The 144,179-nt window shown below is 28.7% G+C and overlaps 3 protein-coding genes and 1 long non-coding RNA gene across 11 annotated transcripts; 2 read left to right on the top strand and 2 right to left on the bottom strand.

The window, feature by feature from the left end:
• Positions 1-18,055: 18,055 nt before the first annotated feature.
• LOC136083449 (transcription factor Sox-21-B-like) lies at positions 18,056-18,514 on the bottom strand. The gene has a single exon (XM_065802849.1). The coding sequence runs from the start codon at positions 18,512-18,514 to the stop codon at positions 18,056-18,058; it is 459 nt and encodes a 152-aa protein (XP_065658921.1).
• A 33,743-nt stretch (positions 18,515-52,257) lies between these two features.
• Positions 52,258-133,259, top strand: LOC136083980 (TNF receptor-associated factor family protein DDB_G0290883-like). 7 transcript variants are annotated; one of them, XM_065803955.1, is made up of 4 exons: positions 52,258-52,416; positions 52,624-52,701; positions 87,784-88,230; positions 92,589-95,722. In XM_065803955.1, the coding sequence occupies exon 4, from the start codon at positions 93,353-93,355 to the stop codon at positions 94,373-94,375; it is 1,023 nt and encodes a 340-aa protein (XP_065660027.1). In that variant the 5' UTR covers positions 52,258-52,416; positions 52,624-52,701; positions 87,784-88,230; positions 92,589-93,352; the 3' UTR covers positions 94,376-95,722. The 7 variants fall into 7 exon arrangements, with proteins under 7 accessions (XP_065660027.1, XP_065660031.1, XP_065660032.1 ...); XM_065803959.1 differs by lacking the exon at positions 92,589-95,722 and adding an exon at positions 133,215-133,259 and having other exon boundaries at positions 52,259-52,416; XM_065803960.1 differs by lacking the exon at positions 92,589-95,722 and adding an exon at positions 112,980-113,012 and having other exon boundaries at positions 52,259-52,416.
• LOC136083981 (uncharacterized) lies at positions 62,495-70,114 on the bottom strand. 2 transcript variants are annotated; one of them, XR_010640259.1, is made up of 6 exons: positions 69,806-70,114; positions 64,086-64,109; positions 63,756-63,776; positions 63,493-63,516; positions 63,380-63,403; positions 62,495-63,270 (listed from the first exon to the last, which is right to left on the bottom strand). It is a non-coding gene; the product is annotated as an uncharacterized LOC136083981 (long non-coding RNA). The 2 variants fall into 2 exon arrangements; XR_010640258.1 differs by lacking the exon at positions 62,495-63,270 and having other exon boundaries at positions 63,271-63,403.
• On the top strand, positions 127,823-130,810 carry LOC136084374 (uncharacterized). The gene is made up of 3 exons (XM_065804390.1): positions 127,823-128,972; positions 129,064-129,229; positions 129,313-130,810. The coding sequence occupies exons 2-3, from the start codon at positions 129,074-129,076 to the stop codon at positions 130,126-130,128; spliced, it is 972 nt and encodes a 323-aa protein (XP_065660462.1). The 5' UTR covers positions 127,823-128,972; positions 129,064-129,073; the 3' UTR covers positions 130,129-130,810.
• Positions 133,260-144,179: the final 10,920 nt, after the last annotated feature.

The following is a 144,179-nucleotide window of genomic DNA, read 5'->3' as shown; positions in this document are numbered from 1 at the left end:
TGCTCGAGAGAAAATTTTCAACAATATTTCCAATAAACTTGATAATTCTATCCTTAGGTATTGGCAACGTAACAGCTAAGTGCCAAAGGTTACTCAAGAGTATTTGATTAATTACTATTCTTTTTCCTTTAAAGGATATGTCAAACATTTGCCAGCATTTAATTTTCTTTTGAATAACTTAATTTAAGTGAAATAAAGGAAAATAAGGGATGGATCACTTTGGTTTCAATAAATAGAATTATTTAAATAAAAAAAATTTGTGCTACAGTATTTCTAATTTCTAATTTTGACTTACTTTCTTGACTTATAGATGAAGCAACCATTTTGTTGAGACTATTGTTAATGTCAGCACCTTAAATAAAAGAAATTAAAATAGTTATTACAAGAGTTCAGAGTATTTCACCAATAAACAAAAATAGGCAAATAAATATAAAAAGAAATAAAGAATTTCTTGCACAATTTCATTTTCGTTAGCTTCTGTTGAATACTATTTTTAGGTTTTTGTTTTGAAAAAAACAGCTTAACTAAGAGCAACCTGTAGTTAAAATAGTAAAAATCAAGATTTTAAGTTTCTTGAATAATGCAGGCTTTTTACCTGGAAAAAGGTAAAAGATTTGCTTTCATTTGATTAAATTTTTTGGAATTATACTTTCACTTTTAATTTAATTTTCATAATTTAACCAAAACAAACGCAAAAATCAAAACAGATAAAGTCATTAAATACGCGAAGAAAAGCATTTATATATACATAACTTATATATGCAAATCCTTAGTCTCAATTCTTTAGGTATAGTTAAATAAATACTTGTTTTACATAGAGGAAAGGCTAAACTTGCCATTTCCACCTGGACGTTTTTCAAAAATACTTTTTTTTCTATATAAATTTTGAAGTAAACCTTGATGTTTTTAAGTTTGTATTTAAGTTCTAAGGAATCCTTACCTTCAAAAGCTTCGTTTTAAAAAAAAGTTCCCGCTGCAAGTTTTTTTCATGAAAAGTGGTCTGAAGAAGTAGATAATATATAAATGAAGCCATACAAAGCTTAGTTCTTTCTATATATTTTAATTTTTTTTTTTTTAGGTGCCCTAAGAAGTCCTAACGGTCTTATCACAGAGCACCGCGGAAGTGCATTTAACCGGGTTAGTTCACGCCTCCTTCCTTACTATGACGCGGAAATATATCCAGAGGTCGTTTCGAACCTGGATCTCCTGCTTATATAGCAAGCGCTCTAACCACTGCGCCACGACCGCACGGCCGCATATATGGTTGGAAAGAGGTTGAGTTATTGATGCAAAAAACCTCAAGGCGCTTACCTAACCATACAAAAAGATATGAGAGCAAAGTTTATGAAAATTACTAGTTTTTTGTCAAAAGTCAAATGTTTTTTGATAAGCCGTGAAGTCACTAGCATAGAGAGATACAATAAGATACAGAACTAAGTTTATAGCTATGAATATCGTTTGTGAACAATGTAGAAATTTTTTCATTACAACTAGGCTTAAACTTTTCAAAATTTTTTCATATACTTGTTAATAAATATTTCACAAAAACGATTTTTGCCAAATTTATTTTCAATAACACAGCCATTGTCATTCCTTGGTTTAATTCTATAAAATAAAATATTTGGTTTAACTCTAATTTATTTTACATAGTTCTCTTTGAATAACTGATAATTAGCTATTTTATGCTTAGCAAATCTTCTTTCAAAATGTCGTCTGATACTATATATGTAAATATATATTGATGTGTTATCGGAAGCAGAGATGTTGTCTTTTGACAATTAAAATACATCTTTAGAGATTATTTTGTTTTCATCGCTGTTGAATTCCTAAATTGTAATTATACAAAATGTTGCATTTAGTGGAATGCTTGGGTTTTAAAAAAAGTTAGAACCAGCAGGAATATTTTTAGAGTTAATTATATATTCTTTTACTTATGTATTCATGTAAAATATACTTTAAACCATCTTTTCTAAGAAATTCAACTAAAATGTTTGTTTATATTATAATGCAATAATTCTCCTGCGGAGATAATAAAATTTGTATTAGACTTTGGCGTAAATGTAATTAATTATAAGAATGAAAACTATGCGAGCAAGCCACGAATTAATAAAAAATTAAAAAAACGATGAATTGTGAGATTTTGATTTTTCTGCGCATAGAAACACCATAATGCATTGCGTGAAATAATAAAAGACTAGCAAACTTTAATATCCCTCGGAATTTGGCCGAATTTTTCGGTTACCGAATTATCTTTTCTTTTAATATATTGTCGCTAAACATTAGCCGACTCTGCGTCCTTAAGTCTTTGGGATGTTAGATTTTTTATTTATTTAATGCTTTGATATAGCAATGATCAGTTATGATAGAGGAGAAGCTTTTGAATTTGTTGGACTAAATATTTTAGATTTATTAAGTAAAATAACCAATATAAATGATTTAGGCCTATATCACGACGAAGATTTAATAGTAATGCGTAAAAAAACTGGACCACAGCTCGATAAAATTAGAAAAGATATTATTTTAATTTTTTTAAATATTGGTTTTCAAATCGAAATACAGTACAATCTCTTTAATTCGAATCTCCTTAATTCAAAATCCTATATAATTCAACTAAATGCGTCACGTGAAATGCGCTTAAGAACATTTTTGTTTAACTTTCTATTATTCAAATCTCTATAATTCAAAAACCTCTACAATTCAAATGGATTTTTCAGACCTGTCAGTAAGATTCTCTCTGTAAATCGAACATTTTAACTTTTTGTCTTATAAAAAACTGGTTAATCATCAAACTCTTTTTTCAAATTTCGAATGTTTTGATTTTTTGTTAAAGAATTAGCGTGAATTATTTCCTTCTGTTTTAAAAAAAATCATGGCATCAAAAAGGCTGCATTAAGAAAATAATTTAAAGCTGAAATACGAAGCTCTACAGGAATTGGAGAAAGAAAAAACAAATTAAAAGGTTTCGAAAATCTTTGATATTCCACCAAACACTCTTTCAACCTCGAAAAAGAATAAAGATAAAATCTTTGACGCTTTTCGTCAAGGGAATTTGGCTACTCGAGTTAAAGTTGATACGTATTATCAAGTCAACAAAGCTGTACTTAAATTGTTCAAACGAATGAGAGCTGATAATGTCCCAATCAGTGGTTTGCTGGTAAAAAAAAAAAAAAAGCTTTATATTTTGCGAAAGAATTAGGCTTCAAAAATTTTCAAGCTTCGGATGGATGGTTAGACAAATTTTAGGAAAAGTAAATTAATTTCTTATTCATTCTCTCCAATTTTTATGATTAATGACTTTACAATATATAGTTATTCTACTGCTTTTTCTTTAATTGCTTTAAAAAAAAAAGTAAATATTTTCCAGAATTAGACATTCTAGAAACTTACAAAGACCTCGAAGTTAAACTCAAGCGTACGTATCGCACGTATAAGTTACGTCAAAGCAATTATAATTTGTTTTTTTGTAGATATGGTATATCTTTTAAAACTATTTCTGGAGAAGCGAAGTCTGTTAAAGATCAGATGATCGCTCTATGGCTCGAAACCACACTGCCTACAATTCTTTCTCGATACTCACTTGAAAACATTTTTAATGCCGATGAATTCGGTCTTTTCTACCAATGTATGCCTGACAAAAGGTTACATTAAAAAAATGAAAAGTGCATAGGAGGTAAGCATAGTAAAGTTCGCCTGACTGGGATGGCCGCAGGTAATGTTAAAGGAGAAAGACTTTCAATGTTTGTAATTGGAAAATCGAAGTCTCCTTGATGTTTTAAAGGTGCGAAAAATATTCCTTGTCGCTTTCGGGCGCAACCAAAAAGTTCGATGTCGGCCAACGACATCCAACTTTTGAAAAATGAAAAAAGAGCTTATCTTTTTTCCACCGAATACAACTTAGAACATCCAACCTATGGATCAAGGAGTTATCCGATCGCTTAAAGCCAAATATTGCTCACTTGCATTGAAAAAGCAAATTGCTGCCTTAGAAAAAGAGAACAAGATGCTTAAGTTTTCTATCTTTACTGCTATGTTTATGCTAACAAAAGCATGGAATTTCATTCCAGATCAAACCTTCATAAATTGTTTCAAAAAATCAGGAATATCATTAGAAACAGTGGAAAAGCATGTAAATGATGATAGCAACCCTTTCTGTGGCTTAGATGTAGACGAGACTGTATGTCGATGCGGATTTTAAACTCACGCCCAACGAGTTAGTGGGCATTGATTTCGATGTTTGCATTGCCAATAAATCATCAGAGAAGGACATCATTGCAGAAGTTTCTGAGCATGATGCTATTGAAACTGAAGAGGAATCTGATGATGAGTGCGTTGGTGTTTCTGACAATGCTACAAAACCAAGTCTGAACGAAGCGATGCATGCTGTCACTGTACTCGAGATTTACAGTCTTTATTTTAACTTTAGATATGATTTGACGAAGGCTCTTAAAGACATAAATTGTGTCATTGAAACGGAATTAAAAGCCTCAAAAAAACAATCTACAATTACTGACTTTTTTTTGAAAGTGTAAAAGTTTAAATCACATAATATATATTGTATTTTGGCCTAGGAATCACCATTTGTTTGTTTGTTTCATTTCTATTCGTTACTTTGACCAGAATATTTGAAAAAAGTCAAATTTCTATAATTCGAAAATCTCTCTAATTCGAACTTTTTTTTTCCCCGTTAAATTCGAATTAGAGAAATTGTAATGTAAAAATAATTTTAAAAAACTTTAATTTTCTTGACGTCACATTTAACCTCTCCAAAAATGTATATAAGCCTTTCAAAAAACCAAACGACGAATTATTGTATATTAATATTAAAGGGTAATTCATTTTTTATATACGCGTCTATTCATATTTATATGCGTGTTTGTTCATTCTTATATGCGCGTTTATTGACGAGTCAACCACCCATATAACTCTAATATAATTTTATATAAACTTTTATATAAGCTTTTATGTTTTTAAATAATATATAATAATTTTATATAATATATAATAATTTTAAACAATATATAATAATTTATATAACTTATATAAGCTTTTATGTTTTTATATAGACTGTATATAGTGTATTCTGGCATATATTATGTGTAGGCTGAGACATATTGAAACCTGCTGCAGAAAGATTTTCTTTTATTGCTTCTTGCGTACAAAGATTGTTTTCTTATACGCATAATTTAATAACATTTTTTATTTGAGCGTTAATAGGTCTTTTACCTCATTTTTTATCAGAAAACGACTTTTTTGAGATTTTGAACTGTGTGCATAGATAAATTAAGAGAAGTGGAAATGCTTGTTGTAGATTCATTTCTTTTAGCTTAATGCTTAAGCATTTTAATGTGCTATTTTCTAAGATTTTTCCATGTTTTATGATTTGCAAAGCTATATTCTCTTCCATCCATAATAAATATTTGAGTATTAATAATAACTATAAATAATTAAATTAAAATCTAGATAAATGAACATTTAGATAAATAAAAATTTAATCAATATAAATAGTAATAAAATTAAACAAAGATCTAATACTAAATCAAATGAACCATCATCAAATGTAAAAAGTTTTGGTCTTAAGTATTTTTAACCTCGTTTACCAGAAACAAGAACAATTTTTTCGAAAAAATTGTAATCGTGGCAAGAATGTTAGTTTGATTTGTGCTGTTTCCACAATGGGAGTGCTGCCTTATAAAATAAAAACTGGAATGCAGATTTATTTTGTACTTTCATTACTACACTGCATTATGTGTTTTAGGGTGGCCAAAATACACAAAAAAATTACTGTTACGTTTTTAAATTTTTTTTTTTATTAATTCAGTGTTCTTATGGGGAAATACAAATTAAATTTTTGTTAACTTAATTAACTTTTTTTGGTCAAATTTTTCCATTTCCTTGTATTGTCATCGAAAATGATTAAGTGTGCAAAATTTGAGCAAAATTGGTTGAGAAAAAAGCTTTCAAAAATTGATTTCAAATTTTGTGGCACACAAACATATATATAGAAAGTAACCTTATATAAAGCATGGAAAAAGTAGCGCGTTTTAAATTTTTGTTTTTTAACTTAATAACTTAAGACTTAAAAAACAATAGGTTTTGAATTGCTGCGCTTTAATGTCTTCGAAACTGCAAATAATTTGCAAATCAATGATTTTTGTGACGTAATACGCAATTCATATCAAATAAATAAAATGTATGGGGAAATACAAAATAAATTTTTGTTAACTTAATTAACTTTTTTTGGTCAAATTTTTCCATTTCCTTGTATTGTCATCGAAAACGATTAAGTGTGCAAAATTTGAGCAAAATTGGTTGAAAAAAAAGCTTTCAAAAATTGATTTCAAATTTTGTGGCACACAAACATATATATATAGAAAGTAACCTTATATAAAGCATGGAAAAAAATTAAAAAGAATAAAACGTTATATATTCAACTAAAATTAAAAGCAATGGATTTTACAACTATAAATATTATTATTAGCTGTTTCAAATATTCAACAAAAGAAGAAAATACTACAGCATTTCATAACTTCTAGAGTTTGAATAAGTGATGGTAAAAAGAAAACTTGGTACAAAAGTTAAATGGAGTTGAATCGAATTATCAAAGATTTTGGAGAGATTCATCAAAAACACAGTTTTTTTTTGAAAAGAAGCACGAAAAACGGTTAAATCATAAGTTTGAAATAGACTTTTAGTGGAATCGGCACAAAATATAAAAGGCCGACCAAAAAAAAGATTTTGATGGTTTGAGTAAGAGAAGAAAACGCCAGATAATCGCAGGAGAGCATACAAATTCAAACTTTGATTCAATTGAAAAATAATTGCTTATAGCCCGTAGAAAAGTATATAATCATAAAGATTTTTCTTTATTCAATGTGTTAACACATGTCATCAAAAATCTTAAAGATTCACATCATATGTTTGTTCAGTTGACAAAAAACAACGATAAAATGACAGCTAAAGAAGCGGCTGCAATAATAATTGACGTAGATCTAAGCGTATCTGGCAATAAACGAATCCAACAGGCATCTAAAATAAGATATCCATCTTAGTCAACAGTTGAAAAAGCACTTAAGTTGTGTGGTCCACAGGATAATCACTTGGAAGTCAGTGATTTAAAGAGTCAAAGTAGATTTACAAGCATTTATGAATCATACCGCTGAAAGAATTGTAAAAATGAGGCAAAAAGAAATAATGGATTATTTGGATATCAGTAACAAACTAAGTGAAAAAATGTTGTTTTTAAACAGTTGGGGTATGGATGGATTTACTGGGCAGGTATTGTATAATCAAGCGTTTTCCGATTCTGTTGACAGTCAAGATTCAAGCATGTTTGCAGTTGTAACAACACCTTTGAGGCTTAGTGTGTCGAATTCAAAAAATGACTTTTTATGGAACTTAATGCCTCTAAGTGTAAAATTTTGTTGGCCAATGGAACTTCATTTCATAAAAGAAACTGCCGAAGTCGTTTCATGAAAAAAACATCAAATAGAAAATGAAATTTTAGATTTGCATTCAGTGAGTATTGAATTGGTTAATGGAAAGTTTGTTATTATTGATTTCAATTTTAATTTGAGCATGATTGATGGAAAGGTTTTAGCAATTATAACAAACACATCGTCAACGCAGTGCTGTAGTATTTGAGGAGCTACACCAACTGCAATGACTTGTTTGAAGAACTTTCTAAGTGGATTTACAGCAAAAAAAGGCACACTTATCAATGGGATATCTCCATTACATGCTTGGATAAGATTTCTAGAGTGTCTTTTACATATTTCATACAGACTTAAATTCAAAAAATGGAGAGTTACCAAAGAACTTAAGACAGTATAAGATAACAAAAAGAAATTTATTCAGCAATTAATGTTCAAAAAAAAGCATCTCTGGGTTAGTTTTCCCGCAGTTGGTGGAGCAGGAACATCTACCCCCGGAAATGTTTGCAGAAAAGCGTTCTCTGACCCAAAGATCTAAGCAAAATATTAGGGATTGATAAAACAATTATTAAAATGTTCAAAAATATCTTAATTGCAATAAGTTGTCAGCAAACATTGAATCCAGAGTTATTTGAATTTTACTGTAAAACAGTATACCGTCGATATTTAGATCTGTATGATTGGTATAAAATGCCGTCAACAGTTCACAAAGTTCTTGTACATGGAGCAGAAATAATGATAAACTTGCCAGTTTCCTTGGGAGTTTTAGCCGAGGAAGCATCTGAATGTCGAAACAAATATTCCAGACGACATCGTGAACTACATGCTAGTAAATGTTCAAGACGTCGCAAATTTTGAAGACGTCTTTAACCGTGGAATGAGATCATCCAATTCTCTTATTAGTTCTATCTCCTTAGAATCTAGATGGACGAAGAAAGTTGTGCTCAAACTTCCAAAAAAAGTAAAGAGTTTTTTAGTTATAGAAGTGGACAATAAGGAATCAATAAAACTGGCAGAACTAGAATCCTCAGAATTATCGGAACCAACAGAAATTATTAACTTAGAAGTTGAAATAATGGACGATTTGGAAGCTACTAATAAATATTATTTGGATGCTGAAAACATTGACGTGTGAAATAAATATAGCAATATTAAAAGTAAAAATTATCACTTTGAAGAAAGTTTTTTAAATATTCTCTTTTTAAAAATTAAAACAAGTTTGAACACTTTTGTAGAAGTACTAGTGTCCTCTTAGGTATTTATGGCTTACGCAGTTTACTAATTAGGTCTGTGGTGGTAATGTTTACAAGATACCTGCTCCAACGAAACAATAAAATTAATAATAAATAATATAATCAGTGGTGCGGCTAGTTGTTAGGAGTTGTCCCTAAAAAAAAGTCATTAAGGCCCAACAATTATTAAAAACTTTTCCTTTATTAAATTTAACTAAAAAAAAAAAATTTGAAATTTGTACTTTTATAAAAAACTCTTAAAATTTGGTCAAAACGCAGCGCCGTCCAGATATTTGAACTAAATAAGTTAATAAACTAGTTTAAATAACATAAAGATAAAAAAATTAAATAAAATTTATTACTTTCTTCAAAACTATTTTTGGCCACCCATTTGTATAAAACTACGACATAGTGCACTGTTGGCACCAACGATTAGGAACGCAGGTATGGAAGCGCCGGTGTTTGTTATGGACAAATGTAAATTCCACTGGAGTCTTTCTGTTAGGCAATCATTAGCCTCTAAAAGATACTTACTGGCATACCTATTAAGTATCTTCCAGCATACAAGCCACAGCTTAATCCAATAGAAGAATTTTTTCTTCTTCTTTAAAAAAATATGGAAAGAATTATAAAAGGTCACAATAATGCTTTGCTTAACAAAAAAGAAATCTTAAATGAAAAAACTACAGAAAAGTGTAATTGTAAACAAAAAAAAATATTGTCAAATGAGTGGAAGTTGTTTATCAAAAAATTTGGTATATACATGGGTTGTCTCCTCTCAGATTTTACCTGATAAGCAATATATTGGCATAACAATATATTGGCATAAGGTTGAATGGAACAAAACATTTTGCCAATCATAAGCAATTCTTTAAAAATAAAAAGTATTCATAAGACACCATTCTGTCAAAATATATATGGGAGTTAAAGATAAAAATATTGATGATTTTATATTGAAATGGTCAATCCTTAAAACAGCAACTGCATATAAAATATTTATAAAAAATGGACATAAGCCCACAAAAATTTTTTGAATAATTACACATCCAAACCAAAAATGTTTGTTAAACAAAAAATCAGAAATGATTTCTTAATGCAGGCACGAAAATAAGTTTCTCCTAAAAAACTATAAAAACAAATGAGCTTAAATAATAGTTACATTAAATCCCCCCTTTTAAAAAATATTTTTTTAAAAAACGGATGTAATCAATCACTTTTTTTTCGACTCCACACCCTTATTTCTCATAGTCATTACAACGACATCAACAGTGCTAACCCAACATTTGTAATAATTTTAATTTATACTTATTACACCGTAAATACACATTAATGTGAATTTACGGTGCATAAGTATCATAAGTATAACACCGTAATTACGCATTAAATATTTATTTGAGAAACATTGTTTCTCGTAAAAATATTTATATATTTCTTCTTTGGAATTGTAACTTTGTTAAGGACATATTGGCCAATTTTGCTTTTTTTTTTTATTTCTGTTGTTATCACCTTAAGCTTTGTTTTTATATTTTTGTTCAAGAAGTTACTCGTTTTTATTTTTACGAAGGTGCGCAAAACAAAAAGTAAACAAAAGTATCTCATAGCAAAAGTATTGATTTCTTTTTTTCAAGTTACTTATAAATTAAATTTAAACTACTATATAAGTAGTCTTATGTGATTTGTATTATTTATTATTACAAACTTTGCATCGTTATATATATATATATATATATATATAAGCCTAGATGAGCCTAAAGTCGACGTTGCTATGTTTAAATACTTTAGGTCGACAGAATAAAATTTCTTTTTAACTATCAATTCGTATTATTTTTTCTATTTCTTCTGTTTTTTTTGTCGACATAGCGTTTTGCATTGCACAATGTTTTGACCTAACGTAAATGAAACGCTGGTTCAACCCTAAGTCGACATAATAAAGATTATCAATTTTTTTAAACAAGTAAGTGCCGATGTCGCTTGACAAATGTTACTCACAAAATCCCCTAGGAAAGTACGTACCGAGACAAACTTTTCCCCCGAAAGTATATTTTAGAATAAACATTCTGAGGAGATACATTGCTTCTTCCTCACCCGTAATAAATATTTCCTCGATAATTTTTTCACAAAATTTTTTTTACTATAAAACATTTAAAGACTATTGGGGATAAAATGCACATGTCGCACATTTCCACTTTTGAGATAAATGAAATTTTGTCTTTGAAAATGCTGTTTTTCCCCTGTAAGCCTTTTATTTGGGTGTTTCTGTAGCATTAAATAGGCCTTTTTTGGGTAAGATTTTACTATTTTGCTAACCTTCAGGCTTATATTTATATAGTAGGGGACATAACTCAAATAATTGGAAAATGTGACATGTGCCCTTTTTCCCCTGTGGTCTTCATATGTAATTTTTGTTGCGCTGTTTTAATTGTTTAAATAAACTATACTAAAAAGTGTTAATATACGTGGCTTGATTCAAAAATTTTCACATGGTCCTTAGTTTTTTGATTAAAAAGATAAAAAATAAATAAAAACGTGATTCAGCAGTTAAGATACAGTTAAAAAATGTTGATTAACTTGTTTTAGATGTTGACAATTCGCATCTCCTTCTCACGCCCATATTTACTTGAAAATTTACTTTATTTCATAAAATGAATCGCTATTGCTTATTTTTTATTTTGTTTATTTTTATTTCTTCATTAAAAAAAGAATACAATACCGTTTAATATAAATAAAATTTACATGACCGGGGCTAAAAGAAGACAATATATGCCTTTTCACTACGCCCCGACGTGCTTTCATGAGCAAGCGTGTACAGTCATTAAAATGTAAACATAAAATTACTTCGTACGATATAAAAAATAAATACAAATTTTACAAGTATGTTAAGATCAGAAACTAATCAATAATCAAAAGAAAATCGTAAAAAAAGATAAAAAATAAAAAATAATAATAATTCCACCTAAAAATTAAAAATAAGTTAATAGAAGAATTTAAGGAAAATTTAAATTAAAGACCAGTTAATAAGATAGGTGTTAAAAAAAAAAAAAGAAGACGAAGTAATGAATCTTAAAAAGAATTTAATTTATTAACATCGTTAAGAAGTTTTTGTTTTAGTTTTTGTTTGAATAGAGAAAGCGAAGAACAATTTTTCAGCTAGTTATTTAACAAAGTGTTCCGTAATTTAGGACCTCTGATGGCAATAGAAAATTTAGTAACCAAATAGTGCATTTTAGGTGCTCATAATTGAAATTTGAAAACCTTGTTGGGTACTCGCGGTTAGTTTTATTGAAAAGTGTATTAAATATTATAGGAGTTACTTTATTATGAAATTTGTACAAAAATATAAGAATTTGATAAAGGTTCAACTGAAAAACATTAGGTATGTGATGATTTTTAATTAGTTCCTTTAAAATGTGTAAAACGACCTGCACCTGAAATAATTCTGACAGCGTGTTTTTTTCAACTAAGCAATTTTTTAACTTTACTTACATTAGAGCTGCACCATGCAATATTTGCATAGTTTATACAACACTGTATGAGGGAGAAATATAAGATTTTTAAACAGTTTTGGTTTAATAATTGCTTAGCTTTGTATAGAATGCCAATATTTTTTGAAATTTTATCTTCTAACGTTCTTATGTGTTCTCACCATGTCAAGTTTTCGTCAAGTATCACTCCTAAAAACTTTAATGATGACTCTTTAATTATTTTAGAGTTACCAGTATTGAGATCAGTAAGTTATAACGGAATATTGTCTTTTTCGTGAATTCCACGAAAAAAAGTATACTTAGCTTTATTTAAATTTAATGACAATTTGTTTGCCTTAAACCATTCCGCTAGATTTAAAAATTCCTTGTTTACTATTTTAAATAAAACAATGACATCTCCATTAGAATAAAATAAATTTGTGTCATCTGCAATTAAAACTGAAATTAAAATATTTGAAAACTTATGAAAGTCGTTTACATAAATAAGGAATAACAGTGGACCCAGAAATTGAGCCTTGGGGAACACCGCAAGTTATAGTTAAGTAATCAGTTTTTCCTTCTTCGTGTGCTATGTATTTTTTTCTATTGCTTAGATAAATTTTGAGCCAATCTAAATATGTGCTTTTAATTCCATAACTTTTAAGTTTTTTTATAAGAATTCTATGGTCTACTGTATCAAAAGCTTTGCTAAGATCTATAAAAACTTATAAAAACCGAGGGCAAACTTACTTTCGTCAAATGCTTTAAATATATCGTCAACAATATTAATAATGGCATGGTCAGTTGAACACCCTGGCTGAAATCCAAACTGTTTATTATATAGAATATTATTTATATTAAGAAAAGTTAAAATTCGGTTATACATAATTTGCTCTAAGATTTTCGAGAAGCAAGGAAAAATTGAAATTGGTCTGTAATTTTCAGGATTATAAATGTCTCCTGATTTAAAAATAGGTATGACCCACGCAATTTTAAGTTTCTTCGGAAAAATACCTAGTTTTAAAGATAGATTAAAAATATGTAAGAGAGGGATTGTTAAGTATTTTATCGATATTTTAATTACGTTACTACTAATATTATCATACCCCACACTTTTGTTTAGTTTTAAAAGATATACTGCATCAAAGAGTTCTTTTTCAGTAATTTCATAATTATCCATCTCAGAGGTATTATTAGGAGTAAAATATGACTCAAAGTTTACTTCAGTAGTTTCTATTTTCGACACTAAAGTGGAACCTACACTGACAAAATATTGATTAAGTGGTTCAGCAATTAAAGATTTATTTGTAATAGTTTTATTTTCAATGTTTAGGTAGACTATTTCCGTCAGCTTGTTTCGTACCAATTACTTCCTTAATTATGTTCCAAGTATTTTTTGGATTATTTTTATGTTTTATTAAATGCTCGGTATAGTAATATTTCTTTGATTTTTTAATAACCATCTCAAAAACACGTTTATAATTTTTGTAATTAGTTTCATTCTTGAAAGTTTTTTTTTTGACAAACTTATTATAAAATCTTTGCTTTTTTTTTGACGACTTTATAATTCCAGGCGTTAACCATGGATTTAATAATGTTTTTTTTTCCACACATTTTGTAACTACAGGAAAAGCCGTATTGTAAAGTTGTTGTAATTTATCAATAAACTGATCGTATGCCTCATCTGTGTGTTCAATATCAAGGAGGTCATTCCAATTTAAATCTGATAGAAGAGTATTATAATTTTTCATGGATTTTTCATTTATATTTCGCGTAACTTTTTTAACTTTATGTGCATAAATGTTATCACATTTTTGTGAGATAAGAAATACAGGGAAGTGGTCTGAAATGTCGCATTTAAATATTCCTGTTTTTATTTTTGATTTGAATTCATTGATGATTGTTTGATCAATAATTGTTGCGCTTTCTCAAGTTATTCTTGTGGGTTTATTAATTAGTGGAATATAGCCTTTCTGATATATGACGTTAAAGAAATTATTTATATTTGTAATTAAATGACGCAAGTTCAAGTCAAGGTTAAAATCACCTACAAAATAAATGCTTTTATTTTTGCTTAATTTATTTTTAATTATGTTTTTAATATGATTTTCGAATTGTTTTATTGTGCCGGAAGGTGGTCTGTTTAAAACGTGGATGATAATGTTTTTTGTGGTTTTATTTATTATTTCCACACATAGTGATTCACAATCATTAGTGGTTGAGCACAAATTTCTTTTTAGCTTGTAAAACAAAGAATTACTTATAAATACACACAAACCCCCTCCGTTCTTCCCAGATCTTCTAAATTGATGAATCACTTTATAATTTGGTAGCTGAAAATTTATATTTGTCTCGATATATTCATCAGTACACCATGTCTCGCTGAGACTAATAATTTTAAAATTAAATTTAACTTCGCATAAAAATTGTTTAAATAATTCAAAATTTTTTGAAAAACTCTTAATATTTAAATGCAAAATTGAAAACGAATTTGCATCTAGTCCTTAAATTATGTTTTTTTTTTTTAATTAATTTTTCCGAAAAAAAAGGAAATAAAAAAAATAATAATAAAAAAATAATAATAACTAGCAGAAAGCAACCCGTATTATATCTTCCTATATTTAAAATATGATTAATATTAACATATATATTAAAGTATTAAAATTAATATATAATAAGATATAATATAATATATATATATATTAAATCATATAATAAGATATAACATAATATATATATATATATTAATAATATACATTAATAATATACTAGCAGAAAGCAAACCGTAATACGGGTTACGGTCGGTCTCTTACTTAATTTATAGTGACTGTTTTCCACAATTTAAAGTTGCGAAACCTTAACTAATACCCTGTAAGAAAAACGCCTTCAAATTAAAAAGTTAAACCATCTGTAAAATTAAAATAAATTAATTTACCAATTATTTAACGTTATTTGAGTAATTTACAACTGACATAGGTCATATCAGTGTATGGCAGAACCATTTTCCTAGACATTACTAAGTTCAACACAATACGTTTTTAGTTACTGACACAAAATAATAACACTTCATCATGCCTTAAATTGACGAAAAATTAAAGCTAAATTCTTGTTATATTTTTTATAACATGAACTTTAATTAATAAGATTAATATGAAGTGAACGTAAATTATTTATGAGTTATTAATTTTTTGGTATCCCCTTGATACATGTTTCTTTAAAAAAGGATATTGTCTTTAAAACGATAAATGCACACAACTAAATAAATTTATTATAAATAACTAAGCAATTGAGTACCAATACGTTTCAAAGAAAAAAAAAAGTCGATTTACAATCAAACATGTGTATAACAAATTGTAAAAAATATGTAAACTTTGATCTTTTATATTGCATTAATGCATCATATGACAAACATAAAATAAAAATTGTAACAGATAAGTAGACATAAAAGAAAAACAAAAAAAACAAAAAAAACTACTGGAATACAATTTACCTACTTTTCGGTAGCCTGTTGTCATACTTAAACTGCTGTCATGATGCAACTTGTCGGTGTTGTTTTATGACGTTATTTCACGTTGGCTTTTAGTAAACTTTAGTTAAATTTAAAAGACATTACAATAGATTTAAAATATTTTAATTAAAAAGCGAAAAAACAAATGCTTTAAGGAGCCAAACTAAAAACATTAAAGATAAAAAATCAAATAGATATAAATAAATTGCATTTATATACCTAACTAGTCTTGGCTTAGAGTAAATTTTAAAAGCAGTGTTTTCAATAAAATAAACTACAATTAATTACTTTTAACAATCAGAATGTACCATCATATTATGATGATTGGGTAGTGAATCAATTTAACTATATTTAAGTTTAATTGGTGAAAAACAAATAAAATTTCAATTAAAAAAGACAAAAACAAACCAAGTATACAACTGTATATTATAAAAAATTACAAATTAAAAAAAAAAATTACAAAATTAAAAAAAATAAAAATAAGTCACCGAAGAAAAAACGGCAACAAAAAAGTTATAAATATCTTCACAGATAGAAGACATTTACAACCTTTTGGTTGCTGTTTTTTCTTCGGTGTCTCCCAACACCCCGGTATGGATGAGCCCTCCATTTGAAGGATGGCTCATCCATATCTCCATTACTTTGCCACTTATTGAAGAACCTCTCCGAGAGAGGCCCTGGGTGTTGGGAGCGATATCTTTGGTATTCCTCAAATGTTAACGACTCTAAAATTACAAATAGAAGGATATAACAAAATTTAAAAATATTTTCAATTTTTTTAAATCAAAATATAAAGCATAACCTCACCATTTTCAAAGGATGAAGAGGATGCTAAAAATAAATTAAAAAAAAGTAAATTAAAAAGAGTTAAACTTGTGAGAAATTTAATTTTAATAAAAATACGAGTAAAATGCAAACAGTTTAAAAATGTCATATTTATATTAAATAATCCTTTCACCTATTGCACATATTTCTCCGTAAAAAATATATAAAATTTAAAACACAGCTCTTTCAGTTATGCTTCTACCAGACACTAAAGACAAAAAATATACCTCAGAATAATTGATAGAATAATATTTACATATAAATAAATATATAACTATAATTTTTTTAACCTATTCCCCTCATTTCTTCAATGAAGTTGTCTAAAGTAAGAAAAAAGATAACTGAAGCTAAAACTAATAAAAACTAAACTAAAATTAACTATAAACTAAACCAAAAAACTAAAATAAACTTTAAATTTTAATATCTGTACCTCAGAAGACAAAGGTCGGTTATCCAGTTTTTTGTGAAAATGAGTCATGTATGAGACCTTTTTAGTTTTTCAGTATCTACATAGGTATAAAGACTGTTTTCCTGCAACAATGTGAAACAAAGTTTGGTCAATATAAAGGGTCTGGTGTCCCCACAATGTTCAAAGGAAAAACGTCTGTAGTTCAGAAATGACTTTTCACTTTTTTTATTTAACTTTTTATTTTTGTCAAAATTATATTTCTTGTGCCTCAAGACAAATTAAATAAGACAAACTAAATAAAACATAAATTTAACCATCAAGAATAAAAAAGCCAATGAAGACTAATTATTTTACTATTTACTCTCTCCTGGACAATTTCTAAAATGTGACAACTGACTTGGACTACTGAGTGTACAGATATAAATGCTTTATTTATTTAACTATACTAAACACATAATTTATACCAGGGGCGGATGCAGGACTTTTTGTGGGTGTTGCCTGTTTTTTTTCGAATTGCCAAAATATAGTCGGCGATATTTTTTTGTAAACCGCTCCCTCGGGCTTGCGAGGGAAGGGGGTGTAAGGTTGCAAAAAAATATCGCCGACTATAATTCGTCATCAAAGCGGCATCAGTACTTTATTATTACTTACTTGGCATTGTTCTCAATTACCCTTATAAAACAAAACTAATAAAAATATTGCCTTGGCTATTCTGTTCATAAATTAGACATTTTTTACTTGTCTAACCTATTTAACGAAGTGCACCAACGAGAAGGTAAGCCATAGGACTTTGCACTCCATCTGTAAACTGTCATGTGGCCTAAGGTTAGCCCTCCATTTCTGGATTCTTTACTTTTCTTGATAGGCAGTTAATGTAAAGTATTAATATAGTTGCCTTAGGTTAGCCATCCATTTCTGGATTCTTTGCTTTTCTTGATAGGCAGTTAGTGTAAAGTATTTGTATTGTTGCCTTAGGTTAGCCCTCCATTTCTGGATTCTTTCCTTTTCTTGATAGGCCTGCTCCATGTGGAAAGCCATAGACAGCTGATGGCGATGTATTACTTGCATATGCTTCATGTCCATTTACTAGTGCAGATAAATAGCCATTAAAGGGGTAATTAATACCTCCTGTTATTGCATAACCAGAAGTGTACTGTGTGGGCATGAAAATTTGTTTCCATCAGTTGTTATTACATGAGGCATCTTCTGTTCATTCTTTTTTTGATGAAGTCTAGGCTTTTACGACGTGGTCTATACTTGTAATCAGGATGTGATTTCATATGTTCAGCTCTTAAACGCTTTGCTTCAAAAACAAAAGGAGCCTTTTCATCTTCAGTTAAAACTTTCCACTCGGCTCCCAAGCGTTTGCTTATTTCACTGTTATGCCTTTTAGGATTTTCATGTGCGAGTCTTCGTCGCTTCTCGCGAGACCACACCATGAAAGAATTCATCGGTCTTTTGACCTTATCAAAATCTTCTTGTTTAGAAGTTTCATGATCGGAAACAAGAGAATTAGATACACGATTTGATAGGTTTAAATTTTGTGGAACAAGCATGGATTGCGAAGTGTTGTAACCTACAACTTGCTTAAAATGAGCATCATTATTGGCGTCAGAGGGATGTTCAATAACATTAATTGCAGTGGCCATAACCGCAAAAAATTAAAAGCGTAAACTATTCCAAAATAATTCAATGTAAAAAATTAAAATTAATAGTCGCGCTGTTAAGTTGTTTTTTGAAATATATGGTTTATTGTTTTTAAATTTTATTATTTAGTTACAACTCCAACCTCGTGGTTTAATTTTCGGTTGGTTTACGAGTTCCAAGAACTTCTCCGATTTCTTTTAAAGCCACTTCTATAAATCTCTTGTTCGGTACCAGTTATAACAAAGTAAAACAACAACGACAATAATTTCAAATGAAAAGACAATAATAGTCACCTATTCAGAATCCTTTTCCAAAGCACGACATGCACATTGCTTTCGTATCAAATATTGTGTATGGGATTTATTGTCTTTGAGTAATTAAACACGCTTGATTGACAGCTAAATCCCCAATCAAAATTAAGTTCAGGCAACCTCAACCGCGTTCTCTTCGTAAGTTTTCTAAAGAAGAATAAGTACTATATGTCGAATGCTAATATAAAAAAAACTGTCGAGCAGTTGTTTTGATTAAAGCAAGTATTAAGTTAAACTATTAAAGCACGCGCTTATCGCTCTCCATTGCAGATATTAAAAAAAAATTTTCTGGCTGTATAAGTTTTACTACTTTAACAAAAAACATAAACTGAAATAATTTTTGGAAAAAAACTTAATTAAAAATAAAATTACCAAAAAGCTTTAAAAACTTTTAAAAATGAAATACATATTTAACGTGCGGTAAATCAAATATTTTAAACTTTTAAAAGTTTACTGCGTTGAATTAACTTTTTTCAATAAAACAGTTGAAAACTTGATTTTCCAAAGAGTTCATAACATAATCACAATCATAAACAAATTTGCAAATTTAAAAATTGGTATATGACCGACCGCTAATACAATACCGATAAGACTTTTTTTGTGTGGATAAAACTGAAACTTTTGTGGATAAAACTGAAACTTTGAGCAATTGAAGTTGAGATATTAGTTAATTTAAAGTTTTGTATCTTATTTTACACAGCTAAAAACATCGCGTTAAAAATGTTTTACCTGTATCAATTTAATGAGAGAGAGATTATAGGAGCACATTTTTTCTCTCAGTGGTTTTTATCAAGTATCTAATCGGCTACTTAATAACCTATTTACATTCAAATTCCCAAATTTTTTTTTATTAGATTGAATTTTAAAAAAAGCATTGTTGTTTCAGAAATGGTGAAACTGTATATTACAATCATAGTAATATTTGTTATTACCATTTTTATTTATTCGTAATAAGTCATATATTTTTAAACAGTTGTATGACTCTGTTCATTGCTATTTTTTATGTTACCTTTTTTTTTTCAGCAATGTCATTTTGTCTGATCACTATTTTTTTTAAATTAATATCAATTGTCGTATTACTACTTTTGGGCCTTATAAAATTGAAAAGATAAAATATGAACTTATTTTTTTAATAGGTTTTTTGGGAAATCAGAATAGTACCGAAAATCAACTGCTTTTTTTTAATGATTAGGTCGAAAAAAAACCCTGATGGAAACTCATTTTAATGGTTGAGATAGAAATTATAATTTTCTAATTTATGTCGAAAAGTATCAATTTTGAAATTCACAAATGTAGCTCATTATCGAAAACGGGGAAAACAAAATAGTATTGAAAAATAGCTGCTTGATAAAACTGATGTCTAATCAACGTATTATAATTTTTATTACCATGCGAGGAGTGTTGCTACATAGGCTTACAAAAAGAACACTCAAGGAGTGCTGCTACATCGACTGACAAATAGGCTTACAAAAGAACACTCAAGGAGTGCTGCTACATCGACTGACAAATAGGCTTACAAAAAGAACACTAGAAAATATGCTACATCGACTGACAAATAGGCTTCAAAAAGAACACTCAAGGAGTGCTGCTACATCGACTGACAAATAGGCTTACAAAAGAACACTCAAGGAGTGCTGCTACATCGACTGACAAATAGGCTTACAAAAAGAACACTCAAGGAGTGCTGCTACATCGACTAACAAATAGGTAGAACATGCATCGAGTGTTGCTACATCTACTGAGGATTTGATTTTTTTCTATCAATTAAAAAAAATTTCATCATAATCATTTTCTTGTTTTCAATTTTTAATTTCGATATTAGTAGTTTCTGCTAATTTCGATCTTCTTCAGCTTTCGATCTTCTGACTTTCGATCTTCTTCAGCTTTCGATCTTCTTCAGCTTTCGATCTTCTTCAGCTTTCAATCTTCTTCAGCTTTCGATCTTCTTCAGCTTTGGGATTTTCAATGCTATTTACAATTTTGGGTTTATTTCCTATTTCGATATTAATCCGGAAAGTCACTTTTCGAATTAAATTAGTTTTGTTTTTGATACTATTATTACTCCCCTTATTGTTAAGAAAAATGTTACATTTGTACTATAAGTTTACATTTTTATATTATACTTTTAAATTGGAAGCTTTAAATCTTAAAAAGTCGAAATGAGTGTCAATTTTACATTATTTATCAACAACTCTAGTTAAGTAGTTTGTTTACTCTAATAAAAAAGTTCTAAAAGATTTTTTAAAAAAACAAACTTCTGTTAAGAACTCTCATAAATAAAACTGTATCTGGGTATAGGATAATATACTAGCCGCTGCTGTTCAGTTATATTTTTTTTACAGAATGTAAAAATAGCTTGCAGGCTGGAAATTCAGCTAGATATACACGCTTAAATTCACGCTGGAAATTCAGCTAGATATACTCGCTTAAATTAACGCTGGAAATCAAGTTAGATATACACGCTTAAATTCACGCTGGAAATTCAGCTAGATATACATAAAATAATAAAAGAACTAAAATGAAAAGTTTGGACTTTCTACCTCACTGATTATATTCTTTCAATGTGGATTTTTATACATCCAGCAAGTTCTGAATGTAGCAGAGCTTTTGACATAAGCCAAAGGTCGATTTATTTGATGCGTTTATGCGAACAACATCTTTCAGGCTTAAAAATATTTTATTAGCTTGTGGACCTTCCGCATCCAATGAGCAAAAACACTTACACTAAAATTGTTCAAAATTGTACTAAAATTGCCATTGCAGGAGAAACTATTGTTTAAAAAATTAATATAGCGGAAGAACTTTAATGTTTCTTGTGGTTTTCTTCATACAATGGTGTTTAAACTTTTGGATTACAAAGTATTATCCATATATTGAAATTAATATTTGTTGATTGGAAAGAGAAAAATACAAATCCTGATGCATAAAAAATGTTAAAAAGTACATACGTTTGTAACCTCACCTATGCTGGCCAAATCACTGTTATGAAGGTTGCTGGAGCAAAATCTCATTTCAAATGCTCGAATTTGAAAAAAAGTGTTGGCACACAAATAAGAAAATCAAAAAAAGAAAGATGTCTAGGAGGTAAAGAAGGACTTATTGATGCAGCAATTGAACGTTTGCAGAACTATTTTTGAACTGCGATAGAACCAAAAATTAGTCTGTTAATGAATCGCCAATGTAATGCTTCAATGCTTCAATGTTTCATGTTGCTTCCTTAAAATAAAAAAATTATGACAAATATGGTTCGAAAGCTGAAAAAAGTTGGTGCTACTAAAACTTTGATCGGACACATCCCAACCATCCTTCTCTCTATAAACCTGGACCTGGATTGTCACATGGTATTATCAGCTGCTCAACCAATGAAGAACTCAGCATTAATGAGTTACTAGCAAAATGTGTGCATGGAAAAACTCAGAACCAAAATTTGAAATATTGAGAACCCTCAAGTCTACGCATTATCGATTTCCAAATACAATTTGCGTGGACATTATCTCGACTTGAACGTCAAAGGGTAAAAAACTGCAAAGAAAAATTTAATTTCATTACTAATCAAATCGTCAATGTATGGAGCTACCTTTAGATGCCATAAATTTTGAATCAGTCTACTGAATATATAAATGTGATGTATGCATATATAATTGATTTCTGAAATACATAAACTCAAACTCAAAATTAAAAATCTAGAAATATGAACGAGGATTAAAAACTAAACTTTGATCCATGTTTTACTCTAAAATTTAGACATTCGGGGCTGTTGCAAACTTTATTGTTGGAAGAAAACAACATCAGTGATGACTTTTAAAACACTTAAAATGAGTGCTGGAAAGTTTATGGTAGATGTCTGCAATAAAAAATCTTAAGTATGTTTATACCATTCATCATACTTTATAATCTTTTCTTCTCTTTTGGGTAAATCATATACAAGTACACTTCTTATCGTTAAATATATAACAACAATATATAAGTATATAATCAAAATAGTTTTTCAATAAAAAATCTATTATACAATATTAATTAATTTTTTTCCAAAAATAACCAGACCTGTGATAATACCTAAAGTAGGATAACGAAAGAACATTTTGTCATTTTATTATTATTTTGTTATTTTTAAGAGCTTTTATTTTAAGAATAATCTGCAGTTTGGCCTTTCAAACGTAGATGTTTGTTGTCCATTTAAATTTTGAAAATTTTTAAACGTGGGGCCTTGTGACTTATTTGAAATTCTGTTAACCAGCTTTAAGTTATCTTAGGATAATAGTCATAGAAACTGTTTGAGTTATAATTTTTTTTTTTTTGTTATAGTTATAAGTTATAGTTATAAGTTATAGCACATAAGTTATAAGTAAAGTTATAATTTTGCGTAAATGTTGTTCAATATTTTGAAAATAATTTGGTAGCATGTTATTTTTCTGTAGGAAAATATCTGTAAGAAAATAAGTAAAAAAGTAATGAAAATAGAAGTTAAAAAAAAACGGTAATGAATGAAATATATAAAAAGAATGGCAAAGAAAGAAAAAAAACCTTTGAATTATAGGAAACTATACACGATCGGCAAATCAAGATATTTATTATTTTTTCATATATTTCTTTAGTTTTCTTTCATATATTTCTTAGGATTATTTATTTTATTTTTGCTTCAGTTTTATTTATTTATTTTTCTTCAGTTTTTTAGCGTCATATAGTTTTACTTATTATTTTTTGTTAGTTATTTATTTTTATTTTTTTAGTTATTATTTACTTTTAATGATATATAAATTGTTTATTTTTTTGCCAAAGGTAATTTTTTGTTTTGTTTGTAATGTTTGTTGTAACTTTTGTTTTGCTTTGATTTTCTCAGTGTTTTACTGTTTATATTGTATTTATTTATTTGGTCATAATATTTGCAATATATTTTGATTATTATATTATAGCAACTATGATTATATTAATATACTTACTAAATCTTTATAATTTTTTTAGCAATAGTAGTTTTTATGTCATTGTCAGTTGTTACGTTTTGTCAGTTTATTACTGTTTGTAACTGTTACTTTGTAAGTAAAAACGATTGCTGTATGAAAAGTAATACCGATTTATTTAAATTATTATAATTATTTTATTATTGTTATTATTATTATTGTTGTTATTGTTATTGTTGTTATTATTGTTATTATTATTATTATTATTACTAAGATTAACTGTATATAAATAAACTATTTTTTTAAGGTATTTACTTGAGATTAGTATTTCAATACTATTTGTAAATAGCCGTGAAAATTTATTTTCAGAATTTATATGATTGATTGATTGATATTTTTAATTTGAACATAAAAATTAGAACCTAATACGAGTTAAGTTTTTCCAAGTTGAAGACTCTCATACTTTTTCATTGAATAACTAGGATCATCCATTCTACTTAGATAATGAATTGCATTAGGTATAGTTTTGCTAATTTTGTAATTTAAAAAATTTTGTTATAAGGTATGTCTATGTGTATCAGCCAATGTGCCTATGTGTATCAGCCAATGTGCCTATGTGTATCAGCCAATACAATATTAGAATATGAGAAATGATTATGAATTAGACTAAAATAATTTTTTTTTTTGGGGAACTTAATTAAAGAAGTGATCAAGATTGTTATAAAATACCTATCCCATACGATATTTTTGATTCAATTTGGCTTTCATGGTTACTCCATGACAAATTTTTATCTATTTGTACACTAAAAAACTTTGTATAATTTTACCGTTTTATTGTTTGATGATTAATGAGCAACTCTGGAATTTTTAGCGGAAGATTTATTGGTTGACCGGATTTATGAAATAAAATGCTGCGAGGTGATTTTATATCTTTTGCTTTGATCTTTATATACATTGTTTATATTTTTATTATTTTATTGCTATTGCTTTATCTTGTTAAATTTTTAAAGTTTAAATATTTTCAATGTTTTTTTTTAAGTTTTTTTTAATCTCTTGTCACAATTGTTTTAACTTTTTAGTCATCAGTCTTTAACCAAAATTTCAGCAACGATGCGTTTTTATATGATGTATAAAGCCTGCTTAAAGTAATTTTATAACACTTTAAATTTTAGGATATTGTATTTTCAGTAATGAAAAATGGCTAATTAAAAAATATTGATATTCCGTTTAATCCTACATGAAAATCAAAATCCGATTTAAAACGTTTGGCAAGTTGAATAGATCATAATATTTTTTATAATTACTTAAAGCTTTATTTTAAACGCTCCATTAGAATCTGAGACTTTTTGAACAGTGCGAAAGGCATATTTTGTTATATCCGGTATTTCACGCGGCTGTCATTACTGCATAACTACTAATTTTATTTCGTTTAGTATGATCTTTTGTAATGTCAATTTCAATTTTAACAATAAGATTTCACTTAAAATATATATTTTGAGAGGGTATGCCACCTTAATGGGTGTTTTAAACTAAATTAGGGTGTCGTAAGTCAGTTTATTTGTTTTTTTACTAAAATGGTAAGAAATTTTTTGATTAAAGCATTTAAAACTTAATTTTATATACTCTTAGCAACAAAAAAAAATCTAGAAAAATTCTACTAAGGCAAAATTACTTAAACTGCTTTGTGTGACAATTACTTTTCGATTAAAAAAAAGTAATTCTTTTAACTGTATTAATGATAAATATTAAATACATTACAAGAGGTTTTAAATATTTCAACATATCTAGTTACTATTAGAAAAAAAATCTTTTATGATTTATAGCGGTGTATTTTGAAATCCTAACTTTAGCTTTAATTTCCGAACCTGCAAAATCTCAAGTTCTTAAATGTTATTTTTTACCGACAAATTTGCTCGATGTTGGAATTTTTTTTTTTTTATGTTTTAAGGCTCGGTCTTGGGCCCATCGCTCTTCGTAATCTTCATAAATGACCTGTGTCACTCATCATATAAAACTGTACGCCGACTGCAGTAAAAATATCATTTATTAAACACCTGCCTATGAAAATTGACTCCATCGGCTTGGTCTAACAAGCTTGAAGAACGCCGTAAAAGACCAGACTTTGTCAAGCAATTTAAAACCACGCGTCAACTTGAACTTGTCAGTTTTTTTGTCCCGCAAAAACTTTCGAACAGTGAAGTATATTTTGAGAGAGCATAACCATAAACCAAAACGCCAGCTAGTAAGAAATCGGAAGAAAGACATTGAATGCGTTTTCCCAAACAGCAGTGAACGCTCCATCAATCAATGCTTTCAAAGTCAGCATAACAAAGTAACTTTTAGAGACAACGTTGCTGCTGTTGTCACTGTGTTTTCACATAGAGGGGCCTGGTGTAGTACCTCTTAAATAAACTATAAATAGTTCTACTGTGTTTATTTTTTTGATCACTAAAATGAAAATAAAAAATATCTAGGGAGCATTTATTCTAGTGGCGAAAGTGAACTTAGTGACTTCAAAGCAAATTTAAGCATGAATAAATTTATTATTTGAATAATTACTTCATAAAAACTATGTATGGCGATAAAAATTTGTTTGGTAAACATTCGGAATTTCAGATTACTAAGCAATTGTTGAGAATGCGAGAGACGATATGCATTGAATATTATTCTAACTGAATCCTTTTGTTTGTTGAAAAATATTTTAATTTTTGTTTTATTGGTGCTGCACCATTTGCAAGTTTAGCACTAGCAAAAATGAATAAAAAAGAAATAGATGTGTTTAAAACATATTTAATTTAGGTAAGTTTTGCTTTATAAAGTATGCCAATATAAGTATAAAATTTCTAAGTATAAAAAATGATGTAAAACAATTTTTGTTTTTCCTCAAAGTATTTCAATTGCTTACGCCGGCTGTGATAAATAAAATGAAGAACTGTGATGAAGAAACTGAAGAAATTTTTTTTTTAAATCTTAAAATATTACGTTAATGTTTCATAAAATTTACAAGCTAAAATAAAATAATATAAACAATTATAAGTGAAGATATTTAATATATATATAAAAAAAGAACGCGGAAACTCGTAGATGACCGTAAGGTCTTGTCGTTGAGTACCGCTGGCATATTTTGAAACCTTATACAGGCTCAGAATAGGCAGAATTATGAGCAATCTGATTCGCTGATTTTGAAAGAGAGGCAAGTGCGCATTTGTTGAAAAATATAATTAAAATCAAAACAAGCAGGTTTTTGAAATAAATTTCAAAGTAATGATAAACTAAGTTTATCAATATAAGTCTTGTGTTACTATCAACACAGGAAATTAATTATCATTCACTCCAGAGCATTTAAAAAGTATCAAAATACAAGAGAATTTTCATTCGTAAAAATCTCAAAATGTCAATAAGGTGATCAAAATGTGAAGTGAGGGAATCGAATGCGGATGAGGACAATCTTAGTGATGGGAACTTCATCTGCTGTTAATTTAAAGAGATGGAAAAAAAAAAACTTATTAAAGTAAATTCGAAAAGATCTATAAATGTGTTTCTCGTAAAAATTTAATGTCCTTGGCTTTAAAGCATACTCAAACACAAAGTTTATATGCAGTTGCACGAGACTACTGTTTAAGAAATTTATTTATAAATTGGTTTTTATGTTAATTACGAAGAGTTATACATTAAAGTTTTTAAAAAAGAAAATTTGTACTGATTGCAATTCTACATGTTTCATGTCAATATATGAACTCTAACAGGATTTTTTTGTTCATGTTTTGTTTCAACATTAGTTTGAGAAAACTGATATTTTTTTATCACATAACTCTAATAAAACTTCGTACTGAAACCCTTAAACACTTTTCAAAGGTTTAGAAATAGTTCGACCGACTACATTAATTTGTCACAATATATAAAAGATGATAATTGGATATTAATACTCTGTTTGAAATTTTTAACAAAAAAAGAAAATTTTTTGTACTGTTACATATAAACACTGACATTACAAGCAAGAAAAAGTATTGTAAGTTAAATAATTTAAAAGTAATTTAAATAATTTGACCAAATAAAAGTGGATTGTGGCATCAAAAAAATGCAAATTAGTGTGGCATTTGTTTTTATTGTAATAATTGAAAAAAAAAGGAGAACAAAATTAAGTGGTAAAAATTAAGTATTTTAATGGAAAAATAGTAATCAAGAAAAGAAAAGGAGATTTTTAGAAAAATGAAGTCAGTTGTCATGCTATGTGTTTTTGTTATTATAAAATGTTTTTGTTTAAACTCTTGAAATATTCAACGTGAATTTGCATGTTTCTTTTTTCTACCTCTTTACCCTTGGTTCTCCATTAAGATGTGGTACAATGTTTTGTAATCTATTAATTACTAGATAATCCTGCGTTTAAAGCTAAATTGTAAATGTGAAAAAATTTCTAAATACAAAAGAAGTGATATTTGTTTAGGTATTCACAGAAATTCAAAAAAAGCGCCTTGATTTTATTGGTTATACCAAAAATAACATAAAGAAACTATTTATAAAATTTGTTACGAAAATACATTTCAAAAGTTTTTTTTTTTTTCATTTTATTAGAGCTAACAGATTTTTTTTTCTTCAGAAGTATTTAGCTTACAATTGCTTTTACTTTGAGAGTGTTGCAAATTACCTGGGTTAGCTATAACAACCAGTGAGCAATATTCTCAAACCTAAAATGTTTTAGTAAGGTATATAGTTTGTATATGAGAGTAATTAGTATAAAGTTTTGGAAAGAAATTAGGGAATTTTTAAAATTATTTTTCTAGCTAAATGATAGGATTAATCAAAAACTTGATGTGAAAGAAATCATACCAAGTTATCAATATTTTATGGATATTACAAGATAAATTATAAAACTGTTATAAAAATCTATCATATGAAAATCACAGCATAGTCAAGTTTCACTATCTGGTTAGTAGTAGTTTGTTACAATGGTTATCTTTTTTAAGTCTTAGAGTTATAAAAACCATTAGGAAAACAAACTACTTCTTTTAAATCTTTATTTTTGAAAAATTATTATGAAAATCGCGGTTGTTTTGAGTTGTGAAGTTTTGTAAAAGTGTAAGTACTATATTGTACAGATGTTGATAGAAAAATCATACTTTTTATGTAATTATTATTTGATTTTTTAATGTAATTATTCAATTTCGCTTTTATTATCTCGCAAGCCTTTTGACATTTGTTTTGACTATAATATACACACAAAAGCCTCTATTTCAAAATCAACCAATCAGTTTGCGCATTATCTCCGCCTATCCTGAGTCTATAGGGTTTCAAAATATGCATACCGCTGTAAAAAGACGTTGTTGCATTTTAACATGTTAAATATTTTACGTCGTAAATAAAAAAGTTAGTGTTTTCCAATAATAAAAGAATAACAAGATTTAAATTAAAAAATTTACAAAAAAATAAAAAGTTCACGAAAAATTTCTTAAAGATAATTTGACAAATAATATATCAGAAATATAGGCTTGCAGATCGTAAATAACTGAATTACAAATCATATCAAGAAAAAAGATAAATAAAATAAAAAAACTACAAAAAATATTACAAAAAAATACTTATAAATAATATAGACAGACAATACAATAGCAATACAGGCTTGCAGATCGTAAATAATTGAAATACAAATCGTACAACTAAAATCATACATTAAAAATCATTTAAACCAATATAAATAATTGATAAACTGAAAAAACTGAAGAACTGTGATGAAGAAACTGAAGAACTGTGATGAAGAAACTGAACTGTGATGAAACTGAAGAACAGTGGAAAACAGCTACTTTGATTTTTACAAACTTTGATTTTATGAATGAAAAAGAAAAATTCCATATTTCCGTTCATTCGGTCTTGTAAGAAACAAAATTTGCATATTGAATAGACAAAAAAAAATTAATTTATTTACATATTCTTTGTCAAAAGTATTAGATATGAGTATATTTTCTAGATTTGCAAGTGTACTGTAAATCACTATTTCAAAGTAGCCACCATCTATCTCCCATCATGTTTTCGTAATACTGTTCTTGATATCGACGTTCTGAGTCCAATATATTCAGAGAGCGCTCGCTCTCTGAATATATTGGACATACGAGAACATATTGAATATATTGGATATACGAACATATTGAATATATTGGATATAAACATATTGAATATATTGGATATATAGAACATATTGAATATATTGGATATATCCAATATTGAATATATTGGATATACGAGAACTTACTCTCATCCGATAGTTCTCGTATTTTCTTAAATTTATTGACGTGATTGTTGAGGATATGGACTTCGAGTAACATTATGCATCTGAACTAACTCCAAATAGTTTTGAGCCTTACGATTAATCACGAAACCAATAACAACTGCATAAAAGCTGTTTCTTAACCTTTTTAAACCTTTTTGAGACAATTTCCATACAAGTCATTAAAATTAAGATAAGATAATATCGAGAAGACTGCCAACTTTCAAATTTTGCACATTGTAGTTTTATGGTCTCATTAGGATACTCTCGCTTAAAGTAACTGATTTTTCTAAAAAAAAGTTTAAACAGCTGATGCCTACTACTATGCAAGGCAATACCATGCCACAAAATACAGACCATACCTTCATCTGGTTGAAAGTTTATTATACTTATCAATTTATGATAAATTAATTAACGAACTTCTACTTAACTATTTAAATAATTATCTTTATGATCTTTCCTAAAATTACTATAAATCTTTTAACTTAAGGTTTTTTAATTTAATTTGTTTCTTTAAATTCAGCTTCCCTTTTTAAGCTTGATAAACAAGCAAGTCTCTCAAACTTGACAAGTTTGAGATACTTGCTTCAAACAGTTTTTTTGCAGTTGTTGTTGGCTTGATTGATCTGTCGGTTGTCGCATTTTGCGGGATTTGAATTTGAAAGCAAATTTCATGCATTACCTAATACAGGATGTACTACATATATTTCTACAGTGTACTGTAAATAAATATCCAATAGTTTTTTTGTTTTTTTTTTGCTAATTGGCTTTAAATTTAATACTTAGGAATATAAAATTTTTTACAAAGTTTAGTTTACTCTAAAAGTAGTAAAAAGTGTTTTGTTATCGAAATTAAATTTTAAACTTTTTTTTAATTACTCTTTTTCTTTTGGTCTTATATTAATATTTAATATAAATTTAAATAATAATATTTACGCTAATATAAATTTAAATATTAATATTTACACAAATATAAATTGTTCTGATATCTCATTAATAAGAGAAGTCTAGAGCAAAAAAATAATATACACTGTCTATTTACAAACTCTTCTATTAATACCAAACTCAATTTTTCAAGTTTTGTCCGGGCTAACTCTACATTATTAGTGTAGTCTGTTTTGAGAACACTAGTAGGAAATATATTCTTAAAAATTTTGTTTAAAATGCTAATCATGTTTAAGCTAATCATGTTTACGCAGATATTTAAAAAAAGCTGTACAAGAGTTTGTTTTGTTTTTTTACTTTATTAGGAGTACATTTTTTTTGCATAAGAAATACACGTTTTTTTTTGTTTTTTCGTTTTATCGCGTAATGTTATCGTTTAACTTTATCACATTTAAGATGTCATAAAAATAGATTAAAAAAAAAATTTTAACTTTAAATAAAATTTTGTTAATGAACAAATATTTCTAATGTTCTCATTAAATAATAGTCTTTTTGTTTTGTTTATTTTTTTTTATACATGTTTATTTTAAATAACTACAAAGCAGGGGAGGCGCCAGCATTTTTTGGTCTTCGAGATATCTAACTTCCAGACATGGAGCAAACTCCAAACATTTATATGTTTATACTTATGTCGAATAAGGATGCTTTGCAAAAAATTGCGATGATTGGACCCTGGGATCAAAAAAGCAATAAAATTTCACCCCTGCCCCCATGCCCCAAACGTGAGAGCAACAAGTTGATAAAATATTTTTTGTACTATTTTCAACTAGACCTATATTTATCGAGAAATTTTAAGTTTAAATACAACATAACAATGTGAACGTAAAAAATAATCCGAGAAATATATCTCTAAATTCTTCCAATTAAAATAAAAAAATACAATAAATAAAAATGAATCTGATAATTTTTGAAGGTGTTATAAGATGTTTACCTATTGTTTATTTACCAAGTTCCAAAATAATGTTTGTGTATAAATATGATAAAAACGGAAATTTGTATAAATTTGATAAAAAGAATTATTGATCTGTAGTTATAGGAAGCTCGCAGATGACTGTAGTCAGTCTTGTCATCAAGTACCATTTCCAGACGTGTAATACACATAAAAAAGCTGTTGCAAACGTGTTATATATGTATGTGTTACACATATGCCTTATTATTATTGTTATTATTATTATTGTTATTATTATTATTATTATTATTATTATTATTATTATTATTATTATTAGTATTGTTATTATTTTATTTTAATCGATTTATTAAAAGTTAAGTTATATTTATATTTAAACTTTAATTAGAATTTAAAGAAATTTCTTAAAGTTGTTTAATTTAATTATTGTAGATTTTAGCTTTATTTTCAGAGAGTGTTTGTTGTTGAAATTTATTAGCGTTTCTGGAAATTATTTTGTTAAATAAATAGGGACCACGATATGTAATTGAGAATTTTGAGAATCTTGTTGTTTCAAATGGTATCTTAAAGTTGCCTGTTGCTCTTGTATTGTATTTATTTATTTTGTTTATAAAAGTGTGCTGTAAAATGTTTTGAAACCAGACTTTATATTTACTTTCCATGTTTATATTTAAACATGGAAAGAATATTTTGATAAATATTTATTTGAAATATATTTAGTGCGTTTATTTGTTCTAGTAAGGGTCTAGCCTGAGTAAATTTGTTTTTGTTGTACTCTAGTCTTTCTCACGGTGCATAGGAACATACTCTAAGACCTTGCAACACATCCCAGAGATTTTATTTTTGATTATCATTAGAAAACATTTCCTCATTCAAAAAATGTAAACGACAACTTTTTTTAGTGGGGGCCTGGGGAGAAAACACACATTTTAGGGCGGTGTCCAGGAATTTTGTTGTTCAAGATAGGTAGCTAATAAGCATGGGGCATACTCAAATTTTTAGTATGTTGATACTGGTAGCAAATGAGGATGACTTGCAAAAAATTAAGGTAATTGAAGCTAAACCAACCCCGCCCCGATCCCTAACTGCCCCCTTCCTAGAACTACGTCTCCTTTAATCGTAAATTTTTTTTTTTTGTTCTATCATAAAGTAGATCAAAATTCATCGACAGATTTCAAATTTCATCAAAAAATCTCTTTTCGTTTAAGATTTATAACAATGCAAAGCCTAAAATTACCCCCTGAAATAACCTTAAATGGTCTCAACTTTTAAACGAAAAATTTTTTTTGATGTAGTTTGAAATCTGTCGATGAACTTTGATCTAGTTTAATATAAAACAAGCAAAAAGTTGAAAAGTGTTTTTTGGAACCGTACCCCCTAGGGGGGGATTTGGGGAATCTTCTCGAACACCACAAAATCATGCCCATGCCCCATATTTAAGTTTTCAGAAATATTTGTGATAGATTTATCAATTTTTTTTTAAAAGTTTTTAAAAATTTTTGCTTAACATTAAAATTTACAGACGGATAAGTAATTTTTATTACTTTCTATTTACATTTTTATTGAAATAAAAACAAAGCAAAGCAACCTTTAATTATTAACAATTAGTAAAAGTTAGCAGTTGCTAATTGTTAACAGTTGCATAATAACTCTTTGAACGCGTTGATATACAAACTGAAAGCATGTTTTTAGCCATTATATTGACATGTGTTTATACGCATTATATTGACATTTGATTGATATAACCGATATATCATGCCAATATTATCAATCCATATCAGAAGTTTTTATTTGAAGCATTCATTTAAAATGCCTAAACATGCAAAAGAACATAGTGATTTTGTCAAACACTTGCATTTGCTGCTTCAGGAAAGGCACGGATTTAAGACCAATAAATAACCCTGAAACAACTTATTTAAATCTAAATAAAAAGAAAAATGACTACTCAAACCTTATCAAAACTATATTCTGGAAAGATTATTCAGCGGATAATCCTGACCTTCCTACCATGCTTTGCTCAAAATGTAGAAAAAAGCTTGCAGGGACTGATCCTTACTTCATTATGCGGCCGTGTTATGAAGGTAATTATAACTATATTGATGTTTAATTTACTTCATTTAAAATTTAGTTTCGCTATTTTAGTTATTATAGTTGTCATACAAGTGCTATAAAATTTAGACCTGAATACCAGAGTTATTAGAGGGGAAAAAATGTGAATGTTTTATTTGTGAATATGGGCGCAAATCAAAAATGGAAAAAATATTGGCCCCAACGGTTGATTGTGTTTCGGGAAAGCTTGTTTATCAAGGCATGTTGGAGATATCTCAAATAAACCTGCAGAAAGACTAGTTTGTCAACATTGTTATGCCCGAGTGGGACAGGAATCCACATCCCTGTACGAAATTAGAAAGACAAAAGAATTTGACTGCCATTGTAAAATCAACATCCCCAACAACGCAAGGAAAAGTTCTGTCCAGCTTTATCAAAGATTTCAGCACAAATGATTCAGAGAACACCTTAGTTTTGAAAACCTTTGGTCCGAAGCAACTCACTGTCTCTTTCGGAAAGACTGAGGTTAATAAACCTTTCTTTTCTTTAGATAAATTGAACAAACTTCAATTAAAACTACATTTCAGGTAAATTTTTGTTGCTTAAAAAAACTTTTAAAAATAAATTTGTTATGAGTTTAAAGCCAATTTTTGTAATAACTTTATTATGATTTATAAGTAATCGCAACATGATTGAAGTTGCACGATTTCTGAGAAGTGAGGCAGGACGAAAAAGTGTGGAATCCGGTTTCAATATTAAACTGATAAACAACGAAATAATTGGAAATTTATTCAATTGTGATAAACTCCGATTGCTATTAAAATTTAAAAAGAAAGCGAAGAGGTAAGTAAACTATTTCCAAAAAAATTGTTTTATAACTAGATTGCAATTTGTATTATTCATTTTGATTTTTTATGAATGTATAGTTGGTAGAAAAAGATACTCCTATTGTGTATTGCAATGACATTGAAGAACTCGTAGCAATGGTACTTCATCACAGAAGTCAAGAAACAAATGATGTTGATATCAAATTAGGTGTAGATGGAGGGCAGGAATTCCTAAAAGTTACACTGTCAATAACCCTAAAACCAGAGTTAAAAAATAATAAAATTCCAGAGAAACTGAGCAAGAGTGACGGATATGCGTGCAAACATTTTAAAGATTCAAGCGTCCACAAAACTATTATATTGGCCATTTTGCCTTCATTGAACGAAAAATACCATAACTTGCGGGTAATATTGGATAAGCTTTAAACATTTCATCCTTAGACTACACAGTATCTGAAGATCTAAAGATTTTGCTTCAAATGGTTGGAAAACAAACTAATCATCAAAACACCCTTGTCCGTATTGCATGACGTCATCTCCTGACTTTCAAAAAGCTGATCATTATACTCTAGAGTCTTTGTATACATTGTACGACCAATGGATGGCTGATGGTGCAAATTTAAAAAAAGCTAAAAAATACACTAATGTTGTTAACTCCCCTTTATTAACAGGCAACAAAAACAAAAAAATACTAGAACTTGTAAATATTCCTGGACTACATATACTGCTAGGTGTTGTAGACAAAATTTTAAAAGAGATTGAAAAAAATTTATTTGAAAACAAGGAGTGTGGGTTACAGTTTGTTAATCAATATCTGTAAACAATCCTCTCCAGAGTGTATTACCAAGGGCAGCACCGTTTGGAAGGCAATGCTTGTCATAAATTGCTTAAAAACATAGACAGCTTTGAACTGTTTTTTCAAGAGTTAGTCTTGGAGTTTCCGCTGCCAAATATATTAAGGTACTTAGAGATTTTGAAAAAATAGTCCATGGTTGTTTTGGAAAATCATTAAGCTCCACGTATGTTAAAGATCTAGAGGAGTTCTCTACGAGCTATAAAAATCTAAGGGCTACAATTCCTTTGAAGGTACACATAATTGAGCAACATGTTATTGAATTTATCAACATGAAAGGTGGAGTCTTTGGTATGATAAATAACTTTTAAATTTGATTAAAAATAATTTATAATTTTAGTAATTAAATACTCTATTTCAACAGTTGAATCGTAAAATTTGCATAATTTACGACGAATATTTATTAAATAAACTTGCATTTCTTTTGCACTTCTACTGTTCTATAGGCTTAGGTTACTGGACTGAACAAGCTCTCGAATCCATTCATCAGGATTTCAATCAGTTTTGGCGAATGAGAAAAGTTGGAGAGCACAGCCCAAACTATATTGAGGCGCTGAAAAACGCGGTTGTTGCTTACAACTACAAGCACTTTTAAAGTAGCTTTCTATTTGCAGGAATGTAGTTTTAAAAAGTAAAGTGTTAAATCTCCTATGAACAAACTTTTAGTATGACTTTGAAATGTAAAATATCAATCATAATGTAAGCATAAAAATCAAAGTTTTTTTTTTACTGTAATAAATAATTGTAGCAAACATTATCAGACCCCTTATAGCCCTCCCCAGGGTATGGTTCCAAAAAACACTTTTCAACTTTTTGCTTGTTTTATATTAAACTAGATCAAAGTTCATCGACAGATTTCAAATTACATCAAAAAAAAATTTTTCGTTTAAAAGTTGAGACCATTTAAGGTTATTTCCTATGAGTATGTTCCTATGCACCGTGTCTTGAAGCGTGTTTTTGACGTAAGTAAGTGTTTCTAATTTAGGTTTGTGGGTACACCCCATGCTATATTGGCATACATAAGATAGCTATTTATGAAAGAAAAGTGAACCATTGAGCTTCTTTTAGTGAAAATTTGAGGAGAGTTTCGTTCACAGATTCCAATCATAGCAATCTTTTTCTCAGAATTCTCTTTTGTCATAATTATAAACAATTGAAGCTTAATCCATGCCTGAAGGTTAGCTATCTAAAACACAAAATTTACGCGAGCGCACGCGCGTGTGTATTAGGTTCCTGCATTACAAAGTTTTAATATCGAATCAAATTTCGAATCAAGTCACTATGATACATAAGAAAAGATGCTTAACTATTTTTTAAATTACATTTTGTCGTGTGGTTCAATTACTTTATAAAGGAAAAAAGAAACTACCGTAAGTTCAAGTACACTCCCTAATGAAAAAATATACGACACAGAAAAGTACACTACAATGAAAACCATAATACCTTGTGCAGTTATAACCTAAATTTTAAAAATATTCTACCCGTACCTAAAAATTCAAAATGAATTAAACAAGCATGCGCAGAATTTTTAGTATTCAAAATAGATAACTTCCGAAAAACGTACTCGTCTTAAATTTTGAATACTAATGACATATATCGTTTTAGAAAAAATTGCTACGATCGGAACATGAAAACAATATTAAACTCTAAATTTGGTTCTTTCTATTCCTATTAGGGTTTCTATCAAAAAAGTTTTTTTCAGAATATAATAAAATAGTTCAAAATTAATATATTAAACTTTAATAGATTAAACAAAATTAACAGATTTAAGCTTTTATTGAGAAATCTCTTTTTGTTAAAAAGTTAAAAATTATCTTCAAATCTTACGGATTAACTTTCATTTATAATTTTAATTTACAAAGTAATTTTTTTAAAAATTATCTTCTTATGTGACTGTTTTTATCTTTAAGTTATATATGTAAATTTTATATATTATATTTTAAATACAATATTATATATTTATTTGAAAATTAGAATTTTAGGTATTATATTTTGGATTTTTGTGACTATTCATATATGTGGAGTTTCTCAGGGCTCGGTTATCGTTCCACTTTTGTTTTTAATTATTATTAATGATTACACGGATCCTTTGTTTCTGAGGCATGTGCGCTACCACTGTGCCACGACTGCGCCATGGAAAAATAAATAGTTTATGGTGGTTTTGATGTTTTAGACTACTCTTTTGGTATGCTTAACTCATCAAACACTCTTATTACTTTTGAAAATGCCGATATTGATAAGTCACTAGGAATTTATTTCAACAATAAACTTAAGTGGTCTGATCAAATAAATAAGGCAGTATTAAAAGCTAACCAGATGCTTGGTATTCTTAAAAGAATTAACTGGAATCCTATTATGTTTTTAAAGCTATATACTACCTATGTTTACCGCTGCTTGAGTTTTGCGCTCCAGTATGGAGCCCCTATTAAAGAAAGATTTTGAGAGACTCAAAAAAAATCAATGCAGAGCAACTAAACTTGTTGCTCAATTAAGAAAAATGAACTACGAATCTTGATTGGCAAATTTGGGATTAACAACACTTTCAGAAAGACGAATGAGAAGCAGATCAATCAGTATTTCAAAATCAACTAGAATTTTAATGAAGTCAAGATCCTAAATCCAAATATTACACCTACTTGTTTTTCAAATTGTCCTGCAGGAAACTTACGAAACAAAATCCACAACCATGTCATTAGAACTGCATCCCAATGCACAGTGGGCCGGATATTAGACATATGGTGGACGAAATTATTTTGATCTTTTTTTTTTTACTAAAACCCTTTATATGTTCAAAGAATCACTTTTTATTAAGATATATTTACTTTTATTATAAATTTTAGTTAAATAGTTGCCAATACTAAAAATTACTTAACAAACTTTATAAAACTTTAGAAACGCGGATTTAAATTTTTTTAATTTCAAATCATATAACTTCTCAAAATGGTGGAACTGAACAACAAACTCTTCTGATGGATAAACTTAAAATAAAAATTGATGCAACAAACTTTAAAAATAAAAATGCGCACTTACTTCGGAAAAAATAGAAATTTATCACTAGATTTGAAACTCTATTATCGATATTATTATATAATCGATTTGAAATATATAAATACATATCTCGGAATAAATAAAAAATATAAATAAGTGAACAGATTTCAAACTCTATTATTGCTATTATTAAATGTTCACGACGTTTTGAATAAGTCTGTAGATTATTTATCATCTCCGTATATAATAATGTATTATTTTTATTTTTAATATATTGGCCGCAGATTCTGGGTGAATGATAATACAACGTTTTTATTATTATAAAGTCTACTGAGCTCTAAAGGTACTATACAAATAATCAACAGGCACTCTTCATTTGTCACTATTTTCATTTTAACTTACCTGTTTGTAAACACTATATCTTGTAGCACCATCAAAACCAGCCTTGCATATAAACGTTAGTTTAGTTAATTCCTTAACATTGTGATTAGCACAGTAGTTTGTATATCACATAGCTTTCTAAGAGTGTGTTTTAGAAGATCTTTTACCGATATTTGTACTGGCAAGCCATCTATTTGAATGTATTTGGGATAGCATTTAGCTTTTGAAGATTTATACCATTATATTAAGGATATTTTTCAGCCGTTTTTTTCAGCACCATTTTTTAGAAGCTGGTATGTTGATTTTGATGTATCACTATTAATAGTTAATGATAAAGTTTCATCAAGTGAATATATCTAAGCAGGTTTAATGGGGGTTTTATTTCAAATTTCAGAAATTTTTGTGCCAGTTTCGTACTTAAACTCACTTCTTAGTTTTAATTTTACTGCATGAAGTAATTTATGGCTAAATAAAATATTACAAACATTCTTAGGCTTATTCTTTTTGTTCTCTTACAAGTTTTTCAAAAGAGCCATTTGGTTTCCATGGTTTCCCAACTTCATTAACTGATGATGTAGCATATAATATACCGTAGGTGTATTAAAAATCTTAAGCTAGCCAATTTTCATTACTTCTCAAAATGAGTATTATCATTGTTTGCAGCTATTAACTTTTTACAGTATAATTTTATAAAGTTTTTCACTCAGAATCCTCTAGTTTAATATCTGCAGAAACTAGAACAGTTAATTTCAATGAAAAGAATGGTATATCATTAGGAACTAGTTTATTTTGTTGTAAAAGTCCATAAATATCACCAATTTTTATTTTATTACTAAACAAAAAAACAAAAAAGTTGTTAAGTAAACAGTGTAACATGTATTGAATTAAATAACAAACAAACATGTATTTTTGTTTACAAGAAATAAAAGTTGATTTCAAGCAAATAACATAAGTTACAAGTCATTGTTTTAAAATGTTAAAGAAACCCAAAAGGGGAAGTTAGGGCCAATGTATTTAGTTCAAATTGGTTGTATGCATAGTACATTTACTAGTTCAAGTATTTAACATAGGCTCTCGTAGGTTCCCTAATTTATATGACACTTTTTGTACAAAATAAAAGTAATAAGTGTTAAAAATTCACCTCGTTATTTTAAAGCTAGATTATAAGTGTATCATAAAGACTGATCTTTATTTTAGATTTTTTTACTGTTAAATATTTTAAATATATAAACTAATTCCGTAAACTTATAAAATTTTAAAAGTTACTGTTTGTTATAGCTATGTATAAAAAAAAAAAATTTCACGTTTTTTTTTAAAAAAAAAAAGGTTTTCATTATACATGATACCGCAACTAATTTTTGTGGCTTTAAAAAATACTATTATACTCAAAACAATTTTCAAAACTTTAAATTAGAGTATTACAAAAATGTTTTAATATATGGTTTTGAACATAATAAATATTTATTTTTTAGGTTTTGTCCACTACCTGGCCCACTGTGCAATGGTATGAAAAAAAGCAATAACTTTTGTTGCTACGCTAAAATAAAGTCTACAATAGCAGGGCATCGTCCAGTTCATAACTCCTTCTATTGTAGATTATTTATAATAATAATGGTTGTAATTCAATTTCACTTTTTGTGAAAAAGAATTGTAGTTTATAGTAACAGAAAAATAAAATATATAAAAAATTTAAGTTTTAGAATATTTCTTGGACAATTGAACACCTTGTGACTATTTGTGTAACACCTTGTTAGCATTGCAGATAAACTGATATGTCTTTACTGTATTTAGTAGGCAGTTACTACATCCAGCGTCGTTTTTTATTATTTTGTTTGAAAAATATGTGTTTCCTTGGTTGAAGAACTTTAAAGTTATTACTCAGGTCAGAGAGGTTCTGAAATTTAGTTTAGTCTAAGAAAATAATATCATACATTCGTCCAGGAGTCGAGAGTAAACCCATATATGATATTGTGTGAAGAAAAAAAAATGATTTGATCCCCAAAAAAAATACGGCCTAAGAGTTTGATTACTAAGTGAGTAGATTTTTGAAACTTTTTCTCATACACCTTTGGAGCCTCTTTAATCCAGTGGACCCGTATAAACGATACGGCCGATTAAAGATTACTATACCTTCCTTTTTGTTCCGATTTAAACTGTTAAAACTCTTCGTTATTAGAGTTAGAGAAAGAAAAGGCATAACGACGAACTTTTGAAAATCTTAAGTTTTATTGAATTGTTTATTGTGAAGCAATAATATTTTGTCAGTGTGTTTGTTTTATCATAATGATTCGTTGTATACATGCGTTTTTAGTTTGCAAGTAAAAAAATATGTAATATTAATTCAAATGTATAATGCATAAATGTCATCTGATCACATGATTGCGACGGTTGACTTTTTCCATCTCCAACTTTATAAAATTCTAGAAACTACCTACTATTCTAAATATTGCATAAAAGACAAAAGTATCCCAGAACACTGCCTTTTAGGAATTACCCTGACCGTTATATTTTTAAGGCGAAAAGAATAAAACTTAGGCGTATAAAATTGTCGCAGAAAAAATCCTCCGAAAAATATAATTTTTTTACAGTGCATAAAAATTTCTTTATATCTATAAAATAGTTGTTTATAATACAAACATTTTATACATACATATTATGTTACAAGCATATTATGTTAAAACAAATTATCATAGAAGCAAAACCTTAACTGTTCACTTTTCATACATCTACGTAGATGTATGAAAAATTTACCTATTTGTCAGTATACTGACAAATAGGTAAAACCTACGAGAAGTGTACATACATCGAATGACAAATAGGTAGAACATGCAAGGAGTTCAACTATATTGACTGACAAAAAAGTATAAAATGCGATGAGTGCACATACATCGATGAAAAAATTGGTTGAACATGCCAGAAGTGTCGCTACATTGAATGACAAATAGGTAGAACATGCAAGGAGTTCCGCTACATTGACTGAGGGTTTTGGTTTCTGCAGGCAATCAATCAATTAAAAAAAAATGATAATAAAAAAATAATATTTTCTTTTAGGAGATTTTCTAGAGGGGATTTGGAAATTTTTTTCGGGGGTATTTTATCATGGGAGATTATTTCATAAAACCTATAAAACCCCGTTAACAATATTTTAAAATACAAGCTATATATACAGTTTCGTTCGCACCATTAATCTTTTTTTTTTCTTGCTGAGCCGCTTTATAAAAAGCCATCTTGTCCGATTCGCTATCTTGCCCCGTTTTCCCTACTAATATTAATCATGATACAGGTTTGATATTACAATATACATCTAAAATTCTTTATAATATACAATACGCCTCTAAACATTCTTTAATATAAATTAGTAAACCACGGTCTCTTTTTCTATTTTTACGTTTTAAAGAAAATTAATTGAAACATGGTAAACAGTTCTGTATCTGGCAAGAAATTACGTCATCAGAGCTACACCGAGTTTCAGACTTTAAAAATTAAAAAAAAATGCTAAAAGATTTTTTTATTTTTTGTTCATTTTTACTGAAGTTTTCAAACTTTTTCTGTAGTGCGAAGTGTTAAGATTTTTGTAATTCTTGTATATCATTGAAATATAAAATGAAGTATTTGCTTTGCAAAGTATTTGATAATTTAAATCCTGATTTAATTCGTTGTTTTAGTATAAAGTTATCCGCTTAAAAAAGTAAAAAAGGTTAACTTAAAATTGTTAGAACCAATTAAATCTATTTTTGTTTGTATCTTTTATTTTATTATTATTAGACTGAAAAAAAAAATGTAATCTTATAGAGATAAGGTTTTTTTTTTTTTTATTAGCCTTAAAATTTTTACATTTTTTTCTAGTTTCTTATAAATATCTTTAACACTTTTACATTTTTTTATTGAAAAATAAAAGAAAAAAGTTTCTTATAAATATTTTCTTATATAATAACAATTTTACATTTTTATCTTTTGCGTCTGTATACAAAATTTTCTCAAAACGTATTTCGTTCAAAAAAATCTTATCAAAAAGGGGTTGACTTAAGAGTTTCATTTTGATGCATGACCGTAGACAAGTGGGAACTTGGGGAAGGGGAGGATGGGGGAAGACGGGGGAGGAGGGGTTTTTATTTTAGTTAAGCCTCTTATTAAATATATTTATATACAATTTGAAAATTTTTTAAAAAATTTCGTTTTTTAATTACCTATTAAAAATATTTCGCTATTAAACTAAAGATAAAAACAAAAATGCCCTAAATAGTTATAAACGCACCGATTCTACACAAAAACAATTCGACGCGCCTCGATGTTTAGCTTTTATCTAGAAAATGCAGTTTTACATTATCTATATAGATATAAAAAATTTTAAATTTATATTATTTGAATCAAATGTATTTATTTATTTTTATTTACTCTTTTTATCACCCAAACTACAGGTAAAACAAACATAATGTATAAAACTAATAGTTTATATCTTCATTCTAAAGTCTACTTTAAAGTCTTCTTGGAATATTTTTCTCCATCAACTTGGTAATTTTCAGTCTTTGTTCTCGGATATTCCAGAATTCAAAGGAATGTTTCAAAATTGCCGTTATATTGTCTACGTCATCATAGCGACGCTTAGTGGTAAGTTTTTTTCGTTATATTAATCACTAGGCGAAGTTTAGCTCAAGTTGATTGCACATTTTTATTACTTTGTTGATAAATAGGTTATCTTTAGTAACATCAGATATTTGAGTCAAAATCAGGGAAAAACGAGTCGGATTGTTCAGTAGTCTGATAAACAGATTTAATTTGTTTCAAATAGATATGTCATCAATTTTAAAGAATGGATGCAGGTAATTTTTGCTGATTTTTGATATATTAAAGAGGAAATTTTTATGCTGACCTTCCAACAGCGTCCACTTTATTAATAAGTGAATTTTTATAACAACAAGTTTCTAAGCCGTATGATTCGGATTAGCCAGAGATTTGGTATATGATGTATGATAGATTCGGTACAGCCAGAGATTTGAACAAATGTACTATAGTTAATGGTTATAGGAGTATTTAAGATGTTCTGCAGTAATTCCTCAGGAATCACGTGATCTATTAGATCTAAGCTTAAGAATACAAGTTTCGAAGTTGGAAGTTGATACAAGTATTTTATTAGCCTCATCTATGAGTTGTGAAATATGACGGTGTTTGTAATTGTTGTTAGTAACCGTGCGAGTGTTGAGAATGGTGCAAAAGTTTTTTCTAAATTCTTCTACAATTTTTGTCTAGTTTTTTATTAATAGTGAAAATGCGAGTGTTTGGATTTGATTTAATTCTTCGGAAGTTGTTCCTATTGTGGATTACTTTTTTGAAGGTATTCAATATTTTTGGTGATTTTATTGATTTTTAAGTTATGACATGCTTTTACAATTTTGCGGAAATTTTTAGATTTAGAGTAAACTTTTGATTCTTTTTTTGGAGACGGTTTCTTTCATTGCTAAAATAGCAGCATTTTGTATTTTCTTCTCCAATAAAGGTGTAATTTTTGAAAAATCAGAGAAACTCTTATTATAAATTTTTATAAAGTTGTCATCATTCCATGCATACTTTGAGATTGTATTATATTTTTTAAGAATACTATTTACAACTGGCGATAGACTTTTATTTTGAAGATTAGTATTCGTAGTGATGGGAAAGTGATCACTCATGTTAAGATGTGAAGACGGAATAACACGACAGTTAGTAAAGCATATTGTTGATTCTTTTAAGACTGCAATGTGATCGATGTAAGATGAATTATTCAGCATTTTATGTTTATAGATATAGGAAAGACCATTACTATTAATTATATCCAAAAACAAAAATTCATTTAATTCAAGAAAATTGTACAAAGGCTTAGAAAAATTATTTCATGTTTTATGGTTTCGGGCTTCCGTACCATATATATTTTCTGGAAATGACAGAAAATCTCCGACAATTATACATTCTTCTTCATACTCATATGTGTTAATAATGGAGGTAATCAAACTTATTTGAGATATATATTTTTCTAAGAATTCAGAAGTATTTCTACATGAAGTAAGATAAACTCCAATAAAAATAGAAACGCTGTTGACATATGCTCTTTAGGATAAGTTTTTATCTACTTTTTACATTCTATTTTATGAGTTATTGCAAAAATAATAGCGTCACGCATTGTGACTCACACGTATTTTGAGCTATATATCTCGAAAATATAAATAAAAATCACTAGAAAAATTTCAATTTTCTGTAAATACAATTTATTTCTACAATACTATGATAAAAATTATTTTTTTATTTTTAAAATGTAAATTGCGCAAACTTTTGTTTACTTGATTAAAATCAGTAACGGATAGCTGGCCATCGTTTATGTAAATAAATAGAGCATGCCATATTAAAAAGTCATATATTTTTTTAAATTTTATTTAGGTGCCACAAGAAGTCCTTTCAGTCTTATCAAAGAGCATCGCGCATGAGCATTTAATTGAAATTTCACGCCTCCTTCCCAACCGATGTCGCAAAACTTGCCTAGAGGTGGGGTTTGAACCACGGATCCTTTGTTTCTAAGATGAGTTCATATTGAACTCGTGTTAATAAGAGACATTTTTTTAAAGTAATTTGTATTTCTGGTGTGTTTTTTTCTGCTTTTATTTTAACGCGATTCTTATCTTCCCCCTTCCAATCAAGGAAAGATTGTAAGAGGAAAAAAGATTGCATTTTTTTCTTTGCAAGTTTTATCAACTTCTTCTAGCACTGCCTTAACTGTTTAGAATACATCTTTTGGTAACCAAGCAGCTACCGCTTCTACTGCTTTTTTAATAGATACTACTTCAACTTCAAGTGGTTTTGACACTGGTTTTACTAGTGCATCTCTTGCTGATCTTGTCACTACTGCTAATAATTCTTCTTATCTCCATTTTGCATCTACTGTTACTTCGGAAATCTTGAGTTTTCTATAATGTTTTATAAAGTTTTTATACTCTATAAAACTTATTTTTCAAAAGCAAATTTTGTTTGCCGTTTCTAATTTTTTTAACTTTCCGCATCACGTACGCATTTGACAATGTTATATTTGAAGGCCATGTTTTGTATCATACCATAAAAAATATTTTTAAATAATAATTAACACAAAAATCTTATGTGAAATTACAAGAAATTACGGGAAAAATAGGAATTTGTGTTACCAATTTGTTGAGCAACATAACTTATATAGAAATGTTCTAAAAACTATTCAATTAATGTTATCTTCCCAGCCAACTTTCACATTCGGGTACATTGCATCATGGTAGTCAACTTGAATATTCTAATACTTATTATAATATTCAAGCGGTGTGCATCCCATGTATAACGTACCCATAAATGGGCTGCAGATAAACATATCTCCCATATATACATTTAAATCTGCGTTTGTTTTAAGATTTTTACCTTTTTTATTTGAAAAGAGTTATATTATGAGCAATACGACTACGAACACAGCATATTTTGAATTGTAAAGGAATTTTCATTGAACCCCTAAACCATATAATATGCTATAACAAACTGCTTTATAGTTTAAATTTTATTTTCAGTAGGGTAGAGCGGGGGATAGAGCGGGGCTCGTTGAGCATAGTTGCAAGTGGGGTATCTCAAAAACTACGCATCACATGAAAAAACATCTTACAGATGAAAGTTAAGGAATTAGAATGTTAACACAATGCACAAAAAAAGATTGCTGGAAAGCAGTTAAGTAAGATACACGGGTACTTCTCTACTTTAGACAAAAAAAGTAAAAAAAAAATATATTTTCTCTTGGATGCTTATAAATTTCTTTATCTGCCATTGCTAAAGTGTTGATATTTTACCAATTGATCGGACTTTCGATTAAAATTTGCTGTTATTTCCTATGCCTTATTGTTTTCTTTAAAACCTGACAAATGTGTCACCTTGTCTAGTAGGGGTAAGTCAAGCAGCTTTAAAAAAAACTAAAAAAAACTGTACTTTCGAACGCAAAGAAATTACTTTGATAAGAAATAATAGATTATTTATATTTATTTTTAAAACTATTAATTTTTAAATAGGGCTTCAAAGTTCAGGATAGTTATATAAAATAATATTTTTATATTTTATGACAATTTCTTACTATTAAATTTTTTCTCTTTTCTTACGTAAGTTAAAGTGTATAAAATAAAAAGTTATATAACTTATACACACGCTTACTGTTAGTCAAAGTTTTATTGATGATTCACCCAAGTTTAATACCATGCGTATTCATTTATTTGTTGATTTTTCAACTTACCACACACTATTGCTCAACTTGCCCAGCTGAGGCAGGTAGAGCAGCTCAGCAAACTTTAGGCAATATCTTTTAAAAAAATCAAAAACTATACTTTTTTCTTAACAAACTTTTAGCAGGTTAAATTATCAATCAAATGTTGATAAAACTATGTAAATCCAACGCACCTTTTATGAAATCTGTTAGATTTAGTAAAAATTACAAAAGTAGCCCACTCTACCCTATATTTTGAACTGTATTGTTACAGTGTTTCTAGGTTTTATTTACCGATTACTTAATCCCTTTTATTCTCGAACTGTTACGCTTTCATTCTCGAACTGTAACGCATACTTCTATATTTGCAAATTCTGCCAATTTATCCTTCATGGTTTTTGTTTTTTTTTGAGCATTTATTTTCTAAATTCTTTAGTTTATTGTTTACTGTGCTACAGGCTTACTTATAGCATATTCAACTAAAACTTTTATCGTATTTTTGCTAACAAAATCAAAATTTTTTGCTAAACCGCTAATTTCGAGTTTGAGAACATTATTTTCATCTATTAAATGTTTCATTTGTTTCTCTAAACTTTCATTTTTGTTGTTAAATGTTTTAACATTATCATGATAATCTAAAATATCTTTTAATTTAACAAAAAAAATTTTTTGTTGCCATTTTTAACTTTCTTGTTTAGTAGTTCAAACATCCATTCAAACCGAATCTGTTTGAACGTCGTCAGATGTATATAACGAATATGTTTGAACGTCGTCAGATGTATATAACGAATATGTTTGAACGTCGTCAGATGTGATAAAATTGTTAAAGAAAAGGTAATCACTTAAAAAACAAAACCGTTTACAAGATAATGTTAAAATGTGTAGCTTATAATACAAAAAAATTTTTACAAACTGGTATCCAACTTTTAAATGCTCCAATTATCACAATTATTTGCAAAGCATTTTTATTTGACATAAGTATAAACAAATGAATACTTAGAGTTTGCACCAGCGGGTATAAGACGTATTTTAGATGTTTACGATTCATATTAATAGGTTATTAATTAATATTTTAATACATTTTATACTCAAACACCGAAAAATGCAGGGGAAATTCTAGATTAAAATAACGGGGAGAGAAGGAGGGGGGGGGGGGGGAGCAAAACCTAAAAAAAGTACCGATTGTTTTAAAAGCAAAAAAAGTCTTCAAAACTTAAAATCACCCGACTGAAATGAGTCAAATGCCCGACTAACTGATTATACTCCTTAAAAATCCAGCTATAACTTGAAAATTCCCTTCTTTGAGTGTGCTTGTGTGTATGACAAGATGAGTGACACCCCCATACCCTCCGTATAAACATCCTCGTAAAACTTTAGGTAAAACTTGTTATTTGTCAAATATTCTGGCAAGTAAAAAAAGTTATCCATGATCATTCTGTCAAGGAAGATGAATTATGATGGTTATTCTGACTCTGGTCTGTTGCTAAAGTACAAAAGCCATAACTTTTTTGTTACAGTCTGTCTTTGGTCAATTGAAAACTAAATAATCGAAGGCTTATTTACTTTTGAAACAGTCCTCAATGCCCATATATAGCAAAAGAAAAGAAGTTGCATTACCTGTATTAATGTTTAGCTTTTTAATAAGTAAGGGATATATATTAAGATAATAATTAATATATATCCCTAATTAAAATATATTCCTAATAAATAACAGTTGATTAAGATGTACAGCGTGGTATAAAAGAAATTATATCGGGCATGAGACAGTATAAGCTCTTGAATGGTTTCTGGAATATTAACATAGACATAGCCCTTTAGCTAGATCCTACGAAAAAAATTGTAATCACACTGAAGTATGGCGAACCCAGCGAACAGTTGCAAAACATAATTGCTCAATGTTACTTAAATACCAAATAATTTGCGCAAGAGAACCATAGTTGGAAAAGTATGAGCAGTGGCTCCATCTTTTTGAAACAAAAATTCTGGTTGTTCTCTCCTCTGGTCTTAAATAATTTTAAATTGTTGCACGGTATTTAACGTTATTTACATTACATGTTTGTCATTTTTTTAAAAATATGGTTTTGAAGTTATTCCACACCATTCTGTGCATTTAAGTTGGTGCATTTAATTTTTAACAATTAATCTAAAATTTTGGATGCCCCATATTCATAAATTTTTTATTCACTTAACCATTAAGTTTAAATTACCATTGTAAAGGTATCAATTATTTACATGCTTTATAAATTTATAAATAAATTCGTTGTTTTCTTGACGCTATAAATATATATATATATATATATATATATATATATATATATATATATATATATATATATATATATATGTAAGAGTTTTAAGATGCCAAAAATAATTTTGGTAATTAAAAAAAGCTTGCTTGAGTTATTTCTATACAAAAGTAGAAGAGTAAGAAAGTTCCGTTTGATCCAGGATATAAAAGATAAAAAAAAGTCATTTATTATACGTGGAAGGAAGTTTTTTATACAAGACACTAACTTTTGCTAATCTTTAGATTGAAATAAAATGCGGCACTCTACTTTTTTCTACTTTTTAAGTGGATATACAGATTACCGAACAATAGCCAATTTATTCGGCTTGGGAAAATCAACTTTTTTCAAAATTGTTCATTGATTCATTTGTAATGACATGATAAGTTCATAATGGCTAATTTATAGATTAAGTATTTACTTTTGTCGTATAAACGTCTTTTTTTAACTTATATTTTTTCAAAATAGAGTTAATTTTATTTGCAATATTCAAGTATTATTCGTAACTGTATCTATTTGAAATTTACTATTCTTAGTTGTACCTGAATCTAATTTTTAGAAATAAACAACAGTTTTCAAATAAATTCATTTGGCAAAAATAAAGTAAAAATCTTTATTTATTTTAAGTAACGCTTAAATCGTATAACATCACATCTTAAAACTCTTCAACATAAGAGTAATTAACAAATCTTCTGGCCCAATGATACGTTAATCTGGACTTTTTTGAGAAGGCTTTCGCCTGTGCTTACGTTGCGAAAATCTATTTTTCTTATACTGGGCAGTGCCAATGATTGCCTTTTTGCTGAGGATTTTTTTTTTAGGTGTCCCAGGCAGTCTTTACAGTCTTATTACAGAGCACCGTGGAATAATATTTCAAAGAAAGTTCATGCCTCAGTCCTTACCGCTGGTATAAAACTTGCCCAAAAGCGGCGTTGAACCACAGATCTCTTAGGCTTCTTCAGCTTTCTAACCGCTGCGCTACGACTGCTCTAGTTTATATAAACTTTGACTATTTTCTGACTGAAAATAATTACTCTTAAGAATAGAGAAAGTTAATAAAATCTTGTTTTCAAACTTCTCAATTTTATCAAAGGAAATTACAGTTTATTTATTGGCGAACTTTTACCATAATTAATTTAATAAAGTTATTGATCTTAGTAAAATAAAAATTGTTTCAATAAATCATTCAAAATTCAGGATCAGCTTCTTTATTTGGAATTGATTTGAAATGTTGTGAAGTGTCAAAGATATAAAAGGATCCTCTCATTCCTAGCATTCGGTAGTCAAAACCACGCCTCAGCTATCAGGCAAGTAATTATTCTTAATTCTGTTGTCAAACTCCCCCTCTTTCTTCCCTCATCGCCGCATTGTTGAAAAAAATGAGTTGAACCTCTTAATTGTAGATGGATCCTTAATTGTCACCTTTTTTCCCAGTAAAAATATTTCTGTAGAATTTCTATAAACTTTTGAAACATTTGACCAATTAGGGACTTCTATAGAATATCAATTAATTTCTATAGAAATTGCTATAAAACTTTGTTTTCTCTATAGAAAAAGGTAGAGAAAAAGAAATTTTTATAGAAATTAACAAAGATTCTATAGAAATTATATAAATTATATAGAAATTCTATAGGCCATATGTTTCAAAAGTTTATAGAAATTCTATAGAACTTTTTTTCCTGGGGTGACAAAAGGTCACAGTTAAGAATCCAAAAAGGCTAGATCAATTGAAAATTCAAATGTTAGTCCTGTGAAAAAAAATTAAAATTCTTTTAAATTGTGAATTGTTGGTGGAATTGTCTGCTTGGTGAACTCAGCAAAGTTCGTGCTTGGTTTTCAAGTGATATCTGGCACGTCACACTCTGTGAGTCTAAATCTCAAAAAATGGCCAAAGCTTTTTTCCCGGTTTTTTTTTTTTAATAGAAAGTGAGATTTAATCACTTTTTTTCTATTACCTTATTTAAACTTAATTAAATTGAAAAAATAATCCTTTTCTGTAAAGAAAAATATTTATTGTAAAGAGTAAAGAATATGTTTGCAAGATTATTCAAGTGCTTTTTTGTTTGTTTTTGATTAAAAATGAAAAGATTTGAACTTTTAAATACAGATTGAAGAAGTTGAAATCAATAATGTAAATTTAATAATAATTAATAATAGTAATTAATAATGTAAATTTGCTAGCTGTTTTAGAAGCTGAAGCAAAAAAATTAGTGGTTAGTGGGTGACTTCCAGAATAAAAAAGCTGAGCCTGGTTTAGCTTTAAAACCCGGAAGAAAAAAAATGGACAGAGTATTCATTAAGAACAAAAAGTAGGAATGTTTCAAAGTATTATATAAAGTTTATTCTTTAGAATTAATTATTGTATTTATATTAAAAAACCTGTGATAAAAAAACTTGCATCTAATAATGGAATGCAATTATGGTTATTGTTATTTAAGACTATAAAAACCCAAAAACTGAAGAGTTATCAAAAAGCTGCTGTTGTACATTCAAAATCAAGTTCTAGAGAATCAGATTTGGGAATGAGTATAGAATAGGGCCTTCCCAAAGAGTTCTTGATAAGGGGTAGGGGAAGGGGTTGACGTGTCTGTTCTTTGCCATTTAAGGCTTAGAAAAAAGATTTGCTAACTAAGATATTAGCAAAAAAAAAAGATCCTTGATGGCTATTATTTTCCTACTCCAATGTCCAAATTTTCCTACTAACTTTTAAATAAAATTTTCGTTGAGAAAGGAAGGGGGGTGAGACACCTCCGACGCGTCTCTTCGGGACGGCCCTTATGATAATGATGACAATGATGATGGTAATGATGAAGATAATGTTTACTGATGAATGTGCTAAAAGAAATGTCAATTTTAATAAAATCAAAGTAAAAATTAAATTTTCTCGTGAATTTATCTTTAGATTCATGAAGAAAATTGCGAATGTTTACCTCTTTGTTGTGTAAATCAATGTGGCATGAAAATTATGCGTAAAGAGGTTTGATTTAAAATTGAAATAGCTGTTTTATATTCAAAGTGTCCTTTTTTTACCGAAGTGAACACTTGACTCGTTAAAAACGTCTAAACAACGTCTTTTTACTTCTAGACATGTTTAACACGTCTTTAACACGTCTTTTAAACGTCATGTGTTTACTGAACATTTAATTTACTTGGGTAAAAACTTTATCTTTGAAACTTTTCATAGATGTCTTCCCATATTACTGATAGTTGCGCTAATACAATTATTCCATGTCAATATTTAAATATTGGATGCAAGTTTAAGGTAAGAAAATAAGTTTTGAAAAACTTAAAGTTTTTATAATTTGAAAATTAAAATTGTATAAAATTCCTAAATAATAACAATCGAGAAATCAGGTATATATCATCATATATCATAAGTATATCAATCAGTTATATATTATCTATATATATTGATCCATAACCACAACATTTCTTAAAAAAAATCAAAGTGTTCAATAAGTGAAGTTTTTCATTAAAAATTCGTTATTCAAAAACCTTTAAGTTTCCAGAGATTTCAGTTTTCAAAATGTATGTACAGTCAACTAACTTTTATACATATCTTGATAAAGGTTTTAGTTATACATTGATAAAATTACTGGGAAAGCAGTATTTTATTTAAAAGATTTTTTATCTAATGCAAGTTTTTAAAATATGACAACTACTTTACAAGTACACAATTTGTTTTTACTCATTATTTTAACTTTAAATTAAAAAAGTCAAAATAGTAAAAGGTATGGTAAAATCACAAACAACGAAAAAAATTTCACTTGTTCTAAAGGATTAGCAGGTTAAAGACAAAGTGAACACAAACAGCGCTTCCTTGCATAAAAAAATTAACTATCAAAAAAGATTGCTTGTCAAAGCAAAAATACTTGGATATTATATACATGGACATGGTCTATCACTAAAAAAATCAATAACCTTCACTTATAACTTCCATTTTGATTTAGTAAGTTTTAATACGATTCGATAACTAGAGACATTAAAATATCGTCAATAAATATTATATTATTATGTTAAGCTTATTATTTAGAAAACACACACATGAAAACAAACATTTAGAAAATACACAGTACACAGTTTTCTTTATATCCATTTTATTTTTTATACAACAAAAACAAATTGAAAAATTTCAGACTTTTTATTTCAGCTTGATGTCTGGCGGTAATAGATTTTGCAGTTCAGGTCTGAAAAATTTCAGTTAAGACTTTTTATTGGTGATTTTTTATTTTGACAACCACAAAATTTTAAACCAGGTTTGTTTTATTTCAACAACAAAAAGAAAGTCTCAGTAACGAGGCGTTTTTTATTACTGTTGGCAGATACAACATTTTATCGGCAATTATTCATACAGCTCACTACCATTTATTACTGCTTGGTCTCCGTATGCTAGCAATTATACTTTGTCTCAAAATATTTGTTTTGTGATAATAAACATCAATTTATTAAATAACATCATTATGTGCGGCCTTGGCGCAGTGGTTTGAGTTCAGTTTCTTTTCATAACCAGTGTAGAAAGTACGTCATGAAGTGGAACTATTGAAGTTCTTGAATAGATAGTGGAGAAAAAAATCGTTAAAATGTAGTTGACATACTGCCCATTCTACTGCTTTTTGCTAATCTTCGGTTCGAGACAACTGTAAACTCCATTATTTACAACAGTTTTATCAGTTTTATGACAGTTTTATCACAGTTTTATCACCACAAAACAAAAACGTGGTTTTAACCTACGGGCAAAGGCTTCAGCAAAGGGTAGACATTTTTTCAGAAATTGATGTATCATAATTCCTCTACAAATGCTCTTTGATAGTATTTATCAACCTTCTTTCCTGTTGAAAATATTTTGTCACGTTGTCCTTTAAAGGAAAGACTTGATATATAATTATTATTAATTTTCGAACTCTCAAGTTTAAGCTCTTCCATGGTTCGATACCTCTCCCTAGCAAATTTGTTATTATCAATCTCTAAAGATGTATTCAATTCAGTGAATTAGCTTACGTTAAGCATAACAGTGGCTTGAAGCAATACTCCAAATCTTTCGGTTATTGATGCCTTTGTAAGTTTTTTTGCATTTGCAAAAGAATGAAGTCGACTATCAGTGATTATGTTTTTAGTCACTAGGTTTAATTTTCTCATCCTCAATAATATTTTAAAAAAAGCTGGTGTTGATAAAGATACCAATAGTGTGCAATAAACTAAACGCAGTAGATTTTAGAACTAATAAAGGAATTATTTTCTATTTTTTCAGCACGGACATAGAAAATTATGGTTTTTTGCATATCGAGAGATCCAATGCACGTTCGGCGATTGTTTTCTAATCAAAGAAATGTCTGTTCTTAATTGGAACCGTTGTTTTCTTTGGGCATTGTAAACTATTTATGTTTTTATTTACCTATATTTTGACTTTCAACTTTATCTAATATATTATTTATGCATATATAAATTAGGCAACAATAGTTTGTCCAAACATATGAGCCATCATTGTGTAGCGAAAAAAGTCAATAATCTCACCGCATTTGAAAATACATTCTTCATACGCATTATATACTATACCGCATTTGAAAATACATTCTTCATATCAAGTCTGGAAATGAAAATACATTTCATAAAAAATTTATAAAAAGTCTGGAAAACATTCTTTTATTTTAAAACTTAATATCCTTATAGTTCTTTTGGTATAAATGAGTTTTCTTCGGAACCTAATAGTTTTAAAAAACTTTGATTTTTCTCGAAGTTGGAATTTTCATTTATTTAAAAATAAATTTAAAAAAGTTATTTTCTAAATTGATAATGTATTCAAGTTCATTTGAGCTTGATCCTTATTTCGATCCGTATTGTGTGATTTCTTAATGTAATATTAGAATTATTAGGTTGTTTATATAATAATTAGGGCTGTCTCGGGTATATTTTATTCTGCATCCGTTTTTCGGCCGGATAATAACTTCATCCGGTTTTTTATGTACCGGATATTTCATGTTAATATCATTTGAAAATTGAAAGAAACCTAGAAATGTTTTATTTTTAAATAATCTAATGTTAATGGTTTCTTTATAACATTGTTATTATTAAGGCAAAGTGGGCCACAACGGGCCCAAAAGGTGAGATAGGCCCCTATCAAATCTCTTACTTGGACATAGATTATTACAAATTTGGCTTTAGAATATTGTTCGGCTGACAATAAAAATTTAAGTGAACCATCTGAAAAATAGTTTTTTTATTTTTAATTTTTGGCAAAATGAATATTTAATAGTACAACTTTTAAAGTTTTATTGAGCTAAGTTTTTTTTAGTTTGACTATAGTTAAAATTATTGTCAATTTTTCTCTATTCAGAGTGTCAATTTTCAATGTAGATAATGAACAGAAGATTATGTATCATCAACAAATCAGTTATAGTCAATTTTTGGTTAATAATCAGGTTTTATTCAGAAATTAAATTACGGGGCCGATTATAGGCTACTTCCACAGAAAATGGGCTCCTAGCATTTCTGTGTTCAACGGTTGTTTCTTAAAATAAGGCATAGTTAAACCTTTAATTTTCTGATGTTAAGTTGTAGATAGGTCAAATATCCGGAAAATTTTTATGTTGTTTTTGGTTGGTTACAGCTAGTTGATTCTATCTTTTTTTAAAAAGGGGCCTGTTTTAGGTCACTCCCCTATTATTATTATTAAAGTACTACTAAAATTATATATGCGCAATAAATACATCAGTTTATCACTCATTTATATTTTTTTACCTCAATGTTGAGAAACTAACATATTTAGCCTTGATTGCTTTTTCTCATAAAGGATGAAAACAATCTTCCAAAAATACAGAGGATGCATGTGGTGTTAGTAAATTAAGTGTTAACTCTTTTAGCAGTGGAAACTTCTTTTCGTGTTTCTAATAATTTAAAACTTTAGTCATTATTTTTTTCTATAATCGAGTGATTAAAGAAAACATCATTTCCATGAACAGCTTTTAAAAAGGAGACTTGATCAGATTTTAATGCGTTTTGGACTTCTTTGTGCAACTGAAGAAGATTCAGTATTAATATTTTTTTCTCTTCATACAAATTACAATGAAATTTTTTTTGCGTGATTATGCGGTAGAGTTGTGCAAAATGACTTCTGACCAGATTTATTACCCTGCTTATCTGATTTCCACATGCAATGCATTTTGCTCTAAAATCACAGTTATCATTAATTTAGAAAAGTTGTGAAACAAAGTTCGCTATTTTGAAGGTTTATCACGATAATATTTTGTCATTATAAAATATATATTTTAGGATTTGAATTACGTTATCCGGATATCTGGTCAGATAATTTTGAATATCCGGGTATTTAATATCCGGTCGGATAATGAAAAAGTGGTATCTGGAACACCCCTAATAACATTTATACGAAAAATGCTTTATATCTAAAATTAAAGTTTTTAAATATTGCCGTTTAACGGCATTCTTTTGTTAATGGTATTGTTGTTAACGGTACGCTATTCTATTCTTTAAATACTTGGTATTTTCACAAAACATTTTTAAGCGTGAGATTAGCGCAAGTTTGGCGTAAGTTCAAAATTTATTAATTTTTGTATTCACAAAACTTGCTTAGCAGCCTAATACAAAATTTAGGATTTATTTTTTGTAAGTTCAACTCTCAAATTATTTTATTTACAAAACATCTTCAGAAAATGCTCAGCCTGATTTAAGCAACAAAAGTCATGTTTAGTTGAAGCTACCTTAACCTTGGCGTAACTTTAAAGTATTTGCGTTGCTCATGCATACTGACGTTTTTTGTTTAGATATGTGATAAGATTTTTTATAACTTGTGGTAAACATGGTGTATATGTTTCTATAAGTTATTATTTAGTTATTTGACTATAGGGGAGATTGGGGCACCTTTAACGTTTTTATGGTTTATGTTTGATTACTTGAAAACCCTTGCAGACAACAATACTATTTTTATTATTTTTAAAAGAATATTTATTACTTTATTCGGAACAACTAGCTAATTTTGGTCCAAGTAATATTTAGTAAGCTAGAACTCAACTTTATAACATCACCTACAATGGATCACGGTACCCCATGTATGGGGCACCTTGATTTGCACTATGGGGCACTTTTATCTTACATACAGTTTTTTACAAAATCAATAACAAGTTGGCATTAAAGCATTATTAAAAACACAGCTCTTTAAATTTCTGCCAAGAGATTCACATTTAAAGATTATTGAACAAGGTTTTTCATACGAAATTTTAAGAAATGTTTGCAAAAACTGAAAATTCAAAATCGAAAATCAAATGTCGACCGACAGGAGTTGTGCCACCATGCTGCATTGGATCTGGAAGCTTGCAGACAATATCATCTCTGGTAAACTGGTACAATTACTCACTGACAGAGATGAATTTATACGATTTTAAATTTTCTCTTTTCAAATATTTTAGCATTCGCACATTTTCTTCTTCACAGATTTGTCCAACATAATGAATAGCTTTCTTTTTTTTTATCAAATTTAACAAGAACAAAATCTTTCACATTCAGGGCATCAAAGTCAAAGTTCAGGTCTGATGATTCAAGAAGATATCGTTTCAAGATCATTTTCACTGTCTTCACTTTCAAGCGGTCGTAGGCGATGAATATTATCAGAATCATCGGAAAGTTCCATTGGTTCATCGTCTTCAACTGCTGGACTTGTATTTTTTTACATTTTTTTTTCTTATTTGTTTCCCGGCAACATTAGATCCAGATTCAATGTTTGATTTAGTAAAGGCTTTACCGTAAGCTTCACACACAATCGGAACAATGTTATACATATTCATCGGTCTGGTACTGCTGATTAGCCAGTTGCCGCAAGCGCCATTGTAATGCCTCTTCAGAAGCCCATAAACAGATCTGTCCAACGGTTGCAGCTTGTGACTGTAGTGTGGTGGAAAACTAAGCATAGTTATTCCGTTTCTTTTTCCAAATCGAGGACTGTCACAGATATATGACTCTCGTGGTTGTCTGGCATGAGAAGAACTTGAGAATCTTTCAAACCGTGCGAATGTTTGATAAAACGTTTCAACCACTCGACAAAGATATCTGATGTCATCCAACCAGATGGATTAGCAAATTTTACGCATCCGGCTGGACCATCTTCAATCATAAAATCTTGAAACTTCACCCTCGAAAAAACGAACAGTGGTGGTATCAAATTGCTGATCGCATTTAATCACACAGCAAGCTGTCATGAGAGTTCCTGATTCTGCAGATGTTATGCTACCTACTTGTTTGACACCTTTACTAACAATAACCTTAACAGGTTTTTGTACGGTTGTTATTCCTGTTTCGTCCACATTGTAAATGCTTTCTGGACCAAACTGATCACGTTCTCGCACTACCGGAATCTCCCAGAGATTCCGAAAAAATTCACTAACGGTGAATCTGTTGAAACCTGTTGCTCTTGCAAAGCTGGTGGCTTCTGGAGCTCGTAAAGATAATTGTAGTTTTCTTTTCATAAAGCTCTGTAACCAATCGATGCCTGCCACTTTGTTCTTAATCCATGAATCCGGACAAACTTTATTATTAGCAACAGTCATTTCATATGCTAATTGGCGCATTGTTTTCGTTGAAAGGCCATAGTTCATCTTCGAAGCTTGAAGCAAATAATTTGATAAGCAGTCTTCTTCTTCTGTGAAGACCTGTTGCGTATTAAATCTTGGTTTAAATGTAACACCCGGATTAAGTTTTTGCACTTTAACATATCTTTTCAATGTCATACGATCAATGCCAAACTCTCAAGCAACTTCATTGTTAGGCCTGTTTTTCAATAAAACTTCATCCACAGCTGCTCTCATTGTTTCGGGAGATACCATTCCTCTATCTGTCTTCCGAATTCTATTTCTAACCATTTTCAGTCAACACCAAATCTGAAGTTTTGAAAAAAAATCATAAACGTTTTTAGAATATGATACAATACTTACAAATACAGACGCTCAGAATAAATTGACCAAGCGTCTGCTACGCACGGGTATCGAACCCCGACACCAAGCGTGCATCACTGGTCAACAGCATGATCTTTTTCTTCAATGAGAACGGCATGGAAAACGTAAGACAAAAAATTACTCTTGTTCGCAATTATCTTCTTTAAATGTTTGATCTTTCGTATTGACAGTTTCAAATCCAGCGGCAGCTGATACATGTTTATGTCTATCAAAAATTTAACAAAATTAAATCGAGTATTATTACTATATCTTGTTAAAATAATTTACTTTTTTATTTTTTATTATTAATTTTATTTATCTAGCAAATGGAAATATTTTTTCTTTGTGCAACGAATGCATTTCAATAGTTATTCGAATGTAATTAAATACAACAAATTATACGTATCATAGTTTTAGTATGGGACACCTTGATCCTCAGATCAACCAGCTCCGTGTAAGAGAGATCAAGGAACCCCTATAGGTATACATCATGTAATAATGGCTGTATCTCGCTCATAAATAACATTCAACGGCGAAATCATACCATAAAATATGCGTCAATGAAATACCAAGTGACTGCAGTTGATATTTTACAAATATTTAAAATAGTAATAAAAATATATGAATAATTCTCCTGTTTATCAAATTTCCCATTTATCGTGAAAATCAAACTTTTATTTCTTAATATTCGTAAAATCGATTTTTTGACAAAACAACAACAAAAATAAATAGCCAGAAGTATATGCAGTATAGTATATGCTGTATATGCTGATAGTAACTTAAGACATCACGCATATATAATTATAAATAGATGATGTAGCGCTAAAAGATCAAGCTGCCCCACAGATTAAAGAGCCCCTAACTCCCCTACTACTTTTTGTTAAAGTTCAATAAAAAGTAGTTTTTTAATATAATTACTTCCGTAAAGGAAGTGGTTAAGATTTAAGTTATTACAGCAAAAGAAATCCGTTTGCACATTTTTTTAAAAATTCATTTATTTACCAATAAAATTGAACAAGTTACAAACTTATTTATAATTTTACAAAACTAGGATCGGCGCCACTTGCACAGTTAAAATCTAGTCATTGGAGTGATACCTTAATAAAATAAACAAATAAAGCAAAAATTAGTAATACAGATAGCGACCAAGAGATCAAAGCAAAATTAAAACAAGAACAATAATATTTAAAAAAGCCAGTTTAACTGACATGAGAAATAACGAATGAATGAGATAACACAACGTTTGACGATCAGAATGATGATAGAAAATAAAAAAGAAAACAAAAGAATATTTTAAAATATTATGAGACAAAAAAAACAAAAAACTTTAATAATAGCAACAAACATAAAAAGCAACAATAATAAAAATAATAAGCTAAAGATCACAAAAAAAATATTCGTCAACATAAATAATATACAAATGTTCACGTCAATATAAATTATGCACAATATTACACAACAGTATAAACAAAAATACCGTCTGATTATGTGTAAAAAGTACACATAATCAGACGGCATTGTAAACAGTACACAAAACTACAGGATAATATAAGCAATCCAAATAACATAAATGAATAAAACTTAAAAAATGTTATTTTTGTTTTCTTTTAATAACGTTATTTTCGAATTTGTCGCGAACATTTTTATTCTTTTAACTTAGCGTTTTGTTCTACTGTTTATTTGATATTTTTCTTCAATTTTTATTCTTTAATATTTTCATTGTTTTAACTTTATTTTTTTTATTTTTCAAATTTTCTATTCTAAACAATTTTTATTTATTTTTCTTTTGCTCGTTTATTTTACCTGCTCTTTTATTTTGCTCTTTTACTTTTCACCGTTAAAAAAATGCTTCATCCATTTGCGATGTCATAGTAATGTGAATTAATATTGGGAATAATATTGGGAACATTAGCATAATATTTGTTTGTATGTGGCTACATTTAAATGAGCTGTAAGGTGTTGCAACTAAAACTTTTAGTTTAAAGGGGAAAAAAAAATTCCCAATATTAAGTTCAATTGAATAGTTTTATGTTCAATAAAGTATGTTTATAATGTGTCTATATATCAATATATTTTTCGATAAAAAGATCATACAATCGAGGACATTTACAAATAGTTAAAACTAATCTTAAGTATATACCATGAAATAGCATTAATAATACAAATAATAATGATAATAATAATGATGATAAATTATAAGAATAATAAGAAAATTATATGATAATAAATCAATATCAATTTTAAAACAACAATTGAATATAATGCATAGACAGGAAAGTTACAAACAGTTATGTACTGACAAAATGTAACAACCTACCACGTAAATATAACAATGATATAAATAATAAATATAACTGCAAAAAAAAAGTAACAATGATTTAATAAATATAATAATATTAATATCAATAATCATATACATTAAAGTAATATAAATATTTCATCAAAAAAAACAATAAATAAACGTGTCACCTACACACACACACACACACACACACACACACACACACACACACACACACACACACACACACACACAAACAAACATTTAGTCGCGAAAAGTATAGAGTTTTCATGAATGATATAATATATGAATGATATAATGATATAATAAATGATATAATGATATAATATGAATGATATAATGATAAAAAATAATAAATAAACATGAATGATAAAATGATAAAAAATAATAAATAAACATGAATGATATAATGATATAATAAATGAAGATAATAAAATAAAAAAGTAAGTTATCAAACAAACACATATAGTCTTTCAAAAATAATAAAATTTAAAAAATATTCTTTTTGCTTTCTTCAAAAGGGGAGAAATTTTTTTATTTTATTTTAATTCTTTTTAATTACTTTCCATTTTCGAACGTTTTTTTTTCATTTAACTATGGCTTTTTGTCTTTCTTTTTTCATATCTCATTTTTTTTTGTTAATTTGTTTGATTTGGCTTTTAATTTTTTTTTTTATTTCTTTCTCTTTCTTTTCTTCATTCTCTTTAATTTTATTTTTCTTATTTTATTTATTTTTCTTATTTTACTTATTTTATTTATTTTTCTTTTCTTTTTTTTTTTTTTTTCTTTATCTTTCTTTTTTTAAAATTTACTTATATAATTCGTTATAAAAAAGCGTCCGCTATTCCGGAAGTCCCTGCACTGTAACTGATGTAATATATATCTGGGACACATATAAATGTAAAATAATACATTTATATATAAATATATATATGATTTAAATGTTGACATCTTGTACGAGAGTGTATATATATATATTAACTAATTTAAAACATCAGATAATTTGAATTCTCTCAATACTAAATAACTTATTTGAAATTTTCGCCGGATTATAGACACCGGCATCATCAGCAAATAATATAATACTAGCAGAAAGAAACCCGTAATACAGGTTATGGTCGGTCTGTTACTTAATTTATAGTGGCTGTTTTCCACAATTTAAAGTTGAGTAATTTACAACTGACAGGTGATATCAGTGTAAGGCAGAACCATTTTCCTCGACATTACTAAGTTGAACGCAATACGTTTTTAGTTACTGACACAAAAAATAACACTTCATCATGCTTTATATTGACGAAAAAGTAAAGCTAAATTCTTGTTATATTTTTTAATTCATGAACTTTAATTAATAAGATTAATATGAATTGAAGGTAAATTATTCATGAGTTATTAATTTTTTGGTATCCCCTTGATACATGTTTCGTTAAAAAAGGAAATTGTCTTTAAAACGTTAAATGCACACAACTAAATAAATTTATTATAAATAACTAAGCAATTGAGTACAAATACGTTTCAAACAAAAAAAAGTTAATTTACAATCAAACATGTGTATAACAAATTTAAAAAAAATATGTAAGTTTTTTTTCCAACTCTCCTAAAAGAAAAAATAAAATAAAGCTTAAGTACTTGAAGTTTTAAAATTCCAGTTACAGTACAAATAAAAAAATTCCTATTAACAAATATCTAATAGCAAAAACACTGACTTAATTCAGTCTTCAATTCTGTGTCTAAACAATAAAAGCACTTAAATGTATAGACATTAAATTATCGACTTAACTTTTTAAAAATAAATTCACTCAACTAATGTAACTAATACCTTTATTAGATCTCTCTTGATCAACTAAAGAAAATAAATCTTAATTAAACTAACTTGATATAAAATAATAAAAAGCTGCCTTACTGAGAATTATAAATTTCTTCTCTTTATTATTGACGATATAATTTTAAGTAGGACCTAAGTTCTTGGGCTTATTGTATAAAATAATAAAAACCTACTTTTTTACTTTAAAGTCAACAACAATATTTTAAAAAACATTTTAGTTACTTTATAAAAAATAAAAATCCTTTTAAACTTACTACCTCTCTCTTCATTATTTTCAACTAAACAGAAAAACAAACAAACAATTGATAGTAAATTTTCACTTTGGTAGTAAGTTATTAAGTAGATTAAATAAATCTTTGATCTATTTAATCTGCTCTAACAGTCTACAACTTTGTCATTAAACTATAACTATTTTCTACAACCTGGTGTAATTTAACAAAAATATATTTTTTAAGTAATTAAAAAATATTTAAGATTATAATATATAAGATTTTAAAAACCTGAAATTTTAAACCTACTTAAAAAAAACAGATATATTAAAAAGTATTTTTTTCCATTTTAAAAAGTAAAAATGCTTTTTAACTTACTTTCTCCAATAATACTGCTGTCATCTAAACAGAAAAGCAAACAAATATTGAAGTCGATTCTATCTTAAACCTCTTTAATTACTTCAATATTAAAATAAATATTTAATCTTTCTGGATTGAATTAATTTACGAAAATTTTCGTTAATATAATTTAAGTTAATATAAACATTTATCGAAAATGTAACAATACTAAAAAAAAAAAATTAACAATACTAAAAAAAAAATTAACAATACTAAAAAAAAAAAAAAATCAAATTAAGTTATAAATTGCATTTTTAGCTAAATGTTGTCTTGGCTTTTAGTAAATAAATAAAAGCAGTAAGTTCCAATAATGAAACTACCAATTATTCATTTTTAACAATAGACACCAACGTGAAGGTAAGCCAAGCAGTCTATCAACACAAAACATCACAACAACAACACATAACAATAGAATATTAACACCCTTGATCCTAAAATCCAGCGAAAATAACAAACCAATTTAAAATATGAAAGACAAAATTCGAAAACCAATTTAAAGTTAACTATATTTATCTTTTTACTAAACATATAAATACAGAAAAGTATATTTGCTTTTATATTCAATATTAGTTAATCAATTACTTCAAATTTAGGACATTAAAACGCCTTAGATTTAAAGATCAAGGTTGCATACTCTCTCATACACATTACGCTAAACATTAACAGACATTACGTGTTTCCAGAATAATTAAAAAAAGGCTAGACAACACAACCTAGCCCTAAAGCAGTAACACCGCCTGGCACTAAATGCTGCCAAGTCACACCTCTGCTATAAGTACACCGCTTGGCTGGCAAGGTTATCAATCTTGCTCAACATAATCCCAAGTGACACAACTTTGAAAACATGGAAACAACATAATTTTAAAATATATACAACTATAAACAAATATGGTTTTATATAACACATGTAAACACATTTTATAACAATATTAAATGACATATATTTATCAAAAACTATGAAAAAAAAAAATTAAAATAATAAATAAAGTTATACATACAAGTACTCACAACCTACAAACAGTAAATTTTCGAAATGAAAATCTAAAGACTATAAATTAAGAACCTTAGAAAATATAACATTATTTGTGTAACACTTTTCACCTACCATACCCTGAATGAGATGTTTATCAATTTTGAAAAACAAACTATTAAATACTCTAGTTCTTGAACATGCAACATATAGTTGACCATGAGAGAAACACGGTTTTTTGAGATATACCCCAACTCTATCAAATGTTTGACCTTGACTTTTATTAATTGTCATTGAATAAGCCAATCTGACAGGAAACTGACGACATTTCAGAACAAAAGGTATATTAGAATCTGATGGAGCCAACTGAATTCGAGGAACAAAAACCCATTTACCACCAGAAACACCTGTCAAAATCTCTGCATCAATATAATTATTTTGAAGAGCACAAACTTTCATTCGAGTACCATTGCATAACCCATCTTTGAGATCTAAATTTCTAAGTAGCATAATTAAACAACCAATTTTCAATTTTAAACAATGAGGTGGCATACCTGAAAGAATTAAGCTGTTCAAAAACTCAACAGGAGTTATTTCTTTCATTAAGGTCATCAGTCTCAATTTGATCAGCACTTAAATAAATTTTGACCTCACCCGGCAGACATTCAAGCACTTCTTCATTGATTGATAATGAATCAACATTAGTTGGTGTTAAAATTACACGTTTAGAATAATCATTTTGATCAGCATCTCCAAAAATCTTTTCAACAATCGATTCATTTTCTCTAATAATGCACTGATTTGGTATTTCAATGCATCCTTTAAAAGGACTTTTGACAGGTATAGTTCCATTCCCAAGTTTTAGTAGCCACTGGGAAAATTCACCTTCCATCTTGCACTCCCCATCTTGCACTCTCATATTTTCAGTTAATGCAAACTTCTGCACCCATTGCCAATGCAAAGAACATTTTATATGCGATTCTACTATTTCAGCTGGTTGTCCTCTTTTCACAACAGGCAGAATTTGCCTGAAGTCACCACAAAAAAAAAATGATTTTTCCTCAGAACGGAAAGTTGTTGTTGCAAATATCTTTTAATAACCTATCAATTGCATTTAAGGCATGTTTAGGTATCATGGATGTTTCATCAAACAAAAACAAACTAACTTGTCTTAAAAAATGCACGTGTATAGAGTTAGGAGTTACATTACACGTGCTATTATCCAATATTGGAACAGGAAGTTTGAATAAGCCATGCAATGTAGATCCATTTGTAAGAAGAGTTGCTGCTATGCCAGTCCATGCAGCTGTAGCAGATTTAAAGCCCCTACTTATGGTTTCAGCAATCAAATAATTATAAGTAAAGGTTTTTCTACTACCAGCAGGTCCATCCATGAAAAACAATCTAGAATGTTGATTTTCTACACTTGGTTGCTCATTCAGTGCAGCAAGGATAGCATTACATACATTTAATTAATTGACATTAAGCAACAGTCTCATTTGGTTGGCTTTGTCAATTGATTGTTGAACATTTTCATCAAAATTTTCTAGATTTAGGCGCATAAACTCATCAATAACTGGCAGATTGTAATCAGCCAGCATTTTACCATTTTGATTTATAATCTTTTCAATTTGATGAAAAGTAGCTTGTTCAGCTATTAGAAGTGAATGAGCTCTTCCATCATAAAAGGTTTGTATGTATTCCAGAGATGCAAAGGATTGTCAGGTTCACAAAAGGTCAAAATAATTGAAAACAACTGTTTAATTTGCTTTGGCATACGTGTTAAAACCGCCTCAGAAAGAGTATTCTGCCATTCAGTGTCATCTTGCAACAAAACTTTCAAAACACATGCTTCACGAAATGTTTCAAGGACAATACCATTAACAGTACGCACATCCTTCCACGATGTTGCACCTTTTGCTTGCAAAAGTAACAGTCTAAGAAAAAACAATTCTTCAGTTGGATTAATTTTATACATTCTTACTATCACCTTATTACCACCTCTTTGTCTAACCTTCCATTTACAATGTTTATCATCAAATATAAAGTAATAAGGAATGTCTACATACGAATAGCAATGTGCTCTTTCATTTTCAGTATTTAACTTAAACCATGCCGTTAGGTGCGTATCACGTTGAGCTGCACAATCTAAAGCCATTTGTTCTGCTCCTTCTCTAAACTACAATAATTGATTTTCAGGTAGATGAACTTTAAGGCGTGTATTAGTGTGTGACATATGACTTATTGGATACTCGAAAATTCGCCACAATGCTTCAGGTGCACTTACATAACAACAATCTAAAAAAGAGTTTACTTCATCATGATTAATTTGTTCATTTATTAAAATATTGGCACAGTCGTGATCCTTGTATATATATTTGTACAAATATTTAACAGCCTTAACAGACATGCAAGCATCAACATTATTGTGAGCTTGATATTTCTTTGATAACAATGGATTGTAAGGTACCACCCAGCAGTTATCTACATTGTTACCTTTAATATTGATAACCAAATTATTATCACAACATCTATAGCGTGGATAACCATTATGAACTGCTACTGTCTTAGCATTAAATTCTTTAGCATAGTTTTTGCTGCACACCCCATCTTTTATGCAGGGAGAATTTGGGTTCAGTATGCCGCATGGACTGTGAATCTTGCAAGTTTTAACGACGTCATAAAGGTCTCGATTAACAATCGGATCTGGAATTTCTGGAGATATTAAATTATTGATATCATGAGCTGTTTCAAACTTATCATCATTTGCAAAGTTTAAATACTCGAATAACCAAGTCTGGTCTATCATTTGCTGTCTGACCTGGATATAAATTTTCAGTTATCTCGCGCCATTTTGGGTTGCAAGTGAAAGTAATAAATAGATCTGGTTTACCATACATTTTAATTATAGCCATAGCATCTTCAAAGGTTTCTTTTAAAGTCTACATAAGTTGATGTCAAAACTACAACATGCCCTGGTCTAACATTACGATCATTTTTAAGGTTGTTTACATGTTCGTGTAAGACATCATACTGCTCACTGCTGAAACAGCAATATGCTGTTGATGCGTATATGTTTTTTGCCATAAAAGAGTGAAGAAAAAAATTGTCTAACTGAAAGTTTATAATTGTAATACTGAGATAATGTAACATGATTTCTAACCAATGTAGCACGTTCAGGGTTGTGAACCAATTGATTATGCTGCTTGCAGAGCAGCATTTTGTCCATTAATAATTTCATCTCGCCTAAGTCTATCTCTTTCATTTGTGCCACAAACAACTTGCCTATTAACATTTCCATTTTCTAAACTAATATCTGCTTCTAGCCTAATATCATCCATTTAAACTTCACTTTTAATTGAAAGTAGTAACAAAAAATCTTAAGCGAATCCTGAAGATTGCTATCTTTCCTATATAATTTTTTTCCTACTCTAAATAGCACACACAAATAATAAAAATAATCTTATGACTTTAAAAATATATATATATATATATATATATCAGCTAGGAGATGTTTGAAAAAAATTAGCTTAGCAAATAATAATTTAAAAAAATTATTAAAAACATGCAATGCTAATAATAAACATATTGCTAACAAAGAAAAAATAAAAAAAAAACGTTGCAAACCCTTTGTTGCAAACTTAAAAATTATTTCTTCAAAAAAATTATTAGCAAACGTTTTTTTCAAAAATTCACAAAACTTTACAATATATCGTTCTTCTATACCACATTAATACATCATCTGATAAATCTAAAATTCTGTAAATGAATAAGTAAATAAAGAAGAAAAACATTACATACAAAAAATGAAAATCAATGCACTTTATAGAGAAAAGCTGTTGTGATTTAACAGAGTAGTAGTTGTAAAATATTATTATTTCATGTTAGCTTTTACAAAACAATTTATGCTGGAACATCATGATTCCAAAATATTTATAGCATAATCATATAGTAAAGACAAAAAATCAAATTGAGATTAAACAAATTGTATATATGGCAAAATAATTTGTATTGGCTTTAGTGAATGATTAAAAGCAATGATTTTAAATAACATTACCTATTTACCATTTTTAACAATAGACACCAACATGAAGATAAGTCCAATGTCTATCAAATCAAAATATAACAAAAAAACATCACAGCAACAACACACAAAAATAGCACACACCATAAGTTAATATAAAATGTATATAACATAACTTAAGTAAGATAAAATTCATATTTAACAGAACTTAAGTAACAACATTAAGCAAAATGTTATTAAAATACATTATTATGTAATTTTGACACTAAACACTATTGTGTAACCCTCTGTTATAAGTACATCACTTGGCTGGCAAAGTTGACAAATCTTACTCTACACGTTTACAAAGTCACAGCACTTTGAAACAACATAATATAAACATATGTACCAACTTTAAACACAATAAATGTGTTTAAATATGTATATAAGGTTAAATATATACCTTATATACATATTTGAACACATTTTTAAAAATAATTATATAACATATTAACACATACACAAACAATAAAAAACACTTTACATTATCATAAAAACACATTGATAAAACAACTATAAAGCACTTATTACCACATACACATATATATCAAAAAAGCATAAATGCAAACAATAAACGTGTACAAACAAAAATTTTAAAAATGACGCGAGAAAATTTAAAAAGATTCAAAGTAAACAAAATATATATTTACAAACAGTACTCCTTACCTTTTTTTTCATAAGAACTGTAATCCTCATAACAAAATTTAACCTTTACGTACAATAACATGTGACATGCCATTTCAGCGTTGGCACAAAATTTTAATTTAATTTTTCTAAATTTACTAAAAAGAACAAAAATAGTTAATAGCATTTCAAAGTAGTAATAACCATTTTATGGAAATAGCATTAGTATAACTTTAAATAACATCCATACCCCTATTTTCCTTCTAAAAAATAAAATAATAAAACTGCTAAAAGAAAAGCTAAAACAAACAAAACATAAACGATTTAAAAAATTAAAATCCTTTCTACTTAAAATCCTTGCTACTTCATCTAATAAAAATTTAAATCCTTTCTACTTTATCTAATAAAAATGTATATACAACTATTTTATATACTTACTTTATTTTTAAAATGATCTTAACGATGATTACTTATCTTAGTATGATTCTTTATGTAATATATCTAAACTAATAATTAAATTTCATAAGGAAAAAAGTTTCAACTCACATTAGAGATCTTTCTCAAATGACTGCATGCATTTTGAGAAGACATTCTTTCAAAGCATAACTAATAAAACGACATTAAACATTAAACGTTTCTCTAGTATTAATATTAAGATTAATATTAAGATAATTACAAAAATTGTGACTGTTAAACAACAACAAAAATTTTTAAATTTTGACATCACCTTTATAATGGCTTCTTTTACTTCAGTATGAAAAAAAAAAATTAAGTCCAAAAATTTGTTTTAACATATTGTCCATTGTCCAAATTCATACCACCGTACATTGGAGAACATTGATGTTTTTGTATCTCCAAGGCTTCATGGACTTTTCTTTCAAATTTTTTATCCTCAACTTTAAGTGTTTCTGCCCTATCCCATTCAATATTCTCATCGCAATTTACTTTATACAAAGCTAATGCAGACTGGTTTAACTTGCCTTCAGTAAAATGTTTTTGGTATTATTGAACCCTTGTTCTTATTTTAAGTTTTGATTCACCAACATACACTTTGGAGCATTTGCACTTAATTAAATAGATTCCAGGTTGGCTGTTGCGTGCTAATTTTGATTTATTTCTAGACGTTAATAGTGTTTTTAGGTTAGCATTTGACTTAAAAACAGTTCTGTAACCAGCTTTTCTGAATATTCTTCTAAGTCTGGGAGATATTATTGATATCCATGGTAAAGAAATTGTAGGAAGGTTAATAGAGTTTGAAGAATTTCATTTTTATTTGCTAAACGTTTTTTAAATTTTTTAGTTCAAGTGTTTACTGAAAATGGGTACGATGAAAAAATGCTTAAAGATATTTCTTATCACCTTCGAAAAAAATGTTAATATTAAACAATAATACGTTCGTTAAACGTTGATATATTATATCAATCAATCAATCAATATATTCTGAATTACATGCTTTTACAATTCAAGGATGTTTACAAATAGTATAATTACTAATGATGCGTAAACACCTAATAATAATGAATAATAACATAAGAATAAAATAATAACAACTCTAAAAATCATAACGTTAACAATAATAACATTAATAATAACTATAATAATAAAAATGGTATTAATAACAATAAAAATAATGGTATTAATAAAAATAATGATATTAATAAAAATAAAGGTAATAATAATAATAATAACAATGGTATATTTAAATATATCTATACTTATCTACATACGCACATAAATATACATACACATTCACACACATATTAACACACATACATACACATATACACACATTTGCACACATACATATACCCACACACGCATACATATATCCACACAGGCATACGCACATACACATTCAATTATTGGGCAAGGACGACAAAAAAGCTGTACATAAATGTAAAGGTTCTTAAAAATAAAAAAATTAAAAAAAAAAATAAAATAAATAAAATATACAAGAGAGAGTATTTTTAATAAGACTATTAACAGTGATATATTGCTTTTATTGATGTTATTATTCTAGTAGCTATCCAAATAGTGTTTTTTTAATTTATTGAGAAAATTATATCAGTTTTCAGTTTTAAAAGAATGAGGGAGATTGTTCCAAGCATTGGTGCACTGATGTTTAATTGATTCGCTGCCAAATTTTATTGTCCTAGTATGTTCTACAAAGATATTGTTGCATGAAGAGGATCCTAGGAAGTGAGAATGTTTGTTACATATTTGAAGGAAAAAGTTCTTGAAGGAAATTGGAAGTTTATCATGAAGATAATCCCATACAAATAAACAATTTAAATAAGTAATATTGTCGTTAAGCCTTAAAATTTTAGACAATTTATACAGTAGAGAAACATAGTCAAATAGGAAACTTTGAAAGTGAATAATTTTAAGGGCTTTGTTTTGAAGTGAAACTAGCTGGTTTAATGGACCTTTTTTTTTACCCCAAATCTGACATGCATACCTAAGGTGCGATCCAAATATGGCATGATAAATACTCATAAGTGTTCCAAATTTATGAAATGTCTGATCTTGGCTAACATTCCAACTGATCGGCCACCACTTTAAATTAGAGAAGCAAATCTAAAATTATAATAACTGGTAATTTAGTTAAAAATAAATTTATATTATATTTAACTGAAAAATTAAGAGTATTTCTCAAAGAATAAATAACAAGATAGAAAAGTTTTTGACTTTTTTGAATTTAAGAATATTATTTATAACCAACTACAAAAATACTAATTATAGATGCAGCGTATTTTTTATTCCACCACTCTCCTCATTCTTTACTTTATAAAGGATCAACACTCTATATTAAAAAAAAGAGGCACAATGGGGGATGGAGGGGGGATTGGAGTTGTTGATGGCGAGCTTTTGCCCTAAATTTAAGCTGACACCTTAAGTGCTTTATGAGATGTGGGCCCTCTGTTTAACCTACAATAAGCCAAAAAAGCATTGTTAGATGTCTAAATTCATTAAAAAAGAAAAAAGTAAGGCATGATAAAAGAAGTAAAAATATCAAAGATTAACACTACAAACCAATTTACCTGTTGTTGTTGCTTTTTCTAGAGCATTGTTAAAAATAGTCAAAATCTGTAAGAAAAGATATTTATTGCAAAGACAATTACCTATTACACAAAATTAAAAATAAAAACAGCTATATAGGTGCAAACAAATTTTGCAATTTGATCAGAAAATAAAATTATTCTTACCTTGATTGCGACAAACTAATTTCTTTTTAAACAATAAGCTAATGATCAACATAGCAAACTTTAAGCAATTAAAATTTACTATGTTAAAAACATATTTTAACAGTAGACAAAGTGAAAATATGATAGTTGGTAGAGCACCAAAATATAACTAAAGAAATAAAATAACAACTAAATTTGCAATGCGATGCGTATTATACCTCGCTCTCGCAGACCCTGATATCTTTCATTTTGATTACTATTTATTTCAGCAAGCATAGGTTTATCTCTTTCATTTCAACGATTTATCTCAGCTCACCTAACCTGGTTTCTTTCATTTTGAGAAAGCCTTTTAATTTCACTTCTTAAATTATCAGACATAATTAAGCATCAAAGGAGTGTGTTAAAACAATACTTAAAATAATAAAAGTTAAACTTTTATTTTTGATTGAAATTTGGGTTTTCTTAAACTTATCCAAAATACAGTGTAAGCAAATAAAACAGAGCATAATATAATAATCTAATTCTATTCAACCTCTACTATTAGTTATATTTAAATTAGACGTATTAAAATAATTTAGCAATGTAAAGATATTATATTTCTATCCAGAACTTATACTAAAATTATAAAAAAATTGATATAATCTTTTTAACTGAATAATGTTATATTTAAAGTAGTTATTATTAATTATTGACAAAATATTATAAGCATTTAAATAAAAAAATAAAAAGTAATTAAAAATATTATAAATTTTTTACAGACAAAAACTCATAAATAAAGCAAATTGAAAAAATTATAATGCCTCTCTGCTCAGCAAGTACTGCCAGCATTGAACGGTGAAATGTAATCATCCATCTTAAAATCCCTTTCATTACTTTAAAATGTATTTAGTGCAAAAATTGCAATAAATACGTAAATATAAAACTAATAATAGAAAACCTCTATAAACAATCTTATATTTGCTTTAAGTGAAGAAACTTGGAAATATTGAAACTTCTTGAACTATTTTAATTTTATATATATATATATTTTTCTCTTCATTTTTTGTCGTATAAAAATATAAATACAACCAATATTTCCAATATACAGATGGCCGGGGCAAGAAGAAGACACAATTTGTCTTATCGCCAAGCCCTGAGAATGATTCCGTCAAAAAGTAAATAATTTCGTATAGAGTATATAAATGTTACCAATATATATAAAATAAGACTTTATTTTTAAAAAGATAAAACAAAAACAAAAAGTTACAGGGTCATAAATAATTTTTTTTTATTTTTAAAAAAAAAAAATTTTTTTTAATTTCTTTTAAAGTAATAAAATAAATCAATAAAATCAATAATCAATCAATAAAAGTAATAATCAATAAAAAGTAAAATAACAAATTCTTAGATATAAATATTAAATAAATAAGTATATAAAGATAAATTTGCACATATTTGGTACACATTGAGTATATTCAGCTTTATAAATAGTTCTTTGGAGTGAGTAAAACGACCTACATTAGATATTATTCTCATTGCATGTTTTTGTTTATTAAAAAGTTATTTAAGTTTGTTTTAATTTGTGTTACACCAAGCAACGTTTGTGTAATTCAGATAACTATGAACAAAGGAGAAATATAACAATTAAACAAAAATGAAAGAAAATAACCAAAAACCAAAAAAAAAAAGATTAAAAACAAAAATGGTCCTGCTTTATAAAGTAGGCCAATATTTCTTGAGATTATGTTTTCAAGATAATGTATATGATTTGTCCAAGTAACGTTTTCGTCAAGGAGTACTCTTAAAAATTTTAATAAATTTTAATTCTCTTTTTATAAATTGACTGCCAATATAAAGTTTTGGAAGTTTTAAAGGGATTTTATCGTGTTCCTGAAAGCGATGAAAAAAAGAATATTTTGTTTTATCTAAATTAATTGATAATTTATTTGCATTAAGCCATTCTGTGAGTTTTATGAGTTCCATGTTAACTGAATTAAACAACATTTTAATATCGTGACAAGCGTGAAACAAATTTGTATCATCCGCAAACAATATAGTGTCTAGTAACTTACAAGATTTGCTTAAATCATTAATATAAATTAAAAATAAGAGTGGTCCTAAAATTGACCCTTGTGGAACACCACATTTTATATTTAACATTCTAAAGAAAAAAGGTCAATAAACTATATATCTTTTTAACATTTCTTTTAGACACATTCTTTCAAGAATTTTTTTTCAACACATTTTATGATTACACTAACTACAAACAAATTTAATTTATGTGTTTTATCATGCCAGTACACAACTTTACTGGCATGGACATCATTCATGCTCTCAAGGAAGCCATGTCACATTATAGAAAAGTAAATTACTTGGCTAGCAAGGTCAACACTCTTGCTGTAAACTGAGCCAAGCCACAACAATAAGAAACCTTGCAAACAACATAATAACCACTTACAAACTATTAACACATAACATTATAACACATCACAAACGTAGAAACACTTCATATATAAAAAATATTTACACACTTACAAAACATAAACCATATATATACATATATATATATATATATATATATATATATATATATATATATATATATATATATATATATATATATATATATAGTATATATATATATATATATATATATATATATATATATATATATATATATATATATATATATATATATATATATATATATATATATATATATATATATATATATATATATATATATATATATATATATATATATATATATATATATATATATATATATATATATATATATATATATATATATATATATATATATATATATATATATATATATATATATATATTGATGTTGTTTTATTGTACCAAGTTATGATACAAAGTCTCTTGTTTGTTTGAGAGTGATCAATATTAAGTAAATTGTTTACAAAATTGATCAGTATTAATATATAAAGAGTTTGATTATTTGAAAAAATACAACTTTGTGATGGAACATAAAGTTTCATGCCCTTCGGCAATCATCAGTTATATTTTATTCTTTAAATTAAGAAAAAACCGTTAAAAAATACAAAATACAGAAATTGACAGAAAAAACATAACAAAGTAATGGAATGAGTTCTGACATCAAAACAAAAAAACAAACAATATTTAATTAATTAGAAAATTGATCAATCACCCATGTCGAATAGGGCGAGAAGAAATTTGTTTCGATGCCTGCACTTGGATAGCATTTCACTTTTTTTGTTTAGCAGATTTTTATTTTTGGAAAATAGAATTTCATATTTTTTGTTTATGCATAGTTTGCAGGACTTCATGGTTGGGTTGTAATTGAATTGCCTAATTATTTTCCATTTATCAACAGGGTTTAAGTTGGCATCTTTTAATTTCCAAAATTCTTTTGATTATTCGGTGTCGCTTTTGTATTTTAGAATCTTAAATGATTTTATATGGTTGGCATAACTAATTTTGAATGGTGTTTCACTTATACCGGTGTAGGATTTGTTGACAGGAGTGTTAGTAGGATTATTGAAACTTATATTGGCTTGGTATATAATATTTTTTGTTAAGCATTGGTTTGATAAAGGGCAGGTATTTTTATTAGGGCAAATGCAGTTGGTTTTAGGTGGAATTTTTTTGTTGTTCATAATTTGTTGATTGTGTGCGTTTAAAAAAGACTTCATAATCGGCATACAGCCGATTTTTATAGTGTTTCTGTTAAAATTTAACTATTGCATTTTCATATTGAATGTAATATAATTTTCTTACATTAAACTTAAGTAAGTTAGAGGAGAGTGGCGCACCATGATACTTGGGAACCATGAATTATTGTAATTGTGGAGGCAACTTAAGAGTTTTTTAGCATCAAGGTATTTTTCAAGTTGTTTAATTTTTATTCTGAAATATACCTAAACTATTCTAATAAGGTACTACATGATTGCATAGAAAATTATCTCTGGCTGAATTCCTATATTCTCTATGGATTTTGATTTTTGCACCGCATAGACCACCAACTGGGTCATTTACTGTTAATGGACTGAGAGTATGATTTTGCTACTTAACTATATTAAAGTTCTTGGAAGTTTTAAAATATTGTATCAGGTTCCGTAACTAAGGCAGTAACTTAGTAGCCTGAAGCTAATAAACTTAATAATAAACTTTCAAAACAACTTCTGCAAGTTTATTTTTGTGAAACCACTTTGCGTTTTTATTTGTATATTCGCTGTCAACAAATCTTTATTATGTAATTACGAAGTTACGACATTAAGGAACAAAAAAAAAACTGAAATTAAAAAAAAATAAATCTAATATATTAAAATATCATTTTTTTTTTAAAAGACATCAATTATATAAAATTTAACAAATTAAAGAATTCCAAGTACGTTAAAATTTGTATCACAAAAAAAAATTGTAAAAAAATTGTAATTTTAATAAACATATGTTCACGATTTTGATTATTAACATTAAGTATATAATGGCTATTGCTTTTGGAATTCTTCATGTTACATCAGGATTTGGAAAATTATTTTATAGATAAATCAAAACTTCATTAGCCTTGCAATACTCAACACTAAGTTTATTATTAAGTTTATTATTAAGAAGTTGAAACTCCCTAACTTCTCAGAAATTGTGCAACTTTAACTATATTGCGAATAGAAATCATAATGAAACTATTACAAATTATAACTTTAAGCTCGTAAAAAAGACATTACCTGGTATGTAATTTTAAATGAAATTTGTTCAATTCATCAAAAAAAAAGAGAGTCTTCTTAGTTTCAGTTTTTCTGATACATACAGTGAGCTGCTTAGCTTAGCAGTTAACTTGATCAAATTGACTTGTTAGTTCCATGAAAATTGCATATTGAAATTCTGAAAAGAAAAGCGAAAATTCAATTAAATATTTAATTTGTGATTTTTCAAAATTGACAAAATATTTATTACTAATTGCAACTTTTAACTGTCCAAAAAGAGAATAAAATTCAACTACTTTTTCATTTTCCGTCCTGGAACATAATCTAAAATTTGGTGGTTGATTTCTTTTCAACTATATAAATGTTCTTGGGAAAATAAAATAAATTTATCATTTTTAAATCTTGAGTTATTTGCATTGGTAATTATTTAAAAACTTTGGCATATATATAATTCTGGCATATATAAAATAGAAATAAAATATGGCTGATGATTGCCGAAGGGCATGAAACTTAAAGTTCCATCACAAAGTTGTATTTTTCCAAATAATCTTTCAAAAATTTCAAAAAACTCTACATACATATATATAAATATATATTTATATATATGTATATATGTATATATGTATATATATTTATATATATATATATATATATATACATATATATGTCTTTTTGATGAGTCTTACAATAAAGTTTTAAAGAAAGGTCAAATGGACTTACATGTGCGCTATTGAAATGAAGAGAGGAATACTGTTTTTACAAGATATTATACTTCAGAGTTCATGGGAAAAACTGCAGCCCCAAATATGTTCAAATCCTGTACGACTGGTTTAAATGATGAAAAAATGCTTCAGGATGACCCAAATGTAAATTAAATGTTTTTGGAAATGCTCAACAAATAATGTCATAACAATGAATTAAGTACACTCATTGATATTGCCTGTGGTTTACATACTATCAATGGATCTTTACAAATTGGTGCTAAAGCTACAAATTGGAACTAATAATATTTAAAAACCCTATCTTTAAGAAATACAAAAAAAGCATCAACCGAGCTGGCAAAACACATTAACACAGCAACTGGGAAAAATGTCAGCTCTTCTTTTATTCAACGGCATCTACTTAAATTGGGATTAAGAGGGTGAGTTGCAATTCGAAAACCATTGTTACAGTGTCGCAAAAAAACGACTTAAACATGCAAAACAACACAAAGATTGGGCCCAGGAAATGTTTAATGGGGTTCTGTACACCAACAAGTCCAAATTCGAAATTTTTGGAATGAAAGGACGCCAATAGGCTTGAAGAAGAATTAAAGAAGCCTATCATCCCGAGTGTTTAAACCCTACTATTAAACACAGAGGAGGCTCTTTACAAGTTTGGGGCTGCATTATCTTCATCCGGAGTAGGTGATTTAATCAAAATTGGGAGGGGGAGGGTCGACTCACCAGGGAACGTTATGCGGATATCCTAAGGTACAATGCTGTATCATCCAGAATGAGACTAATAGGTCATAATTTTATTCTGCAGCAGGACAATGACCCAAAACATTGTTCCCGAGTGGCAAAAAATTATTTAAATGATTTAGCAGAGGAAGGAGTACTGGAATTGATGACCTGGCCTCTGATTGAGCATATTTGGGATGACCTGGACAGAAAGAAGGTCGAATATGCTCCACGAAATGCTGAAGAATGTTTTGAAGTACTTCAAAGAGAATGGCACAACATACCCCAGGATTTTATAACTAACTTGTATGAATCTATTCCCCGGCGAATATTGGATGGGATTGAGGCAAAAGAAGGTCATAGTAAATATTAAGAGTTTTTTATGAAGTTTGACATTAAAAAGTTTGTAATTGTTCCATATTTTGTGTGAAATACATGTGTTTTAATAAGTTTATAATTTAGAACTACAAACTTAAATATTAGAGAAGAATTTTCCGGGATTTTTTGAAAAAATGTAAGTGGTCTAAAACTTATTCACAGAACTGTATATATATATATATATATATATATATATATATATATATATATATATATATATATATATATATATATATATATATATATATATATATATATATATATGTATGTATATATATATATATATATATATATATATATATATATATATATATATATATATTATATATATATATTTTTTATATATATATATTAATATAACTAGATATATATACATACATATATATATATATATATATATATATATATATATATATATATATATATATATATATATATATATATATATATATATATATATATATCTAATTTCACCAGATGACTTCTTTAAATTCTCAATAATAGATTAAATCTGTCAAATATAAGTATTGACAATTTCAATATCTTCCATAACTTTTCTTTTTGCTTCCATTTTCACTAGTTTCTCTACAGACAAGGCTTTTGAACATGGATCATCAATATACTTCTTTCTTGCTTGTTTGCAGTAATCTAAATAATCTTTTGTTATTTTAATTTCATGAGACATGAACCCATGAAATGTGAGGTAATCTTGGATTGAACGTAAAGAGATTATAGTGTCTGGGGACATATTGTTACCGATCAGACTTTTGTTGCTGCTAAAACCACATTCAACTTGAGCTTGTTGGTGCGATAAAATGAGGACAATTTTGAAAATCTGTAGTCTTTATCAAAAGTCAAAAATACATCTTTGTTATCAACGACCACACTTTTACAGGACCTGGAATATTCTTTTTTAGCTAAATCACCAACAGAAGCTCTAATTTTCTTGAAAGTAACAAGCTTCATCAACAGTTTGTCAAAAAAATAATCAAATTTTCTGTGATATTCAACCATAAATGCGGAAATACACACCAGACAGCAAGCAACCAACGAAGACAAAGGGCATTTCAATAATATAGTACACATTGAGAAAAGAAAATCACGTATTTCCTTTTTGAACTTGTCAATTTGAACATCAGTCACTTACTCTTGAGTTGCTGGAGATAATACTTCAATGAAATACTAAAATCAGGGTGATTCCATGTCAAATCAGCAGGCTCATGTCAATCATGTTTTGGATTTTGATAAGTTTTTTATATGTTATGGGGTTTATAAAAATTAAGAAAATCTGAAATTTGGAACCTCCAACCCCTTAGGGTTCTTGAGATATTCAGGATTCAATTTTCTTATTTATTCTGACTTAGCATTTTTTGCAAAATACTTTTTTGTTGTTAAATTGCAATAATAGAGCCAAATGAGGTATCATCCTGAAATTTTGTACATAGACAATCTTGTTTTGGGGTATTTTGATGGTCAAAATGATGGTCATCTTTTTTTAGGCATTGTTATAACTTAATATATAGATATCAAACATCACTATTAATAAAAAATATATTACTGCATTTTTCAACTTTTCTAAATTTTAAGTAAAGCTGATATATATGCTGAGTCAGCATAAAATTTGTTGCAAAATTATTTATGACAAAACTAGCTATTCTTAATTTTATGTTGTAAAAAAATATTATTAAAGTCTTTTTGAGGGCAATAATAAACTTGAAATTTATTTATATTTTTTTTGTGCCTAGGGTAGGTTCTAAGAATGAGTAGGGGGCAATTAGACTTCCCTCCCCTCCCCCCAAAAAAAAAATTATATATATACATTAATTATAAAATTAGTTAAATTTTCCAAATTAAATATTTTTCCAAAATTGATAATTTTAGAGGCCTTATGGAGCAATAATTAGAAAAAATATTTTTATTTATTGAAGCTAATTTTTTTTTGTAAAAGACCAACATTTTTTTAAGTATAGAAACTTTACTAGGCTGTAATCCAAATGCATTTATAAAAGACATTTTTTGTAAAAGGCTATATTTATAAAAGACATATTTTTTTCTTTTATAGACAAAACCTTTTATTTCCTCATTATTATATTATTGCTTCTGATTTCATGCTGTAAATATTAGTTTCCTGTTACTTTGCAGAATTTTTATATTTACTTAATTAATAAATGTTAAATAATTACTATATGTTCTGTAAATAAAATAAAAATTAATTACCCTTTAATCATGTATAAGAGGAAGTCATATTATTATATGGCACATCCATTGACACATCCAATTATATGGATATTTTAATAAAATGTATAAATAATTTACTATAAACTAAATAATGTTAATGATATTTCTATAAAATATTTATTTTGTAAAATATTTGAAAACTAGATTTTTTGAATAAATTTAAAAGTTGAAAAATATGTAAAAGTGTTCTATTGGATTAGAATGTAATGTTGAATATTACTAGCAAGAAGACAAAGTCTTTTAGAATTATCGACATTTTTAAGTGATGAAAAACACAAGTTATTATGGAGAGCTGGTTTAATTGATTGTTGAAAATTCTTTACACTAGTTTGCTATTATCATAGAGTACACTTTGGAGTTGCATTTGAAAGAAAATTTCAGAAATGCTGTAATTTATTTAAAAACCATGGAAATCGAAAGAAAAGTGTCAGAGGCAACTTTAATATTATTTTCATGATAAGAATAATTTAAATAGTAATTAAATAAACTAAAATAATAATAAGACAACAAATGTCCTTTTTAAAAAGAAAATTCAAATATTTTTATAAATTTAAAATTTGTTTTTTACAATGATAATAGATTTTAGAAATGATTGTTTGTTTTTATAGGAAATGTGAAAATACCGCTATCAATAGCAATATCTCTTAAAACACAAGATCTTCCTGTTGTACCTGGATGGAAATTATGCAGTAGATGTAACATAAGGTTACACAAAGTTACCTTATACAAAAGGCTAGAAAAGCTAAAAAAAACACAGAGAAATTTGTATAAACCATCATCAAAAAAAGGAAAGTCGCTTTCCTATGAAACCATTGATTTTATCAAAGTGACGAGTACACACAAATGATGCCTGGAAAAAAAAGATTTTGTCAGTATAGAGTACAAACAACACATGCAATAAAGACTAATACTTGATGATGAGAGTATTTTGATTAATTTAAAAAAACTCCATGTAGCATTTAAATCGGAACACTAATTTAAATGTTGGATTTTCAAAGTTTTGCAGCCTTTGCCCAAGATGGTGTGTAACCACAAACTTGTCTGGCACTCACAATGTGTTTGTGTCTGTATCTATCGTCAGAATGTTAAGTTGTTAACTGATGCTCTTAAAATTGACGAAGACTATAGGAATTTAATGGAAATGATTGTTTGCAATCGGAATAATCTAGAGTGCATGTTACATTGATGTCTACTATGTCCTGGTATTACTGCTTTAAGAGAATTCTTAACAGCAAAGTTTGACTACAGTGAAAAAGAAATAACAATTAATCAATGGGAAGGTACTGATAGAACTACACTGTTCAATCAAAAAGTCAATATTGAAGATGTTATTGACCTTATACAATAAAATAGATAAACTTACATCTCATTCACTTATAACTAAAAGTCAGGTCAAGTGCCTCAAAGACTGTAAAGAGTTTTTAAATCACAATGAGTGTATAATCAGGTGACTTTGCAGAGAACTTTTAATTTATTGTTCAGGATGAGGTGCAAAGTTACCACTAGAATAAACCAAAATGTACACTTCATCCTATTATTATATACTATAAATCAAATGGTAAACTGATATCTTCATTTCATCTATCAGTCATTTTGCTTTCTTTCTGATGAAGTTGAACATGATGTTTACTTTGTATATAAAATACAACTGCTCATTATCAATTACATTAAAGCAAAAATTCTACAAATTAATAATATTATTAATAAGTAATAATATTAAAAACTTCACTGATGGATGTGCAGCACAATATAAAAACTTTAAGTACTTTTATTTATCTTTGCCATCACAAAGATGACTTTCATATTGATGCTGAATGGGCTGTTTTTTGCCACAAGCCATGGTAAATCTGCTTGTGATGGTATTGGAGGCACAGTAAAAAGACTAACTGCACAAGCCAGTTTAAAAAGGACAATGACTGGACAGATTTTAGGACAATGACTGGACAGATTTTAGAAGTAGATAAGATGTTTGAATTTTGTGTAACCAATATAAAAAACATTCAATTCATTTTGGTTTATAAAATAGAATTAAATGAAGTTCGACAATCATTACAATAGTTTACTATGCGAAGAATTTTGCCAGGGACAAGATGCTTCCACTATTTTAAACCAATTAATAAATATACAATTTCTTTTAAAAGGATGAGTCAACAAACTGATGCTCAGACATTTAACCTTGTGCAGATACCAAATGAGCTGGTTGTGCAGCAGGTCATATATAATCATATGTATTATGTAGCTTGCAAGTATGACAATTTTTGGTGGATTGGAATTATAACCAAAAAGATGAAAAAAATTGAGATTATAAAATTCAATTTGGTCCCATCTACATGGTCCCAGCCCAAGTTTTATTTGGTCCGCAAAGGAAGATATGTGTTGGATCCCATAAAAAATTAGCAAAATCCAAAACATGGGCTGATATTTCATATTTTTTTTTGCTGTTTTGACATGAAATTACCCATCAACCTTGCTGATTAAAAGCCGGTTTGCGCAATTAAACAAATCTATTTTTAATAAAAACATTGCAGTTTTGTTATTTAAAAGAAACATCTAATCGAATGAACTTCGCATAAAAGTTGCGTAGTAGTACTTCAAAAGTAACCACCAGAAAAGGAGTCATTAGTTTATCAGTTTGAAAAGAAACTAGAAGAAAAAAAAATAAAAAGATTGAAAATAACATTTTGTGATTTTTTCTCAAAATTTTAAAAATAATATAAAAAGAAAATCTCAGAATATTTCTATACTATCTATAATGTTCGACCACATGAAAAGGCCCTGGCAATTTTGCTATCTGGAAATATCAAAGCAAATTGTTTAGACTTATTCTCACTTGATCTAAAAGAGTATTTGCTTTGAACAATATTTAAACACCAAATTAATTCAGCTTTTAAAACTGCTACCTTCTGAAGCATATCTGAAATGATATGATGCTTTGATGAGATAGGCTTCTGTGGTACTGATTCCAAAATTTCTTTGAACAAAACAACATAACCCTCTTTAGGCAATCGCTATATGTGCTTCGTCCCTCTTGCATGTACATCAAGAGCCTTTATACCCATGCCTGCTAAAAAGAATGACTTAAAACAAACTTTGTATCTTGCAAGACTGAGATTTTTATCTTTCTGAAATCAAAAAGTGTAACTATCATTATTTAACCAAATGTTCCGGAAACTACTTTTATATTTAGGCATCTAAAGGTAATTAGTGAAAAGCATATAACAATCTTTTTATATGAAGTTTGTTTAATATCTTGCTAGTGGTTTATTCCCTAAAGTGTATATAAATTTATAGCTGTAATTAAGTGTGTGTATATATATATACATATATATATATATATATATATATATATATATATATATATATATATATATATATATATATATTATATATATATATATAGCTTTAATTAAAAAGAGGGTCAATAAGTACTCAACAAATACTCATATTATATATATACATATAAATATACATATATATATGTGTGTGTATATATGTATATATATATATATATATATATATATATATATATATATATATATATATATATATATATATATATATATATATATGTATATATATATATACATATATATATATATGTATATAATATATATACTATATATATATATATATATATATATATATATATATATATAGCTTTAATTAAAAAAGAGGGTCAATAAATACTCATCCCTTATAGCATAGTGTTCACTTTAAAGAATACAAAATAAAATTATTTTAAGAAAGTGAAAGTTAAATACAAAAAGCCAAAAAAAAACCATTAAAAAACTTACTCTAATACTCGGAGGGCTGATACATGATATACATATATATATATATATATATATTATATATATATATATTATATATATATATATATATATATATATATATATATATATATATATATATATATATATATATGTATATATATATATATACATATATATATATATATACATATATATATATATACATATATATATATATATATATATATATATATTTATATATATATATATATATATATATATATATATACATATATATATATATATATATATATATATATATATAAATTTTTGTTTTCTATTTAAGCGTGGTTTTTCTGCAGCACGCCATAAATAATTTAAATTGTAGAGGACTCCTCGCACAGTTGTAGGGCTTGCTTTCAGACCATTTGACAGTGTCCATTTCGTAGAGAAGTCTGTATATGATGCTTGTCTGTTTTCTTTCATTAATCTCACTAACGAGCGAACATCATGGTCATTTGAAATTTTATTGCGTCAACTCTTTATTGATCAATATTTTTAAACACAGCAGTGCCATCTAGTAGCACAAACTTAATACATTTACTTTCTTGCTTTATAGACCCAGTTGATGCAGATATCAAAAAATTTATTGATCAACCCAGTATAGTAAACATAAAGAAAAAACTTAGTATGTGTACACATAGTTTCCAGTTCCATCAAATCACACCTCATGATATTACAAAAATAATAGGGTCTATAAATAATAAGAAAAAGACTAGTGGTGATATAACAACTTATATGTTAAAATCTTATATTGTTCACTTTACGAACAGTCTTACAGATTGCATAAATAATACAGATTACAGATTGCATAAATAATAGTATCCATGATGGTAGAAACCCATCATTTCTAAAAATGGCTGATGTTATATTATGTTTTAAGAAGAATGAGCCAACTTATAAGTCGAATTACTGTCCAATTAGTATTTTACCAGCCCTTTCTAAAGTTTTTGAAACTATTTTATATGAACAAATTATGATATTTACTAAGCCTAGATTTGATAAACTTTTGTGTGGTTTCCGAAGAGGTTATGGTACTCAACATGTCCCTTTTTTCTTACTTAATAAGTGGCATGATTGTATTATTAATGGAGGCATTGTTGGACATATGGATCAATATTAATAGACCTCTAAAAAGCATACCACTCTATCTTGCATGACTTAAAAAATTGCTAAATTTGACTAAATTAGTCTGTGGTTTCTCGAAAAAAATTTCGAAAAAAATTTCGAAAAAAATTCTCTTGCTATCCTATATTTTATGTCATAAACAAAGGGTAAAAATCTTCTGCCTCAAATTGGGTGCTCGCTTCATAAAGGAGAGGTTCTGAGTTCAATCCCCACCACGTCTCTGGTAGTACCGTGCTCAACTCATTTCTTTACGCAGCGCCCTTGTTTATCAAGGTTCGTGTTTCGGAGTTATAGAGTTGAAAGAGGGTTATACCACAAATAAGTAGCCTCCTCGTTTGTACAGGCCTTCTCGACCTTGAGGAGGTGAATTAACAAAAAAAAAAAAGAAAAAAAAAGAAACACCTCCTAAAGGCTCCATATATAATGATTCATGCTGTACGTTATATAGAGCCACCACTCTCTGGAACACTCTAAATAGTGAGACCATGTCCACAAAAAGTCTTGAGGTGTTCAAATAACACATCAAGAATTGGTATGGTAACAATTGCAAAATTATTTGTTTTTTAAAAAAAATTTATTTCATACTGACTTATATCTTTAGCTAAGATTGTATTATTATAAATATTTTTTCTTAAATTGAAACAATTGTAAATTTACATGACATTTTTTTTTTTAATGATACAAATGTAATTTTTTATGACATTTATATGTGTGTGTGTAGTGTCTATAAAGTTAAATGTGTTGATTTAAATTAGTTTTAGTGTTAACCAAAACTAATTTAAATCACGTAAAAATCAATTGAAATAAAATTTTAAATTAAAAAAAAACAACCTTACTAAGCATATATCATATATTCTACCCTGAGTCAGAAACTTTTATTTCTTTTTTTTGTGTGTAAATTTGTGATTATTTGCTTCATTATAGTAATGACTTTTAATTTCTGGCTAATGATTGTTAATTGGCTACTTTTAATGGAAAGAAGGGGCGGTAGAAAACAACAGTAAATCACGAATGCCACGCTATTTAATATTTTTTTTCCTCTTTTTTCTCTACAACTTTTGAATCAGTTAAAGAACTGTTGATTTTGTTTTGATATGTGTAATATAGATAATTTCTTATCTTAATTTGTATTAAAATAATTAGCATATTTGCTATATTAAAAAGGGAATGAGAAAAGAACATGAGACGCACGCCAATTCTTTAATGCAAAACCATCTTTCAATGGCAATATCAAAATTGGACGCACTTGAAAACAAAATTACGTTAACAGTTGATACACTGGAAAATAAAATTGCGTCAAAAGTGAATGCACTTGAAAATAAAATTATGTTAAGAGTGGATGCACTTGAAAATAAAATTATGTCAAAAGTAGAATCACTTGAAACCAAAACTGTTTCGAAAGCGGTTGCACTTGAAAATAAAATCACCTCGAAAGTAGAATCATTTGAAAACAAAAATGCATCAGAAGTGGTTGCACTGGAAAATAAAATTACATCAACAGTGGATGCACTTAAAAATGAACTTATTTCAAAAGTGGATGCACAGAAAGATGAAATTTTGTTACATGAGAAAAATTTGGAAATAATAAAGGCCTTTCTTGCAGTTAAAACGGTAAGAAAATGATTTAAATAAAAATGTGTTTTAAAGTAGATAAAAAATAAAAGCCAAAAATTGACAAAAAAATATATGTAATAATCAATTACTTACTAATTGAATCCAGCCGTGAATGTGTTTTGCTCAGAGTTGAAAAGTAAAACTTATAATATTTAATATATTAAAATATTTTAAAAAAAAGAACATGCAATAAAATAAAATTATTAGAAAAGATTGAAAAAAAATTTTTTCTTAATTGAAAAAGACATATAGTTATAATTTTTGAAGTTATTTAAAAAAAAGTATTCTTGGGCAATCAAATTAATTGTGTAAAGTTCCAATATCAAAAAACGTTTTAGGAAGGGTAGAGGGGGTCTAGTTGAGCATTTTTTACTAAATCTAACAGATCTCATGAACATTAGATCGGACTTACATTATTTTTTCAATATTAGAAAGATAATTTAAACTTCTAAAAATTTGTTAAGAATAAAGTATAGTTTTTGATTTTTTTTTTTTATATATATTGCCTAAATTTTGCAGAGCTGTTCAACCTGCACAAGCGGGGTAGGTTAAGCAATAGTGTGTAGCAAGTTGAAAAATCAACAAACAAATGAATATGTATGGTACGAAACTTGGGTGAACCATCAATAAAACTTTTATTAACATGAAGCGTGTGTATAGATTATTAACTTTTTGATTTATACACTTTAATGACGAATGTAAAAAAAGTGAAAAACTTTAATAGTAAGAAAGTCTCATAAAATATAAAAATACAATTTTATACAACTATCTTCAACTTAGAAGATAGTTGCATAAAATTAAACATTAATAATTTTAAAAAATATATGTAAATAATGTACCGCTCTATTGTTTCTCATCTAAGTTGTGATTTGCAAATTTGGGTTCGATAGTTCAGTTTAATTTATTTTTCTCAAAGATGCTCAACTTACCTGTAGACAAGTTTTTGTTAAGTTTGTTTTTTTTTATCATATTTATTTTTGTAAAGAACTTTATTAAGATTTCGAAAAGCAAAAAAAAAAGATCCAATAATATCTTGCTTAGGATTTGGTTGTTTAAATAAAAAAATTACCAAAAAGTATAACTATTTGGGAGAAAGCATTTTCATTAAAAAAAACACACACAACTTATATGATTGATTTCGCTTTAATGACAGTCCATTACCACAGCCATGGGTCGTGTTAAGTCTGTTCCACACCCGACTATTTCTAAATTTGTTCTTAATTTGGTCTCTAAACTTTAATTTATTTTAGTAAACAGCAAAAAATTAATTGATTCAAAGTTCAGTTTAACAATCTTATTGTTTTATTATGTGTTTGGTAAACAATTAATTTACGTAAGAGTTGTACTTATTTACTTCAGTATCTTAATAAAATAATATCTACATAATAAAAGTTTCTTTAACATGTAAGACGGTTGCGTAACATTTCTTCAGGTATTTTTAGAAACTTAGGCTATCATACTATTTAAATAAAATATCTACATAATAAAAGTATCTTTAACATGTAGGCTATAATACTATTTTAACCCTCTCATTAAAATTCATTTAAAAAGCAAATTTGGACCTTTTTTTGGAAAAATGGGCTAAAGAGACCTAGTTATTTCAGATAAAAATTTATTTAAAAAGCTAATTTGGACAAATTTGCAAAAATGGGCCAAAGAGATCTACTTATTTCAAATAACTTAGCTTTATCTGTTTGATATTTTTGATAAAAGCTTTTCTGTAAAAAAAACTCTTAACATTTGTTTTTAACATTTGTTAGGAGTTTTTTTACATTTGTTAGGAGTTTTTTTACATAATTTATTCAGTTGAGCTGTTTTTACCTCAGAGTTAGGCAAATAAATTAATAAACCTGTTGTTTGTGCCAAAAATCAATACTTAATGCAAATGGAAACTGTGCCATAAATCGATACTTAATGCAAGTGGAAACCGTCTAGATTGTAATAAGGTGATAAAAGTATAAATGGTTTCCATTCAAATGTAAAAAATAACAGAAATATAAAAAACAAAGCAAAAATAGCCAATATACCCATTCAAAATAATAACTCCAAAGATATAAAATGAAGAAATTAATAAGAAAAAGAAAATTAATATGAAAGGAAAAAGTTATTTTCCTTGAGATAAAATAAACATGAAAACTTAAGTAAAAAAATTACAAAAAAATATTATATTCAACAAAAAAAAGTATCAAAAATACTTATATAAACAATTTAAACAGAAATATTGTTTCATTATTATATAGCTTTTAGTGAATTGTTAAAACGAAGCTAAAACGAAGTTTAATAATTGTGTAAAAATTATTAAACTTCGTTTTAGCTTTTTGAATACAATCCACATTCAGTACATTTCTTAAATTCTGCTATGTAAGAACTTTTTTATGTACTCTATGTATTTATTTAAAAACTCAAAAAGGTGACTAAATAATAATAACAAATAAGAAACTTACTTTGCAAGGTGGTTTTTCTTTTGTGAAAATTTCAAGATTTATGTATGCATTAATGCCAGTTTGTATTAATCACTCTTTTTAAAAAGCAAAGCTAAAAATAAATGATCAAAATAAGATAAAGGTTTCTTTTTATTTGAAAACTGAACCCTTAGCTTTTAATGATTGATTTTATGTAGCCAGTTTCAGTAATAAAACTACCCAATAATCATTTTAAACTAAAGACAACAACGTAAAAGTAAACCAAGACATCTATTAACACAAAACAACACAACAATAACATCACAAAATTAACAAATAACAAATAATTTGTCTCAGCACTTAGGAATCCGTACAATAATAAACAGACACATACCAGTAAGAAAAAAATATTTATACAAATGACTCGCCCTAAGTAAAACAGAGCGTAGAGCAATTGATGAATGATAACTTCAATGTTTTAATTATTTGATAAGAAAAAAAAAATTATTTAAAATATTTCCAGATTTTTTTGGATATCCGTATTTAATGCGTAGAGCAATTGATGAATGATAAATTCAAAAGATAATCCCTGAAATTATAAACAATTGCAAATACAAAATTTGTGAAGTTATCATTCCATGACCCACCTTTTTATGCATGTTTATCAAACTTAAAAAACAAATAATTTAATGATTTGGTTCTGGAACATGCTACATAAAATGGGTTGTATGAAAACTAAGACATTTCAAGATTAAAAATAAAGTCGTTTTTTCCTTGCCATGACGACATTCAGCGACCAGAAAACTGTACTAACAAGCTTTACAAGGTCGTCCGATCGTCAACATGCTGAAGGAATCTTTTATTAGCCTGAAGCATGAAGAAGTTATGTGTATTGATGAACAAGTTGTTCCTTTCAAAAGAAGATCCTCTTGGAAACAATACAATCCTCAAAAACATAAAAAGTGGAGTTATAAGTTTTATATCTTGGTGTATGGACATGTTCATAATTTTGAGATACATTTAGTTCCAATTGGTGTTTGTAAAAGTCTGATTGGAAAGCATCTGGAAATAGGGTGATGCAGTGGTTAGTACCAAGGCAAGCATCAAATTTACCAAGGCACATAAATGGCACAAGCTATTCTTTAACAATTGGCACTTGATTGGAACTGGTGAAAACACTTTACGATCCAGGCCTAGCATACACAGGAACAATGCGTACCAACAGATTCATAAATGTCAACATGCCCCCTGATGGTGAATTAAAAAAAGAAGGCAGAGGTCCAACTACCATCAGGGTTACTACAGTTGATAATGTTGAACTTCCTGTTGTCAAATGGTTCGATAACAGGGGTATTGCATTGCTAACAAGTTATGAGGGGGTGAATCCAATAACCATTGTTAATTGCTGGGATAGAAAATCCAAGAGATTTGTTCCAATCCAACAACCGTCTATTGTTACTACGCACAAGAAATATGGGGGGAGTAGATCTCCTTAATGGCATGCTGAGTTTGTAGAAGATCAATTTTCGAACGAAAAAGTGGTTTCAAACTCATTTGGCATTTTCTTGACTCGATGGTAGGGCGAGCATAGATATTTTGTCGAAAATTACACCAGCTTTAAAGAAAGATATTCTTCCACAACACATGTTTAAACTAACCATTGTCAAATGCTAAATCCAGCCAAACTATCCTTTTCTGTTGACCATCTTCATAGAGCAAAAAAAAAATTCTGTAAAGATACCTAAGCCATCCACTAGTAAAGATAATTTTGGTCATTTTCCTTCTTTCGTAAATAAAAAGGGTCATGGTAAAGACCCTTTGTGACAAGGGTAAAGTTCCTTTATGGTTAACATCTAATTCCCTGGGTTTATTTTACAAGAAATATATAAATATATTTTTTATTATCCTATATTATGTTTCCATCTTATATTATATTTAGTTTTTTCTCCATAGGCAGAGTTTGTACCCTACGAGCAATGTTTGCAGTCACTAAACTGGCTCCCCATTCCCATTTTTAAATGTGACCGAAACGGTTGTCTCGACTACATCCTAAATGATTTTCTCCTCGAAAAGTGCTCATGGACCAGAACCGATTTCCTACAAGCCTTCCGCCTCAACTCCTGCGGCGACACCTCCTACTTCGGGTTTCGTTACCGACGTCTTCTTCACGCACATCTGGACTCCACCATCTTTGACACTCACGCGAGAATACAAAAAAAACTTAAAGATTAAATGTTATATTGTACTTGTGGGGCATAAATATATAAACATATTTATTATACATTTAATTATAAAATATTTTCTTCCGTCATTAAAAAGATTCCTAAATATTAAAGGCCTAAAAAATATTCTTATATATTTCCATCTATTTCCATCGAATGGCAAAAGTCACCTTAACTAAACAAACTGTTTCAATTATTATCTGAGTAACTATCATAAATGAAGGAAAACCCTTAACCGTCAAACCCTGACCACACTATAATTAAAATATGGAAACATCGAAAATTAAAATTGACTTAACTGTTTTCAATAAAAGCTATGCTGATGCTATAGCAACTAATTTTAACTCAATATGGTCTAATGAATTTAGCACATTGAAAAGAACCCTGTAGTGTGAAATAACAGAAAAAATAACTGAGCCTAATATTTTACTCGCTCTTGAAAACGCCAATTTAGATCACGATCTGGAAGGCCTGCAAATTATTCGTAAAGAGACAATGATCGAGATTGTCATGAAAACTGACAATTCGAATTCCTTGATTCTTGAAAATGGTCTTGTAATTAATGGTGTAACCCACCATTTTTATAACTCTACTCCAACAAGAAACTTATGCAAACGAGTTGCAGTATCGGTAATGGGATTGCCTCTCGAAAAAAAATATTTACCTGTCGGCGTGGCTCTTGAGCAACTCGGATATGGAAAACATATACACACAAGAGCAGTATATCGCAAAACGCCTAAAAACGGAACACCCTACTATACAGGAATACTAGTTGCCATGATGGATCAATTAATTAAACCAATACCAAGATCTTTAAGACTATGTGGATATAACGTCAGGATAATCTATACCGGACAAACCAAAGAAGAACTCCTGAAACCAAAAGAAATTTTTACAGAAGCGACCGAAGAACCTAGAAAAAAAGTAACGGAAACTAAGGAACCAGAAACATCGGAAGAAATACCTGAACCAACAATTAAATTTTCTAAACCACAAGAATCAGAAGCCCCTATGGCGATATGCCAAAACTCTGTCGAAAAGCAAACTATAAAAACCGATACCAATAACTTAAATAAAACAAAACAAAAGACACCCGAACAAATACCACAACCGCCTGAAATAAATTCTCAAACACAAGAAACAGAAAATCACATGGAAGAAAGTCAACATTTTGACAATAATAATATTGCAAACAACGACAACATCATAAATGAAGCAAACATAGAAGAACCAGAAAAACAAATCGAACTTCCCTCAGAATATCTTTGCTTAGATTATACTGGGAGGCATGTTTACAACTTAAATTTATTCTACCGATTCGATAAAACAAAATGCTCGGAAGATCAACTATTAATATTTAAGGCATACAAAAAAGCAGAATATGATCAGAGAAAATTCGAAAGACAAATAAAAAGAAACAAAATAAATAAAATACCCTTCGAAAAATCAAGAGATAATATTAAAAGCAATACACAAATCCAAAATAACTCTTCATACAATCATGATGACTGGACATAAAACTAATACATAAACACCAAAGTAAGACTTCAGAAAACTATAAAATTATCAAAAAATATATATATACACCCACAAGCATTAAACTATGATAAAAGGAAGAAAACAAAAAAACAAAACAAAAAAAAAAATAATAAAGATATAACATTAAAATACAAAACTACCAAAATTAACAAAAAAAGTTTATAAAATTTCAAAAAAAAAAAAATAAATAAATAAATAAATAAATATAGAGTAAGTTACATTCTATTTTTTGTTCTCGAGGAGAAATAGAGTACGATACATAATAAATATAGAGTTATATACTGTGTAACAACAGCAATCAGCAATAAATCGAGATCATTTATGAATTACACAACTGATAGGGTCCCTCATCTTACACGTGATGCTAATGTTATTACCCCATTCGAAATGCTAGAAGTTGTGCATTGTTCTCAAAACGTAAACATTAAAAACCCCTTTCAAAAAATCCTTTAGTTTACTTTTATTCATTCCACTTTTAATAACAATGTAAACATTATTTACGTTGCTTTTTATTTCTAAGTACCTCATGGAGCTTCAGTAAATAATAAATTATTCTTAATTAGTAAGTAAGTCTTTTCGTAAAATGTTTTAAGCATGGTTCACCGGATAATTCGTGATATCATTGTATCTTTATATTGTATGTATGTTGGTATATATCATAATAAAAAATAAACGACATAAATTCCGTGTAAAAGTTATCTATACTTCATTATAAACATTTTGGCGGTTAATTTACGCCAATGTGGTACAAAATTCAAACTTAAAAGACGAATTCACCAAAACATTTTTAACATAAATAACAAGTTATCTTGAACACAAAAAACGGCCCTAATCTCCCTTCTACCCAAAGATGGGAACCGAGCACTAATACATCTGTGCAGACTAAAAATGAATCGCGAAAGCGCCAGCACTGAGACTCTCAAAACTCCTGAACGTATTACTCGGATCAACTCAAACGTGCTCAGCACCCGAAAGAAACATCTTCTAAATATAATTCTTGCCAGAGATGTTATTCGTTACACAAAAGTATTGGAAACTGCCTGATCACTATCGATCAGGAAAAAGCATTTCACAAAATTGATCGAAACTTTTTTTATTAAAATCCTTGAATTTCGGTCAAAATTTTATATACGCAATGAAACAATTTATGAATGATACTCAATCCATTATCATAAACAGGGTATGAAAGGCAAACCCTTTAAAATTGAGAGAAATGTCCGTCAAGAAGACCCAATATCCCTCATGCTGTACTGTCTGGCAGTGGAAACGCAGAACACAAGAATTTCAGTCTAATTGCTTTATAGACGGCATCCCTCTAGCCACAAACTAAAACAAGCCTTAAAGTAATACAGTACGCAGACGACGCAACACTATTTGTACAAAGCGAAAACTCAATTAAAGAAAATTAAAGGAATTTTTGATCTCTTGAGGACTTTGAGTGGGATCAAACATCAACCGAAACAAAACAAAAGCCTAGGTTTAACTGTCTAGGATACGAGAGCAACATAAAAAAATTCAATCAAAAAGTTTCACTATAAACTGGTCAAACTAGGCAGGTTTAAAAATACTCGGAATTACATTCCACACAGATTTTACCTATACAGGCAGAATAAAGTGGCACACTGCCACAGAAAAGTTCAAAAAAAAATACAAAATTGCCTTTCCTTGAAATACAATCGAATCTTTGTCAACACCCTTGCTCTGTCAAGGTGTGCCATGGGGCAAACTGAAAACGAGATTAATTTTTAAGGGTTTAAAGAGTATATACTCTGAACCCATTAAAAGAGACATTTTGAAATTACCCGATAATAAGGGTTACTTTCTGGCATACTCTCATACATGCTTTTATTTTTGAAATGCAACGTTTAATATTATTACGTTATAATATTTTATAAGCACGCTTTAAATTTTATTATAGATTATTTTTTTTATTATATAGAACGCATGCGCTCTACATTAACTTATACTTTAAACGAGCAGCTAATTTAAACAAATGCTATTAACTCCTTTTGAAACTTATGTTTTATACATTTTAAAACCATAACATTCAAAATTTGAGTTTGATACTTTACCAGTTGTTTTTTTATTTTAAATAATAATTTTGATAACTAATTAAAAAATTAACTTTTGTCAATACAACTTTAAAATTTCTAGTTATATAAGCTTAATATAATATATTATTAGCGACCCTTGAATGTAAACTCTCCCAGACTATTTTTTTATTTTGAGCCTTAAACAATCTATATAACGTTTCATATAACTCCCCTTATATATGTAAACTACCCATATTGTAACTTGTTTATGAAACCCCTCAATTTATGGAACCCGAAAAATATCCATTTAAAATATACAGTATTTCTTAAAGGCAAAACTTGTAAATATGTTTCAGAAAACCACCCTGTCTTGGTAAATTCTTTTCATAAGATAAGTGTAAATATATTGTTAAATTAAAAAAAAAAAAAAAACTCGCTCAAGACCTAATGGCTAAAATCGTTTCTCAGCCTAATGGTTATGATCAAGTATCAAATGGTTATGATCTGTTCTTATTTTTGCTCCGGACCATCTCTTTCAATTGGTTACGGTGTTGTTAGAAAACAGAAATTGCAAAAGATCGAAACCGATAAATTCCTTTTACGTACGGAAATCTCAGAGCGTTCCGTCCACTCCGGACGTTAAATGGAGATAAACCATGCCGTTTGACCTCGGCTAAGTGGCAATACTAAACCCTTAAATAGGCCAAACTCTCGGCTCCCAAAATAATACCGCCTACCTTCGTACTTTGTCAGTTAGGAGAGTGACAATTAATATATTGTGTGTGTGCATGTGATATTATGTATGTATGTGTGTATGTATGTTATGTATGTATGTGATATTGTGTATGTATGTGTGTGTGTATATTTTACAGAGTGACGATGATGATTTGTAGAATGTTTTGGTCCAATGCGTCCTATTGTTCGTATTACGTCATTTAAATTGAAAACTCGTGCTAAGGTTAAGGTTTAGATGTTTGTGTTTTTTATGTAAGGTTGTAAAATAATTATATTCATGTTTAAGCTACACAACATCTCCCACGCATGCGGACCGACTCAAAACATCCTCTTTCGTTTTTTAACACAACAGTTTACCTTCTGCGGCCTTTCTAGCCAAAAGCACAAGGCAACAGATTGTCAAAAATAACAAATGCAAAACTTGTGGTAAAATCGACGACAACATCCATATCTTTGCCTACTGTCCTCCTTCTGTTGAAATTTGGGAGTATTTTAAACATGTATATAACTCCTTGATACCCCAACACAATTTCCGATAAATTCGATTTTCTCGATTGAAACGGCGAATTATCGGAGAAAAACCCCAATTCGTAGCTGCTGTTCAAACCATCATGAGTACAATATGGAACAGAAGATGCCACTACATGTTTAGTAAAACAAGAGTTGACCCAATGGCTGTGATCAGGGTAATAATCAGGAACATCAGAAATATTATTACTTTAAAATATAATTATCGTAAACACTTGCGGACCTTCTCTGTCAATACTTTTGCATTAAAAACGTCTGCTGCCAAGTAGAGAATGGAAATCTGAAACTAAACAAAAACAAATCAGCTAATAAACTTAGCAAAAACAAATTAGCTGCTACTTGCAAGATCTGCATGTTCAGTAAAGATTCTACTATCCCAGATGAAATTCATTCATTTCAAGAAATGGATAAAATAAAAAACATTGATATGCTTCATGAATCTAACTCTCCATATGGATTTAGTTTTCAAAGATATGAAAGTTTTGTTTTATATTATCGTTTGTTTTTTGTAGACTCCACTCCTTTTATTGAATCGATAAGTGTTGATAACAATTTGCATGTAAAACTGCATTAAAAAAGTTGTCCACTTCCACTTCCTCATTGGTTTAGAATTATCAACAATTGTAAACTCACAAGTTTATCTATTTTAGATAATTTGGTGTCTTATATGCACAATCTTGTTGAAGGAAACTCCTATTATTTCGTTAATGAACTTTCAAAACTAATCTTTTTTAAATCTAAAGGTCGACCTCAATATTCTTCGAAAGTGTTACATTTTGCACTAATGCAAAGATATTCATTATCTCAGGCTTATTCGCATCTTCTGCAACAACTTCCTGTACCATCAAAGTCACTATTAAAAAAGTTAGTATCAGGTACCATAAAATCATTAAAGTTATAAATGAGGACAAAATAAGCAATGATTGTGTTATTCTTTTTGATGAAATGTATCTGCAGCAATCTTGTGAATACCACAGTGGTAGATTAACTAGACAAGATAAAGAGGGTAATCTCTACAAAAGAGTAATTGTCTTTATGATTGTTGGCCTTAAGAAATCAATACCTTATGTAATTAAAGCCATCCCAGAGATTTCATTAAAAATGAAATAGAGGAAAGTTTAAATACATTAAGATTAGCAGGTTTTAACATTCGAGCATTGATTGCAGACAACCATCCAAAAATGTCTCAGCGTATTCAAAATTGCTTAGCATTCATGGGTCAGACAAGCCAGAAGAAAATTTCTTTATCACTTATAATGATCATAAAGTTTATCTAATGTATGATAGTGTTCGTTTGCTTAAAAACTTAAGAAATAATTTGATTAGTACTAAAAAGTTCATTTTCCCACCATTTCAGTTCACTGATTACGGTTTTAATATAAAAGTGTCTGAAGTGGACTCTTGGGCTTTGCTTCATAGAGTACATGAAAAAGACAAAACTCTTTCAGCAAACTTAAGAAAGGCATATAAATTAGGGGAAAAGACTCTATATCCAGGTAACAATAAACAAGATGTCAACTTGGCATTAAATATATTCCATGAAACAACTTCAGCTGCAATTCAAAGTTATTTTATCCTAATGAATACTCAGCATCAAAATTTTTAAAACTCTTTATTTTATGGTGGGTAGTATCCAACTCAAAAATGAAATACTCTAATAATATTATAGGAAATGCAGCTGTTATAGGGGATGGTAAGCCACAACTTTTCCAGCCAAACTTGCTCACTGGGTTCAAGAGTGACAAAATTTACAGTACAGTTCCACTGAAAGAAATTGTCTCACAACTCAGACTTCTAATGCACTAGTAATAACATTGCAAAATACTTCAAGTCTAATTGAAGATCTTCTATTTGAATGATATAATTATGTTCTAACCTCACGTTTCTAAAGTGATCCATTAGAGCGACATTTTTCAAAGTATCGCCAAATGAGTGGTGGCAGGTTTCTAGTTGGATTACTTCTGAGAAAATTTTGCAAATGAGATCATTATTAAGAGAGAACTTTTCATTCAGATGTGAATCTGAATTCGATTTCAGAACTTATTAATAATGAAATTCAGGAAAGTGAGTTAGATGAAGACAGTAAAGAGGTTACAATTTTTATTGCTGGATATATATGCAGAAAGTTACTTAAAAAATTGAAATGTGAATTGTGTACTTTATTGATAAAAAGTGATGTCGTTGACATAGATGCAGAATATATTGACCTAGTATCCTAACTCCCTCAAAGTTACTTGCAAGTCATGTTGTTAGTTGCTTTGCTATGCTTGATGCAGTGAAACAAAGTCTACTTACGTTGGAAACACACAAAAAATATAATACAATATAAAGAAAAAATAGCAATGTATATATATATATATATATATATAAATATGAACATTGTTAAACCTATATATAGTAAACCTATATATTGTAAAACGTCATAAATAAAACCGTTAATGTATCTTTAAATAATTGTAAATATTTATTATTTTGTAAAAAAAAATTTAAAGAAATTTTAAAAAAACCCTGCAACAAAAAAATGTCTCAATACTACAAAACAACAATTGAAATCTTAGGTAAAAACGAGTTTTGGCTATGCCTATTTAACAGGAGTTTAACATCCCCTCAAAACAAAAAAAAAAATTTAATAAGAAGTAGCAAAAAACAAAAAGGCAGTTGTGTCAGCAGAAAGCAAAATACCCTTTTTGTTTTTAAAGAACAGTCTACCTTCTGCTAGCCAAAGTATAAGGCAACAGATCGTTAAAAATAACATGCAAAACTTGTGGTAAAAATAAAAATAACGTCTGCAAAACTTGTGGTAAAATTGAAGACAACATTCACATCTTTTCTTTTTGTCCTCTTTTTGTTGAAATATGGGAGTATTTTAAACATGTATATAACTTGACATCCCAAAACAATTTTTATTCAATAAGTTCGGTTTTTCTGATTGAAACTGCTTAAAGCTTTTATATTTCTCGTTCATTCATTGCCATCTTAATTATTCAAATATTGCTTGGTATAAATAAAATAAGTGTAAATAAAAATAAAATAAAAATATTTAATAAACAAAAGCATGCTATCAATCAGAATTATTTCCAATGTGGGCCGTTATCCCGAGCATTATTTGTTAATTCAAATATAATGAATGTTTATCAATAAAATGTCTTTCAAATCCTTATATTTATGTTCAAAATTAATAAAAATATATCTCCTAAAATATTTTACCCATTATTCAAAATAAATCGGAATAGATATTTAACCAGATTTTCAAATAACAGTTATATTCAACCCAAAAGTTATTTTGCGACAACTTCAATTTTTACTAGAGAAATTATGGAATATTTGTTATAATTATCCGAAATTATGGAATAAAATATTAACTAATGAACTTAAAACAATTTCTACGCTTAATGAGTTTAAGAATAAATTGAAGTAAAAACTACTGAAGAACGACGTAACGCTCAGCTTTTTCTGGAGTTTTAATTTACGTTTGTCATTACGGGCTTGACGATCTTAGAAAAAGATTGTGCCTTTTTTTTTCTTCCTTTTTTTTTTTATATTTTATATTTAATTCTTTTATATTTTATATTTAATTCTTCCTTTTTTTTTTTATAAAAAATGTACATAAAAAATTATGGTTTATTAGAGTTATTCACATATTTCAAGGTATATGCTGGTGTAAAAAGAAAGCTTCAGGATTATGCGTATTTGCTTGCATGCTTTTTAGGAATTTAGTTTCTTTGTACTAATTCTTTTTTTCTTTTGTTTAAATTTTTCTTAACCAATGTTAAAACAAAAAGTTAAAGTTGGACTTTAGGACGGATTGATTTTCATTTTATTAAGTATTTAGAGAAACGTTTTATATTATATGGTGTTACGTTTTTTAATTTTGTTGTCTAATATTTACAGTAAAAACTTGGGGGCTTGGTGATAAGACCAATTTCTGTCAAGATTTTTCTATTAAAAACGTTTTTTGTCAAGTAGAGAATAGTAGAGAATAGGAAAATCTATACATATGAGCTAAATAAAATAATGGCTTTAAGTAAGATATGCATGTTTAGTAAACTTTAGTAAAGTTTCGTATTCTCTATATTTTACCAACCACAATATTGTTATTTATGATTATTAATTAATCGCTGCCAATAATTGTTTTTATTGGCAGCGATGAATATTTAATTTATATAGGGGAGACCGGGGCTAGTTGGCTCGGTTTTTACTCTATGAGCTCTGTAGCCCTAACAGTACATTTTTTTAAAAATATTAAAGTGTAATCTTAAAGAGTATGGATTAGGGTATCTTATAAAATTTGCATTCATTTACAAAAAAAAATTCTTGGGGCCTTTCCGGACCCTCAAAAAAAAAAAAAAATTTGCGCCAACTTACCCCACCACGGGGTAAGTTGGCGCAAACTATAAAAATGATTATTGATGCACTATTAAGTGCAAAATTAATAGAAATTTTTTTAAAATTAATTTTTGCAACAATTTTATCCCAAAATTTAATATTACTTTTAGCTGGTACCAAATATTAGTCCGTATAGAAGCCAAACAGTAACCCACCTTTTATCTGTGGAAAAAAAAACTAAACAAAATTTTTTTTTAATTTTTTTGTAAGAATAAATATTTTCAATATTGTTAAAAATAAAAAAAATAAAGAAATAAAAATTTTATAAAAATAAATATTTTTTTCCATAGTAAATGCTATGAGCCAACTTACCCCGTGAAAAATTTGTCAACTTACCCCGAAAGCTTTTTTTTTAATAAACAGTCTATAGATCCTGAAAAACGGCAGCTTTGAAAAAAAAGTCTGACTGGATATAGTAAACCAATTGTGACTGGAACTTTTAGAATAATTTTTTTTTCATACGAATAAATATTTTCTTTGTAAAGTAAAAAGGAAGCGATGTTCTAAAAGTTACGTTTTTGTCCAAAAAACGCATAAATCTCAATATCTCCCATGCGCATGCGCGAATCCTGACAATACTACAGTGAATGATGAAATGGTCAATGAGGAAGTTTCTGAGTAATTTTTGTCACTTTCTGATGAAAGGCTCTAAAGATAAACGCAGTTCGTCAACTTACCCCTGCGGCCAACTAGCCCCGGTCTCCCCTAAGTGTTTTAATGGCATTTGTAATAACTTTGATTTTGTGCTCGTCATTGTTGCTGTATCGTAAGATGGTTGTGAGTGTAATAGTTGTGAGTGTAATATTTTTGTTTTATTTACCAAACGCTATATTTTAATTTTTAAGTGTCATTTTTTTATCATAAACCGCTTCTATTTTTGGATTCCTCTCCGGACAAAGGTTCAAAATAAAAAAATAAAAAACAAGAAAATAAATAAATAATAAATAAAAAAGCACAAAAAAGTATAAAATTCAAATTTAAAACATAATAAGAAAATTAAAAAAAAATTTAAAATTTAAAATTAAAAAATATACATATTATAAACAGTAAAACTTCTATATTGGAAATATTCTATACTGTAAAACCTTTTTGTTATATTATCCTGAGACAATGTAATATTATAACACTGTAAATGTTTATTAAAAAAAAAGAAAAAGAAAAGTAAGAATACATTAAGGACAGGTGTCTCTCAGGTGGAAGCAGAATGTGTACCCGAAAATAATAAAGATATAAACAAAAACCAGTGGCAAAAGAAAGCCAACCGAAACAAATGAATATAGATATAGAAAATTTGCAAATACCAATTGACTGTATAACAGAGGGTAATAATATCGTTATCGATAATAAAACAAATATAGTATATAATGACAATGCAATGGAAGAATCGCAGGAGTTGAAAACTACCTAAAAAATTAAAACCACAATAAAAGATTCTGAAAAAAAAAACATAACATTATCGAAACTTTATCTGAAGAAAATAAACAAAGAAAAGAAAAGAAAACAAATAAAACATAACCACCAGAATTCAATTCAATAACCCAACTAACCGAAAAAAATGCGATTGATGTTATTACAGATATTGAAAAGGTTAACCAACTGATTGATGCGAGTGAATTTAAACGAGATCAACCATTTTTAATGAAACCAACTGATTGATGCTAGTGAATTTCAATGATATAAATAAATAACTAGATATGTAACTTTTTTAGATATCTAGTTATTTATTATATATTGCCGTTTTTAGTGAAGCCAATTCAATGCGTTGGAAGCCATTATTATATCGGGCAAAAAGCTTTTAGCAATCACATTCACATGAAAAGATATTGGCAATTTTAACGTCCTTATTCTTGGAATTAAAGATGATTAGAATCACAGACGATCAATTTAGTGAGCATACAGTCAATACATACATATTTTTTGGTCAAAGATTGGATATGATATTGTTAGCATGTTTAGTTTGTTATAACAAACTAAACATGCTAAAATAAACTGTTATTTTTATAGCCACAAAAATATATATTTAAAAACATATTTGCATTTAGAACATCAAACTAAAACATCGTAAAATATATTTTATTATTTTAATAAAAGTTTTATACAATAAAATGAAATATTCATAAACCCTTGAACAATATTAATTTGTTAGTTTGTTGTCTTAAACCAATAGATGACTTTTTTAGAACTTTAGTGGTATAACCCTGGGCATGTCTGAACATTCGAATTCTAAAGTAATATTCACATATCTTTCTAACAAGCTGGCTGGAATGCAAATCATCATTTTCATTCCACAATTCTAAGTCGTGACTATTTTTTTAATAATTAATTTGTTAACACAATGAATCATCTTATGCTTTATATTTTTATCTGAGGTTATTTTTGGATTTTTAAAATCTTTACCACTAATAAAGAAGTTAAATACTTTCTCACACGACTCGACAACAGAAACAATATCCCTTGATGGCAAAAACAAACCGGCAAAAACAAACCACCACGATCTTTCACATTATTTAATGAAGAATGAGATTTCGCATAGGAATGTTCGTATGAAAAATATCAGTTAATGATTGAGCACAAACATTACATGAAATAGTATTTATTAACTTTCTGACTAAGAAACCAGAGATATATCCCAATATTGCTTCTTTGTAGCTAGACATTTGAAGTTCATCGCAGTACAAAAAAACTTCTTCAAAGTCAATATCCTCTTGGTCAAAATTATTAACAGAACACAACCTTTTTTTCCAACTAAGAGAAAAAATAGAGCCATTAGAATATGGCTCAAATATAAGGCAGTTAGCATGACTCGATCCAACTATAGAGTTTTGCAGAAGAATCCGTTTTAACAATGACTTTAACTGCACTACGTCAGGATTGTTGTTGTAACCATTTTTTCTACGAATGCAAGCAAATAGTAGTTCAAGATGATCTTAGGAATATTTGTAAGTTAGAACATACTTAAATAGTTCTCATGAAACGTTAACAGATCGGTGGATAATTTTAGAGTGCTTTTAGCATCTACAATTAAACCTAAAACAAATGTCTTTCTTCGATGTAAAAGCAATGGAATGCTATTAATATCAGTCAACTTGCTCAGATAAGTAATCGTATTGTTTAAAAAATCTTTCCAATAAAGCTGATTATTAAGATATAGAGGTTTCTTAAAGTGTTTACCATTTGGATTTCTGGAATTGAGCATGTCAAATAATTTATCAATAACTCTTATAAAACGGATTGTACTATTTGCTCCTAAGAAAGATGGATGCTGTGATACCATTAAAAATTCAATTGCATCAGCAACAGAGCTGCGAAGGGTTTGGCCAGCTATTTTGACATTCATTTTGTGGCGATGAAATTCAATATGTTTTCTTGAAAGTTTGCTTGCAAATTTCAAATCTTCAAGCTCTTGTAACTCAAACAAAGCTTTTATATAACTCGATTTAATATAGTGGCCCTCATCATCAATAAAAACACCCAAATCATTTAGAGAATTTCTAGCTAATTTAAGCATATAGCATGGGTCTAAGAAAATGTGGAGCAGTTGGTTGTTATATGAAAAAGTACTAACTATATCGTCTATGACTTTGCCAAACTTACATGCAAATGGGACAACGGAATTTAAATTTGTACTAGTACCATCAAATGTAATACTTTTGATACAAAGGTCATATGTCTAAGCCACATCTAAAATATTTTTAATAAAACATGTTAAATCACTTGCTTTAACTTTATTTGATAAAACATAACCAATGGGTGTTTTCCAATGTCCTCGCAAACCAACATGAAAATTAATGCCTCTGTAGCTGGAGTATCAGGTTTACATACAGAAATATCTTTACCAAAATCACAAAAACCAATATAATGACCTGAACTTTTGTCATAAGTTATACTGTTTTTGATTGCCATAGCATCAATAATAAGAGCACAATGCTTAAAATTTATATCTGTTTTCTGTTTATGACCAAGATATGAAAAAACATCAAGGAATAAACCAGGATCACAATTTACAGATGATGTCCAATGTGATATTGAACTGGCAGCAGGAAGACATAACATTGGCCGAAGAAAGTTATACGAACGTGGAGAATAAAAATGAAGAGTTAAAGCGATTTTTTTCAATTCATCGTTGTATCTGTGACCTTTTGGTTTAACATTTTGATTGGATAATTGGTTCTTAATGATTTCATATGAGAGTCCAGAAAAATTTTCGTTTAAAACAGCATCAGTAGTCAAATAATTTTTAGATTTTAAAAGGGAAACCATGTCTTGTAAAGAACAGATTTTCTTTTCTTTTCTTCTTAATTTTTGTTGTAAAGCCTTCACTTTTTTTTTTTTTTTTTATTTTGCTGGTGATAAAGATCTTATAGATTGTGTTGGAGATTGACTGGTGTGGTCATTTTTTTTATTAGTGCTTTCTGGCTGATCATTATGTGTTAAATTAATTTCTTTACTGGGTTTGTCTATAGCAGGGTAAACATCAAACTTTGTTTTTTTCAAATTTAGATAATGAATTTACTGATGTTCGTATTGATGGGAGTTTCCTTTTTGTCTTTTAAATATTTGTAGAAAATATAAAAACTGATGGCACAGCATTACATTTTAAAATAGGCTTTTGATGATGATCAAGACTTGGATTTTTTTTGTCTGGAATACAATAATTTTAGTCTGATTCTAAAAAATGGTCGTTGCAGATACAGGTGTGTTTGGATGGAAGAAAATTTTCACGTTTCAAAGCAACAATCCATCTTTTACATAATTCAGAATATTGAAGAGGAAATTTATGAAAGGATTTCGTGCCGCCTTTTATATATCCATAAGAACATCCATATGCAACACAAGAATTTACCATTTTGTGATGAAAATAATTAAGTTAAATAAATGCTTTAGCAAGGCAAAAGAAATAATGTCACGGAATTACTCTCTACATTATATGATATTTACTGTTTTCTGCCCGATATAATAATGGCTGATTAAAATAGTAAACAAATAAATCGCAAAATAAATTTCATAAACAACCCGTTGCTAAGGCCGTTCATGCAGTTGCAATAATTCAGTAATTGCAACAAAATTGCAGTAGCCCTTAGTGCCCCTTTCCATGCGGTGCCCTAAGCACGTGCTTAGTATGCTTAATGATTAATCCAGTACTGTATATAGTATATATATATATATATATATATATATATATATATATATATATATATATATATATATATATATATATATATATATATATATATATATATATATATATATATATCATATGAAATAATGAATATTCATAATGAAATTCTTGGCAGCAAAATTCTACTTTAGCTATATTTAACCTTACTTTTAGCTGACTTCTGAAAGTGTACTATTAAATGCCATACAAATGGGTGATTCCAGGTGAAAACATCTAATTTTTTTTGAAAATGCAACTCTAAGTCTCAGATTTTGCTGATTTTTAAACCACTTAAAGATTTTAGTAAATTATGAACATCCTGAAAATTTTATCATCTGATTTCAATCTCAGCGAATAATTCACTTTTATTTTATAAAAATCCCGAAGTTAGACATCTAGTTATTTATTTACGTCATTGGTGAATTTGAATCGAATTCAAAACTATAAATAGCGATGAGATAATCATATGCAACAATAACCACTTAAACGAGTGTAAATTAGATGAAAAAAAATGGAGTTGATAAATAAAAAAAAGCTGAATATAAAAAACTAAAACTCGAGAAGCGTTTAGCATATAAAAACATGAAAAGGAAAGTAATAGTCCAAGTGAATGGACAGTTATAAAAAGAAAAAAAAAAGAAAAAAAAAAGAAAAGATGATCATCTTAAAAAAGCAAAAAAAAACATCGCATCGATTGGTAATAATATCTCTTCATCGTGTTATAGTATATTATATGGTATATTATGGTAACTATGGTAACGAGTGAGGAGAAATTAGTTACACAAAAATCAAAGCCTTATAAATTTTTATGAAATAAAGGGAAAATTTTTTTAAATATTATTTCTTAAGTTAATACAATATTTATTTTATCAAAATTATTTTTTATAAACCGATAGCACTTCCTTGTTGGTTGGTTGGTTGGTTGGCTATTAATCTTAATTTTTTTTTGATACCCTTTATAAGTGATTGTGAAATGTTGCCTCAATTTTTCTCAAACACGCATTGATACGCCCAATCAATTATTGTAAACTTTTGGCCTCCCATCCACCCTCATACACATTCTGAGCCAATATTCCCAAAAAAGTCTTCGATTGGCCGGGCTGAAGATATATTAGGAGGGTTCATATTGACTGGCACAAAATTGATATTTTCATCCATCTTTGATATTAATGCTTGATTCTTTTGATATAAATGCTTGATTATATTGCAACCGAATGAGTGGTTTCGACATTTCGCGCTCAGGTAGTGCAATCCAAACAAGAATTTTTTTTTGGAAATTTTTCTTTTCCGCAAAACGAACATTATCTGGACATTTGTCTTTATCGTCCGTGTAATATCCGGCGTTTCCAGGCATTTCATCGCGGCCGAAACAAAAGTATTCTTTGTCGTCTAAAATTAAAACACTCTGTTTTTTATAGAGGTGATTTACGAGTTTTCGGCTTCTTTTTTGTGCCCTTAGTCCATCATTGTATTTGGGTGTTTCTTCACGTTTATGGTTTATTTTCGCGAATTGTGTATAAGTTGTCTTATACACAATTCGACGTTGAATTTATGTGCGAGTTTTCTTTGACTTACACCTTTTCGATTGTTGGTCAACCTGCGAAGTTTTGATTTTTTTCTCGAGTCCATGATGATGGGCGTCCATAATTTTTTATAAACACTTTCCTGTAAGGTGTCGATTGATATAATTATATGCTGTTTTGCGACAGGATCCTTCTTTAATATAATGGTTAGCTTTTGGATTTTTTACAAAATAATTTTTGACATTATATTGAAGAACTGCTCTTTCTTTGCCGTTTAACATTTTTTATGTTTTTTTTATTTATTTTTATTAAAAATTAAAAGGACCAATTAAAAAGTTAAATAAAAAATAAAATTTTAAAACCACTAAAAAAAAAAACAAAAAAAAAAAAACAAATAAAAAATATTTTACGAAAACAAAATAAAAGATTATATTGAAAAGTATAACAAAAAATCAATTTTTTAGTATGCGCTATCTAGTTTCGGTAAAGCAGCTTTAATAATCCCTTAAATGGGCTACAAATAGAGACTAAGCTCTTTAATTAATTTGATAAAGATTTGATAAATTTAATAGCTTTATTATAATTAAATTGGTTTTGAGTTTTATTTGAAAAAGATTTTTTTTTTTTAAGCTTTTAAATTTATGAAGTATAACCAAGCAAAACGTAATTGTTACTCTATTTAAAATATGGATTTTTTTAACATTAAGTTACATCTAAGATTCCACTTTTTAAGCTTAAAAAAAAACATTAATATTGTTTGTTTTTTTATTAACTTATAACACAAAATAATAGTACCAATATTTTTTTATTAAAAAAGTTTTAATATGCGAAGTTGCAACTAGTTCATTATTTGCACTTTACAATCAGCCGCTTAAGCTACCGGAAATTATGATGATCGTATATTCCAGTAGCTTTTTCCGCGAGAATCCTAAAACCTAACATAAGATTTAGGATTTATTTCAGGCAGACGTAAATAATTTTCAAAAAAAATTTTTTTCATGATAATTTTTTGCTTGTGGCTGCATATTTTTAAAGGCTTAAACTTTTTTATTTAATTATTTTTTTTTATCTATTATTATTAAAACTTTTATAAAAGTTTCTAAATTCATTTATCCATTATTTAGTTATTATTATTATTCAATAAAGAAAGAACTCTTTTAATTATAATTTTATTATAATTATTATATAATTGTTTTAATAAAACGAAATTTCCACATTTTTTTAATTGTTGTCATGAAGATCAAATCATTCTTTGACTGATTAGTAGACATTTTGAATCAGGTTTTATTTATGAAGTCATTTTTATCAGACAAGTTTTTCGCTAATAAACTCTATACCGTTCTGTCTTTCCTCAACATTCTCTGAGCAGAGCATGGACTCAGAGATAGCGTACCATGCTCAACGTCGAACTATTGACATAACAAGTGCAACTACTTCACTTGATTGATGTTTTAAAAGGTTAAGCTGGTAAAGAATGTGCCTCGTTTCTTTAGTAAACCTATGTGCAACTTAAATTTTAAACATTTAAATAACTTTGCATGTACTCTCCCACCACAAACTCAATTATTAATTTAAGGTTTTTTAAGTTCTCATCGTTTGAGACCCAAACTCTAATGCTCTGTTGGCAGTTGTCAACCATCCGAAATGAATAACCCAATTTCAAGTAAAGCCAAGTCTGCAGGTATGTTTCCACTTCTAGTGGCAGAGACTAGTTTAAACTGATCGGGGGATAAATTTTTGATTAACTCAACCTTTAATAAGAGGATTTCCAAAGTCATTTTTTTCAAAGGATGGGTTAATTTAAACCATTTAATAGTTTTCCAATACTGCCTCTCCATTTGTTGCTGCTTAGAGTCACTCCATTAGGAGTTGGTATCAGATCACGCAGACAAAGTTCATTTGTATGGAGTGAGCAAACCAGCCAGTTTAGCTTTTTTTTAATTTTACTTCCAGTCAATGCATTCCTTTACTTAACCTGTGTTAACACCCGTAGAATCCCCTCCTATTGCTTTTATTGGTACCATTATATTTTAAAAATTCATATATATTCTCAGCAATTACTTTAGCGTGTTTTGTATATTTTTAAACTTTTTAAAATGTGAAATGGAAAAGATACCAACCACCTGGCTCTTGACATACTGTATAATGTTCTTTTTTGATTGTAGCAGAATATAGTTTAGTGGAACTTTCAAGAATTAAATGATCTTTTGCATTATCAATTCTGCCGTCAAAAAAAAATGCGATCAATAATACTAGTCCTGCATTGAGTGTCAAACTCTACGAAAAGAGGCTGCATATCTTTTCTGAGCTTGACTTTGTCGTGACCAATAACTAACTTGGTATTGTCTTCTTTAACTATTCCTGTATCCATACAAGCTGCCGTTGCAATTACAGCCGTTTCCTATAAGCCAGTACCATGTCGTATTCTTGCGACAGCTATGTTAGAAAAAACTTTTATAGTTCCATTGTCCTTTTAAACTTTCCTGAACTTCATTTTGTCAACACATTTGATTGAGCTTTGTATCGCTGTTTGTTATGCAACATTCGTTACTTAGTACTTTCGTAATAAATGTTTTGCTAAATTCAAATTCAAACTTTTCTTCTGACTTCTTTTTATTTGTTCTTTAGACGCTTTTTTTTAGCTATAGATAAAATAATTGAACTTTCATTAAAATATGTAAAATACCTAAAGTCCAAGTAGTTTTAATAATGTATTTTTTATCTGTTATGTCTTAACATAGGTAAAATACAAATGGCCGTATGTCAAATTTATTTGAATATAGTTACATTTTGTTAGTCGAAGCAGGAAGATATTTGTAACATAACTAAAATTAATATTATGAAGGAGTTTAATTAACTTTGATTTGTTAACTAATAATTAATTAAAAGCATAACTATTTTAAAAAATCTTACTTCAATCTTTTTTCTCCAATTTTATGTAGCTTTTTGTTTTCTTTTAATTCTGCCAAATCGATTTGATGTGTACCGGTACTCCCTGTTTCAGCTAAGAACTCTTTTTTAGGAATCTTTTTTCTTTTTTCACGTGCAATTCTCTTTACAAGTAATAATTTGGCAATTACCATTTAGTATATCAAACAGTTTGTCAAGCTTACTCTTAAATTTCTTTGGCCTTAAAGCTTCCTTTTACCCTAGCAACTAGGTTAGCTGCATTCCAATCATCCACCAATCTCGCAGTAATTTTATATTACTGTTGTTCGATATGTGTTACAGGATATAGAAATAAAGCAATTGCATGGATTCGTTTACCAATCAACTTTGAGTAAACATCGTTCATTAAGTATTTTATCAGATAAATTTTATTGTTTTTATTGTTTTTATTGTTTTTTCTTATTCTTTTTTATGGTTTCTTGCTATACCATATCAAAGAAGATCTTTTAGCGTTGGTAACTCCAATACAAGAAAATCTGTTCCATAATCTATATACTCAGAAAGCTTTGATCCGCTCTTTTTTCTAATTCTTGATGAAAAACTTATTTTAAATATAATAAGAAATAATTACATATTTATATTATATCTATAAAAACAACGAGTTCTATATAATTTAATAATTAAGTATGTTTAGTATTAAAAAACCAAAGAATTTCTTTGTAATTTAATTAGTTTTTCCTTAACATATTTTGAATGAGTTAATAATTTTATTAAAACTTTACTTAAATAATATGTTAAAATCTTTCCACAACAGGTATTTTTAAGTCCCAGGATCTCGGGAATAAGTTAGTGTAATGCGGAAATCCCGGGATTAAAAATATAGCATGGGATTACTAAACCTACTTTTGCATAAATGTTTTTTTTCAATAACTTTTTTTTTGACATAAATAAATAACATAAAAACTATTAGTTTGACAATTTATAAGTTGAAAACTTTTTATAATTTTGATATCACATATCACACATAGAATTCAAAATGAATGGGTGTTGCGTTTAAAAATGCGTGGACGCAAAGCAGCATCTGTGGTTTGGTTCAAAGCTAATTACGAAAAACTTGCCATAAACATGTAATTTTAAAACACACTTCCCGGACGCTTAACATATTTTTATTTTATCTTTTGGTTTTAGTTTTAAATAAGTTGTGCACAGTTTTCTTTATACCGGGTTTTTGTTAAAACTTAGAAAAAAATTAGGACACACCCTACTCCACAGCACCTTTCTGTATTATACAATTTTTTCTTTATTAACTTTTGGATCATAATTTTTTTCAGATCATCCGCAGGACATGACACAAATTTACGCAATAAATTTCTGCCGGTGTTTTGATGTTTTTAGAATTTTTAGCTTTTTTAAAAATCCTTAACTTTGTTATAGTGTATAATATCTTTACATATGTCGTGAATATTCTAACTATAAAATTTAAAAAGTGTTTTACTTTGTATTTGAAAAAAATTGAAAAAAGTAAAAAAAAAAAAAAAAAGAAAACGAAGAAAGAAACGTTTCTTTTTAGTAATTTATTCAAACGACTATGAAGAGATCATGGAAATAAATTGTTATGCGCGAAAACTTATGTGAAAACTTTGATTTTAACATTTTCACTGTTTACGTAGAGATAAAATATGAGGATTTTAGCCATTTATTGAATATTTTAATGCTGTAAACAAGGAGACTTTTTATTTTCGAATAAAAGAGACATTTTCGGAATGTAAATACTTAACACATTTGTTTCAACTGTTCATACTTTGCTTGAAAAAAGATTTAAAAAATATAAAAAGATTTAAAGATATAAAAAATAATAAATTATATAAGAAAAGCTTAAGTTTTATTTTTTAAAAATTGTGTTATATATAAGATGTGGGCGGTTATGCTCGGTGGTTGATTGTATTCGTCAATTTTCGTTTGATTTAGTGAGCATAGGTTTGCCACGGTTTGTAGATTTGGGGTCCTAATATCAATGAAATACCCTATGAAACTCCTTTTAAGGGGTGATAGTGCATGCCTATGGGAGCCCAAAATAAAGGGTTTTGAAATCCCTCATTAATATCCAAAGCATAATTTTGGTCAAAAAGTTTATAAGCTTTTGCATACTATAATGCGATCTATTTAAGTGCTTAAAATGCTACAAGACATGCTTTGTTTAAACAATATATATATAATATAAAATGTAATGCATAAAAACAAAACTTTTTTATTTTAAAAGCTTTTATCCAAATATGCATCTTATTGCTGTTCCGATGTATCAAGAAAAATTCTCAAGTTCGAACTTTGCCCCTCGGTTAAAAAATTACCGGCCAATAATTTTTTCGGGAAATGGCAGTAATTATTCAAAGAAGAAAGCAAAATGTAAACACAGTGAGCGCTTTTTAAATAAATTTAAAGATGCCTACATTTGCAAAAACTCATGAAGATTGCAGAAAATCTGTTTGTGTTATATGCATGAAAAAGGGTGATCAAGTGTTGACTGAAAACTTTAAGTTGAAAATTCTTCAACTGATTCAAACAGACATAGATATCAGTGATGAAAGAGTGCCTTTGGCTACTTGTGTTTCATGCAGATCTCAAATCGGAAAACTTTGTGCTGGAAAAATCAATCATGTGCCTAAAATTTTTGACTTCAAGTCAATTTCTATCAAACCTACAACCAGAGTTTCGTCAGTTTGTGATTCCTTTTATGCCAAATTGCCAAGATCAAAGGAAAGGAGAAGCATCCGTTTGACAAAGTCAAAGAATCCGAGTAAAAAATTCCAAAGCAATCTTCTCAGAGTTCTGAAAAGCGCTGCACAAAGTACTTGTCAATTATTTGCCGAGGACTTCTTCACAACTGCACCATTGGAACTCGCCATGAAAACCTGAAAAGAATGGCCACAGATAATCCCGTAGGTGCAGAGTAAGTGGCTGCAGCAGTCTTAGCATCCAAAAGCGCATCTCCAAATGGCACCATTAGAAAACTTTTGCCATTGAGGAGAGGTAATTACTTCTATTGTCTAGTTAGTTATCATAGTATTATTGTGCTAAATTAAAGGCACTTAAAATGTTGATTCACAAACATTTAATTTATGACCTGTAATAATTAATTATGAGAAAAAGAAACAAGAATGCTTTTATATTAATTAAAATGCGAATTGCAACTGCTTTTATTGAAAATTCATCTCTTAGTTAATTACTATGCCTCAATTTCATTTCATCAACCTAATTTTACTTTAAATCATTCTCATTTCAAGAATAAATATTTTTTTTCCTAATGGATGTTATTTTATTGTTTTTAAAGGTCCGTCATCGGCTCAGCAGCTATTCAAAGAACCACTCACAACAGAAAATATGGTTCAAATTCAGCAAAATACAGGACTTTCAAACAATGGCATGCAAAAACTAGGTTCAGCACTAAATCAAATCAGCCCAATTAGATTGGTGGAGCCAAGTTTTCCTTTGAAGTTTGCTCTAGCCGGCCAGAAACTTAATGATCAGTTCATAGTCAGCAACATCAGATTGGCAGAGAATGGTCAAACTTGTCAAGTTGTGCACTGCCAGAGCCTCAGCAATCTCAGTGATGTTTTCAGAGCATCACGAAAACTATCAGAATCTTCCATTTTAAAACTCGGGGTTGATGGTGGTGGATCATTTCTGAAAGTGAGCTTCACTTATATTGTGTTGGAAGAAGATGAGACTCCTCCACACAGCTCAGTACAGAAAAACCAGCATCAACCAAAAAAACGAGTGTTAAGCAGAAGCTGATAGCACTGTCACAAAACACTCCTGAGAGTTTCCAGAATGTGAAGGCCATTTTCGACCTCATTCAAGTCAAAGAAAAATGCCAAACAGGTTCTTTGGTTGTCTCTTGTGACCTAAAGCTGGCCAACATTCTTTGTGGCATTCAGTCTCACAGTAGCAAACACCCTTGTTGTTGGTGTAATGCTGCATCTCCAGGTCTTGAAAATTGTGGACAAATTTGGACTTTTGGTCAGATCAGAAGACAGCATTCTGAATACATCCAGGCAGGAGGAGATTCAAGAAAGTCAAAGGAATTCAAAAATGTCATTCATGTACCTTTGATTGAATTTCAAGATGATAAGTTTGTCCTTGAGGCTATTCCACCAATGGAGCTCTACTTATTACTTGGAGTTGTGAACCACATCTTTAAATATCTTTGCGACCTGTGGCCAAGGGCCAAGGAATGGCCTCCATCATTTCATATCCCTATCCAGCCTTACCAATGGGAACGATTGCATGAAACTTCTAAGAGGTCTGGATAAGCTTCAACAGCTTTCAGAAAAAGAAGGTTTCAGTCCAGCTCTTGGCTTCATTCAAACACTCACACTATTCAAGACAGTGGTCACTTCGTGCTTTGGAAAAAGCCTGGACTCTGACTATGAATCCAAGATTGAACGGTTCAAACTTAGCTACACCAACCTTCCTATTTATGTGACTCCCAAAGTGCATGCAGTGTTTTACCACGTGCCACAGTTCATCAAGATGAAACAAATTGGACTCGGCCTTTTTAGTGAGCAGGCAACAGAAGCTCTACATTCCAAATTCAAATCTCACTGGGAGAGATTTAAGAGAGATCCATTGCACCCAAATTATGCCAGTCACCTTTTAAAATGTGTCATTGACTACAACAGCAAGAGAATTTAATTTTTTTTAGAAAAGAAAATTTTCTTCAGAACATGCCTTTTCTCTGTAATCCATTAATGTAAATCCAAGGTTGTAACAGAACTTGAAAACAAACTCACTAAAAAAATAAATTAATTAAAATAAATTATTTAAAATAAAAAAATCAATTAAAATTAATTAAAATAAATTAATTAAAATAAAAAAAATAAATTAAAGAATATTGGTTTGAATTTTACAGGCTAATATGTTGTGTTTTGTAAAAACAAATGCAAAAAAAATTTTTTTTCAACAAACTTTTTGGGCTACTCGTAGCCTAAATGTATGGGTATTTCGTAGTAAAACATTCAAAGCTAGATAAGTCTGTAGGATTTTAATCCAGTATTTTCAAATCACTCATTTTGTGTTCCATATGACATGCATTATCACCCTTTAAAAGGGTTTCCATAGGGTATTTCATTGATATTAGGACCCCAAATCTACAAACCGTGTTGCCCAGAAACTGATGTTCCTGAAAACCTTTATTAAACAAGTTTTCGATAATTCGGGATGATGAGGTATGGCAGTAAAACATTTTATTGATGGTAACTGTCGAGTTGGGCGTTTTCTTTTAACATTGAGGCTTGATGGTTGTACCGGTTGGAATTGTTGAGGCTGATTCAGGGTTTGCTCTAGCTGGAACGGGGGGTGAAATTTCATCAACATTAATGTTGTGATTTTTGATCTTGAGTCATTACCAATAGCCTCTGCAATCTTCTTGATGTTGAGAAAGATTGATCTTTGGTGAGCAGCTGATTCTTGTGTGTTTATTGGCTTAACGCATTTAAGGCGTCAAGGAATGACGAAACGAAATGGCGAGTCGAGCAGATTTAACTTTGCGAGTTCATCATTTCAATCTTTCTTTTTGCAATTCTGTTTGTTGAATTCGTGTTGTTCTGCCTCCGTTCGGTCTTTTCTTACAAACACATCTTTGTACTCAGGTGTGATCCCAGTAAACACACTAACGTCTATTAAACGTCAAATTAACGTGTGGACAAAACGTTCAGATTTGGTCGACTATCCCTTTAGAATCAAATCTAGATTAACGTTCAGAACAAACGTTCATAAAACGTTTATACTCAAACGTATTTTAAACGTCTATTACAGGATTATTATACATAAATAAAGCGTTTATATCTTGTCTAATTTACGTTTAAATTTAGTCTAATTAACGTATATAAAGCGTTTATATTTAGTCTAAGTAAACGTTCTAAGTAAGCTGTTCTTTTTTAGATACGTGGTGTTGGAGTTTAGCCATCGATATATTTATGGAAAACAAATAAAAAGTTACGCTATTATAACTTTTATAAAAACTCAATTTTTTTAAGCTAAGTTTTGATTTTTTAAACATAATGATTAAATCACGACATAAAACATAAGCTGTAACATTAGAGTTTCTTTACATAAAAATGCTTTCAGTCTACAAGTAAATATTTTGAGTAAGATAAAATAAATATTTCCAAACAATTACTAGATAACTGTTATACTAGGTAACTTTTATTATATTGTGTATACCAATATGACTAAACTAGCCATATTGGTACACTTAGCCACATATATGTACACATCACAAACTCAATATAAATTACAAAATAAAAAATTTAGTGGTATCCATTAAAATAAAAACATTTAAAATTTTTTCCACTTCTTAATTTTTCATTAAAATACAATGACAGATCACTGCCACCTTTTGACAACGGTAAATTGTCATTAATTACGGTAATATAATACGGTATATATTACGGTAATACCGGTAATAACGGTAATATATATATATGTACGGTATGTACGGTATGTACGGTAATATATATATGTACGGTAATATATATATGTACAATATAATAACGGTAATAACGGTAATATATATAAATACGGTATTAACGATAATATATTGCGGTAATAACGGTAAATTGTCATTAACTACTCGTTGTAAAAAATGTTAAACATGTCTGGCGCATATTCAATATCGATAACGAAGTATAGTTTCAGTAAACGGTCTACTGCACTCGACATGCCATTTCTAATAGAAATAACATTGTCTTCTATAAAAATAAAAGACTGAATCAAGTTGCCTCGAGCCCCTAGTGTAATAACAAAAGGATGCATGAAAGAAGTATGTCTATTTGCATCAATTATAGTCTCCATAGCTGTAGTGAAAAACAAAAATAATTAAGATACAATATAGAAGCAAAATTAATATTGATCTAGTTTATAGCACATACCATATAGCTAGAAATATTAAACTTAAGAACAAAAAACTTACAGGAAAGGTTTGAATTAAGTGAGCTGCAACTTCAGCTGAAGACGGTCGATCCATATTTTTAAGCGGCACTTGAAGAAAGTACGGAAGAAAGTGAAATGCAATTTCCATATTTCGATCTTTGATTTTTAAAAACATTTAAAAATTCAAAGATATTTCAGAATAAAAAAAAAACTTTTAAATAGTTAGTGAAAGTTATAAAATATAAAAAAAGTAATTAAAGAAGACGATGTGGCATACCATTTGAAGATATTAGTTGGCTGTCAAGCTCTAAAAGTAGTTGCTTTGCTATTGGATTCGTCTTTCTACGAGCCCAAGTATTAACATGAGGAGCCATATCCTCCCATTGCATAAGCAAATCTTGAGCATTTTCAAATGTTGCTGTAAACTCTCCCTGAAACTAATTTAATGATAATTAAGTGTCCTTAAATGTTTCTCAAACAAAAAATCAATTTTACTCTAGTAATACTCCAATAGCAGTAATCCAAAACATTAGGATATACATTACAAATGTAAAAACAAAACTACTTACATCAAATCCTAAATCTTTAAATGGATGAAATTTCCGAATAAACTCATGAAAAGGTGGTTTTGATGACATAATCCAGTTTCTTTGTGATACTCTAGTTTTTTCAAGAATAAATTGTTTTCAATCATACTGAATGTCTTCAAATGACAATTCACTTATAATGTTTCATTCTTCATTTGAAAAAGGAACTAAAAAAAAAAGAAATAGTTAAGCATTATTTGTTGTATATATTAGCATGACTTACAGTTTTATTAGGCATGAGGTGTTGGTTTCTCTTTTTTGCCATTCACTTCAACTTCCTTATAAGCGCAATAGTAATTTTCCTAAATATTCCAATAAGGATAATGCAGTTTAAACAGCAAAAAAACTAATTACATTTAGATAACAAAGTTAAATAACTTACATATCGTTGAGGTCCGCCAGAGTGCAGTTTAGGAAAAGCGTTATTGATTGACATAGCAAGATTTGTTTTTGTTGCTCTTGATGGATACCTTAAGTAAATGCATAATAAAATAATCATAATAACCATAATATCTAAAAAATGTTATAGGTTTAAGTTAAACAGATAGATTTTCAACCTGGTTACTTACCATGATTCACCAACTTAACATTTATTTATTCTGTTTATTTTTGTATATAATCTTATTACAAAAAAGTGTTTGAAAAAACTTACTATGTATAAAATATTCAGAAATAAAAGGATATTCAGAACAAACTGTTAATTTACATGTAATGACTTACAAGTTTCCAACTTTATTGATCATAATGTTAACAAGCATATGTGACATTTCAAATCTGTACTTTAGTAACATTCCAGTTGTGTCATATTCATTAATGACAAGTTTACCTGTCTGATGCTCATCAAGCAATTTACGAACATTCTAAAAAAGAAAAAACTTTTTGAAAATATTTTCAGAAACTAAAATTCGTCCTTATAGTTTTAAAAAACAGTTAAAAATTAAATAAAAAAATTACAAATTTGATATTGTCTATTCGAAGTAGTGGACACAAAATATGAAAAACATCACTACCACGTGAGTATGTTGAATCTGAAAAGGGATTGGAATTTGATATATAACTAGTCTGATTAAGTGAAACATGATTATTTGCAATAGTGAAATCAGTTTGTGAATAATCTGTCTGCACATAATCTGTGGATTGTTCCTAAAACATAACAAATAATTCAAGTTATTTAAACTTACATATTGCTATACTTTCAAAATTACTAAAAATAGCTCTCTCTCTCTCTTATATATTATATATATATATATATATATATATATATATATATATATATATATATATATATATATATATATATACATATGTATATATATGTATATATATATATATATATATATATATATATATATATATATATATATATATATATATATATATATATATATATATATATATATATATACAGCCCTAAGAATTAAGGTTGGCATGCCGACATAACTCCCAAACCAAGGCAGCAATTATTTATCAATCTAGTTCCTGTCTTTTATGGTGAAACCTTTGTAAAAATATGTTTTTGCCTAGTTAAAACAGTTTAAGGTCTGGATTTTATTTCCGACTAATCTTATTTTTCTAATCTGAGGGCTGTATATATGTAGGTATGTAACTATATCTATAATAAACAGATTGTTTTTGCCATAGAACTTATCAGAAAATGTTAAACTACGTATAATAAATATTTACATTATCACCAGATATTTTATGGGGTAGGTATAGAAAGTTATATTGATATAGTTGATGATTCAAAATAATGTGCATGAACTGGCAATTTATTTTCAAACAACGCACTGCATTAAGAGGTTTGTAATCTATTATGTCACATGTTCTTATACATAGTTTTTAGTTATCTAGTAAACAACAGTAAGATAAAGATAGATTGCAATATTTGTGGACAACCCACTTTGTTGTGAAAAAATACACAACTTCACTATGAACAAAAATCTGGTCAATGTGAGCAAAACTTGGTTCACCATAACTATTAAAATCATAAAGAATTGTTTCACATTATCTGTATTTCTGGCCCAATTTCTTCACCAATAAATGGAATAATAAGATTTTTGCTCTCAAATTCTGAAACTAAAAACAATTTAAATTTGGAGATAAAATTATGTCACACAATTGTTTTAGGATTTGGTAAAGTTTCCACTTTTGTGTATCAACTTTATCAATAGCATCAGACAAAATAATTGTCAAATACAAAAACAGTGTAAGCATCTGAGCAGAGCATTGAACTAGTAAAGAGTCAGTACTTTTCATGTGTGACTCTTTAAAAGTACTAGGTTTTGAGCTGCAGATAATACCATAATCCATAAACTTGATGCGCCTATTCAGTTCTGTAATGGACATACATTTGACATCATATAAAACATTTTTTTTTTGTTTTTATCCATAAACTTGATGCGCCTATTCAGTTCTGTAATGGACATACATTTGACATCATATAAAACATTTTTTTTTTGTTTTTTTGTTATATTCCGAGAAGGCCGAAAAGACCACTACAGATGAGGAGGCTACTTAATAGTGGTTATTACCCTCTCTCAACTCTATAACTCCGAAACACGAACCTTGATGAACAAGGTTACTGCGCGGAGTAGCAAGTTAAGCGCAGTACAACCAGGGACGCGGTGGGGATCGAACTCGGAACCTCTCGCTTATGAAGCGAGCGCTTTACCACTACACCACTACCGCATTATACCATATAACACTTGATAAAGAATCATTTGAAGCAGAATGATAATAAGCCAATTCAGTTAAACAACTAAATCGTTTAATTCCACAATTCTTATTAGAAATTTCCCCACTTTGCATTTGGTGAACTTGAGAGTTGTATAAAATATCGGTTCTTAGAGCGTGTTTGTCTTCTTTAAAAATATCCTGGATGTCATCTTTTGATATCATACACATGTCACTTGGAAATGAAACAGTACTGAAATTTTCCATATATCCTAGTATAGAGTGCAGACCTAAATTGTCTTCAACAATTTGGGTTAGCAAACATCTACAGTTAGTTTTTTTGCCTTCCATAAAAATATCAAATCCTTTGTCATGAAGTTTTTGCAATTCATTTACAATCACTTTTATTACTGGTTCTGCTGAATATTTCTTTATGTCTAATGCATGAGTTAATGCTAACATATGAATATTGTTTAAGGATGAGTTTGCTGCGTGAGGAAAGTTCTTTATCACAAAATAAATAGCACCAAGTTTATGAATGCCTGTTTTTGATCCAAGAGGATATGTGGTCTCTACTTCATTGAAGTATATTTGAACAAATAAAGGGAAACTTTTTAGGAAATTTAAATTTAGCATATGCCATTAACTTTTAACCATTTTATAATAAAATCAATCTTCAACATATTCAAAATTAGATACTTGCTCCACTTTTAACAAACTCATGGCTTTTGGCTGTAGCAACACAAGCTTTATTGTGCTTTCAAAAGGTATGTAATAAAACAAATCTTTTACTTTGACTTGTATTTGCTTTTTAAGTCTTTCTGTCACGTTTTGTATCCCATCGTTCACCCATTGAATGTGGTACTGGTTTATAAAGGCCCTTATTTTTCAAATATGATAATATTCGATGTTGTGAATCAATTTCACTAAAAGGTATTTTCCATCTGTTAAACACTTCTGCTAAGTTGTCAATTACATGCTTCTCACACCAACATTTTACTAGGTAAAACAGTTTCAGTACTTTACAATACTGAAACTGTTTTACCTAGTAAATAACAAAGTATAACTTCAATTAGGTTTTGTGAACAGTTCTTAACAAACTCTGAAGTACTTAAAGAAATAGAACTTGAAGACAATAAAGCCATAATAAATTTTAATGCTGCTTGTGATATGCCGTCCTCATCAACAATAGGTGGGGCAACACCTTTAATTTTTTTCTCACATCCTATGTCTATTTAAATTTTACTTTTACCTTCAGAATTATGTGTTACTGCATTTTCACAACTTATGTCAAATGTTCGATCAATATTAACTACAAAACCGGTATGATCTTTATTTACATGTTTTCTTAGCATATTATATGTAGTAAACAATTGTATACAACCACCGATTTTACACCAAAGTTGACAAAGCTCAGATAAAAGATGACACCGTTACAAAATTTAGAAAAAACTTCAACCCGCTTTTCCTGAAAAAACCCTTTGGAGGGATGAAAGTACACATATTCTTGATACCAAAAGTGTAAAAACTAAAATCAACGAATTACGTTCAAGAAAAAAAATTGCAATTGAAAATTTATTCTAAAAGCACATGACACAGAAATGACAGCACACATTTTATTTTGCACTTTTACAGCACATTTAATATGCAAAACTCTATAAAAATAAAGAAGTAATGCTAAATCTTCTGATTTGAATAATAACTTATTCTGAAAATATATTGAAGTAAATGAATTCTGGTCTTACATGGTTTTTTTTACATGTGTTTGCTATTGTAGTCCACAATGCGTCTCTTTTGTATCTTTTCTAGTGTTCAGCAAATGAGTGGTGAAACGCTTCTGTTGACTGCTCACTGTAAGGTCCAAGTGCAGTGTGCTTCATTTCAATGAATTCTTTGATGTGAAAGAAGACTGCATATACCTTGGGCGTCACTGAAACATTTGAAAAGCCAGATATGAGGATCGAAATGCATCAATTTTAATTGCATAGTGTGGATCAAGCTCTTGTTCAAAGCAGGCAGTCACAACTGCTCCAAATTTTCGAAGGGCATCAATGATACCAAGAGCTTGGAATGCACAGTCAGTTTTTGAAAGAGATCAACATTTGTCAAAAGCTTGTGGTATTCATTGCCAGCAAATTGACATCCATGATGGGTTGTGGTTGAATGTTTAGGTGTCTTGGCCAATCATCAGCTTTGGACCAAATGTCTGTTAAGGCCTTAAACAAGTGATTGACAACCCCAAATATCAGGTGTAGCTCCATGGATGGTATGAGATCAAAAACAAGCTTTTGGTCAGGTCAAAGATCAGTCAAAGACATATGAATGACATTCTTGTAAAACTTTGCCTTTTTCAAGTCCAATCCTGCAGATTCAAAGTCTCTAAAGCTCTTTCTGATAGAGCCAAAAGTCAAAGGCTGCCCAGGAAATGAAAGATGTTGACAATCAGCAGCACACCATGTGCAGGGGTGAGTGCTGGAGTGTGTTTGTAAACCACAGACAATGTTTGCAACCTTTAAGTCACAAGAAATGAAGAAGTTTGTAGAGTTGGCTTGAATCAATGAAAGCAATTGTTTTATATTTTAATGTTTCTGACATGTCTTCTGTAACTGCAACCAAAAGCTGTCGTTTAACTCCACAATCTTTAGCATGTGGTGCAGTGAGCAATCGCTTGCTTGGAGGAGAGTGACTGATACTACTTGTGTCAATTATTCTCAGACTGACTTTCAGGAATCCACCATCTATTCCATGCTTGACAATGTTATCAGAGCATGATTATTGAGACTGTTGAACTTCATTCAAAAGCTTTTTTAGGTCATTGCAATGAACAATAGTTTTTGACTTTTTTGTGTTTGAAGCTTTTTCAGTTGACACATCAATGTCAGTTTGTGTGAAATGATCTGATATATGTCTTCCAAAGGCATCAAACTTTGCATGAATATTGATTTCAATAACTTTTGTTCTGCTGACTTGATTGATTGTTGATGCAATTTTTTTTAACACTAGAGTTTGACAAATTACTATTCACCTGAGCAGTGACAAGGTCTTTCACTGTCATTGTCAAAAAGTTTGGCACTGGAAGATCCTAAAATACAGAACAATTAGTTGAATAGTGTAACAAAGCTTAATAATATCAAAATTTCACTAAACCAATTTGACATAATATTTTCTATGATGTGGGGTTCTATTATTTTTATAGTAAATTTTATATCTTATAAAATTAAAATGATATTAACAATTTACCTTTTGTGATTGGGAGAGTTCTTCCATTTTGTTATGCAACTCTGATTGTTCCATGTGGAGATGTATCTTTTGAAGAAATCACTGAAGATGCAATCTGTTCTGCCAATGTTTGGTCTTTTGTCACAAGGGTTTGCATATTTTTTTTAAATGTTTCCTGATTGCACTCATAGGAAAGGCCTCCGCTAACAAGAGCAAGATACTCTGAGCATCTTCTGTGAGTTTTTGCTGCTGATGATGGCATCGGATCAGTACTGAGTAGATGTTTTTCATTCAATTTTAGCTTTCCAACTTTGCAAATAAGACAGTTATAGTTTTGTTCTCATGTCTCTGGTCTGACTTGAATACTCTTGTAGTTGAAGATAGGTGGCAAGAGGACAGGCTGGCCAGAATCCTTTTTCCTCAGTTTCACTCTGCAATTCTCACATATTCACTTTGGGACTTAAGTATCAAAAAAATCAATTGGTTTATTAAGTAGAGAATGAAGTTTTTCAATGATGAATGTTGTCACTTGACTATCACACTTTTGAAAGCAAAAGAAGCAGACAACTTTCCTGTTGTCTTCATGTGGTCTTGCAGAATTTGCCATTTTTAAAAATGTAAGTCTTTTTAAAATTCACCAAATTAAGTTTTTAAGCACTCTAATTTAAAGTAGCACTTTCCTAGGATTTTAGTTTGAGCACATTATATGGTTGTGCTGTTAGTATTTGAGTCAAATATGCTTATGGTTTTAGATAGATATAATAAGTAAATTCTTTTACATAATTTTCAACCGAAAAACATACAAACTGGCTTTCCTAATATACTGTAAAACTATTGCCTATTTTGTGACAATCAATTTGATACAATGCTTTGCAATTTAATTAGGTGCTGTAATTAATTTGAAAGTCATCTTTTAGTTTTAATAATACTGAAAAAATGCAAAAATATTGTTCACTGTCATTTCAGTAAGTTGTGCTAATAGAGTAAATTTCAATCGCAATTTTTTTTCTCGGACGTAATTTGTTGATTTTGGTTTTTACATTTTTGGAATTAGGAATGTGTGTACTTTCATCCCTGCAAAGGATTTTTTCGGGAAAAGCGGGTTGAATTTTTTTTCTAAATTTTGTAACGGTAATGAACATTTTTCAAGTGATTTATGTAGCAAGCAACATTTGAAAAATCTTTGGGGCAAAGGTAACACATTGAAATCCTTAAAAAAAAGTAAATAATAATATTAATTTTTGTGCTGCAATGAGAGACTGAAGCTTTATTGCTTCACCCATTTTAATTCCAATACAATGAAATAAAACAGAGTTCATTTGCAAATATGCATCTCCGTCAATATTTTCACCTTTAAATATTAAGTTTACGAAAGATAACATTTTCAAAGTTATTTTAATTAGTTAAATTTATGTAGTATATACTTACTCGACAATTTAGCTGTTGTTTCCACAGAAATTCCTTTTGAAATCAAATGATTAATTAACTCTTGAGTGTTCATATTTTTAAACATTATCGACCGGTGTATACGAATACTATACCAGACCACACCGGACTAACACCGGAACATAAAAAAACAATTTTAGTAGAGCGAAACATAAGTAGGTTTTATTTGTGACATATATGCAATAAGGAATTATATAATTAAAAAAAAAAAACTTTAATTAAAAATGGCGATGTGGAGTATTCATGCTTTGACTTACTAAAATAGGGAAAGGTGCAGTAGAGTGTGCATACATCGACTGACTAACATAGGGGACAGGCGCATTGGAGTGTACATGCAAATGCAAAGGGTTTTTGGTTAGGGAAGGCAGTTCAAAAGGATAACTTATAACTCTTGTAAAAAAGCCTACCACTCTGCTTAAATCCAAACAGATATTTAAGAAAATTAACTCTTTTTTCAAAAAACCAAAAACATTGATGGTATTGTGTTTGCATTGCAGTAGTCCACCAGCTAATTGCCTTGTGGGCTACTTGACAAGAATTACATAGAAATATTTACGACGTTTTTTCTGTGCTTTTAAAGTCGAGAAACGGAGCGCATCAAGAATAAGCGAGTTTAGAAAAGTAACACGGTGCATAGGAACATACTCTAAGACCTTGCAACATTTCCCCAGAGATTTTATTTTTGATTATCATTAGAAAACATTTCCTCATTCAAAAAATGTAAATGACAACTTTTTTTAGTGGGGGCCTGGGGAGAAAACACACATTTTAGGGTAGTGCCCAGGAATTTTGTTGTTCAAGATAGGTAGCTAATAAGCATGGGGCATACTCAAATTTTTAGTATGTTGATACTGGTAGCAAATGAGGATGACTTGCAAAAAATTAAGGTAATTGAAGCTAAACCAACCCCGTCCCGATCCCTAACTGCCCCCTTCCTAGAACTACGTCTCCTTTAATCGTAAATTTTTTTTTTTGTTCTATCATAAAGTAGATCAAAATTCATCGACCGATTTCAAATTTCATCAAAAAATCTCTTTTCGTTTAAGATTTATAACAATACAAAGCCTAAAATTACCCCCTGAAATAACCTTAAATGGTCTCAACTTTTAAACGAAAATTTTTTTTTGATGTAATTTGAAATCTGTCGATGAACTTTGATCTAGTTTAATATAAAACAAGCAAAAAGTTGAAACGTGTTTTTTGGAACCATACCCTAGGGGGAATTTGGGGAATCTTCTCGAACATCACAAAATCATGCCCATGCCCCATATTTAGATTTTCAGAAATATTTGTTATAGATTTATCAATTTTATTTTTTAAAGTTTTTAAAAATTTTTGTTTAACATTAAAATTTACAGACGGATAAGTAATTTTTATTACTTTCTATTTACATTTTTATTGAAATAAAAACAAAGCAAAGCAACCTTTAATTATTAACAATTAGTAAAAGTTAGCAGTTGCTAACTGTTAACAGTTGCATAATAACTCTTTGCACGCGTTGATATACGAACTGAAAGCATGTTTTTAGCCATTATATTGACATGTGTTTATAGGCATTAAATTGACATTTGATTGATATAACCGATATATCATGCCAATATTATCAATCCATATCAGAAGTTTTTATTTGAAGCATTCATTTAAAATGCCTAAACATGCAAAAGAACATAGTGATTTTGTAAAAAAATTTTGCATTTGCTGCTTCAGGAAAGGCACGGATTTAAGACCAATAAATAACCCTGAAACAACTTATTTAAATCTAAATGAAAAGAAAAATGACTACTCAAACCTTATCAAAACTATATTCTGGAAAGATTATTCAGCGGATAATCCTGACCTTCCTACCATGCTTTGCTCAAAATGTAGAAAAAAGCTTGCAGGGACTGATCCTTACTTCATTATGCGGGCGTGTTATGAAGGTAATTATAACTATATTGATGTTTAATTTACTTCATTTAAAATTTAGTTTCGCTATTTTAGTTATTATAGTTGTCATACAAGTGCTATAAAATTTGGACCTGAATACCAGAGTTATTAGAAGGAAAAAATGTGAATGTTTTATTTGTGAAAATGGGCGCAAATCAAAAATGGAAAAAATATTGGCCCCAATAGTTGATTGTGTTTCGGGAAAGCTTGTTTATCAAGGCGCTGAAGATGTTTCAAATAAACCTGCAGAAAGACTAGTTTGTCAACATTGTTATGCCCAAGTGGGACAGGGAATTCCACATCCCTGTACGAAATTAGAAAGACAAAAGAATTTGCCATTGTAAAATCAACATCCCCAACAACGCAAGGAAAAGTTCTGTCCAGCTCTATCAAAGATTTCAGCACAAATGACTCAGAGAACACCTTAGTTTTGAAAACCTTCGGTCCGAAGCAACTCACTGTCTCTTTCGGAAAGACTGAGGTTTAGAAACCTTTCTTTTCTTTAGATAAATTGAACAAACTTCAATTAAAACTACATTCCAGGTAAATTTTTGTTGCTTAAAAATACTTTTAAAAATAAATTTGTCATGAGTTTAAAGCCAATTTTTGTAATAACTTTATTATGATTTATAAGTAATCGCAACATGATTGAAGTTGCACGATTTCTGAGAAGTGAGGCAGGACGAAAAAGTGTGGAATCCAGTTTCAATATTAAACTGATTGAGAACAACGAAATAATTGGAAATTTATTCAATTGTGATAAACTCCCATTGCTATTAAAATTAAAAGAAAGCGAAGAGGTAAGTAAACTATTTCCAAAAAAATTATTTTTCAGCTAGATTGCAATTTTTATTATTCATTTTGATTTTTTATGAATGTATAGTTGGTAGAAAAAGATACTCCTATTGTGTATTGCAATGACATTGAAGAACTCGTAGCAATGGTACTTCATCACAGAAGTCAAGAAACAAATGATGTTGATATCAAATTAGGTGTGGATGGAGGGCAGGAATTCCTAAAAGTTACACTGTCAATAACCCTAAAACCAGAGTTAAAAAATAATAAAATTCCAGAGAAACTGAGCAGGAGTGACGGATATGCGTGCAAAGATTTTAAAGATTCAAGCGTCCACAAAACTATTATATTGGCCATTTTGCCTTCATTGAACGAAAAATACCATAACTTGCGGTTAATATTGGATAAGCTAAACATTTCATCCTTAGATTACACAGTATCTGAAGATCTAAAGATTTTGATTCAAATGGTTGGAAAACAAACTGCAACATCAAAACACCCTTGTCCGTATTGCATGACGTCATTTCCTGACTTTCAAAAAGCTGATCATTATACTCTAGAGTCTTTGTGTACATTGTACGACCAATGGATGGCTGATGGTGCAAATTTAAAAAAAGCTAAAAAATACACTAATGTTGTTAACTCCCCTTTATTAACAGGCAACAAAAACAAAAAAATACTAGAACTTATAAATATTCCTGGACTACATATACTGCTAGGTGTTGTAGACAAAATTTTAAAAGAGAAAAACAAGGAGTGTGGGTTACAGTTTGTTAATCAATATCTGTCTAAAATAAACATCTGCAGAGTGTCCTACCAAGGGCAGCATCGTTTGGAAGGCAATGCTTGTCATAATTTGCTTAAAAACATTGACAGCTTTGAACTGTTTTTTTCAAGAGTTTAGTCTTGGAGTTTCCGCTGCCAAATATATTAAGGTACTTAGAGATTTTGAAAAAATAGTCCATGGTTGTTTTGGAAAATCATTAAGCTCCACGTATGTTAAAGATCTAGAGGAGTTCTCTACGAGCTATAGAAATCTAAGGGCTACAATTCCTTTGAAGGTACACATAATTGAGCAACATGTTATTGAATTTATCAACATGAAAGGTGGAGTCTTTGGTATGATAAATAACTTTTAAATTTGATTAAAAATAATTTATAATCTTAGTAATTAAATACTCTATTTCAACAGTTGAATCGTAAAATTTGCATAATTTACGACGAATATTTATTAAATAAACTTGCATTTCTTTTGTACTTCTACTGTTCTATAGGCTTAGGTTACTGAACTGAACAAGCTCTCGAATCCATTCATCAGGATTTCAATCAGTTTTGGCGAATGAGAAAAGTTGGAGAGCACAGCCCAAACTATATAGAGGCGCTGAAAAACGCGGTTGTTGCTTACAACTACAAGCACTTTTAAAGTAGCTTTCTATTTGCAGGAATGTAGTTTGTAAAAAGTAAAGTGTTAAATCTCCTATGAACAAACGTTTAGTATGACTTTGAAATGTAAAATATCAATCATAATGTAACCATAAAAATCAGAGTTTTTTTTTTACTGTAATAAATAATTGTAGCAAACCCTTCTCGACCCCTTATAGCCTTCCCCAGGCTATGGTTCCAAAAAACACTTTTCAACTTTTTGCTTGTTTTATATTAAACTAGATCAAAGTTCATCGACAGATTTCAAATTACATCAAAAAAAAATTTTCGTTTAAAAGTTGAGACCATTTAAGGTTAATTCAGGGGGTAATTTTAGGCTTTGCATTGTTATAAATCTTAAACGAAAAGAGATTTTTTGATGAAATTTGAAATCGGTCGATGAATTTTGATCTACTTTATGATAGAACAAAAAAAAAATTTACGATTAAAGGAGACGTAGTTCTAGGAAGGGGGCAGTTAGGGATTTGGGCAGGGTTGGTTTAGCTTCAATTACCTTAATTTTTTGCAAGTCATCCTCATTTGCTACCAGTATCAACATACTAAAAATTTGAGTATGCCCCATGCTTATTAGCTACCTATCTTGAACAACAAAATTCCTGGGCACTGCCCTAAAATGTGTGTTTTCTCCCCAGGCCCCCACTAAAAAAAGTTGTCGTTTACATTTTTTGAATGAGGAAATGTTTTCTAATGATAATCAAAAATAAAATCTCTGGGGATGTGTTGCAAGGTCTTAGAGTATGTTCCTATGCACCGTGGTAAGAAAAAAGTAAAAAGAAAAGACGAAAAATTAAAATAAAAAAATAAAAAGTTTGGGTCTTTCAAAAAGTGTAAGGTTTTTTTGATTTAATTCAAAAATTGGTTTAATTTATTTTTTAGTTTTTTGTTTTTGTTTATATCTCTTATTTCTTTAGTTTCATTTAAATAAGAGTTTAATTGGGTGTTTTCTTTAGCAATATTGTGTTCGATCTGAAGTACTTTTTTAATTTTAGATATATATGCTCTTAGAAGGCTTATTCTCGCGCTCATAATTCTCTCATGATAAGCTCTCATTCGTATAGAATAAATATAATACAAAAGCTCGTCAAGCAATAAATTACAAATATAAAATTTTGAGATTTTGAATAAATTACAAATTTAAAAGTCTTTTTAAAAGGTTTACTGCTAGAATAAATCTTATTTAGCAAAGATATTGTTTATTTAATTAAAGGTTGTACTTTTTCGCAGCTGTATATCATGTGAGATAGAGTTACTGGGGACATACACTGAGGACAAAGGTCATCAGGTGCATGACCTTTGGGTTGATGATGGATTTTGTGGGTAGCGATCGAGTTTGTGGGTAGCGCAAAATGAATTGCTTTATATTTTATTTCGTTTGCTTTGTTGTTGTTATTTCTTTTGAAAATGTTTTGAAAGAGAAGGGATCATTCTTTTGAGGTACCCGTCATGCTCTTTTCAAAATCAGAGTTCCACTTTGTAAACAGGGTTGTTACACCCAAACTATATTTCTTTTTCATAAGAAAATCGTAAATTGATTTTGATGTTAGGTCGGTAATCAAAACCGGTTTTAGGGGGTGTATAAAGTTTCTTAGGGTGAAATTTGATTTGTTATGGTCATAAGATTGACCTTCCTTTTTAATTTTTGTTTTCCAAACACGTGGAATGGAGTTTTTTTAAATGTTGTTTTAATTTTTTTTAATGTTGTTTGTTTAAGACCAGTTAATTGGTGATCCAAGAAACCAGGTACATAAACCTTTGCAGTATCAGATATTTTGGATACTTGGTTCAAAGTAGTTTCTTTTTTAGGTTTTAGTGTCTGGTAGTTTTTGTCTCTAATAAAATTGTTATAAAAAATGGACTGGTTGAGGATTTCCTCAATGAACACATTTTTTATGTCGCTCTCGCCGTTAAAGAAGTGATTCCAGTTTTTAATCAGTTGCTCGAAGAACACAGGAATATTGTAACACAGGAATATTGCAACACAGGAATAACAGGATCGATTGCGCTGCTTGAGTGGGTTGTGATAAATATATTTTCTCCTTGATTAGCTTTTCTATAACTATTGAAGATATGCGTCTCAGCGTCTTTCCATGCGCCTGTTAGGGTGTGATTGAAAATTTTTGCCACCCAAGTCAGCTGGATGGATTTTAGTTTTTCGCCCATATTTATTATGTTTAAACCTCCGCGACTCATAGAAAGTTTAGAAACTTTTTGGTTTGTTTTAATAGAGCTGTTGCTCGAGAGAAAATTTTCAACAATATTTCCAATAAACTTGATAATTCTATCGTTAGGTATTGGCAACGTAACAGCTAAGTGCCAAAGGTTACTCAAGAGTATTTGATTAATTACTATTCTTTTTCCTTTAAAGGATATGTCAAACGTTTGCCAGCATTTAATTTTCTTTTGAATAATGGCAATGTTTTCGTTCCGTTGCTTGGTGTTGGTTAAACAATCTCTGTTGGAAAACTAAATGCCCGAGCTTTTAAGAGTATTTTCTTCCCAGTTAAAGTTTAGAAAATTTTCTTTATTTTTTGTTTTATTTTTTCCTAGCCACAAGCCTTGGCATTTGGCTACATTTAATTTGGCTCCTGTGGCTCGCTCATTGAGTTCTAAGGCCCTACCGAGTTTTTTTATCGACTCATCTCCTGTTAAATAGAAGTTTGTGTCGTCAGCGTATAGCTGGATTTTATTTTATTTTTGGTTTACTGTTATTCCTTTTATGTTTTTGTTTGCTCTTATGTATCCTGAGAAAATTTTGGCAAGTATGATATATAGAATCATCGAAAGAGGACAACCCTGCCTTACTCCTCTGTGAATTTCAATTTTTTCAGATGAAAATTTATTTTTATTTGCGCGCTTATGTCGTAATATATCGTTTTAATAAAATTTGTAAATACGGTATTAAAACCAAAAAAAGATATAGTGTCAAATAGATAGTTTCTATCAACTGTTTCAAATGCCTTGACCTGGTCAATGCATATAATAGACGCATCAAATTGGTTTTTGTTGGGTATTCTTATAATATCTCTGGTGTAGGATAAATTGTAATATATGGTTCTACGCGGGACGCATGCCGTTTGATTTTCGTTTATAATCAAAGGTAAAACATTTTTTGTCTATTTGCAATTATCTTAGTTATGATTTTATAGTCTGTATTCAAAAAGGAGATAGGACGCCAATTGTTGATATATGTCTTATCTCCTTTTTTAAACAAACATATGATTATTGCCTTTTTTTGGCTTTCGCACATTTCAACGCTGCTAAAGGTTTCGTTTATAGCTGCGGCCAGCAATTCCTCAAACAAATAAATATTTTGCTTGTAGAATTCGATGATGAGGCCGTTGCTTTCAGGTGATTTGTTATTTTGCATTATTTTCAGCGCGCTTTTAATTGCTATAATTGTTATTAGCATTTCTAGTTCTTTACTTAAAGTTTTGGGTACTTTTTGAATAGGGGATGTTTTGGAAAAAAGAAAGTTTTGACTTTTTTCGTCGCACTTTTCGCTTGCGTAAGGTTCTTTGTGATTATTTTCAAGCTCTTTTTGGATTTCATCCTTTTCTGATTTAATGTTATTGTTCTTATCTTTTATTTTTGTTGTTACTTGTTTTGCTGGTTTTAGCTTTTCTAATTGATAAAACGAGCGAATGCATTTTTCGCCTTCAAGTCGCCTTTTAATTTTTCCTCTTATCGACGCGCCATACGCCCTATTTGTTTCAAAAATTTTAAGTTTGTTTTTGATTTCAGCGCTCAAAATCTGCATGCGCGGGTTCAGGTGCGCTTTTTTAACTGCGTTTTTAAATTTTTTTTTAGATTATATTCTTCAATCCTGTCATTTTTGCCTGTTGTTTACAAAATTTTTTTGCGTGTTCTTTTAATTTACTTTTAAGATTTTCCCACGTTTTTTTTTTTTAGATTCTACGTTTTGAGATGTTTTATTGGTAATAATTATTTTAATTTGATCTAAATAGTTTTTATTTTCTAAGTGTTTATTATTAAAAATCCACAGACTTTTACCAATTTCCCTTTTGCCAAGGTTAATGGAGGCAACGCACGCGTTATAGTGGTCAGAATGCGCCATCGGCTTGTGCTTTATCTCCACATTTTGTCTTGTTTTTTTACTTAAATAGATTCTATCGAGTCGAGATTAAGAAATATTGTGGCTTTATAAGTGAATTCTTGTTTATTTGGATTAAAAAGACGCCACGTGTCCTCTACTTCGAGTTTATTACTTTTTTAAGTTTCTCCGTCGAGGAGCATTTTTTCCTGTAAATTTGTGGGTGCCTATCAATTTCGTTTAAAAACATATTAAAATCTCCCGCCAAGACGACTACAACGTTTTCTAAATTTATATGTTTAATTTTGTTTTCGATTAATTCAAATAATTCATTTCCGCGTTAAGAAAACTCATGTCCCGAGGGAACGTATACGTTTACCAAAAGAATTTTTTGTTTGTTTAATTTTGTTAATGCGTAATTAAAAATTCAATTATCGCCGTTGAATTTTTTGTACGGTTTTAGCACGTGTTGAAATATTATAGTTGTCCCACCAGTGCAGGTCTTCCCCGCAGAGGTGAGAACGCTGCCTTTCCAGTCTTTAGATAACTCATCGGTTGATAGGTATTGTGGTTTATTCTCCTCCGGCTAGTTGCCATATAGAGGCCACCATACCAAGGCACGCAAAGACATGTTCAGCCCCCAAGAAGGAGCGTCATCACCGCTTTACGGCCTAGAGTAAAGTGAGTTTTGGAAGAACGAAGTTATTTTAGAGCAATAGATGTAAGTAATCGTGTTAGAAAAGATAGTCCGCATAGAGAAAGCGGACAGGATTGCACATGATGTTAGATTGTGCAAATATAATTCAACTATTTCATCAGAAACAGGAATTATTTGAGATCCTTATTTGAGACAACTCATCGGTTGATATGTGTCAGGGATGCGCACGCGCGCATGAGCTACACAAATGCTGAATGATTTTCACTAAAAAAAATATTTTTACTTGTGGGTACACAAATAAAATTGTTATAAAAATTTCAATTTTACAATTTTTTTTTTATTTTCAGGTATAAATTTTTATTGCATTTATATATTACGAATGTAACTTATGCATATTTCGCTCTACTAAGATTGTTTTTAATACTCTGAAGTGGTCCGGTGTGGCCGGTGTAGTCCGGTGTGGTGCGGTGCTGTATTCGTATACACCCATTATCAAGCACATTCTTTTAAAAAGCGGAAAATTAAGATTAAAAGATCAGGTTTTTTACAGGTTCGTGCGTTTTGTCTAAAGTTCAGGATTAATTTATATAAAAAGTAATTGTTGACCTAAACTAATCCTGAACTGTTCAGGCAAAAGGTATCATCAGAACGCAACGATCGAACTTTCAGTTGTTTCGCCTGAAGCTTTAGGCGTAAAAATAGCTTGAACAGTTCATGCAAAATTTACCGGAACTTTTTTAAGAGTGTACTGTTACACAATCATACTAGCGTTTACAAAATGAATTTAAACTGTTTATAAAACTTTCAAAAAATGTTGTTGCAGCACTTTCAAAACATTAACCGTGTCAATGTCGCCAATAATAGTTTTAAAACATCGGTGTCCATTGATTTGTTGGCATTTAGGAAGGTAGATTGTTTCGATAAGAGCTTTTTAACTTCCATGAATTAAAATGACACACCTGAAACTTGTTTATTATTTATTTATTAGTCGTTTTGCTTTCAGTTGTTGTAAGGAAGTGAATCTTGAAAACGTCTTTAAGTCTAGTTTAATTATTTGGCCAATAAAAAATAATTTTTAATTAGTTTTTTATTTCGTTTTAATTATGCCAATTAAAACCGCGTGATTTAAGCTGTTGCTGATGTGAGTCTTCTGACCGATGGCTTTATTGCTATATTATAATATAATAAACGTTTATTAAACGTCAATCAAACATTTTTAAAATAACGACTTATTCAATATTGTAAACGTTTGATCGACGTTTAATAAACGTATATATTTAAAGATTTAAAACGTAGATTTTAAATCTATAAATGTTTACGTTTAGTTATTGTCGATTAACGGTTTACAATATTGACTTATGTAAGTCGATATTCTAAACGTTAGATCGAAGTTTGGTAAATGTATATATAAAAAAGATTCAAATATGCATATCAACTTAATATATGTGCATATCAACTTAATATGCATATCAACTGGTTTATTTATTTAACCTATTAAGAAAATGGTGAAATTTGTTTATGTTTATTAAAAATGGTGAAATGTGTTTATTGCTGTTCTACCAGTAATTTATCATTGAAGAAGTCAAACAATTTAAAAATGTTTTAAAAAATTTAAAGATTTCCCAGAGACAACACTTTATTATATGATTTGATTGACATCAAAGCTTCAAAAAGGTTAAACTAAAATGCACAATTTTCCTCTCAAATAGATTTTTAGTTTATTCTAAAATTGCAAGGGACCTTTTACTAATTTTTTTTTAATTTGGAAATTTCTACTAGGAAATTACTGCTAATATTCTCTGTGACAAGGTGTATGCTACAAAAATGTTATTGTATCATGAGGTTGTTGATTTTGGAAAACCAATGATATAAATTCTCTTTAGATATATATAATATAGATATAAATCAATATAATAAACATCTTTCCATGTTATTGATGCATTTCCGATCAAGATGGAAAGACTAGTATTTAAAGAATCTGCACGAATATCATAAATCTTCCAAAGTTAATGGCTCAGCTCTAATTAAAAATTACGATACAGTTTTATTAGACGATTCCCATGGGAATTGTCTAATAAAGCTGTATCAAAGGAAGTTTCTACTACTTTTTTTTTAAGTTCTACTTGGAACTATTGTTTCCTTTGACAAGGTGTATGTTACAAAAATGTTATTGTAAAAGGAAGTTGCTGTTTTGGGAAAACTATCGATATAAATTCTCTTTCGAAAAGTATTTTAGATGTTATGATAGCTTGTAATACAAGTTATATGTTTGATGGTCCTAAATTTCTTTTCAAAATGTTGTAAAAACCTGTAAACATGTAAATTCCTAATTTTTATGTGATCAAATTCATTTAACTTTAAAATCAGTACGAAAGTCAAATATCAAAAAAAAAGGCAATTAAATGTGATAAAAATCTACCTTTAATTGAAAAATCTAACATTTAATGAAAAGCCTTGGTAAACTACAGATAGAACCCTTTTATTGTTTAACTTTTGTCCACGTTATCAAAAACACAAAATAACAAGGCATTTTGCAAATTATTCACATGAAGAAATAATTTAGCTGATTAAAACACTATTAAGAGAAACACTTTTGTTACAAATATGTTACTTAATTAAAAATAAATTCTAAAATAATTTCAAAATACATGTTAATGTAAATAAGTCTCTTGTTTATATTAACATGTATTTTGAAATTATGATTTGCTTAACAAATATGAAATTTTGCCAGTATAATGTTTTACTTTTTTAAACTTTGGTCAATATCTAAAATCATTTTAAATAGGTGGATTAAAATTTCCTTTTGACAATACTGTTCAATAGCTTTTCTTCAATTTGATTAAAGATAAAGTTTGTTCGACTTCCATATTCAATAATTTTATGCTTTAATGCATAACTTAATTGAAATTGAATGTTATTGTGACAATATACTTTCTTATATTCATTTATAAAAAACTGAAAACATTCTACACCCAAATCAAACAAAGAACTATGTTGTTTTAAACAAAAAACGATCATATTAAGTTTATGTTGTTAGGTTGACATTTATTTTTTGACACTTTTGTTTATTATTTGCTGACATTTGTTGATTGTATCGTTGTTAATTGTAATATGCCTGGAGTTTGCTATTTTATGATTTTAAAAGCAGTCCTTATTTATTTAAAGCAATATATTTTTATTGAAACGTTTATTTACTATTTTTTATTTGATTTGAAACCTGTTTCTTTTTTTCGTTATTTGACAAAAAGTTTATTGTAATGAAGTAATGAAGTATATTATTAAAAATATGAAAATATTTATAAATTGTTTTTATAAATTTATATAAATCGTTGAAGTGTCTATTTCAATTTTCAGATATTTTTTAAGGTAAGATTAATTTAAAATTAAACGACATGTTTAGATTAAATTTGTCGTTTTCATTTTCAAATATCAACCTTCAATTTTTTTGCAGACCAAAACATTTTAACAACCACAAAGATTTTTTTAATTTAAATATATAATCATGTTTTGTGTATTATTTGGCATAAATACATTGACTGGCAATAGGAGTACCAAGAACTAAATTTAAATACATCGACTGAAAATAAGAGTTCGTTTAGGGCTTTAGTCATGATTAAAAGTCATAAAAAAGAAGTAAACTATCATTTCGTTAAAAAGTATTCAGTTTAACTAGAGTTTTAACGTTGCGTAAATCAGGTAACGTTCTTCCGCTCTAAACGGACGAAAGAAGAAAGCAGTGGCAGGGGACCTCATATATCACTACAAGCCACTGTATATCCAAGGCTGGCGCAAATGGTGTGTGATTTCCTACCCGCACCCTCTATCAATGAATTTTATTTCATTATGTCTGCAAATTTACCTCTTTTAAACCAGCAGATCGGCATATGTAGATCAAATAGAACAGTTGGCAAACTTGGATTTTTCGTACTGTCGGCAAATGTGAAAATGCGAGATATATATATATTTTTTTTTAAGACCAAAAAATATTTATGACATTTTTGCTACAGTTAATAAAAATCCTGGATCTGCCCCTGTATATATACATATATATATATATATATATATTATATATATATATATATATATATATATATATATATATATATATATATATATATATATATACATATATATATATATATATACAAATATATATATATATATATATATATACATATATATATATATATATATATATATATATATATATATATATATATATATATATATATATATATATATATATATATATATATATATATATATATTTATATATTTATATATATGTATATATACATATATATGTATATATATATATATAAATATATATATATATATATATATATATATATATATATATATTTATATATATATATATATATATATATATATATATATATATATATATATATATATATATACGTGCATATATAGAAATTATATAGATGTCTTTCGAAGATATAATTAAATGCATTACCAATAAAATAATGATTATAAATGTTCCGTAAATATAATTATTAATTAACAAATAAGTTTTGGATTTTGTCAAATAAAAAATGGATAAATTAATAAACAAATGAGAAAAAATGATAGAAAAAAAAAGGCCGAAAAATTATTCTCAAAAGTTATTTGAATAGCACAAAGAGATTAGAAAATATAAGGTGCATGCTGTTGTTGGCGGTAAGTTAAAAACTACGAGAGAAGAAAGTTGAACTGAAAAATTTAGTAAAGCTCTTTAAAATTAAGATAAAAAAACTTTTACAACTCTGTAAGAATATAAGCGAACTGAAGCATGAATAAAATCTTGGTTATGACTATTTTTATAATAATAATATATAAATAAAGGTATATATAATCAGAGGAGGATTAGGCTTTTGAAAAGGCCCGGGAAATGCTATCATGAAAAAGGCCCACCAAGTGACCTTTTTTTTTAAATCGTATTCGCTTGTAACCCCTCACTTTTAAATACTTTTGTAACACTATTGAACAATAAGGACTTGTATACACTTGTTTAAAATCAATAAAGATGTCATTTAAGTACATGTGTTATATTTGTATTATAAATTCATATTTAAATCACAAAAACTAAAAATCATAAAAACAGTAACTTTTTTGATTCACCACTCGATTTAGCAAGTTCATCAATAATTTCATCGTTGGTTATGTTACTCAATATATCCTTTTCAATGCACATCATCAACAGTGAGTCCAAGTGATCTTCTGTCAACTGACTTTGCAATCTTGTTTTGACACATTTCAACTTGCTGAAACTCCTCTCACAAGCCACTTGGGTAATTGAAATTGTGGCATGAATTTGTAAGCCCTGTGCAGCATGCAGTAGCTCTTGCCTTAAAGATTATATTTTCGAAGCACATGGTAGCAACAGTAAATGCACGAGCGACACATTTAGAGGGCCGCATTTATGGTTGCGGGCGTCATCTTCATTTTCAACCTCATCCTCATCAATTGTGATTTGATCAGAACAATCGTAACTCTCTTCCAATGTTTTTTTTAAAACTGGCCACTTTTTTGCAAAGTCCAACAGCTCAAGCAACAGCTGCGCTTCTTCGCCTAAAATATAAAAAGATAAAGATAATCTTATAAATATTCAAAATAAAGAACAAAATAGATAACCTTATCTAATGCTAATTAAAAATTTAATGAAGTTTACCAATTTGGAAAACAAAAATACTTAAGCAATTACTAATAAAATTTAACAAGAAACCAATCAATTATATTTATAAGTAAATTTACACACCTGTTGCCGAAATATGACATCAGATTTTCTGAAGGGCTTTTTTTGGAATATTACATTCCAATAACTCAGAAAATCCGTTGGGGTCAAAACAACTCATATCAGAGTACAGTTCACCGTGTGATGCAAACCGAGTCAACAGACTTCTTAACACTGTGTCTAGAATACCATTGTGGACCTCTACTTCAAACTTTTTTAAAGGATCTGTAAGTGGATCATCATTTGCTAATTCTCCTGCCATTACTTTTCTTATTCTTTTGCGTACCATTGGCAAATCTGTCTGTATAACACAGTCACATTCTTTCTCGTCAAGAATGGTTGCGGACACATTAATGAAATGGTCTGCAGCCACCTTAACTTGATCAAAATTGCGTGATTGAGTCTGAATTTCTGAAATAGTTACTTTAACCATCTCAAACGCCTTTATGAAATTCAATCCAGACGTCTGTAGGTATTTGGACAGTGGTGTGGTTGACTCCATTATTCTTAGATATACAAATCCCGTCAGTACAGTCTTATACTTCAATAAGGACGTTAATAGACACTGCGCATCATAGCGTGCTTCAACACTTAATTTAGTGGAAGAGACTGCTATTTCCAGTACTTGAACGACGTCTGTGTATAATGCTCCTTCCCCGTCGCGAAACGTACCAAAAAACTTTTGAAGGGCATTGTGTTTGGACCCCCATCTAGTAGCACTGATTACACTTAGTCGTTTGTGAATATTTTGGCCATTTTTTTCTTTCATGTGATCAGTCCAAAGGTCCATTCTCAAGTAGGACTCACGAAAAAACATAGCAGCCTTTTGAAGTATACCAAAAAGTGTCATTGAAGCTTCATTACTGCTGGTGGCGTCACATACGACCAGATTTAAAACATGTGCATAACACCATGTGTGAATGTGTCCAGGAGACGCTTTTTCTAAGAATGTAGTAAATCCATTGTATGCCCCGGCCATATTAGACGCGCCATCAGTACTATCTGACACACATTTAGTAATATCAATGCCATTTTGTTCCAAAACATTTGACATCAAGTTGCTCAGATCACTGCCTTTTCCAGAATGTGAATCGACAACACCAATAAGTCGCTCCTCAACTTTGTCGGTAACGTATCGCAGGACTATCGTACATTTATCCGCTTGTGTTACATCTTGAGTTGTGTCAAGTTGCACTGAGAATATTCCCGCTTGTTGTACTTCTTCAGCAATGGCACTTTTCATTAATTTAGCGATTCCTAATATAATTTGGTTTACAGTGGATTTGGAAATGAAAGTATTTCTGTTAGCTCTATTCCTCTTATCCTGTTTATCATTCAGCATGCCTTTGTCGATAGTTTCCTTCAAATGCGCTTTTAGAATTTCATCGTACTTCGTAACAAGAATCACGATTTCAAGAAATGTTCCATGATCCACTCTGTCGTTAGCCAAAACATTGACGGCTTCGCATCCAGCCTTACCTCGATATGGCATACCACGTTTACCAATCACTTTGACAGTTGACACTACTCTGTCCACGATCAATCTACGATGTAAAACTTGCTGTTTTCGTAGACTATATTGCTGACCTTGTACCATATCTAGAATGGTTCGATTAGCAGAGAAATGTAGATAAGCCTCGACACATTCTTGGTGTCTCTTTGACGATTCGTGTTCCACAATACGTTAATGAATATGAGTCCAACTGTTAAAACCTGTTACAAACGAACTTGGTTTCTGCTTCTCATTTCCGTGTGCCAAACAAACACTGCAAAACAGGCACTCTTCTTCTTCTAAAAATGAAAGAAACATACGCTGCATGCCATCTTCAGGACGATAATATACCATTTTTGAATTAAAGTGACGTGTTTCAGGCTGATGTGGGTGATATTTATAGAAAGTTGTCATTCAGGAAAAAGTTCATTCAGGTGAGGCTTATTAAACCTTATTAATTATTAAATTAAAGGCTTATTATTTATTAAATTAAAGGCTTATTAATTATTAAATTAAAGGTGAGGCTGAAAGTTCATTCAGGTGAGGCTTATTAAACCAATCATTCACTCGGGTAGTAGTTTTTTCGTTATCACCAGTAGGTTCAACCATGCTTGAAGAAGCTGTGATGTTTAGAATGAGGATTGGTTGGGTCATTTCATTAGTGTCAGTATGAACGCCATCTTCACCATCAAGGTTTGTTTGGGTCTCTTTAGCAACGTGAGATTGAACCTCATCAACAGGCTCAGCATCAGCATGGTATTGCAGGGTATTTGAATTCAGTTTAGAAAACATGGATAGTAGATTTTTAGTTGTTTTAGCATCTTCTCGCAGAAGCTTTATGTTTTTCTCACGTAACTTTTCATGTCCACTTTTTCGCTTAAACATCACACCTGTAAAAAAATAAAAAAATTAACATTTGTATTAGCCTTTTAACTACTATGATAGTTTTTATTGATTATTTTTAAATAAGTGTTATGAATGGAATACCTGCGACTGTATTGTTATTCGTGTGAAGTTTGTTAATCTGATTATTTTTAAAGAATATAACTTAAATTTTTAGAATATACTAATTTTAATTTTTCTTAAAATAAACCTACATTTTATTAAACCTACATTATCATTACCTACATTATTATTAAACCTACATATTTATTAAAATAAACCTACATCTTCATTAATAATAAATCATTCATATTTATTTTTATAAACTGTGTAGGGGTTTCTTGTTAATATTATACATACTATATAAAATATAAATAGATTACTTTTAATTTTTAAATAGTAAAATACCATATTAATAAAAAACCAATATTTATATAAATACCTAATTACTTTTTTTGTTAGATATTTTATATTATATTTATAATATTGTTTTGATTTAGAAAATGTTTATTGAAATAATAAATTATAAAAGAAGCGTTACATTAAATTAAAAATTCTATATAAGATATGTATAATAAATTATTTAACGCGTTTTTATTTAACTCGTTTTATTTAAACAATAATCTCTAGTGAAAACAAAGTTGATTAAAGCAAAATCTGAAGTAAATTTCAACTCACAATTTTTTATTACTATT

This window comes from Hydra vulgaris, chromosome 08 (assembly GCF_038396675.1).
Source record: "Hydra vulgaris chromosome 08, alternate assembly HydraT2T_AEP".
NCBI lineage: Eukaryota > Metazoa > Cnidaria > Hydrozoa > Anthoathecata > Hydridae > Hydra > Hydra vulgaris.
The sequence above is the reverse complement of the archived record's forward strand: the minus strand, read 5'-3'. Positions and strand labels throughout refer to the sequence as shown.

Bases quoted from the DNA above. Each gene is read 5' to 3' on its own strand.
- LOC136083449 (XM_065802849.1), bottom strand. From the start codon at position 18,514: ATGGCCACTGCAATTAATGTTATTGAACATCCCTCTGACGCCAATAAT.
- LOC136083980 (XM_065803955.1), top strand. From the start codon at position 93,353: ATGATCGAGATTGTCATGAAAACTGACAATTCGAATTCCTTGATTCTT.
- LOC136084374 (XM_065804390.1), top strand. From the start codon at position 129,074: ATGATTGAAGTTGCACGATTTCTGAGAAGTGAGGCAGGACGAAAAAGT. The intron at 129,230-129,312 runs GTAAGTAAACTA...ATGAATGTATAG, and splicing joins AATTAAAAGAAAGCGAAGAG to TTGGTAGAAAAAGATACTCC.